Source organism: Ranitomeya variabilis, chromosome 1 (genome assembly GCF_051348905.1).
Source record: "Ranitomeya variabilis isolate aRanVar5 chromosome 1, aRanVar5.hap1, whole genome shotgun sequence".
Lineage (NCBI taxonomy): Eukaryota > Metazoa > Chordata > Amphibia > Anura > Dendrobatidae > Ranitomeya > Ranitomeya variabilis.
In genome coordinates, this window is record NC_135232.1 from 932648366 (window position 1) to 932792544 (window position 144179).

Sequence of the window (144179 nt, forward strand, 5' to 3'; positions counted from 1 at the left end):
GTTTTCTTCTGGATCCAATTCCAGCTCTGGAATCTCTCGTCCTTTACCCCCAAACAGCAGGGTATACAGAGTGTATCCTGTTGCACTGTGCACTCGGTTTTTCTACACCCAGACCAATTCAGCTACGTACTCAGGCCAGCGGATTTTCCGATCATCTTCCAATGTTCTCAACATCTGAATCAGCATCCAGTTGAAGTGTTCACAGGCTCCATTCCAAGGATGGTAAGGCGTCGTTCTTGACTTCTCAATCCGGTACAGCCGATGTTACTTTTCCATCACTCGGCCTTGGAAACAAGCACCTTGATCTCAATGAATTCTCTTCAGGCAACCATACACCCGGATGAAGGATCGACAGATAGCTTGTGCAGCTGACTCGGCAGTCTGATGCCGGGTCGGAGTCACCACAGTAAATTTGGTAAAGTGGTCAGTCATCACCAGACAATGTTCATATCCGACATGAGCTGGACCCACGGTCAAGTAGTTGATCAAAAACAACTCTAAGGGGGCAGACGTCACAATGGCCTGTGTGGGGGCTCTCTGTTCCGGAGATTTGGCCAGTTCGCAGCTCCTACATCACTGACAGACCTCCCCTACTGCAGTCTTCAATTAAAGGTGATAGACCAGCTTCTGTAACCACTGGAGCATCTTTTCCAGCCCAAAGTGAGCCCATCTCATGGGCCTCCATGACCACTATGCCGATCAACTTCTCTGGAAGCACCACTAGCCAGGTGATCCCCATCTCTTGTACCAACTGTACTTTTCGATACAGAAAGCAGTCTTTTAGTTGGAGCCTCTCCCACTGTCTGAGAATTTACAGAGTAACGTAGACAGAGCGCCCCTTTCACTTTGACTTGGAAGTCGCTTCAAAGCCACCCACTGTCTCAACTGGACAAGCTCCCTATCTTCCTGCTGTAATTGCACCCAGTCATCCTGAGGTCGTCCCAGCACTTGTTCTCCTGACGCCTCCCTGATCTGTCCCTGCATTGCCACTAACAACCCGGTGAGGTCCCGGAAGCCAGGAATCTCTTCTGCCTCCAACTTCACGGTCGTGTCCCGGTCACTCCTGAGTCACTCGGGACGGAGAGTTCAGCATGCGTATTCTCGGCTCCTTTCCAATATGCTATTTTGTATCTATACTTTGCTCCAGGGCCCCCAGTTTTGCATTTTCTAGGTGGGATAGGGGATTGTTATTGGTGCACACCAAGACTTTGGACCCAAACAAGTATTCAGCAAATTTTTCAGGCATTGCCCACACTAAAGCCAGCAATTCCAACTTGAAGGAACTGGAATTGTCTGGGTTCCATTGTGAGTCATGAAGAGACTGGCTCGAATAAGGCAATCACTCGTTCTTTCACTTCCGGCATTTGCGATAGCACAGCTCCCAGACCATGGAGACATCCATCGGTCTGTAGAATGAAGGGCTGGGAGAAGTCTGTGTAGGCCAGTATTGGGGCCTCAGTCAAGGCCATCTTCAAGGCTCAGAAGGCTTCTTTTTGGCTATGTCCTCACTGAATGGTCCGATTATTTGCACCAGATGACACTCCTTTCAACCGTTCCAGCAGCGCATTAACGATGAGAGCGAAATTCTTCACGAACCTTCGGTAGTACCCGGTAAGCCCCAGAAAGGCCCAAGCATTCTTCACTGTCTTTGGGATGGGCCAGTGCTGGACTGCAGCTATCTTCTCATGTGCGGGTCTCACCCCTTCAGCGGAGATGACATGTCCCAGGTACTCGATTTGCTTACAGAAGAGGTGACATTTTTGGGGCTTCACTTTCAGGCCGTGCTGCTGCAGTCGACTCAACACTTGCTGCAGCCGCCGGAGGTGCTCTTGAAAGGTGGCTGCATAGACAGTGATATCGTCCAGGTAAATAAGTGTTGCATCGAAGTTCAGATCCCCCAAACACCTTTCCATCAATCACTGAAATGTCCCAGGAGCATTAGTCAGGCTAAAGGGCATCCAATTAAATTCAAACAATCCCATGGGCAGTATGAACGCTGTCTTTGGCTGGTTGTGTTCAGCTATGGGCATCTGCCAGTATCCGCTGGCCAGATCCAGAGATGATAAATACTTCACCTTTCCCAAGGCAGATAGCGACTCCTCAACTCTGGGCAAGGGTCCCGCACCGTACAGGCATTCAATTGCCTATAGTCAACACAAAAACTCAGGGTCCCGTCTTTCTTCCAAACTAGGACAATGGGAGCTACCCACGGGCTCTGGCTCTCCCATGTGACTCCACTCCATAGCATGTGTGCCAACATTTCACTTCCTTCTACATCTGAGTTGGTATCTGCTGGTATCTCTCCCAGATCGGTTCGGCACTTCCTGTGGGTATTTCAAGCATCATAGCTGTAGAGCACCCAAAGTCATCTTCATGACGAGCGAAGTCATCCTGGTAACGCTCTAGTACAGTTGCAATTGTTGCGGTGAGAGTCCCGTCAATTCAGTCCGCAGATTTGGCGCCCCTACTTCATTCTTCTACCTGATGCTCTGGATTCATTGTAATGGCTACCGTCCATGAATCTCCTTGTTTTACGACCAACTGAACGGCCTCCGGCTGTATCAATTCTTCCAGCATGCCCAGCACCTGTGCCACTTCACTCTTGGGCGAGAGAGGAAGATTGTCTTCCCCCAGGTTGACACACCCCACCACCACGTTACCATCATGGACAATGGCTAATGTTCGAGCAATGAGGAGTCCTGGGGTATTTGGTCCATTATGGTTGGCTCTATCTGGACTTTCACCCCTTTGAGGAGTGTACAAGCTCATAAGGGCAGCGTGAGCACAGTCTGACCAGGCGGTAAAATGAGTTTAGCAGTGGCAGGGACTATCACTTTTCACAAGACTTTGCTTTCACACAATGTTTCTTGGTCCTGGGCAACCTGTATCAATTGTTAAAACACTTCCTTCTGGGGAGTTCGTGGGCTCCATTGGTCCAGGAAAGTGTCTGGTGGCTCGCTGATCAAGAGATTCCCGAATTCTTTCAGCACATTCATCCCCAAAGTCACTGCAGGGCCGTTGCCAGGGTCTCTGGCAGTCAACACAACACATTTATGGCCCACATCTTTGCCGCACACTGTAATTTGCATCCATACCACCCTGCGACCGAGATGGGCAACTGATTGGCTGCCGTTAACGTGCTCACTGGGCCCCATTAGGGCAGCATCGCCTCAGAAAAATGATGTCTAAAATACGTTTCTGGCATGGTGGTCACTTGGGAACCGGTATCAACTAGACAGCGGACAACTCGACCATCCATTTCAGCCCATGCGAGGGGGCTAAGGGAAATTAAACTTTCAGGACTGCCTTCTCTTCTCCTTGGCTTCTCAGGCTCCGGGCGGCATCCCCAGCCACGAAGCCCACTAATTTTAACGGCTGCCGAGGTAGGGATCGCCCCGTCTCGCACACCTTCGGACACAGTGTCTGTCATTTCCACACTTGAAACAAGTCGGATCCAATTCTGCACGACGTCTCATTTTCTGGCGATGTTCAATGGGCAAGAGGGAATCAGATTCAGTCCTGTCTCTAGGCATGTTTGAAGCTGCAGTGGGGACTCTTCTGAGGCTGTACCATGCTTCCCGTATTTCCTTCCGGACTTCGGCCCACTCTGGTTCAGCTACGGACGAGGCGGGTACCTCACTACTCTGGACCATCCCTGTCAAGTCTGCTGTCCCCTGCTCCTGCTCTTACGCGCGCTTCTGCCCCAATTTCTAGGAGGGTCATACATGGTTTGGCATGCAGCCGCTCCCGCAGAGCTTGCTTAAGCAACGCGTCCCTGAGGCCCGCCACAAACTGTTCCCTCAATATCACGTCAGGGGGCCCCACTCCTATTACCCCTACATCATCACGTTGGGCGATATGCACTTGCACCTCTTCTAGTGCATTAATGTATTACGTCACTGACTCCCCCTCCCTTTGAACACGGCAGAACAATCGCATCTGCAACTCTCCAACATTGGTAGGATCCCCATGCATCTTTTCTAAAAATCTGTAACACCTGTGTCCCATTCATGAAGAGGGCGAAACATTACAGTACGTCTAGCCTCACTGTCCAGGGCCATCAAGTGTCCCGTTTATGAGGAGGGCGAAACATTACATTACATTTAGTCTCATCGTCCAGGGCCATCAGAGCAATTTCTGCCTGTATAGCATTAAGTCCCACAGCATTAAATTACTCCCTGTTAATTTAGGGAAATTGCTAATCATGGCCCCCAGCGGCAAGCTGCACTTCGGGGCACCCATAACCGCCTGGTCTGCTGTCTCTGCGCCCGTAGACTGCATCCTGCCGACTATGTCAAATGTAAGCAGGTTGCGGGATGCAGTGAAGCAAGGGAGACAGAGCAGGGGTTAAAAATATAACAATTTAATTAACATAAAGGAGAAAACTCCTCATATGGAGATAAAGTTACATTTGAAACAAAAGCAAATGTCAGATGACAGCAGTCCAACTATCAAACTTATCGTGTACTTATGGTCCTCCACAGCAGATGATTCGTTGAGGGTTGTTGTACTGGTAGGGGCCGGTGTTCTGACGGCAGAGGGTGATCTCCGGTTTTACCCGCTGATCCCCCAGTCCTTAACCCGTGCAATCAAAGCGGGAAAAGATGCAGAAGTCTCTGTACCGACCGTGAGGTGATGCGTGCTAGCCAGGAAAGGGAACCACACTTCAATGTCCTGTAACCGACCCACGTTTCTCTGCAAGCTTGCGGTCTGATGCTTAGTCGGGAGCGCAGTGCTCTGCACACTCCCTGTTTGTCTGGAGCACTCGCTTAATCTCTGTCGCGGCTCGTCTCTGCGCTGTCTGTCACCCTGCAGCCTGCTCCTGCTCACGCTGCTGGCCAGAAACTATCACTTTACGCGCTTTTGCTGTTTTCTATTGTGATGTGAGGACTATTTGTTTCACGGACATGTGAACCAGGCCTAAATAGTAGGCAGCTATTTCTTCCACATGTATTTGAAGTCAATGTGTAAAATTGCCCATGAACACCAGCACATAGGATAACCTCACACTGGACCTTGTGCAATCTGCTGCGCACACGAACAGAAAATACATTCATGTGAACATAACCTAACTTGCAGCTTTCTGGCCATCATAAGTGGAGTCACAGAGCCTGTGGCTGCTTATAAACACACGAGTTCAAAATTGTTGGTACCACTCATTTAATGACAGAAAAACCCACAGTGGTCACATATATTACTTGAATATGACAAAAGTAATACTAAATAAAAGATCTATGAAAATGAACAAGCAAAAATCAGACATTGCTTTTCAACCATGCTTCCACAGAATAAAAAAAAAAAAAATTAAACTCATGAAATAGGCCTTAACAGAAATGATGGTACCCCTGAAAATAATGTGACAAAAGGGACATGTTAAATCAAGGAATGTCCACTAATTAGCATCTCTGGTGTCTACGATCTTGGAATCAGTGAGTGGGCCTGTACTGTATATAGGGCTACAGATACTCACTGTGCTGTTTGGTGATATGGTGTGTATCACACTCGACATGGACCAGAGGAAGCGAAGGAAAGAGTTGTCTCAGGAGACTAGAAAGAAAATTATAGACAAACATGTTAAAGGTAAAAGTTATAAGACCATCTCCAAGCAGGTTGATGTTCCTGTGACTAAAGTTGCACATATAATTCAGAAATTTAAGATCAATGGGACTGTAGCCAACCTCCCTGGACGTTGCCGCAGGAGGAAAATTGATGACAAATCAAAGAGATGGATAATACGAATGGTAACAAAAGAACCCAGAAAAACTTCCAAACAGATTAAAGGTGAACTTCAAGCTCAAGGAACATCCGTGTCAGATCGCACCATCCATCGTTGTCTGAGCCAAAGTGGACTTCATGGGAGATGACCAAGGAGGACACCATTGTTAAAAAAAAAAAATCATAAAAAAGCCAGACTGGAATTTGCCAAACTACATGTTGACAAGCCACAAAGGTTATTAGAGGACTGGGGGGTCTGCAATACCAAGATAGGGTATTACACTTGGGGCTGTTTAGTTTGGAAAAACGAAGACTAAGGGGTGATCTTATTTTAATGTATAAATATATGAGGGGACAGTACAAAGACCTTTCTGATGATCTTTTTAATCATAGACCTGAGACAGGGACAAGGGGGCATCCTCTACGTCTGGAGGAAAGAAGGTTTAAGCATAATAATAGACTCGGATTCTTTACTGTAAGAGCAGTGAGACTTTGGAACTCTCTGCCGTATGATGTTGTAATGAGTGATTCGTTACTTAAATTTAAGAGGGGACTGGATGCCTTTCTTGAAAAGTATAATGTTACAGGGTATATACACTAGATTCCTTGATAGGGCGTTGATCCAGGGAACTAGTCTGATTGCCGTATGTGGAGTCGGGAAGGAATTTTTTTCCCCAATGTGGAGTTACTCTTTGCCACATGTTTTTTTTTTGCCTTCCTCTGGATCAACATGTTAGGGCATGTTAGGTTAGGCTATGGGTTGAACTAGATGGACCTAAAGTCTTCCTTCAACCTTAATAACTATGTAACTATGTAAAGCTTCTGGGAGAGTATCCTATGGACAGATGAGACAAAAATTGAACTTTTTGGTAAGGCACATCTGCTTTATGTTCACATTTGGAAAAATTAAGCATATCAAGAAAAGAACACTGTCCTTACTGTGGAACATGGAGGAGGCTCTGTTATGTTCTGGGGCTGCTTTGCTGCATCTGGCACAGGGTGTCTAGAATCTGTGCAGGGTACAATGAAATCTCAAGAATATCAAGGGATTCTAGAGAGAAATGTGCTGCCCAGTGTCAGAAAGCTTTGTCTCAGTCGCAGGTCATGGGTCTTGCAACAGGAAAATGACCCATAACACATCAAAAACACCCAAGAATGGCTAAGAGGAAAACATTGGACTCTTCTGAAGTGGCCTTCTATGAGCCCTGACCTAAATCCTATTGAGCATCTGTGGAAAGAGCTGAAACATGCCGTCTGGAATAGGCAACATTCAAACACGAGACAACTGGAGCAGTTTGCTCTTGAGGAGTGGGCCAAAAAACCTGTTATGAGGTGCAGAAGTCTCAAAACTTTATAGTATACACCAGTATGTCTTCTCCTCTGTATATAGTATATACCTGTATGTCATCTAAGCTGTACATAGTATATACCTGTATGTAATCTCAGCTGTACATAGTATATACCTGTACGTCATATCCCCTGTATATAGTATATACCTGTATGTCATCTCTTCCTGTATATAGTATATACCTGTACGTCATATCCCCTGTATATAGTATATACCTGTATGTCATCTCTTCCTGTATATAGTATATACCTGTATGTCATCTCCTCCTGTATATAGTATATACCTGTATGTCATCTCCCCTGTATATAGTATATACCTGTATGTCATCTCCTCCTGTATATAGTATATACCTGTATGTCCTCAGTGAGGACTAAGAACACCAAAAGTGTTTGAAACGCGTTCAGTGGTTCATGGTTGTTCTTCAATACTAAATTGTTGGTCATGTGTAAGCACAGCTTTCCATTTTAAATATGTTGAAATAAAGTCTTTCAATTTTAATTCCGGAGCTGGATCCCCTCTTTTTTCTTCACACAAGAGCTTCAGCGTCAGGCAGAGACGCCCTTTCCGTGCTTGGATCTCCCTTGGACCATGAGAAATCTATCTACAAGGATGAGCTGAAATACTACTTTTTGTTTATATAGGAGTTATACATATGTATATACTGCAGTGTGCTCATATAGGTATATAGGAGTTACACATATGTACAGTATATACTGCAGTGTGCTCATATAGGTATATAGGCGTTATACATGTGTATACAGCAGTGTGCTCATATAGGTATATAGCAGTTAGACATGTGTATATACAGCAGTGTGCTCATATAGGTATATAGGAGTTATACATGGGTATATACTGCAGTGTGCTCATATAGGTATATAGGAGTTATACATGTGTATATACAGCAGTGTGGTTATACAGGAGTTATACATGTGTATATACAGCAGCGTGCTCATATATGTATATAGGCGTTATAATGTACATGTGTATATACAGCAGCGTGCTCATATATGTATATAGGCGTTATACATGTGTATATACAGCAGTGTGGTTATACAGGAGTTATACTGTACATGTGTATATACAGCAGTGTGCTCATATAGGTATATAGGAGTTATACATGTGTAAATACAGCAGTGTGCTCATATAGGTATACTAGCTATTGAACCCGTTCTACGCCCGGGTGGTGAGCATTTATATTGGTATATGGTCTCCATCCTGGTATGTGCTGCTCCCATCTTGCTCTCCCATCCTGTCATGTGCTGCTCCATCCTGCGCCCCCATCCTGTCATGTGGTGCTCCATCCTGCATCCCCATCCTGTCATGTGCTCCCATCCTGCGCCCCCATCCTGTCATGTGCTGCTCCATCTTGCATCCCTATCATGTCATGTGCTGTTCCATCCTGCGCCCCCATCCTATTATGTGCTGCTCCATCCTGCGTCTCCATCCTGTCATGCGCTCCCATCCTGCGATATGCTGCTCCATCCTACACCCCCATTCTGTCATGTGCTGCTCCCATCCTGTGCCCCCATTCTGTCATGTGCTGCTCCCATCCTGTGCCCCCATTCTGTCATGTACTGCTCCATCCTGTGCCCCCATTCTGTCAAGTGCTGCTCCCATCCTGTGCCCCCATTCTGTCATGTGCTGCTCCCATCCTGCGCCCCATCCAGTCATGTGCTCCCATCCTGCACCCCCATCCTGTCATGTGTGCGCCCCCATTCTGTCATGTGCTGCTGCCATCGTGCGCAATCATTCTGTCATGTGCTGCTCCTATCCTGCGCCCCCATTCTGTCATGTGGTGCTCCCATCCTGCGCCCCCATTCTGTCATGTGTTGCTCCCATTCTGTGCCCCCATTCTGTTGTAATGTGCTGCACCCATTCTGCCTGTTCCTGTTTCCATTCTGCCATATGTTGCTCTCATCTTTCTCTCTCCGGCTGTGCTGAGTGCGGACGGCTGTGCTGAGTGCGGGCGGCTGTGCTGAGTGCGGGCGGCTGTGCGGAGTGCGGGCGGCTGTGCGGAGTGCGGGAGGCTGTGCTGAGTGCGGGCGGCTGTGCGTGGCTGTGCTGAGTGCGGGTGGCTGTGCGTGGCTGTGCTGAGTGCGGGCAGCTGTGCGTGGCTGTGCTGAGTGCGGGCGGCTGTGCGTGGCTGTGCTGAGTGCGGGTGGCTGTGCGTGGCGGTGATGAGTGCGGGCGACTGTGCTTGGCTTTGATGAGTGCGGGCGGCTGTGCTGAGTGCGGGCGGCTGTGCTGAGTGCCGGCGGCTGTGCTGAGTGCGGGCGGCTGTGCTGAGTGCCGGCGGCTGTGCGTGGCTGTGCTGAGTGCGGGTGGCTGTGCTGAGTGCGGGCGGCTGTGCGTGGCGGTGCTGAGTGCAGGCGGCTGTGCCTGGCTGTGCTGAGTGCCGGCGGCTGTGAGTGGCGGTGGTGAGTGCGGGCGGCTGTGCGTGGCGGTGGTGAGTGCAGGCGGCTGTGCGTGGCGGTGGTCAGTGCGGGCGGCTGTGCGTGGCGGTGGTGAGTGCGGGCGGCTGTGCGTGGCGGTGGTGAGTGCAGGCGGCTGTGCGTGGCGGTGGTGAGTGCGGGCGGCTGTGCGTGGCGGTGGTGAGTGCGGGCGGCTGTGCGTGGCGGTGGTGAGTGCGGGCGGCTGTGCGTGGCGGTGGTGAGTGCGGGCGGCTGTGCGTGGCGGTGGTGAGTGCGGGCGGCTGTGCGTTGCGGTGTGAGTGCGGGCGGCTGTGCGGGGTGGTGCTGAGAGTGCGGGCGGCTGGCGGTGGTGAGTGCGGGCGGCTGTGCGGGGTGGTGCTGAGAGTGCGGGCGGCTGGCGGTGGTGAGTGCGGGCGGCTGTGCGGGGTGGTGCTGAGAGTGCGGGCGGCTGTGCTAGGCGCCGCGTGCTGGGGGCCTGAGCAGGCGGGGACACCGGCGCGCTGTGGGGGTCAGGTGCCGGAGTCGCCGCTAGCCCCCGGCACTTGCTATTACCTGTCCCCCGTTCCACTGCTGCGCGCCTCTGTCTTCCGGGGTCCTCTGCCTGTGACTGTTCAGTCAGAGGGCGGCGCGCATTAAGCGCGTCATCGCGCCCTCTGAACTGAACGTCGCAGGCAGAGGAGGTCCGAGGTGGAGGATGGAGCAGCGCGCAGCAGTGGAACGGGACAGGTAAATATACTCACCCTCCGCCTCCTGGCTCGTCCCTGATTCTCCGTTGGAGATCGCGGTGTGCGTTCAGTGCTTACGCATACCGCGATCTCCTGTGGGAGCATCACTCTGTGGGGTCCAGACTGCGCTTGCGCTTGCGCAGTCTATAAAGGCTTCGGACAGAGTGACGCTCCCAGCGTTATATTATAGATAGGAGCTATGCATGTGTATATACAGCAGTGTGCTCATATAAGTATATAGGAGTTATACATGTGTATACACAGCAGTGTGCTCATATATGTATATAGGCGTTATGCATGTGTATATACAGCAGTGTGGTTATACAGGAGTTATACATGTGTATATACAGCAGTGTGCTCATATAGGTATATAGGAGTTATAATGTACATGTGTATATACAGCAGTGTGCTCATATAGGTATAAAGGAGTTATACATGTGTATATACAGCAATGTGCTGATATAGATATATAGGCGTTATACATATGTATATACAGCAGTGTGCTCATATAGGTATATAGGAGTTATACATGTGTATATACAGCAGTGTGCTGATATAGATATATAGGCGTTATACAAATGTATATACAGCAGTGACTGATATAGGTATATAGGCATTATACATGTGTATATACAGCAGTGTGGTTATACAGGAGTTATACAAGTGTATATACAGCAGTGTGCTGATTTATATAGGCATTATACATATGTATATACAGCAGTGTGCTGATATATATAGGCGTTATACATATGCATATACAGCAGTGTGGTTATACAGGCATTATCTATATCTATATATATAATTGTCTAAGGGTTTTTCCGTCTGTCTGTCTGTCTGTCTGTCTTTCTGTCTGTCTGTCTGTCTGTCTGTCTGTCTTTCTGTCTGTCTGTCTGTCTGTCTGTCTGTCCTGGAAATCCCACATCTCTGATTGGTCGAGGCCGCCAGGCCTCGACCAATCAGAGACTGGCACAGCATGGCGACGATGATGTCATAATGGAAATCCCACGTCTCTGATTGGTCGAGGCCGCCAGGCCTCGAACAATCAGCGACGGGCACAGTATCGACCTAGATGTCATAATGGTTGCCATGGCGACGATGATGTCATAAAGGTTGCCTCGACCAATCAGCGACGGGCACAGTCTGCCGCGAATTCTGGAATCATCATTGTCCATATACTACGGGGACATGCATACTCTAGAATACCCGATGCGTTAGAATCGGGCCACAATCTAGTATACTGTATAATTGTCTAAGGGTTTTTCTGTCTGTCTGTCCTGGAAATCCCGCGTCTCTGATTGGTCGAGGCCGCCAGGCCTCGACCAATCAGCGATGGGCACAGCATGGCGACGATGATGTCATAAAGGTTGCCTCGACCAATCAGCGACGGGCACAGTCTGCCGCGAATTCGCCTCGACCAATCAGCGACGGGCACAGTATCGACGTAGATGTCATAATGGTTGCCATGGCGACGATGATGTCATAAAGGTTGCCTCAACCAATCAGCGACGGGCACAGTCTGCCGCGAATTCTGGAATCATCATTGTCCATATACTACGGGGACATGCATATTCTAGAATACCCGATGCATTAGAATCGGGCCACAGTCTAGTACATATATATATATATATATATATATATATATATATATATATATATATATATATACTAGATTGTGGCCCGATTCTAACGCATCGGGTATTCTAGAGTATGCATGTCCCCGTAGTATATGGACAATGATGATTCCAGAATTCGCGGCAGACTGTGCCCGTCGCTGATTGGTCGAGGCAACCTTTATGACATCATCGTCGCCATGGCAACCATTATGACATCTAGGTCGATACTGTGCCCGTCGCTGATTGTTCGAGGCCTGGCGGCCTCGACCAATCAGAGACGTGGGATTTCCATTATGACATCATCGTCGCCATGCTGTGCCAGTCTCTGATTGGTCGAGGCCTGGCGGCCTCGACCAATCAGAGATGTGGGATTTCCAGGACAGACAGACAGACAGACAGACAGACAGAAAGACAGACAGACAGACAGACAGACAGACAGAAAGACAGACAGACAGACAGACAGACGGAAAAACCCTTAGACAATTATATATATAGATGCAGCGCCCCAGAGTCCTGGTTGCTGCAGTACTGACGCTCCGCCGCTAAGGGGGGCTATGGTACGTCTGATGGCACTGAAGGAGTTCTTCTGACCAGGTATCACAGTCACCAATACACTTCACAGTCTGGCCTCCAGGGGGAGCTAAGGGTGCTATGTATTAGGCGACTCCTCACAATCTGGTAAAACTGGGGGTTGGATAGGAAGTTAGGAAGAAAGCTGACAGGCAGCACCCTGTGGCCAAGGGTGTTGCAGGGAGAGACTCAGAGGGGTCCCTGTCAGGGGTGGGATCCTGACAGAGGCCTAGCGAACAGAGAGAATGTTGCGGGACCGCGCCTGCACTTGATCGCGGCGGTACCCCAAGAAAGGACAAGAAGCGAGGTATATTGTGCTGAGTGAGAAACGAGATCACGCAACTAGGAGAAATACCAGTAGGAGTCGTGCTGTAAGACGAGGCAACATCCTACTGAGGCCCGTAGCCGGTGGCCGGAACGCCGAGGAAGTACTAAGCTCCAAGCAAATACTTCAAACCTACGGCAGGACAGTCAGCTATAGGCGGGCTGTCTCACACATATCACCTATGAAGACACAGGGGGCAACAATAGGAGAAGGGCATCACTAGGGTCCAGGAAGAGCTCCGAGCCTTCCCGTCATATGGGTGCGTCCTAGCCATATCATCTGGGGGACGAAGAAGAACATCATCATCGAGTTGTGAGGGAACACGAGAAACAGACACAACAGTTGTGGGGACTATCCCGTAAGCACAGCAGGGGAGGACCACAACACACAAGCGCTAGAAGGTAGGCACAGATTTCCACCTGCAAAGGGAACTCTGGAGGTGCCATCGGACCGGCCGGACTTGCGCAGCCTGGTTAACCGTATTCCGGACTGAGGACCCTGAAGCCTTCAGTAAAGAGGTAAAGAGACTGCAACCTGGTGTCCTCGTTATTTACTGCGACCGGCACTGCACCGCACTACCACCACCATCCACACCTATTATTGGGCGCCCCTCAGCAGGGTCACGGACCGGGTCTAGCCACCGTGACAACCCCAGAACAGAGACCAAGAGGCCCGGTACCGGGTACCCCTCGGCCCTGCGACAGTGGGGGCGCTGCATATATATATACAGTGGGGCAAAAAAGTATTTAGTCAGTCAGCAATAGTTCAAGTTCCACCACTTAAAAAGATGAGAGGCGTCTGTAATTTACATCATAGGTAGACCTCAACTATGGGAGACAAACTGAGAAAAAAAAATCCAGAAAATCACATTGTCTGTTTTTTTATCATTTTATTTGCATATTATGGTGGAAAATAAGTATTTGGTCAGAAACAAAATTTCATCTCAATACTTTGTAATATATCCTTTGTTGGCAATGACAGAGGTCAAACGTTTTCTGTAAGTCTTCACAGGGTTGCCACACACTGTTGTTGGTATGTTGGCCCATTCCTCCATGCAGATCTCCTCTAGAGCAGTGATGTTTTTGGCTTTTCGCTTGGCAACACGGACTTTCAACTCCCTCCAAAGGTTTTCTATAGGGCTGAGATCTGGAGACTGGCTAGGCCACTCCAGGACCTTGAAATGCTTCTTACGAAGCCACTCCTTCGTTGCCCTGGCGGTGTGCTTTGGATCATTGTCATGTTGAAAGACCCAGCCACGTTTCATCTTCAATGCCCTTGCTGATGGAAGGAGGTTTGCACTCAAAATCTCACGATACATGGCCCCATTCATGCTTTCATGTACCCGGATCAGTCGTCCTGGCCCCTTTGCAGAGAAACAGCCCCAAAGCATGATGTTTCCACCACCATGCTTTACAGTAGGTATGGTGTTTGATGGATGCAACTCAGTATTCTTTTTCCTCCAAACACGACAAGTTGTGTTTCTACCAAACAGTTCCAGTTTGGTTTCATCAGACCATAGGACATTCTCCCAAAAACTCCTCTGGATCATCCAAATGCTCTCTAGCAAACTTCAGACGGGCCCGGACATGTACTGGCTTAAGCAGAGGGACACGTCTGGCACTGCAGGATCTGAGTCCATGGTGGCGTAGTGTGTTACTTATGGTAGGCCTTGTTACATTTGTCCCAGCTCTCTGCAGTTCATTCACTAGGTCCCCCGCGTGGTTCTGGGATTTTTGCTCACCGTTCTTGTGATCATTCTGACCCCACGGGGTGGGATTTTGCGTGGAGCCCCAGATCGAGGGAGATTATCAGTGGTCTTGAATGTCTTCCATTTTCACTCCAAGCTGGTTGGCTATTGCAGATTCAGTCTTCCCAGCCTGGTGCAGGGCTACAATTTTGTTTCTGGTGTCCTTTGACAGCTCTTTGGTCTTCACCATAGTGGAGTTTGGAGTCAGACTGTTTGAGGGTGTGCACAGGTGTCTTTCTATACTGATAACAAGTTTAAACAGGTGCCATTACTACAGGTAATGAGTGGAGGAAAGAGGAGACTCTTAAAGGAGAAGTTACAGGTCTGTGAGAGCCAGAAATCTTGATCGTTAGTTTCTGACCAAATACTTATTTTCCACCATAATATGCAAATAAAATGATAAAAAAACAGACAATGTGATTTTCTGGATTTTTTTTTCTCAGTTTGTCTCCCATAGTTGAGGTCTACCTATGATGTAAATTACAGACGCCTCTCATCTTTTTAAGTGGTGGAACTTGCACTATTGCTGACTGACTAAATACTTTTTTGCCCCACTGTATATAATTGTCTAAGGTCCACTTCCGTCTGTTTGTCTGTCTGTCACGGAAATCCCGCGTCGCTGATTGATGGCGGCCGGCTGGGCACGACCAATCAGCGACAGGCACAGTCCGGCCGCGAATTGGCCCCTCCATACTCCCCTCCAGTCAGCACCCACATAGCGTTTTAGCAGTCCGTTAAGTGGATTGCGTTACACCGTGGCATAACGCGGTGTAACACAGTCCATTAACGCTGCCATTAACCCTGTAAGTGTGACCAACTTTTTACTATTGATGCTGCTTATGCAGCATCAATAGTAAAAACATATAATGTTAAAAATAATTTTTTTAAAAAATCGTTATATTCTCACCTTCCGGCGTCCGCGGCAGCCTTTCTCGCTCCTCGCGACGCTCCAGTCCCAAGAATGGATTGTGGCAATGACCCCAGATGACGTAGCGATCTCGCGAGACCGCTACATCATCACGGGTTATTGCTGCAAGGCATTAATGGGAACGGAGAGTCACGAGGAGCATTGTTAAATGCCTGGGCTGGATCCGGGGGCCGCCGGAAGATGAGTATATAACCATTTTTATTTTAATTCTTTTTTTAACAGGGATATGGTGCCCACATTGCTATATATTACGTGGGCTGTGTTATACACTACATGGGCTATGTTATATACTGCATGGACTGTTATATACTGCGTGGGCTGTTATATGCTACGTGGGCTGTGCTATATACTACGTGGGCTGTGCAATATACTAGGTGGCGGTGCTTTATACTACGTGGCTGTGTTATATACTGCGCGGGCTGTGTTATGTACTGCGTGGGCTGTGCTATATACTACGTAGGCTGTGCTATATACTACGTGGGCTGGGTTATATACTACGTGGCTGTTATATACTATGTGGGCTGTGTTATATACTGCGTGGGCTGTGTGATATACTGCTTGGGCTGTGTGATATACTGTGTGGGCTGTGTGATATACTGTGTGGACTGTGCTATATACTACGTGGCTGTGCTATATACTATGTGGGCTGGCTGTGTTATATGCTACGTGGGTTGTGAGACTCTTTTGCCCACGGCCCTCAATAACCTGGAGCTGACCCTGGCTTCACTGATAGGTCGCGCCCAGCCGGCCACAATCAGCGACAGATGCAGTCCGGCACCGAATTGGCGCGGGATTTAAACCACGCTTCGTTAGTTGTTCACGTCCGGCCGAATCCTGTGTATTCATTGCGTTATTCTGAAATCTTCATAACTAAACTACATACATATTCTAGAATACCCGATGCGTTAGAATCGGGCCACCATCTAGTGGGTATATATACAGCCACCCTGGAGCAGCAGCCAAGTCTATGGGCTGAGGAGACGATGAGGAACAGCTCGCTCCTCTCACACTCTCCCGCCTTCATGTGAGGGCTCTGTGCTAATAGACTGACGTGCCTGCCTGACCGCGCCCCCCCGGCATTTCCTGGACTCCTATTGGTTGGCAGGAAGAGGTCGCTGCGCAAAAACCGCTAGGCTGGGAGCCGGGAGCTCAGACAGTGGCAGCAGAGAGCGCGGCGGCCGGAGCAGCTCCCTGTACAGGAGTGGCAGCACTGAGGAGCCTCACTGTGGGATGTGTGCAATGTGGAGCTACAGGGAATAAAGTGAGCAGCCTGTGTGCGCTGCCCGTGTAGTGTGTGCTGACACCATGTGCGGTGGAGGGGGCAGCAGCCTGGGCGCTCTGGCAATGACTGTCCCCCCACACTGAGCCGGGACTGCCTGGATTATGGATTGCTAGGAGCCTTTGCTGCCTTTGCCGCTTCCCTCCCCGGAGATGCTCGCCTTACTCCTGCTGCTGTGCGCGGTGGATGGGGCGCGTTCCCAGCTCGCCTACAAGGTGCAGGAGGAGCGGGACCATGGCACGTTCGTGGGGAACATCGCCGAGGATCTGGGCTTGGACATTACAAAACTCTCCAGCCGCAGGTTTCAGTCTGCGCCCAACTCCCGGAGCCCGTACCTGGAGCTGAACCTGGAGAACGGGGTCCTGTACGTGAAGGAGAAGATCGACCGGGAGCTGATCTGCCGCCAGAGCCCGTCCTGCCTGCTGCACCTGGAGGTGTTCCTGGAGAACCCGCTGGAATTCTTCCGGGTGGAGGTGGAGGTGCTGGACATCAATGACAACCCCCCCGCCTTCCCCGAGGCGGACATCCAGGTGGAGATCTCGGAGAGCGCCACCCTGGGCACCCGCTTCCCGCTGGAGAGCGCCTACGACCCGGACGTGGGCAACAACTCGCTCCGCACCTACGAGATGACGACCAACAGCTTCTTCGCCCTGGACGTGCAGACTCAGGGCGACGGCAACAAGTTCGCGGAGCTGGTGCTGAAGAAGCCGCTGGACCGCGAGCAGCAAGCCCTGCACCGGTACGTGCTGACCGCCATGGACGGCGGCGTGCCCCAGAGGACCGGCACTGCCCTCCTCACCATCAAGGTGCTGGACTCCAACGACAACGTGCCGGTGTTCGAGCAGCCCGTGTACTCCGTGGCCATGGCCGAGAACGCGGCGCCCGGCACCCTGGTGATCCAGCTCAATGCCACCGACCAGGACGAAGGTCAGAACGGGGAGGTGGTGTACTCGCTGAGCAGCCACAACTCTGCGCGGGTGCGGGACATCTTCAGCCTGGACCCCCGCAGCGGGCGCCTGGAGGTGAGCGGGGAGCTGGACTACGAGGAGAGCGGCGTGTACCAGGTGTACGTCCAAGCCAAGGACCTGGGGCCGAACGCCGTGCCCGCCCACTGCAAGGTGCTGCTCAAGGTGCTGGACCTGAACGACAACGCGCCCGAGATCAGCTTCAGCACCGTGAAGGAGGCGGTGAGCGAGGCCGCCCCCCCGGGCACGGTGGTGGCTCTCTTCAGCGTCACGGACAAGGACTCCGAGGAGAACGGGCAGATCCACTGCGAGCTCCTGGGCGAGGTGCCCTTCCGCCTCAAGCTGTCCTACAAGAACTACTACACCATCGTGACGGACGGCGTGCTGGACCGGGAGCTGGGGCCGTCCTACACGGTGACGGTGCTGGCCCGGGACCGCGGCAGCCCGCCGCTCAGCTCCACCAAGTCCATCCAGGTGCGGGTGGCGGACGTGAACGACAACGCGCCGCGCTTCTCGCAGGCGGTGTACAATGTGTATGTGACCGAGAACAACGTGCCCGGGGCGTACATCTCCGCCGTCAGCGCCGCCGACCAGGACGACGAGGAGAACGCGCAGGTGACCTACCACATCCTGGAGTGCGACATCCAGGGCATGTCCGTCTTCACCTACGTGTCCATCAACTCGGAGAACGGCTACCTGTACGCGCTGCGCACCTTCGACTACGAGCAGCTGAAGGACTTCAGCTTCATGGTGGAGGCGCGGGACGGCGGCAGCCCCCCACTGGCCGCCAACGCCACGGTCAACATCGTCATCGTGGACCAGAACGACAATGCCCCGGCCATCATCTCCCCGCACGGCCGCAACGGCACGGCCAGGGAGCTGCTGCCCCGCACCGCCGAGCCCGGCTACCTGTTCACCCGCGTGGTGGCCGTGGACCTGGACGAGGGCGAGAACGCCCGCCTCACCTACAGCATCATCCGGGGCAACGAGATGAGCCTGTTCCGCATGGACTGGAGGACCGGGGAGCTGCGCACGGCGCGGAAGATCACCGGCAAGCGGGACCCGCACAGACCCTTCGAGCTGGTGGTGGAGGTGCGGGACCACGGGCAGCCGCCGCTCTCCTCCACCGCCCTCATCCAGGTGGAGATCGTGGACGGCGCGGTGGAGAAGCTGAACGAGAACCAGCGCTCCAGCCGCGCCACGGACACCGCCCTGGACCTCACCCTCATCCTCATCATCGCCCTGGGCTCCGTCTCCTTCATCTTCCTGCTGGCCATGATCGTGCTGGCCGTGCGCTGCCAGAAGGAGAAGAAGCTCACCCTCTCCAGCTGCCTGCTGGCCAGCGACTGCTGCGTGTGCTGCTGCTCGTGCTGTAGCCGCCACGCCAGGGCCCGCAAGAAGAAGCTCAGCAAGTCGGACATCATGCTGGTGCAGAGCTCCGCCGTGCCCAGCGCCACCCAGGTGCCCGTGGAGGAGTCTGGCAGCTTCAGCTCTCACCACCTCAACCAGAACTACTGCTACCAGGTCTGCCTGACCCCGGAGTCTGCCAAGACGGACCTGATGTTCCTCAAGCCCTGCAGCCCCTCCAGGAGCACAGACCCCGAGCACAACCCTTGTGGGGCCATAGTGACGGGCTACGCCGACCAGCAGCCCGACATCATCTCCAATGGCAGCATTTTGTCCAGCGAGGTAAGTGGACGCTTGGACTTGGGTGTTGGGGCCATCGCTTCCCGGCTATATAGGGTAGAAGCCCCCTGTGCAGCCCTCATTGCTTCCCGGCTATATAGGGTAGAAGCCCCCTGTAACCAGGTGCTCATCACTCCCCAGCTATATAGGGTAGAAGCCCCCTGTAACCAGATGTCCATCCCTTCCCGGCTATATAGGATAGAAGCCCCCTGTAACCAGGTGCTCATCCCTTCCCAGCTATATAGGATAGAAGCCCCCTGTAACCAGGTGCTCATCCCTTCCCGGCTATATAGGATAGAAGCCCCCTGTAACCAGGTGCTCATCCCTTCCCGGCTATATAGGATAGAAGCCCCCTGTAACCAGATGTCCATCCCTTCCCAGCTATATAGGATAGAAGCCCCCTGTAACCAGGTGCTCATCACTTCCCAGCTATATAGGGTAGAAGCCCTCTGTCACCAGATGTCCATCGTTTCCCAGCTATATAGGGTAGAAGTAACCAGGTGAGCACCTTCCCAGCTATATAGGGTAGAAGCCCCCTGTAACCAGGTGCTCATCACTTCCCAGCTATATAGGGTAGAAGCCCCCTGTAACCAGATGTCCATCGTTTCCCAGCTATATAGGGTAGAAGCCCCCTGTAACCAGGTGCTCATCCCTTCCCAGCTATATAGGATAGAAGCCCCCTGTAACCAGGTGCTCATCACTTCCCAGCTATATAGGATAGAAGCCCCCTGTAACCAGGTGCTCATCGCTTCCCAGCTATATAGGGTAGAAGCCCCCTGTAACCAGGTGCTCATCGCTTCCCAGCTATATAGGGTAGAAGCCCCCTGTAACCAGGTGCTCATCCCTTCCCCGCTATATAGGGTAGAATCCCCCTGTAACCAGGTGCTCATCCCTTCCCAGCTATATAGGGTAGAAGCCCCCTGTAACCAGGGCTCATCACTCCCCAGCTAAATAGGGTAGGAGGTCCCCTGTAACCAGATGTCCATCGTTTCCCAGCTATATAGGTTAGAAGCCCCCTGTAACCAGGGCTCATCACTCCCCAGCTATATAGGGTAGAAGCCCCTTGTAACCAGGTGCTCATCACTTCCCAGCTATTATGGTAGAAGCCCCCTGTAACCAGATGTTCATCGCTTCCCAGCTATATAGGGTAGAAGCCCCCTGTAACCAGATGTTCATCGCTTCCCAGCTATATAGGGTAGAAGCCCCCTGTAACCAGATGTTCCTGATCCCCTGTTACCTGCAGATCCCCCTCCACGCACACGTATCCATCTCTCTCAATGTCCGGCTCCATCATCTGCCTTCTGGTTGTTCTGTCCCCCCCTCGCCTGTCATCTACTGTCCTGTATTGATTTATGGTAGGATTCCCGCAGTGCCGATCCATAGCCATAGCTTATGATTTCCAATAATGTCATTGTCATATTTCTAATGCCCTGGCCGACAATCTATGGGGTAGAGAACGAGGCTGGAGGAGCCCAAGGAGGCTCAGGCTTCCATTACAGGGAGTCTTGGCATTAGAATTCCTCTAGAAAACTGTTGCAGCCTGAAGTCCACACTGCCTGAATGTGAATGAGGCCAGACGGCTGCTGAGACGTTTCCCTGCATAGGGCACTGGTTGCCAGCTGAAATGCCAGTCTGTTTATTCAGTGTGATCTGCAGCCCTTGGTCAAGGTCCCCTTTATGCCACCTTGTGCAGAGACAGGGTCTGGTTTTAGTAGATCGGATACAGAACCGTGCGAGAACCCAACTAGAGGGCACAGAGATCATCTCGGCCAGTTCAGTGCCTGGGTACAAGGAGCAGATGCCCCATCCCCGGGCACAGTGATGTATGGATGCATATATGTCCCCCATGCTAAGGCTATCATGCCTCCTTGTGCTAGGGAGGGGGCGTCCTTTTCTGTCTGCGTATGTTCTCAGCTCAGTGGATGCCATGCACCCCCCGTGTCTGATGTGCTCCCACGGCGGGGGCCTCATACACATGTCATCCATCAGCCTCTTTCATGTTTCCTGCACTGACATTTAGACTCCAATTGTGTTTCATTTCTTTTTATTTATTTATTTGTATTTTTTTTTTTAGAATAAACACCAACGCACTGAACTCAGTTATCTAGTTGACAGACCTCGACGGGTAAACAGGTATGAGCCGGGTTTGGGGCATCTCCTTTATGTCTTCTTTTCTTTTACGCAGTAAGGATTATTTGGAGAAACTGTTTTAGTCATTGAAAAATTGCCCGTCCCATTGGAAATAAAGGGAAGTGCATTCACTAAGTGGGCGATTTAATAGAGATATTGTGTTTGCCGTCTCCTCTGAAGTAGTTACTGTGTAGACCAGCGAGGATGCAATGTGAAATGTCTCGTTTCTGCCAGTATTGTCCCCTCACCTGCCTTTCTGTGTCTAATACTGCTGAGGGGAAACACTTGTATCAGTGGCAGACGGTAGCTGTGCAGCCATTTCTTGCAGCTCCCACTGTGTCCATAGGATGGCAGAAGAATATCTGATTTTCCATGTCTCCTCAATACTGTGCTGTTTGTATTTGCAGTTCTGCATTCCAGGAAGCAGACATAGTAAGCTCTAAGGATAGTGGGCACGGAGACAGTGAGCAAGGAGACAGTGATCATGACGCCACTAATCGAGGTCAATCCTCTGGTAAGTCTGATGAGAGCAGGAATCAGAATTGGTTCTTTATCCCCTTAGTGGCAAGAGCTGCAATCCCCAAATACCTTATATCATATGCCAATCCAAATGTGACAAGTAAGCGAAGAACGCTGCCATTCATGTCTGTGACACTGAGCTAAATGGGGAGAATGGAGCGTTTGTAATAAAAAGAGGTTCAGTGTGACTTCTCAGGAACCAATCAATATATGATGGTGTAGGGTACAGTGCAATCAAGGCTCTCCGATTTGGATGGATTAAGAATGCAAGAAGTAATAAAACTCTATAGAATAGTATTAGAAAAAAAAGATAGAGATATAGAATGGATGGGATAGATAGAATCGCCTAGATAGATAAAATAGATATATGGGATAGATATATACGGTAAATAGATATGAGATATATAAATAGATAATAAAGATAGAATTGATAAGAGAGATAGATAAGGATAGATCAATTATTAATAGATTAGATAGTTAATAGCTATAATTGATTAAATATATAATAGATACACAGACTTGATTAGATAGATAGCTAGATAGGAAGACTAGATGGACAGATAGATACTGATACATTTTCTTTTTGTGTATTGCTGTAGGATGCCTCTATGGTGCAGGTAATAATTCAGGTCCACATTTGATTCTCCGGGCACTACAAGGATTAGCACAGATAAATAGAAGGATGGCTAGATAGTTAGACATTCATATATCGAGACAGATGAATAGATGCTGGTAAACTACAAGGAGCATTTCTAGGACTTCTGTGCACATAATGTTCCTGTATTCATCCCTTTCAAGTTCCCCAATTCTCAGCCCACCCACATGACAAATCACAAGTTGGTTTGGGAATTCACATATGTACAGCACTGAGCACTGGCTCTAACCTTATGTGAATTTTATAGATAGATATGACATTAGATAGATAATAGATAGATGGGTAGATAAATGGATAGATAAATAGATGGATAATCGATAGATTGTAAGATAGTTAAATGATAAATAGATAGTAGATAAATAGAAAAATAAATAGTTGGCTAAAAGATAGACAGTAGGATAGATAAATGATTGATAGAAAAATAGATGGATAATGGATAGTTAAATGATAAATAGAGAGTAGAAAATAGGCTAGATAAATAGATAATATAAAAATAGATAAATAAATACATAGATAGGTGGACAGACAGATAATAGTACCATCCACCCAAGAACATATTTAAAAACAACAATGTGTAGAATGTCTCCTTTGTGCAGGATGCCTTGGTGCGTCTGAGGATTGTGCCTTGGTAGCCCCACTCCCATGCTCTTGAATAGATCCCATAATTGAGGGCAATGTCTATAGAAATGCACTCCCCAGCTGTCTGCGTGCCCTGAGTGCTGTGATATCCACACTATTACTGGTGGTGGCTTCTAGCAGACACCAGGCAGAGTTTATGAAGCAGACGTTGCTGGAGATATGAGAGCTTCTGTCTTGGCCTTTGCCTTGTGCGCAGTTTGCTGCATTGTATGGGAAATCCTTTCAATAGAGAAGGCTACACTCCAGCCCCCCTTGTATTTTTACAAGTCATTAATATGCAGGCCTAATGAGAGTCCAGGAGAGCCAAGAATCCCTGGAGGTCGCTGCTCCTTGTGGGACTTCATGCTAAAGTGAACAGAGCGTCTATTTAATGTCTGGGAACCCGCACACTAACTAAGGCTTGCCAGAAGTTTACATTCAGCACAGAGAATCCTTTATTTTTCCCTATATGTGGGGGTCTGATTTATTGTTGTCCTGACTTAAAGAGATCTGTCTCGACCTATTTTATTATAAAGCGGGTTATTAATGTAAGCATTTGAATAGGGCTTAGCAGCAGACAGTGCTCCCACTTTGTTGGGTTTTTTTTCTCAGGTTTTCAAAGCTGCTAACCCAGTGAAGCTTTAAAAAGGTTAGTTTACCAGCATAATGGCTTGTAATTAAGGAGCACAGAATATTTAATTGGCATCTGTTATGCAAATCGCCAATACTCAGACAATATATGCATTTGACTAATTTAAAAAAAAACATGTAATTAGACTTCTGCAAGTCTGCTTCCCAGATGTCATATTAGGCAACAAGTCATTATATACAGTAGTGAGTGCATAGGTGCATCTAGTACACTGAGGACACTGTGCATGGACATGGGGCGTATCGTCCCCTTATAGTAGATAAATATGGAGCAAAAGAAATATTACAACAAATAGATGTGAGTGAATAAATATACTGGGAAACGAGAGATTGTCATTTCTCATTATATTGTCTATGTATATACTGGATATACACATAACATTTAGAGATAGATGACGTGTGTATACATGTCTGTGTATGTGTGTATATATGTATATATATATATATATATATATATATATATATATATATTTTATTTTTTTTTATTTTTTTTTACTTGGGCATACAGAGTCTGCTCATGTATTAATTCTCTCATAAGTGGATAGGCAGGAGAGGCCTGGATAAATGGCCACATCTGATCTTACCCACTTACCCAGATGGACCTTTTCCTTTGGGAAACTATGGAAAACCATGGACAGTTAAAGCATAATCATTCTTAAAAATGTATTTTTTTATTTAAACAGTATTCCTACGTCTGTGTGTGTGTGTGTGTGTGTGTGTGTGTGTGTGTGTGTGTGTGTGTGTGTGTGTGTGTGTGTGTATATAATATGAGTTTTGTGATTTGTCACTGGCTATCCGTTCCATCATATAGATTCTCCATATTGTAGATGACCGATTCCGCCACGCTATTGGCTTTATGGAATAATCATTGCGTGGACAAGTGTTGGCGTTCAGCTCCGCTCCATCAGTGCACATGTTATTAGCGAGTCCCTAATCAGTCTTATATTGGGAACTTGCACTTTGAAGACAGATTTATATGATGTCTTTGCACAATGTCATTGATGAACTGCTTGTTTCTGTGAAAATTCAAGGACTTTTTTCCTAATGGAGCCAAATGGTGTTAGAAGACGCTGAAGTGCGTGGAGACAGTGGGCCATTTGCTGTCTGTTTAGGAGAAGGCGGTGAGGGCCATTTGGCTGACCCTGGAGCATGCTGATTGCATTCCTGTTACTAGCCTAGCTGATAGTGGATATTTGGTGACATAATGGGCAGATCATTAGTTACACCATGTATAATGCCTTTGTTCCATGCACTTGGCAGGCAGCCCCACAGGTGACAGGTCCCCGGGGTCCAAGCTTAATTCCAGTGGTGGTTTACAAGTCATATTAAGTGGTTAGGAGTTGTGTTAACCTTGCCAGTCTTTATTTATAGCTGGCAGACGTCTATAGCCGTTCTGGTCTGCTCCACGATGTTGTAAATTGTCTGACTTATGGCTTTTGTGCCGTCAGTGATATTTGTTCTTAAAATATGCATGTGATGTGTTATCATTGATCTCCGATTTGCTCTTCTTGGCAATTTTATGGTCCATTTAGTGAGTGGACATTAATTTATAACTTAAGTCTACCTGTAGTCTCTCAATTTCTCTGGCCACTGGTCTAGAGCTATAGTTTAATATGTTGAACATTGCGGTGGGTTATTGAGCACCATGGTTGGTGATTTTAAATCAGACATGCTTTGAGGCCCACACACTGTGCATGAATTGCGGCTTCGGAGATAAGGGACCGGCCTGCAGCTCTTTTTCCAGCTCAGGATGAATATACTCTGGGTATAAATACCTTCACTGTAATGAAATGATTGAGTTAGACAACTCATTTGGAAATAATTTAGGTTTTACTCAGCCACGGATATACCCTGCTCCGCCACACAGGCTCACACAACTTATTTCCATAATGTGATATTGCAGTTTGTGATTTGCAAGGCCATAAAGCCATAAAATCAATCATTTATCAATGAGCAAACCAAAACACATTTTACAGCGATCGCTAATAGACATGGTTAGTTTATCTCTTCAGCAGTAAAGTGGGATTGCAGGAGAAGGACGATCATTTGGGTGAATTAATTATAAAATATCAGGTGCCAGCTCACTCCAACGACTTTGTATGATTATTTAATTCACTTGTTACCCCATAGTCCACATCAGTGTGCCATTGAAAGGGAAGGAAAAGTCAGCCAACAGGTGGAAGAGACAACTGTCGGGCTCCTTCCTAGATAACTTCCCTCTCATTCTTTATAATATTTAGACAATTGTATCCCAGATTTTTAGCATCACACTCCCAATAATAGTGCTGGATGTTTCTGTAAAACGTGCTCAAATGTAGCAAAGGAATGCTATTAAAATATGACCTTTAAATGTCTTCTCACGCTTAGGCTGCAATTCATTAAAGTTGGGAAGGGACTATAAATAAAATGACTTCCTAGTTTATTATCTACGAGGCAATATACCCAATATATGCTGGGCGCACCTCTCCTTCTGAGGCACTGCCATCTATTTTCCCACCCTTTCCTTTACTAACATATTCAAGCCCTTTGCCCTTCTCCCATGGAGAAGGAACAATGTCTCATGAATACATGTCTCCTCTCACATCCAGTGCTATTCACCACCAGTTGATTTAAAATCTGTAATTTATTTTAGAGGCTTTTTCCTTCATCCCTCTAAAACCAACACAGTCTGACAGCTGGTAATCATAATCCTCTATCTATCTATCTATCTATCTATCTATCTATCTATCTATCTATCTATCTAAATGTATCTATCTAGAAATAAAAACAAAAATGAGGCAGCACAAGACAAAATGCAGTTGGTAGGTGCCAGCCTGCAGGTTACAGCACAATAACCTAATATAAATACAAAAAAGCCAGCAACACACTGTAGGAATAAACTTTTAACTTGCCATGTGTGCAAAAAACACAACATTTCGGCTCCAAAGAGGCTTGAGAAAGGCTCTTTGGAGCCAAAACATTGCATTTGTTTTGCATACATGGCAAATGGCTTTTTTGCATCTCTCTACAAATATTGCAGTAACTTGAACTAGTGAAGGATTATTAACTGACATCACGAAAGAGAGGTTCCTTCCTTCCACCCTTCAGTTTCATGCAAAAATATCCTTCTTTCTTCTTTCCCGCTTCTTCTTATTTTCTTCCTTCCTCCTGTGTTACATTTCTCTTTTTCCTTTGCTGCCTTTCTTTACTTCCTATCACCTTAGTAAATTAATTGCTTCTTTCTGCCCCTCAGTTTCATGCAAAAAAGTTCATCCTTCCTTCCTTCCTTCCTTCCTTCCTTCCTTCCTTCCTTCCTTCCTTCCTTCCTTCCTTCCTTTCTCTTTTCCTTCCTTCCTTCCTTCCTTTCTCTTTTCCTTCCTTCCTTTCTCTTTTCCTTCCTTCCTTTCTCTTTTTCCTTCCTTCCTTTCTCTTTTTCCTTCCTTCCTTTCTCTTTTTCCTTCCTTCCTTTCTCTTTTTCCTTCCTTCCTTCCTTCCTTCCTTCCTTCCTTCCTTCCTTCCTTCCTTCCTTCCTTCCTTTTTCCTTCCTTCCTTTCTCTTTTTCCTTCCTTTCTCTTTTTCCTTCCTTCCTCTTTTTCCTTCCTTCCTTTCTCTTTTTCCTTCCTTCCTTTCTCTTTTTCCTTCCTTCCTTTCTCTTTTTCCTTCCTTCCTTCCTTCCTTCCTTCCTTCCTTCCTTTTTCCTTCCTTCCTTTCTCTTTTCTTCCTTCCTTCCTTCCTTTCTTCCTTCCTTTCTCTTTTTCTTTCCTTCCTTTCTCTTTTTCCTTCCTTCCTTTCTCTTTTCTTCCTTCCTTCCTTCCTTCCTTTCTTCCTTCCTTTCTCTTTTTCTTTCCTTCCTTTCTCTTTTTCCTTCCTTCCTTCCTTCCTTCCTTCCTTCCTTCCTTCCTTCCTTCCTTCCTCTTTTTCTTTCCTTTCTTTCTCTTTTTCTTTCCTTTCTTTCTCTTTTTCTTTCCTTTCTTTCTCTTTCTTTTCTTTCTTTCTCTTTTTTCTTTCCTTTCTTTCTCTTTTTCCTTCCTTCCTTCCTTCCTTCCTTCCTTCCTCTTAACTGTCCCTTTCATGTTCTTTTAGGTGCTGTGCAGGTATTTCACTCTTACTATCTAATTATCTTTTTATCTCAATTTTATCTCCCTGTAGCTAATAATTCATATTGATTTTTGTTCCCATAAGAGTATTAAATTTATCCTAACCTGTGAATAGTAAAGCGCAGTCAATCACGCTTTAGCAGGAAGGTTTTCACACAGGAAAATAAAATCCTTACAATTATGTAATACGTTTTCTTCTCATTATTTTTATTTGCGCAACAGAGTATAAAAGATTGAAGTTGTCGGTTTCTGTATAAAGCCCTTTATGTTTCTCGTATCCCCCTCCCCAGCCCTTCTCCGATTCTTTAATCCCAGCTGCAGTTCACGTCTGAATTCTTCAACAGCTCACTGATCAGTAATTTATTTCCAGACTTCTGCATACTTATTATCAATGGAAGGTTAGGATGGAAGGCACCGCCACTATGTGCTACATTGCTTCATTTAAAATAAAAGTCATTACAAAGTGAGATTAATCTGTAATAAAAGCTCTTCCATTTGCTGCCCTTTACCACTTGTTGATGATTCTGCTTTTTTTTTTATTTTCACAAAGTGCATTTATGGCACCGAGATGACAGAACAGTTAACATTATGAATCTAATTATAACATAGGGCATTAGTTGAATACTAAATGGATATTATCACTGATGAAGCAGGAATGCAGTGACATAACACAAGACACACTAGTAGTTTGTAAAAGTCAATGCTGATACATGCACACATGGGTGTACCAGACATCATTCTGGCATTTACTCTCTGGGGGAAAAATACATTAGGTTTAAATGCAGCTCTATGTAAAACTACATCTACGAAATGACAAGGCACAAAATGGCGGTCGTCATAGTGACAAAATGGTTGCTGAATCTATGCTATCGATTCTCCTATAACTGCGTGGCCCTTTAAGTTATATCAGAGAGGCTGTCCACCCTTGGGTACAATTGTTTGTTTTTTCTTTCTTCCTTAAAGGGAATCTGTCATAATGGAAATTAATTTCAATCTGCAGGCATCATGGTATGGAGCAGGGAGAGCTGAGCAGTTTGATATGTAGAATTGTAAGAAAAGATTCAGTATAACCTGTGTTTTATTCATTTAATCCTCAGCTTTTTCTGAGATTTTCAGTCCAGTGGGCGGTCCTATCAGTGACTGACAGCCATCTCTGTATGCACTCAAAGCTTTCAGTCACTGGTAGGACCGCCCACTGGACCGAAAATCTCAGAAAAAGCAGAGGATTAAATGAATAAAACACAGGTTATACTGAATCTTTTCACACAAAACTGTTCATCAATCTACTCATAGCTCTTTAACATGGTGGCTGTAGACTGAACTATATTTCCATGATGACAGGTTCTCTTTAAATGTATGTGTGTTTGGCTACAAAAAAACATTAGTGTAGTTGGGTTTTATTCAAGATTTTGCACCTTTTGCCTCTTCATAGACTTTGTGTTGCCTTGTATTGCTGACTGCAGATTGGGTTAACTCAGAATCTGTCAGCGAGCTTGTTCCGACAGCCCAATGGGAGTTTCCAACCCTTTTATCACATCACAGGTGAATGAGGAGGGAAAGAGAGAGCCTTTGGTTTTTAATGGAACTCAATTTTCAATTGCAGAATGGTTTTTAGACCTAAATACATGCAGTCAAGTGACTTAAATGAATGTATATATATATATATATATATATATATATATATATATATATATATAAAATATATTACACATACATACACAATTGTCCTCAGAGGTGGCAGCACAAATAGCTTCTTTCTTTAAATATTCTATGCCATAGGCCATATTAGTAGAAAGAAAAGTAAAAATGTATGTGCCTATCCCCAGTACTGGTGATTCGAAGGCTTCGCTGTGCTTCTCCTCTCTTGTATAATATTGGTATAAAGCTGTGTGCACACAGTTGGTACGGGGAGCACATTAGCATACATATGGCATTGTGTACACAAGCATTACTGCACAATTATCAACAACCCCACAGTGCATGTCTGTGTGCAAATCAATCACGGGCCGGGGCTCGCGCTCCAAACCTTTTATTGCTGTTCTTTCAGCCAAACAAATGTTTGGTGCCAGGGACAAATACAGGATATATATTAGGAAGAAGAACCATTCCGGGGTATTATTCCTTATTTATACACTAATTCCCGACTTTCATATTATTGTATGTTAGTTCCCAAATATGGATGTGATTGAAGGCAATGAGTAGATTCCATAGAAGGCAAGGAAGTCATGTCAGTGTCTCCTCAAAAGGAAGTTGGAATCAATCAGAATGTCAGATGTCCCTCACTAAGTCTTCATAGGGTTAGGGACATAGAATAGGCCGGAGCGGTGAGGACGTGTGTGCTGGAAGAGATGCAGTGATTTGTCAATGGTATCAGCATCCTCATCTAACGTTACATGAGAGCAATATAGCTAGTCATGGGCACATCCCTCAGGAGCTCCCCGAGTCTGGAGGTTCAGGAGGCGGCCTCCAAACATGGGGTGCAGGAAATGAAAGAAAGGGAAAACCATTTCATAGAGAGGACTAAAAAGCTGGAAGCTTTAATGTGACTATGAAATAGCATCAGAGCAGAATGGTAAGGGAAATAGGGAAGCAAAGAAAGAAGAGAAAGGAAAAAGAGGAAGAGAGAAGGAATGAAGAAAGAAAGAGCTAAAGGAAATACAAAAGAGGGAGATAAGGCAGAAAGGAAGGAGAGGAAGGGAGAGAAGGAATGAAGAAAGAGGTAAAGGAAGTAAAGAAGAGGAAGGGGAGGGAGAAAATGCAGACAGGAAGGAAGGAACATAGAACCATTCTCTGCCATTGGGAGGTGTAAAAGAAATTCTTCTTAGCTTTGCTGTTAGATACTGAAATATCAGTTGTTGAAAATCTGTAGAAAAAAATCTTTCCATTTTAATATAGTTCTCCTTCAGAAAACTACAGAAACCTTACATGGCCACATTAGGTATGCCCTCTGATGTTTCATACAAGATTCCCCCAATTACATCTCATCAGGCTGGTGGACACAAGCGTTCGGCTGTAGAGATGAATAAATCAGCTGGTAATATTGACCTTTCTGGTACTTCCAGACTCCGGCCTGATGAATACTACTTCAGCATGTCTCATGGCCAAGGGCGAGATTCTGAATTATACCAACCTGTGAACTACACGGCAGTATAGAATTAGCTAATTGGGGAGCTGGGACTTTATGTAACCCTACTTATCTATCGTCTATCAACTTGATATATGAAGAATGTAATGAAGGGTGCTTTAATACACCCAACACACCATTTAATAGCTCATTATCCATCTAGAGATTAACTAATCATTACATTGAGTATTATCGATGAAAGTGATTATTTATTACTGTGAGTATATGCGTATAAGTGCTTTTAGAATCTCAATTCATTGATTTTTGCTATTAGTTATCTGTTAGAGGTCTAGGTATCAGGCTTTTACCATAGACTAAAATCAATGGTGTAATTTTTTAAATTTACAAAATAAATACCGGTAATAAGAATAATATATAAAACAAATATAAGCTGCCTATCCTTGCAATGGGTGTGATTCTATTATTTATTTTATCGACTCAAATGTGCCCCCTACAGGAGCTGATCTGTTCTCCAACTGTACAGAAGAGTGTAAAGCTCTGGGCCATTCGGATCGCTGCTGGATGCCTTCTTTTGTACCTTCCAGTGATGGCCGCCAGGCGGCAGACTACCGCAGCAATCTTCATGTGCCCGGCATGGACTCTGTTCCGGACACTGAAGTGTTTGAAGCACCCGAGGTGCCTCCAGGAGGGGAGAGATCCTTTTCTACTTTTGGAAAGGAGAAGGCATTACAAGGGCTGGCAGGAGTAGGCAATGGAAATGGAGGAGGGAATACACAGGAGAGAAAGGAGCTGGATGGCCTGCTCTCCGGGACCAGAGCGCCTTACAAGCCCCCCTATCTGAGTAAGTACTTGAAATTGCCTCCTTAGTTAAAATAACTTGAAAATTTGGAAAGAGTTACTCATAGCAACACTTACTGCTTTCGTTCTACAACCATTGGTTGATGTGGATATCGTCACGGACCATTTGCCATACTGTTTAGTAAATCTTTCCAATCTTTGGAGAGGGCTACCATAGGATTATTGTTGCATACTATTCTGAACATGTTGCCTCTAATGAATTTCTAGACATTTCTCACATTTCTAGAATCTTCTTTGTCCCGAAGGACTTTACAATTGGAGTCATTACCCATCTTCATTTAGGTACCTGGGGATTCGTAGTTAAGGAATTGGCATGTCCTATATAACCTTTAAGTAAAGTGGAGTGTGAAGTAAATGAATGGTGTAGTTGAGCAACAAGATTCTTAACCGAGCGGTAATTTCAGTTGTCCGTTACCTCCGGACCAGTGCATTGTGGAACTTTTTCTATTTCATCCAAAATGCTTCTTCTGATTAGTAGGCCCATAATGATGCCATGGAGCCTACTATTCAGAAGCAGGTAGTAGGAGGTCCACTGTGCTCTGGTCCGGCGGCCATGACCGACCAACATGGCCACTGAACCAGGGTCATGTGAATCTTAAACTCAAGTAGTTATATAAATATTGAGACTTTTTTATATATGAAGTGAAATCCAGAAATCTAAGCAGTTCTATTATAACATCTCATCCGAATAACAATCTAAACTCTAGGACAAACCTGCATTTTTAATGAATAATGGGCCGTGCCATGAATTAAAAATGTTTTGGAGAGACTGGGAAGATCCCCCAGAGTCTAAGTATATGGCAATAAATCCATCAGTGATTTTAGAAGTTGTATTTTGGCTTTTATTTTATTATAAATAATTGAAATCATTGATCTAGAAAATGTCTTGAGTAACAATAGTCAAACATGGAGCGGTGTTTTTAAGTTAATAACACAACTGTGACTGTGTGGCTTTACACGACATGAAACCAGGTCGTTCCTCTATCATTTGCTGTATTTTTCCAGGGTTACAAAAAGCCCAAACCCTGAAATGAGTAATTAGTGAACTAGACTTGTTTTTGTGTCAGTGTGACAGTCGGAGTGCGCTTGTCCTATTCCGCTTTCTCTTTATTGGTCTCGTTATCCCGGTTTCTTTCATGTATTCTATTTGGAATGTTTTCGCCATTTTTTCAGTCCCATTCTTTCTATCTATCAATACGCACTGCTCTGGGCTCTTCCTTGTAAACCATTGATGGATTTCATCACTCTCCTCCCACAGGATGCCTTTGTACTTCACACCCTTTGTTCTTCAGAAAAGTAAAGCTCCATCATAATCCCCTCGTAGTTCTATATTTCCATTCACCCTCCTCTTTACCCTTCATGCTTCGACCTCTTTATTAGGCATATTATTACTGTCTTCTAAAGTACAACAAATTTTAATTTTCACTTTGATTTTCTATTTTGCATCAGTAATAGAGACTTCAAGAAACTTAATTGCCAGCTCTAATAGTACCATAGGACTCTTACACTAATTTCCCACAGACCCAATGCAGCGGTGTAATATTACCTTATTCCTTTTGTCTCTTAGTAATAGTAGATCTAACAATTATATAATTCTGGTACTTCATTCATGAACTAGGAGGCTCAGTATCAACAGTGCAGCAGGTCCCTCCGACTGTATATTTAATTCTGGGTAATGTCTGTGCAAGAAAAGGTGTTCTCTACAGACACAATGTAAGGTTCGCGTGACTGTGAGGGCCGGGAAATGTATCCAAACTTGATAAACTCATAAGGAATATTCAGTATTTCAAAGAAGGAATGTGGGTATGTTGGCAAAGAATTCGCTGGATTCAGAGATATAAGAATCAGTTACACTTTATTTTCATTGCTTTCCCTGGTCGATCCGACATCTTCCTCAGGAGGAAAAAAAATGAAGTTTTGTAGCTCCTGAAGAAGATGTCGCTCGACCTGGAAATGTGAAGAGGATAAATTCCAAAAGATTCTTATATCTCTGAATCCAGTGAATTCTCCTCGAGCAGCCCAGCGCACCCACCTTTGATATATATCTACCCTGGATTCCTTTAACCAGCACAGCAGCAATAGCTGGATCATTTTATTTAAAGAGAATCTGTCTGCTGGTTTTTGCTATGTAATCTGAGGACCGCATGAGGAAGGGGTTGAAAGACCGTTTTCAACAATGTGTCACATGTCACGCTATGTGCTGTTTACTTACAGTGAAGGTTTTATCACCTGGTGATTATCATTGTCTGAACTACATCAGCGCATGCTTGCTAGTCCAACTCCGCCCTTCCTGTGATAAACAGCTCACTGCCTATAGACAATGAAAATAAGAGCCTGGTTTTGGACGGGGTCAGCAGGCCTGAACCCAGCAAATTAAGTGTTACATTGTTGGACTAAGGGTCTCTTTACCTACATCAGGCTGCTCTCAGATGAGGTAGCAAAAACCTGCTGACAGATTCCATTTAAAGGCACCACATTTTTCCCATATAAATTATGGCCAGTATCTCTCAGCCCTCTGGTACAGCATTCCAGTATGCTGCATATGTGTCCCCAATACGCGCTGTGCAGCACAAAAAAGCTTTTATTATTCTCATAGATGGCGTGCTGCGGTCCTATGGGCGTCTCTGGTCTTGTTCTGGCACTTCCCCTCTTCTCACAATCGCCATCCTCCTGCCCTGCTTGATGTGGGTGTAGATATAACTTAACACTCAGACAGGATTGCAGTGAGTAAGGATTCTTTTATTTTGGCAAACTTAAAGGTGAAATGTTTTCTTACAATTACATCAGAACTGGTGGCCACTGGTTATTGGGTGTGCTGCATAAGGAAGCGCAGGGGTCTGCTTGCCGCTGTAGGGAGGCGCGTCCTACGTCATCCACAGAGTGTCCCCCGTCCTGCTCCTGCGCAGGCACAATTCTCTCTGTCCTGCTGTAGTGTAGGCAAAGACCCATAGGTGAAGCTGGCGCATGTGCACTGCAGTACTTTGCCTGTGCGATGGAGGATACTGTGTGGACAACGTAGGACGCATCATCCTTATGAAGCAGCTTAGGAGGACAGTGGAGAGGAGGCGCCAGATCAAGACCAGTGACGCCCATCGGACCAGACCGTGTCGTCTGTTGGTATAATAAAAGCTCCTTTTTGTGCCTTGCAGAGCGTATTGGGGACATATACAGAATGCTGTACCAGAGGGCCCTACTTTGTATGGGGATAACCTGGCGACAGGTTTCCTTTAAATCTTAATGCTATCCCTCTCACAGCACCACAAGGTGAGCTTAGAACAGTGTTCCCCAAGTCCGGTCCTCAAGAGCCACCAACAGGTCATGTTTTCAGGATTTCCTTAGTATTGCACATATGATAATTGCATCACCTGGACAGACAAGCATTCAATGACCTGTGCAATACTAAGGAAATCCTCAAAACATGACCTGTTGGTGGCTCCTGAGGACCGGAGTTGGGGAACACTGGCTTAGAAGAATACTTAAAAACCGCATGTCCCCTAGTTAATGTGCTATGTGTGCATTTTTTTTGCTATTAACAGTCATAGAGTCCAAATCTGAAGGCGTTCATCAGAATGTCTCTATTCCAGCGTTCAGTATGCTACGTTTTCTGGAGGTATTTCAAGTCAACCACTCCTGACTAACCATAAATACAAAGTCATTTATAAGCTCTATATGCTGGAGGCCAGGGTGTGTAATGCATGCATACTGAGTAAGTGAAGGACTTGGCAAGCGGAAAGAAGGTGATGTCTCCTGAGACACCTTGATCAAGGGTATACAGTATGTAAACTGACTGCTTGAAGATGACAAACGAGGTGTGATGATTCGCTGTGGAAAGGCTACAAGTAGCACACACATTTGGCATGCAGCTCACCATTAGCTCTAATTATTTTGCTGTTGTAGATGGCATTGAAAAGAAAAGACTAACTATTCCTTGTCTTGTAGCTGAACAGTTCTGTATTAACATGTATAACATACACCGGATCAGCTTGTGTTATTAGGGTTAGACATTTACCTGGACTTCACATTGAAGTGATCACTTTGTAGAGTACAGTCAATCAGTCTTTCTCCAGCCTCGAATGGCTGCGTAAAGGGACATATATTACCTACTAGCTGAAGAGCCCGGCGTTGCCTGGGCATAGTAAATATCTGTGGTTAGTTATAGCACCTCACTTCTCTTATTTTCCCATCAGGCCTCTCATTTAGCGCCTCACTTCTCATTTTCCCCTCACACCTCTCATTTTCCCCTCACACCTCTCATTTTCCCCCTCACACCTCTCATTTTCCCCCTCACACCTCTCATTTTCTCCCTCACTCCTCTCATTCCCCCCTCACTCCTCTCATTCCCCCGAACACTTGTCATTTCGACCTCACATCTGTAATTTTCCGATCTCTCCACTATGTTCCCTCACTCCTCTCATTTTGCACTCACACCTTTTCATTGTCACCTCACACATCTCATTTTCCCCTCAGTATATACATGTTTTTCATCTCCCTTATATATAGTATACACCTGTATGTCATCTCCTGTATATAGTATATACCTGTATGTCATCTCCTGTATATAGTATATACCTGTATGCATCTCCCCTGTAAACAGTATATACCTGCTGAATGTCATCTACTGTATATTGTATATACCTATTTGTCATCTCTTCTGTATATAGTATATACTTGTATGTCATCTCCTCCTATATAAAGTATATACCTGTACAGTACAGACCAAAAGTTTGGACACACCTTCTCATTTAAAGATTTTTCTGTATTTTCATGACTATGAAAATTGTACATTCACACTGAAGGCATCAAAACTATGAATTAACACATGTGGAATTATATACTTAACAAAAAAGTGTGAAACAACTGAAATGATGTCTTATATTCTAGGTTCTTCAAAGTAGCCACCTTTTGCTTTGATGACTGCTTGATGACTGCTTTGCACACTCTTGGCATTCTCTTGATGAGCTTCAAGAGGTAGTCGCCGAGAATGGTTTTCAGTTCACAGGTGTGCCATGTCCGGTTTAATCAGTGGGATTTCTTGCCTTATAAATGGTGTTGAGACTATCAGTTGTGTTGTGCAGAAGTCTGGTGCTTAATTCTAAAACTCTGGGCAAAACCGACAATGAAAGACCTGGGTGTATGGGTGGATGACAAACTCTCTTTTAGTGGCCAGTGTCAGGCAGCTGCTACAAAGGCAAATAAAATAATGGGATGCATTAAAAGAGGCATAGATGCTCATGAGGAGAACATAATTTTACCTCTATACAAGTCACTAGTTCGACCACACTTACAATACTGTGCACAGTTCTGGTCTCCGGTGTATAAGAAAGACATAGCTGAACTAGAGCGGGTGCAGAGAAGAGCGACCAGGGTTATTAGAAGACTGGGGGGTCTGCAATACCAAGACAGGTTATTACACTTGGGGCTATTTAGCTTGGAAAAACGAAGACTAAGGGGTGATCTTATTTTAATGTATAAATATATGAGGGGACAGTACAAAGACCTTTCTGATGATCTTTTTAATCACAGACCTGAGACAGGGACAAGGGGGCATCCTCTACGTCTGGAGGAAAGAAGGTTTAAGCATAATAACAGACACGGATTCTTTACTGTAAGAGCAGTGAGACTATGGAACTCTCTGCTGTATGATGTTGTAATGAGTGATTCATTACTTAAATTTAAGAGGGGACTGGATACCTTTCTGGAAAAGTATAATGTTACAGGGTATATACACTAGATTCCTTGATAGGGCGTTGATCCAGGGAACTAGTCTGATTGCCGTATGTGGAGTCGGGAAGGATTTTTTTCCCCAATGTGGAGCTTACTCTTTGCCACATGGGTTTTTTTTTTGCCTTCCTCTGGATCAACATGTTAGGGCATGTTAGGTGGTTAGGCTATGGGTTGAACTAGATGGACTTAAAGTCTCCCTTCAACCTTAATTAACTATGTAACTATGATAGTCCTACTGAATAGACTGTTAGAATTTGTATTATGGCAAGACAAAAGCATCTAAGTAAAGAAAAACAAGTGGCCATCATTACCTTAAGAAATGAAGGTCACTCAGTCCGAAAAATTGGGAGAACTTTGAAAGTGTCCCCAAGTGCAGTGGCAAAAACCATCAAGCGCTACAAAGAAACTGGCTCACATGAGGACCGCCCCAGGAAAGGAAGACCAAGAGTCCCCTCTGCTTCTGAGGATAAGTTTATCCGAGTCATCAGCCTCAGAAATTGCAGGTTAACAGCAGCTCAGATTAGAGACCAGGTCAATGCCACACAGAGTTCTAGCAGCAGACACATCTCTGTTAATCAACTGTTAAGAGGAGACTTTGTGCAGCAGGCCTTCATGGTAAAATAGCTGCTAGGAAACCACTGCTAAGGACAGGCAACAAGCAGAAGAGACTTGTTTGGGCTAAAGAACACAAGCAATGGACTTTAGACCAGTGGAAATCTGTGCTGTGGTATGATGAGTCCAAATTTGAGATCTTTGGTTCCAACCACCGTGTCTTTGTGCGACGCAGAAAAGGTGAACGGATGAACTCTACATGCCTGGTTCCCACCGTGAAGCATGGAGGAGGAGGTGTGATGGTGTGGGGGTGCTTTGCTGGTTACACTGTTGGGGATTTATTCAAAATTGAAGGCATACTGAATCAGCATGGCTACCACAGCATCTTGCAGTGGCATGCTATTCCATCCGGTTTGCGTTTAGTTGGACCATCTTTTATTTTTCAACGGGACAATGAACCCAAACACACCTCCAGTCTGTGTAAGGGCTATTTGACCAAGAAGGGGAGTGATGAGGTGCTATGCCAGATGATCTGGCCTCCAGTCACCAGACCTGAACACAAATCGAGATGGTTTGGGGTGAGCTGGACCGCAGAGTGAAGACAAAAGGGCCAACATCTAAACATCTCTGGGAACTCCTTCAAGATAGTTGGAAGACCATTCCCGGTGACTACCTCTTGAAGCTCATCAAGAGAATGCCTACAGTGTGCAAAGCAGTCATCAAAGCAAAAGGTGGCTACTTTGAAGAACCTAGAATATAAGACATAATTTCAGTTGTTTCACACGTTTTTGTTAAGTTTATAATTCTACATGTGTTAATTCATAGTTTTGATGCCTTCCGTGTGAATGTACATTTTTCAGTCATGAAAATAAAGAAAAATCTTTAAATGAGAATGTGTGTCCAAACTTTTGGTCAGTATTGCATGTCATCTCCTGTAGTATATGCCTGTATGTCATCTACCCTGTGTATAGTATATACCTGCTGTATGTCATCTCCTCCTGCATATACTTGTGTCATCTCCTCTTTTATATAGTATATACCTGTATGTCATCTCCTCCTGTATATAGTATATACCTGCATGTCATCTCCTCCTGTATATAGTATATACCTGTATGTCATCTCCTCCTGTATATAGTATATACCTGTATGTCATCTCCTCCTGTATATAGCATACACCTGTGTCATCTGCTCCTGTATATAGTATATACCTGTATGTCATCTCCCCTGTATATAGTATATATCTGTGTGTCATCTCCTCCTGTATTAGACCTCGTTCACACGTTATTTGGTCAGTATTTTTACCTCAGTATTTGTAAGCTAAATTGGCAGCCTGATAAATCCCCAGCCAACAGGAAGCCCTCCCCCCTGGCAGTATATATTAGCTCACATATACACATAATAGACAGGTCATGTGACTGACAGCTGCCGTATTTCCTGGTACATTTGTGGTATGTTTTGAGTATGTGCAAGGTTTGTGTGAGGCAACTTTTGCATGTGTTGCAACTTTTGTGCATGTGGCAATTTTTCCGCTTGTGCAAGTTTTGCCTGTGGCGAGTTTTCCATGAGGTGAGTTTTGCATGTGTGGCGAGTTTTGCATGTGGCGAATTTTGCGCGTGGCGAGTTTTGTCATTTGACTTTTATGTGGCGAGGTTGGTGTATGTGTGGTGATATGTGTGCTGAGGGTGGTATGTGTGTTCAAGCACGTGGTAGTGTGTGGCGTATTTGTGTGTGTGTTCATATCCCCGTGTGTGGTGAGTATCCCATGTCAGGGCCCCACCTTAGCAACTGTACGGTATATACTCTTTGGCGCCATCGCTCTCATTCTTTAAGTCCCCCTTGATCACATCTGGCACCTGTCAATTCGTCTCCAACACTTTTCCTTTCACTTTTCCCCATTATGTAGATAGGGGCAAAATTGTTTGGTGAATTAGAACGTGCTGGGTTAAAATTTCGCCTCACAACATAGCCTATGACGCTCTCGGGGTCCAGACATGTGACTGTGCAAAATTTTGTGGTTGTAGCTGCGACGGTGCAGATGCCAATCCCAGACACACACACACAGACACAGACACAGACAGACACACACACACACACACACACACATTCAGCTTTATATATTAGATCTATTGACTAATTTAATCTCGATAATGACTCTTATTTCTTGTTTTTATTTTATCATTGTAAATGCTTCATTCTGTTTTCTGTACACGATGGTTGACCATCTTGCCTGGACTTTTGTTAATATGCCTATAATAAGAGGATGTACAAGACAGTTTCATCATAAAAACATGATTCCTTTATTCATAAGTTATTAAAATAACATCAATTAAATTACACATAAAACACCATTACCAGCCATCAGAGACATGCTTTACAGCAGCTCCTTGGGCCATAGAGCGTTATTGACTTTTTTTGGGGGAGAGTTCTGTGATCAGTGCAGCAGTCATTGTGTCTTTGGTGTGGCGGAAGTGAGTTGTACATAACCCATAGTAAATGGTGGATCCTGTATTTACACTATATGCACATTGCCATTTCCGTTTGTGTTTCCACCATTACTCCCCAGCAACAAGCTCGCTGTCTTAGTGTCATATTTGATTCAGTTCTTTCCTTCACTCCCCACGTCTGTTAACTCCCCTCTCATGTCACCTACGCCTCAAAAACATCTCTAGAATTAGACCTTTTCTTATCCTTGACTCGGCAGAAACTTACTGTAGCTCTTATTCATTCTCGTCTGGACTGTTGTCTCCCTCTTACTAAACTCTCCCCTCTCTAATCCCTCCTGAATGCAGCAGCCAGGATCATATTCCTTTCCAACCGCTACACTGATGCCTGTGCGCTGTGCCAGTCGTTGCACTCATTGCCCATCCAATACAGTGTTCAGTAGAAACTTGTCACTCTCACCCACAAAGCACTCCATGGTTCAGTATCCCCGTACCTCTCCGCCCTCATCTCAGTCTACCACCCTACCCTTGCCCTCCATTCTATTAATAACCTAAAACTAAGGACAATTCGATTAGTTCCCAATACCCAGTTTTAAGTGTGGCCTAAAAACGCATTTCTTTAGCCTGGCCTATTGCCCCACCTCACTAATCTAACTATCCCCATTTGGCCCATACACATTTTTTTTTCAATATCATCATGACCCCTCGTAGCATCTGTTCACACCCTCCATGCACTTAATAGCTGTCTTTGTGCTGTACACATACTGGCTGGTGATCACTTCATGCAGCGTTATGTGCAGACCCTAGTTAGTATATTGTGGCTGTATCATACAATCTAAGCATATTTTACCATTTACCGTACCTTTCGTGCCTCTTCTATTTCCTTGTAGATTATAAGCTTGTGAGCAGGACCCTCACTCCTTTTTGTATCTGAGTTGTGTTATTCTGTAATGTCCTTATTGTCTGTACAAGTCACCTCTAAAATTGTAAAGTGCTGCAGAATATGATGGCACTAAATAAATACTGTAAATAAAATTATTCTTATTTTTATTATTATTGGGACACCTACACATTACACCTACAGGAGCTTTCGGATTGTAAAACTATAGGCATTAATGTGGTGTTTATCCAACTTTTGCAATTAAAACAGCTTCACTCTAATTGGAAGGTTTTCTACAAAAAATGTTGGAGTGTTCCTGTCTGAATTTTTGCCCATTTGTCTATAAGAGAATTTGTGAGGTCAGGCACTGATGTTTTACGACAAGGCTTTCTGCCCCCATGTTATGGTGCTCTTGTATGAGACAGCATGAATCTGGTGAGAGATTCTCTTTAAAATAATCACAAAATAGAGTAATTTGCAGTCCCCTCTTAGCTACACTAAGCTTAATGTAGTAATGTGTACCCTTTTTTGCCAGGAATTTTCATTTTACTCCTTAACGACAAGAGCCATACGTACTGAACTCGGTGGGAGCGGTGAATAGAGCAAGCTCAGGAGATTAGCCAGCACCATTCCCGGCAGAATATGACTGCTATATTCAGTAGAGATTGAAGAATCAATTCACGAGACTGTGATCCATTTGCCAGGTCAGTAATGTGTGGCCACTGGATGGGAGGGTTGCGAGTCTCCTTACCTCCTGGCATACCCAGCTCTTCTTTTGATCAGCCAGGCTGGTGTGACATCATGTGTGCAATCCCACTGCAATGATGAAGGACAGGGAATCCTAGGAAGTAAGGAGAGTCATAGGCCTATCGTCCAGCAGTCACAGATTACTTACCTGGCCAATCGACCTGAGTACTTCTCTGTTCCGAGGGTCCATCGCCTTGCCCCACCCTATGAGACATCATCATGGGCAGTGTCCTCTCTCCTCCTGTACCAGTTATGACTTGTATTGTTCAAGATTATTGTACTTGTTTTTATTATGTATACCCCACCTTACATGTAAAGCGCCATGGAATAAATGGCGCTATAGCAATAAATAATAATAATAATGGGTTGCTGATAGCCAGGGGTATGCTGAAAAGCAGTCTGTGGCTGGCATTCATAGGAGACAATGTTCTATCCTACAAATGTATTATGGGGTATATTATAGGCAATCCGATGATCACAAACTCTAGAAGGACTGAAAAAAAATATATGTGTGCGTGTATATATATATATATATATATATATATATATATATATATATATATATATATATATATATATATATATATATATATATATATATATATATATATTACTACACACAGGCACACAGAGAACATATTGGTACTTTTCCAGTTGTGAAATTTAAAAAACAAAACCCTACAGAGAGGTACTTTAAAGCTAAGCTACATATGATGACATAGACGTGTAGTACATATAAACCTCCCAGAAGAAGTTTCGGACTGACACCAAAGATGTATGGGGTGAAATGAAACGGTGATGAGGATTTTTTTTATACCGAGCAAATAATATAAACTTTATGCTATGTGTCAGAGCTTGTACTCTCTGTCTGTACCCTGGTAATTTACTAGATCCAGCTTGTACGGTACAAAGAACAGTTTGTAGGTAGGCAATGCTGAATATCCATTCTGTGTGTTATTGTGGATGCTTATGAACAGTGATTGTAGAGAGACTGAGGGAAGTGTTCTTTACAACAGTAAAAGCTTTTCCACAATGACAAGATGTAGGTCAATGCTTCAAGGATTCCCAAACAATTTTACCCAGATTACATATGCAGGCCTATTTTAATTGTATTTTTTTTCTCATTTCGAAAGATGTAAAGACCCTTTTGTATTCAATGAGTGCTAATTTTTGATGAACAGACAATGGGAGCACATATAATGTGGAAATCGTCCAATGTTTTGTAAAACACTAAATAATGATCTGAGTACTAGCTTGGAAATTCAAAACTATTTTATGTCTAGTCGAAAAAAGGATATATCAAGCACAAGAAATGTATGGTCAACTGATGCTGGGATTGCTGACTGAGCTCTTGGTGCATTAGGTGCACAAAACCTATGGATTGCTTCAGTTTAGTGATACATTTCACCCCCCCCCCCCCAATATGTCATTCGTTACATATGGTGTATATATAGCTAAATCCATGGTTTATGTTAAAGGGTTGTAGGGGAGCATGGTGGCTCAGTGGTTAGCACTGTGCCTTTGCAGCGCTGGAGACTTGAGTTCAAATCTCACCAAGGACAGCTTCTGCAAAGGGTTTGTATGTTCTCCCCATGTTTTTGTTGGTTTCCTCCAAGTTCTCCGGTTTCCTTTCACACTCCAAAGACATACTGATAGGGAATTTAGATTGTGAGCCCCAAATGGGACTGGGGTTATAATGTCTGTAAAGTGCTGTGAAATATGATGGTGCCATATAAGCAAAGCGTAAGAAATGCTTAGACAATATTCCCCAGTGTAAAATAAAAATAACAGATGGTCACATCCCGCACTGGTGCCATATCAGCGATGATGGTGCTGGTCTTTCGAAGCACTGTGACCACCAGTGTCCTGCAGGTTACACGTCTGAGGTTTGTCTCAAGGAAGTGTGGGCAAAGCAGGCCATCATTGACCATTGATCTACTGCAGTGCTCACATGGCAAAACAATGTCCTATGATCCTCGGCAGGCTCAGGTGGTGGGAATACTGTAGGTGTGGGAGGTGAATATGTGTTCATAGTATTTAGAAAGTGGTTGAACAAGGAGTAGAAAATCCCTTGAATAATTCTCATTGACTGATTTGCTACTACAGTAGACTGAGAGTGTGACCGATAACTCTGAAATAAACTTTAATAGATGGTTCTCTGCTTTGTCTGAATGCCAATGAAAATCTGAAATGTGGCCTAATTCCCACATAAGTCACTGAAAAACAACTGCTCCATAAAATTGTTATTTTTATTAGATACGGTATGCATGAAAATCCATGTTGCATTTATACAGTACATTGTGCATGGATTTTAATACTTTTTTTATGGAGTAGTGTTTGTGTTTCTGGGATTTCAATATATATTCCTCTTTGAGACCACTTCCTCTCTGTGACTTTCTCTAATTCCCACAGAAAGTTTTTCAACTATTTTGTGCCCCTGTGAGCGAGGTTAGATTTTATTAACTAGAATTTCTTTTTTTTTCTGTACTTATGGGCTTATGTTAGCAGAAAATCCTTTGTAAATATAACTCTTATTTCCCTTAGCATTTCCAAATTTCTGAATGTTTACACTGTCTCATAAAATGGAAGCGAAACAAAATGCTAGATATTATGTATCTTCCCTTTTGTCACACCAAAACACCTATCATCCATCAAGACATGGACTTCGCATGATCATCCCTGAAAGTGTCCTGTTGTATCTGGCACCAAGACATTAGCAGTAGACTCTTAAAGAGGACTTGACACGTGTCTCAAAAAATGAGTTTGTTACCTCGCCAAAACCGCTGTGCCGTCCTGACGCTGCTTTCCATTTTTAATTTTGTGCCTCTGTCATGGAGTTGTGCCCTTATTTCTACTTTCAAGTATACTTGTCCAAGAGGACGTTTCAGAAGCGTTTCCTCAGGGGCTTGTAGTCCTTCTCCTCTATGACACTGCCCAATCATTGCTCGCCAGTATCTAAAACTGGGTTCACAGCGTGACTTTGTGATATCAGTTTATTCGGGAGACCATGATATGTGAAAACTAACACGAGTGTAAGTCACAGGCAAAGAACAGTGTCTCGTGAGATCACATTTCTCAAGAGGAAGGACTATATCCCCGGAGAAAACTCTTGGACCACAAGCATATTTGGTGCCAAAGTAGAAAAATGGGGATTTTGGCAAGGTAACAAACTGTTTAAAGTCCTGTAGGTTGGGAGATGTGGGTTCCAGAGATTAGACTTATTTTTCCAGCACGTTTTACAGATAATTGGATTATGATTTTGGAATTGGAGGGGAAGTCAACACCTTGATCTTTGTCATGAACCTCACACCAATCCTGATGGCAGAGTCCATGGTTTCCGTTGGGGAAATTCTGTGGCCAGGAAGGGGGGGATATAGGACTACAACAGTGTTTCAGAGCTGGTACATTGTTTCAATCATGTCCACGTGCGTGCCAGTATGTAAGGTTCTCTTAGCAAAGCACTGCCCTCAATATCACACTGCACCCACTGGCTTTCCTTCCTTTCCTAGTTCATGTTCTGGCAACCATCATGGCCATCTTTTTTTTTTTTTTTTTGCAGCAGTTTCTACTATAGTAGTTCATCTGTCGGATCAGATCAGACGCTCACCATGCACACTTACACTTATAAGCATAGTGCGCCCATGATCCTGTCACCAACTCCGTGGTAAGTAGTAACCACTTTATACTAGAAATACCCCACAAGAGCAAAGTTTTAGAGATGATCTGTCCCTGTCATCTAGCCATTACAATATGGCCTTTGTCACAGTCACTCAGATCCTTACGCTTGTTCATTTTTCCTCCTTCCGGCACATGAACATTAAGAAGTGGATGTTCTCTTACTGACTAATAAATCTCTACGCCTTGTCATTTTAATGGGATAATACATGTTATTTACTTAAGCTGTCCGTGGTTTTAATGTTATCGCTGAGCAAGGTATTATTCTCATATCTACTGCTCTTCAATATTGCTGTTATTTTGCCATTCAGAAGTCTAGGAGAACATTGTAACATTAGAGTGAATCTTTTGACATTTAAATTCACCAGCTTTGTAGAATTTTCCCCAACAATTCGACTTGCAACGAATTGATTAGCAAGTGCGGCACAGCTTCCATTGCCCTGAAAATACGCATATAACTGTCTGAGGTCTCTTAGGATGTAGTGAACATCTTTATCACAAGCACAGTCTATAGCTTCATTCAGACGCCCCTTATTTTTTCGAACGTAAAACAAGTACCGATGTTCATCAGTGTTTGGTCAGTGTTGTCCCATTTTACCATGAGTAAAAAAAAAAAAAAAAAAAAAAAGGTATAAAAGGTATCTGTTCTATCCATGAAAATCACAAATAGAATACATATGCGATTCACGGACATCTTAGTGAGGTCTTAGTAATGTCCAAGCTACCTCAACATAAAGTATATGGGCAGGCATGAATGAATAGTAGCTGTTTTCATTGCAGTCTTGTCACACACTATTGTGTGGTGGCTCAGTGGTTTGCACTGTTGCTTTGGAGGGCTGTGGTCTTGGGTTGAAATCCCACCAAGGACAACATCTGCAAGGAGTTTGAGTAGGTTTCCTCCCATACTAATAGTGAATTTAGATTGTGAACCCCATTGGGGACAGTGATGATAGTATCTGTAAAGTGATGCAGAATATAATGGCGCTATATAAGCAAAGCATAGTAAATAAATATTCAGTGCTTTAAGCCTATCTCTCGTTAGCTCTGTTGCTGAGCTGGGGGCTATCAATATTCCGATTTACATAAAAATATCTGCTGCATTCCCGGCCTGTTCTTTTATACTGGCTCTGACAGTCTCTGCAGATAGGCTGCACTATGCCATGTGATGTGAGCTGCAAGGCGGCATGGAGAAGCCCACGTGGCAGCAGCTGGAGTCCCGTGAACCTTTCTTGGCTCATAGAATCTTTTGGTTTGTGTAAAATGGTGGCAGACTTTTGGGGCAACTCCCACTAATCAAATTGCAAATTGTTTTTATTTGCCAGATTCGGGAAATGTCCTGAAATTTAACTGAAAATCAGTTTGCATCAAATTGATTCTCTCATCACATATATACTGTGTGCGTGTGAGACTACCGTCAGCCTGGAGGTGACCCCACTGTGCTTGTATACAATGACTGTTATTCCATTTCAGTGAGCTCTGCAGAATACAGACAATGGGCAAAAATGCAAGATTTAAGGTACATTGGCAATGGCTGAACCTTCTACATGTATTGGAAGAAAAAAGATGAGCAAGTGGTTGAAATACTGCTACTTTCTGCTTTCATGACTTTGACACTGTATAATTCAATTTCCATGTTTATTATCACAGATCTGTATAAATAAGAAAAATCCATTTTCTTTGTTATGCGACTCAAGGCCTAGATTCATTGAGTTACAACAGGACTACAGTAAGGAAACACGTCTCTTATGACTTATGTACAAAAAAGATTTCTTTATGCCAGCGGCTCATCCAGAGGACAAGCAGACATTGCAAAATAAGGTCACCCACAATAACAAACTAGATAATAACCCAAGTTTATCTCTTAATTGCAGTTTTGGATTACGGAAAGTTTATTTACACTGAGCCATTGCTGCCGAGAAATTGGCCCAGCTTTTAAATGGAAATGTACTCTGTAATATAGCACTTCTTCTAAACAACGCGAGTGACTGCTATGTTGATTTAGTCCGACCACAGATACGCTGGAACACCTGCACATCTGCATAATAATCCGAACGGGGAGAAGAGAATCTCAAGATGATTTCATTTTCTTTTCTGAAGAAAGTGACATTTTTCCAAGTCATTTTTTTAATGTTCAAACATTTATGATAATTAGGAATTATTTACCACAATTGCTAATTACTCCAGGCCTTCCTATAGTTTTTAAACTTGTTTTATTTAACCCTTTGATCACTGCCGCTGTACTAATACGATACAAGTTTGCCATCACTGTATGGCGTGGGCTCAGGAGCTGAGCCCATTCCTTGTAGCACAGGCGCCTGCTGTGTTACCCAGCAGACACCCGAGAGTAACTGCTGCTACTGAAGCTCTGTTCTTATTTAAAAGACCTCCAACCTGGTGGAAGTCATTCTTGAGCCTGTCAGCCTCCATTTCTGCTGTGGTATTAATCCCATGGATCCCTGCCTGTGTTTGGGATGCTTAGGAGAAGAATAATTAAATAGCATAGTACCGAGGTTTTGCAACATCCTGTATAGGGCATTGAAATATATTTAAGAATGTAAACACCCCCCTCCCCCCCGGGTTCCCCAAAGTTAAAAAGTGAAAGTACAATCATGTTCAAAAGTCCTGCATAGGCGTGAAGAAAACTATGTTTCATACTTCTGCATCTCTACAGTGAAACTGATGGAACATATATGTTTTTGTAATCCCTCATTGTATGCCATACTCATTTTTGAATGTCCCAAGTGTATAAATGTTATGGTATGCGCATTTTTTATATTTTTTTTTACAGCATAACCATACCTACACCAGTACAGTGTGTAGAATGGTGAACAGGTTTCTAAGTTCATTAACTTCCAATGCAAGTTCACACAGACTTAAATTTTACTTTTTAAGATTTATTATTTTGTATTTAATTCAGAGTCCTGAAAAGGGCCTTTTGAGTGCATCTTAAGCTTCTAATACTTTATTGGCCAGCCTTTGCTCTTGAGCACCAGCTTGCATCTCTGTGGCATTGAGTGAACAAGCTTCTGCAGATGTTCACGAGTGATGATGTGGTTCCAGGCCTGTATCAGAGCCTCAATCAACTCACTCTTGGTCCTTGGCTGTTTTCTAGATATCTCTAATGATACCTTGTGCCACAAATTTTCAATTGGATTGAGGTCCGGGGACTGAGCTGGCCAGTCAATAGTAGCCACCTTGTTCTTCCAACACCATTAGCTGCCATACAGCCCCAGACCAGTACTTTCATCGGATGTTTAACAGAGAAGCTCAAACACTCTGGCTTGTACTCTTCATGTGGGAACCTTCTCACATAAGACTTGCCATCATTTTCTAAAATGCAAAAAGTGCTTTAATCACTAAATAGCACTTTTTCCCACTACTCCTTCCTCCATTTTAAATATTTCAATGCCCACAGTTTTCGCCTTTGTCTTTGTATGGCTGTCATCAGTGGCTTCTTTCGGGCCTTGCACCCTCTCAATCCTGCTTACAAACATCTCTTCCTAACAGTTGATGTTGCTACCTCAATATTGCAATTTTCTTGCCATTCTCGCAGAAGTTGAGGAGAGGTGAGCTTTCAGTTGGCAAGGGATGTTCTTATCAGTACTCTATCCTCACTTTTAGTTGACTTTCTGGGCCGACCAGATCTGGGCCTGTCCTGGGTAATTCCAAGCTGCTTTTGTTTCTGCAAAATTCTTACGACTGTACTCTGATTACAGCCGACCTTCCTTGCGATCTGGGAGCCAGTATAACCCTCTTCATGTAGCACCACAACTCGCACACGATCCTCCGCTGACAAAAATCTGAAGGCTTCCATCATAAAACTCTACCAGTATGATTCACTAGATAGACCAACGGATAAAACAAACAAACAAAGCAGCAGATGTGATGTAATGCAATGTGATTGGCTGCCATATCCAGGTTATGATTGGTCACAAGAACCTCATCTGTGATTGGCTAATTTTGGATCTGAAGCTGTACAATATTTAGTTGTGCTGTCAATTCCCATATTCTTGCAATAATTTCAGGCAAAACTGCTTCAAAAGCTAAAAATATTACAGGGAGAGAATGCAAAATTGTATTCTGAACAAAACCATATATAATATGTCATATTAGCATCGAAGATATTCAACAGAAAACGTTTAAAACTTGAAAAATCAAGTTATCCTATGCAGAACTTTTGAACACCACTGTATTTGGCGTGCGTGTGAATATATATATATATATATATATATATATATATATATATATATATATATATATATATATACACATACACATACACATACATACACATATATACAGTGGGGCAAAAAAGTATTTAGTCAGTCAGCAATAGTGCAAGTTCCACCACTTAAAAAGATGAGAGGCGTCTGTAATTTACATCATAGGTAGACCTCAACTATGGGAGACAAACTGAGAAAAAAAAATCCAGAAAATCACATTGTCTGTTTTTTTTATCATTTTATTTGCATATTATGGTGGAAAATAAGTATTTGGTCAGAAACAAACAATCAAGATTTCTGGCTCTCACAGACCTGTAACTTCTTCTTTAAGAGGCTCCTCTGTCCTCCACTCATTACCTGTAGTAATGGCACCTGTTTAAACTTGTTATCAGTATAAAAAGACACCTGTGCACACCCTCAAACAGTCTGACTCCAAACTCCACTATGGTGAAGACCAAAGAGCTGTCAAAGGACACCAGAAACAAAATTGTAGCCCTGCACCAGGCTGGGAAGACTGAATCTGCAATAGCCAACCAGCTTGGAGTGAAGAAATCAACAGTGGGAGCAATAATTAGAAAATGGAAGACATTCAAGACCACTGATAATCTCCCTCGATCTGGGGCTCCACGCAAAATCCCACCCCGTGGGGTCAGAATGATCACAAGAACGGTGAGCAAAAATCCCAGAACCACGCGGGGGGACCTAGTGAATGAACTGCAGAGAGCTGGGACCAATGTAACAAGGCCTACCATAAGTAACACACTACGCCACCATGGACTCAGATCCTGCAGTGCCAGACGTGTCCCTCTGCTTAAGCCAGTACATGTCCGGGCCCGTCTGAAGTTTGCTAGAGAGCATTTGGATGATCCAGAGGAGTTTTGGGAGAATGTCCTATGGTCTGATGAAACCAAACTGGAACTGTTTGATGGATGCAACTCAGTATTCTTTTTCCTCCAAACACGACAAGTTGTGTTTCTACCAAACACCATACCTACTGTAAAGCATGGTGGTGGAAACATCATGCTTTGGGGCTGTTTCTCTGCAAAGGGGCCAGGACGACTGATCCGGGTACATGAAAGAATGAATGGGGCCATGTTTCGTGAGATTTTGAGTGCAAACCTCCTTCCATCAGCAAGGGCATTGAAGATGAAACGTGCCTGGGTCTTTCAACATGACAATGATCCAAAGCACACCGCCAGGGCAACGAAGGAGTGGCTTCGTAAGAAGCATTTCAAGGTCCTGGAGTGGCCTAGCCAGTCTCCAGATCTCAACCCTATAGAAAACCTTTGGAGGGAGTTGAAAGTCCGTGTTGCCAAGCGAAAAGCCAAAAACATCACTGCTCTAGAGGAGATCTGCATGGAGGAATGGGCCAACATACCAACAACAGTGTGTGGCAACCTTGTGAAGACTTACAGAAAACGTTTGACCTCTGTCATTGCCAACAAAGGATATATTACAAAGTATTGAGATGAAATTTTGTTTCTGACCAAATACTTATTTTCCACCATAATATGCAAATAAAATGATAAAAAAACAGACAATGTGATTTTCTGGATTTTTTTTTCTCAGTTTGTCTCCCATAGTTGAGGTCTACCTATGATGTAAATTACAGACGCCTCTCATCTTTTTAAGTGGTGGAACTTGCACTATTGCTGAATGACTAAATACCTTTTTGCCCCACTGTGTGTATATATGTGTATATATATATATATATATATATATATATATATATATATATATATATATATATATATATATATATATATATATATATATACACATACATATATATATATATATATATATATATATATATATATATATATATACACATACACATACACATATATATATATATATATATATATATATATATACATACATGCACTATATATATATATATATATATATATATATATATATATATATATATATATATATATATATATATATATATATATGTACAGTGCCTACAAGTAGTATTCAACCCCCTGCAGATTTAGAAGGTTTAATAAGATGCAAATAAGTTAGAGCCTTCAAACTTCAAACAAGAGCAGGATTTATTAACAGATGCATAAATCTTACAAACCAAAAAGTTTTATTGCTCAGTTAAATTTTTATAAATTTTAAACATAAAAGTGTGGGTCAATTATTATTCAACCCCTAGGTTTAATATTTTGTGGAATAACCTTTGTTTGCAATTACAGCTAATAATCGTCTTTTATAAGACCTGATCAGGCCGGCACAGGTCTCTGGAGTTATCTTGGCCCACTCCTCCATGCAGATCTTTTCCAAGTTATCTAGGTTCTTTGGGTTTCTCATGTGGACTTTAATCTTGAGCTCCTTCCACAAGTTTTCAATTGGGTTAAGGTCAGGAGACTGACTAGGCCACTGCAACACCTTGATTTTTTGCCTCTTGAACCAGGCCTTGGTTTTCTTGGCTGTGTGCTTTGGGTCGTTGTCTTGTTGGAAGATGAAATGACGACTCATCTTAAGTTCCTTGATGGAGGAGCGGAGGTTCTTGGCCAAAATCTCCAGGTAGGCCGTGCTATCCATCTTCCCATGGATGTGGACCAGATGGCCAGGCCCCTTGGCTGAGAAACAGCCCCACAGCATGATGCTGCCACCACCATGCTTGACTGTAGGGATGGTATTCTTGGGGTCGTATGCAGTGCCATCCAGTCTCCAAACGTCATGTGTGTGGTTGGCACCAAAGATCTCGATCTTGGTCTCATCAGACCAGAGAACCTTGAACCAGTCAGTCTCAGAGTCCTCCAAGTGATCATGAGCAAACTGTAGACGAGCCTTGACATGACGCTTTGAAAGTAAAGGTACCTTACGGGCTCGTCTGGAACGGAGACCATTGCGGTGGAGTACGTTACTTATGGTATTGACTGAAACCAATGTCCCCACTGCCATGAGATCTTCCCGAAGCTCCTTCCTTGTTGTCCTTGGGTTAGCCTTGACTCTTCGGACAAGCCTGGCCTCGGCACGGGAGGAAACTTTCAAAGGCTGTCCAGGCCGTGGAAGGCTAACAGTAGTTCCATAAGCCATAACTAAAGCAATTGTTACCATCCACCTCTTGTGTCTCCCCTTTTCCTCATAGATTGTAAGCTTGCGAGCAGCAGGGCCCTCATTCCTCCTGGTATCTGTTTTGAACTGTGATTTCTGTTATGCTGTAATGTCTGTTGTCTGTATAAGTCCCCTCTATAAGTTGTAAAGCGCTGCGGAATATGTTGGCGCTATATAAATAAAATTATTATTATTATTATTATTAAGCCTTCCACTTCCGGATGATGCTCCCAACAGTGGAGACAGGTAGGCTCAACTCCTTGGAAAGGGTTTTGTACCCCTTGCCAGCCTTGTGACCCTCCACGATCTTGTCTCTGATGGCCTTGGAATGCTCCTTTGTCTTTCCCATGTTGACCATGTTTGAGTGCTGTTCACAAGTTTGGGGAGGGTCTTAAATAGTCAGAAAAGGCTGGAAAAAGAGATAATTAAACCAAACATGTGAAGCTCATTGTTCTTTGTGCCTGAACTACTTCTTAATACTTTAGGGGAACCAAACAGAATTCTGGTGGGTTGAGGGGATGAATAATAAATGACCCTCTGAAAAAACTTTTCCCAATTTAAAAAAAAAATAAACAAAGAAATAACATTATTTTTTGCTGCAGTGCATTTCACACTTCCAGGCTGATCTACAGTCCAAATGTCACAATGCCAAGTTAATTCCAAATGTGTAAACCTGCTAAATCTGCAGGGGGTTGAATACTACTTGTAGGCACTGTATATATATATATATATATATATATATATATATATATATATATATATATATATATATATATATATATATATATATATATATATATACACATATATATACACACACACACACACACACACACACACACACATATATATATATATATATATATATATATATATATATATATATATATATATATATATATATATATATACACACACAGCACAGACCGAAAGTTTGGACACACCTTCTCATTTAAAGATTTTTCTGTATTTTCATGACTATGAAAATTGTACATTTCACACTGAAGGCATCAAAACTATGAATTAACACATGTGGAATTATATACTTAACAAAAAAGTGTGAAACAACTGAAAATATGTCTTATATTCAAATTCAATTCAAATTCAAATTCAAAGAAGCTTTATTGGCAGGACCAAATACACATCAGTTTTGCCAAAGCAAGTGTATAAAGGCAATAGGGATAGGGACTGTGGGGATGTTGGGTAGGAGCTGTAGGGGAGGTGGATGGGGGCAGATCCAGGGTGGGGGCTATAGTCCATGGCATAGGGGAGGTGGATGGGGGCAGATCCAGGGTGGGGGCTATAGTCCATGGCATCATAGTTCTCTTTCTCGCAGTCTATGACATTCGCTCACATACCGCGCTGCTATCTCCACTGCTCTCTCTTCTTCTCCCAGCAGGATATATGTCTTCTCTTCCTCCTTCATGGTTATGAAGTCCAGGAAGAGATGTGCGAGTCTCCTGAAGTGAGTGTCCCTCACTGCTGAGTATTTGGAGCAGTGTAGCAGGAAGTGGGTTTCGTCCTCTATGGCCTCCTGATCACAGTGTTGGCACAGTCTTTCCTCCCTGGGCTTGTAGTTCTGCCTGTGTCGGCCACATTCGATGGCCAGACTGTGGGCACTGAGTCTATATCGGCTCAGGATCTTGCGATCTGCGGGGTCCGGAAGTTTCTCCAGATATGGGGCCAGTCTGTAGTCTCTCTGTAGGCTCCGGTACATGATCAGTTTCTGTGAGTTGTTGATATCATTCTTCCAGTCACTGACATACCTCTCCTGGCCTTCTTCTGCCATCTTCCTGATTCCGGCTTTTGTCAGGTTGTTGTGATTGGTGTTCTGGTCCGGTTGGGTTTGGCTTGGCTGTTCCGAGGGTTCTGGTTTTTCTGTTTCACCTACATGTATCAGGGCTTTATGGTGATGGGAGCTTGGATTGCTCCTATGCAGGTGAGCCCGGAATGACAGCGCCCTCTTTAGAACTGTTAGGTGTAGAGGGAATCTGCCCAGCTCGGCCCGACAAGCACTGTTGGAGGTGCTCCGGTGGACCTGGAGAAGGTGCTTGCAGAATTCCAGGTGGAATATTTCTGTTGGACTGGAATCCCACCTTGACCAGTCTGGGTAGGTGTGGGGACCCCAGACTTCGCTGCCATACAGGAGGATTGGGGCGATGATGGAGTCGAAGATTTTTAGCCAGACCCTCACTGGTGGCTTCAGATGGTAGAGTTTCCTTTGGCTGGCATAGAAGGTTTTGCAGGCCTTGTCTTTCAGGGTCTCTATGGCTTGTTTGAAGCTCCCTGACCGGTGAATCTCTAGGCCCAGGTAGGTATATTTGTCCGTTCCTGTGAGGTCGCAGTTGTTAAGGACAAATGATGGGTGCTGGTCTAGGTATATTCTAGGTTCTTCAAAGTAGCCACCTTTTGCTTTGATGACTGTTTTGCACACTCTTGGCATTCTCTTGATGAGCTCAAAGAGGTAGTCACCGGAAATGGTCTTCCAACAATCTTGAAGGAGTTCCTAGAGATGCTTAGCACTTGTTGACCGTTTTGCCTTCACTCTGCAGCCCAGCTCACCCCAAACCATCTCGATTGGGTTCAGGTCTGGTGACTGTGGAGACCAGGTCATCTGGCGTAGCACCCCATCACTCTCCTTCTTGGTCAAATAGCCCTTACACAGCCTGGAGGTGTGTTTGGGGTCATTGTCCTGTTGAAAAATAAATGATGGTCCAACTAAACGCAAACTGGATGGAATATATGCTGTGGTAGCCATGCTGGTTCAGGATGCCTTCAATTTTGAATAAATCCCCAACAGTGTCACCAGCAAAGCACCCCCACACCATCACACCTCCTCCTCCATGCTTCACGGTGGGAACCAGGCATGTAGAGTCCATCCGTTCACCTTTTCTGTGTTGCACAAAGACACGGTGGTTGTAACCAAATATCTCAAATTTGGACTCATCAGACAAAAGCACAGATTTCCACTGGTCTAATAATGTCCATTCCTTGTGTTCTTTAGCCAAAACAAGTCTCTTCTGCTTGTTGCCTGTCCTTAGCAGTGGTTTCCTAGCAGCCATTTTACCATTAAGGCCTGCAGCACAAAGTCTCCTTTTAACAGTTGTTGTAGAGATGTGTCTGCTACTAGAACTCTTTGTGGCATTGACCTGGTCTCTAATCTGAGCTGCTGTAAACCTGCGATTTCTGAGGCTGGTGACTCAGATAAACTTATCCTCAGAAGCAGAGGTGACTCTTGGTCTTCCTTTCCTGGAGGGTCCTCATGTGAGCCAGTTTCTTTGTAGCGCTTGATGGGTTTTGCAACTGCACTTGGGGACACTTTCAAAGTTTTCCCAATTTTTCGGATTGACTGACCTTCATTTCTTAAAGTGATGATGGCCACTCGTTTTTTTTTTTCACTTAGCTGCTTTTTTCTTGCCATAATACAAATTCTAACAGTCTATTCAGTAGGACTTTCAGCTGTTTATCCACCAGACTTCTGCACAACACAACTGATGGTCCCAACCCCATTTATAAGGCAAGAAATCCCACTTATTAAACCTGACAGGGCACACCTGTGAAGTGAAAACCATTCCCGGTGACTACCTCTTGAAGCTCATCAAGACAATGCCAAGAGTGTGCAAAGCAGTCACCAAAGAAAAGGTGGCTACTTAGAAGAACCTATAATATAAGACATATGTTCAGTTGTTTCACACTTTTTTGTTAAGTATATAATTCCACATGTGTTAATTCATAGTTTTGAGGCCTTCAGTGTGAATGTACAGTTCATAGTCATGAAAATACAGAAAAATCTTTAAATGAGGTGTGTCCAAACTTTTGCTCTGTAGTGTGTGTGTGTGTGTGTGTGTGTGTGTGTGTATATATATATATATGTATGTGCGCACACACACACACGGTACGGAAAGTATTCAGAGCCCTTTACATTTTCACTCTGTTTCATTGCAGTCATGTGGTAAATTCAAAAAAATTCATATTTTTCCCTGATGTACACTCTGCACCCCATCTTGACTGAAAAAAACCAAATGTAGAAATTTTTGCAAATTTAATAAAATAGAAAAACTCAAGGAAAGCACATCCGCAAAACGCTCGTCGAGGCGTTTGTGGCATCACGGACGGGCGTTATACTGCAATATGGGTAGGTTCTGAACTTCTTAATTATATGGCAGTTCTGTTTGATGTTATCTTGCACTTTATGCACTTTATTACTCAATTTGTCATTTCTTTATGCTTCAAGACAGTTTCATGTTGTAGACCTGTCACATACTTACTTATAGCCTGTTACTACTCCACTTTACCACTCTTATCTTACTTGAATAATTTTTCCTCTAGTGTATCTCTTGTGCATGTTTCATTATACCTGTGATTCATGATATTTTATATTTTGTCTTACATTTTTTGAATAAAATTATAATATTTTCGTTATACCTCTCTTTGTAGTGATGTGTATGGATACTTTGTATCCACTCTCTAGGCTGTATGTGTTTCTAAAACACACCCCATTTTCTGATCACTATGGGATTCAATGTCTTTTTGACCTTAGGGTCCCTGTTTACATTTTGAAATGTTTATGGATGTTTCTGTAGCTTTAATACATTTAATATCAAGCTCCTGCCGGAGCTCTTACCAGTGCACACCTGCAGTCTTTACTCCTCTTCGGCCTCGGCTGCAATGTTGCACGTTGAACCTGGGGCTGACAGCATCGCCAGGGAGGCACCTAGTCACAGGGGGTGACACATAGATCACTGGGGGGTGGCACTAAGATCACAGGAGGGCACAAAGCTGGGGGGCACATATCTGGAGAGGACAGAGATGACAGGGGGCACAGATCATATATAAGCACAAATATCACAGGGGGTAAATAGAAGGGGGCACAGGAATCACGTGGGGGCATATAGCTGGGGGGCAGGATGATCACAGGGTTCACAGATCACAGGGGGGCACATAGCTGGGGGGCACAGTGATCCCAGGGTGCCATATAGGGGCACAGAGATCATATTGGGTCACATAGCTGAAGCGCAGAGATCACCAGCAGAAAAGTACAGAGCTGCGGGCACAGAAACCACCAGCACACAGGCACAGAGCTGCCGGCACAGAGATCGCTCTGGACTCTCTGGTGGCAGCTCCTCTTCTGGGACAGGAGTACGGGAGCGCATTGGGCACTAACCTTGCCCAACCCAATGACATCATCATTCATGTACAGGCAGCATTCTGTAAAGAACACTGCGTACCGTGCACTTGGGGGCAGCTGGCAGGATACAACTGCTGCCCGAGCATTGCAAACTCCGGGGACCTGCCCGCGGGCCATAGGTTCCCGACCCCTGGTTTAAAAAGACGCAAATACATTTGAACATCGGAAGGGAGTGGAGTGTGTGCGGCGGCAGGCCTGGCATGCGTGCCCACAGAGAGGGCGCTGCGTGCCCCCTGTAGCACACGTGCCATAGGTTTGCCATCACTGGTGTAGACTAATAAAATGTTAAAATATTTATCCCAAAGGGTGAAAACCAAAACTGGAAAAAATAAATGAAATGGTTTTATTATTACTTACAACAAATGGAGTAAAAATAAATTATTATTAATATTTATTATTACAGCGATATTTATTCCATGGCGCTTTACATGTGAAAAGGGGTGTACATAATAAAAACGAGTACAGTAATCTTAAACAATAGAAGTCACAACTGGTACAAGAGAATAGAGGACCCTGCCCGCGAGAACTCACAATCTACAAGGGATGGGTGTGGATACAGTAGGTGAGAGTAGAGCTGGTCGTGCAGCGGTTTGGTGGATTGGTGATTACTGCAGGTTGTAGGATTGTCGGAAGAAGTAGGTCTTCAGGTTCCTTTTGAAGGTTTCCATTGTAGGCGAGATTCTGATATGTTGGGGTAGAGCGTTCGAGAGTAGGGGGATGCGCTGGAAAAATCTTGTATGCGATTGTGGAAAGAGGAGATAAGAGGGAAATAGAGAAGAAGAACTTATGAGGATTGGAGGTTTCGTGCAGGTAAGTACCAGGATACTAGGTCACAGATGTATGAAGAAGACAGGTTGTGGATGGCTTTGTATGATATGGTTAGGGTTTTGAACTGGTGTCTCTGGGTAATGGGGTGCCAGTGAATGGATTGACAGCGAGAAATAGTGGGGGGATAAGTGGAATAGTCGGGCAGCAGAGTTTAGAATAGATTGGAGGGGTGCAAGAGTGTTAGAAGGGAGGCCACAAGACAGAAGGTTGCAATAGTCAAGGTGGGAGATGATGAGTGCAGGGTTTTTGCAGATTCTTGGTTGAGGAATGTACAGATCCGGAAAATATTTTTGAGTTGAAGTCTGCAGGAAGTGGAAAGGGATGTGGTTTGAAGGCGAGATCAGAGTCCAGGATTACCCCAAGGCAGCGAGCTTGTGGGATTTGAGAGAGTGAGCAGCCATTTACTTTAATGAATAGGTCCGTTGGGGATGTCAAGTGAGATGGGTGGACGGATTATGAATTCAGTCTTGTCCATAATAAGTTTTAGAAATCAAGCAGAGAAGAATGATAAAAAAGCAGACATACATTGTGGGATTCTGGTTAGTAGGGAGGTGATATAGTGTCCAGAGAGGTAGATCTGTGTGTCATCAGCATAGAGGTGATACTGAAAGCCGTGAAATTATATGAGCTACTCCAGGCCGAAGGTTTAAATGGAGAAGAGCAGGGGCCCTAGGACTGAACCTTGCCGGACACCGACAGATAGGGGGTGAAGTGAGGAAGTGTTGTGTGAGTGGGAGATGCTGAATGTCCGGTCTGTTAGGTATGACAAGTTCCAAGATGGGGCCAATTCTGTGATGCCAAGAGATGAGAGGGTCTGTAGTAATAGGGAATGGTCCACATTGTCAAAACTAGAGGACTGGTCCAGGAGGAGGAGGAGAGCAGAGTAGTGTCACTTGGCTTTAGTGGTTAGTATGTCATTGGGGACTTTAGTCAGGGCAGTTTCAGTGGAGTAATGCAGTCGGAAGCCCAACTGTAAGCAATTAAAGAGAGAGCAGGAGAAGAGGTGGGAGGACAGCTCAAAATGAACATGTTGTTCCATTAGTTTTGAGGCATAGGGGAGAAGTGATATGGGGCGATAACTAGATACAGAGGATGGGTCAAGAAAGGGCTTTTTGAGGATAGGTTTGAAGCATGTTGTTAGTGATAGGTTGAAGATATGGGTTAGGGTTGGGATGAAGACTGTGGTGAGGTTTTGTACTAGATGGGATGGGATTGGGTCAAGTGCACAGGTGGTGAGATGTGAACTTGAGAGTAGAGCGGAAAGTTGATCTTCTGTAATGGTTGAGAAGTTGGTTTTGGAGTAGGGCTGAGTAGTTATGACGAGGGGCTGTGGGGTTTGTAGGCCAATGCTTTCTCTGATGTTATCAATCTTCTGCTTGAAGAATGAGGCAAAGTCTTCAGCTGAGATTAGTGGAGAGGGTAGAGGTGCTGGGGGACAATGGAGAAAAATGAAAGTGTTGAATAGCTGTTTAGGGTTGTGAGACAGGGAGGATATGAGAGCTGAGGAGTATGTTTGTTTTGCTGCAGCGAATGTTGCCTTGAATGTAGTGAGGGGCTGTTTGACTGCAATGAATTGCTCGTTGGAGTGGGATCTTTTCCATCTCCGCTAAGCAACCCTTGAAGCCTGCCTCAGTTCTTTGGGCAGGCTGACGTGCCACGGTTGCCTGTTGATTTTGCGAGCTTTGGTATGTGTGAGAGGGGCGCCCGATTCGAGATCTGCAGCTATTGTGATGTTATATTGTCTACTTGACTTCTTTTTTCTATTTTTCAGTACATTATATATTAAAATGAATGGTGTCATTCAGTACATTATATATTAAAATGAATGGTGTCATTCAAAACTACAATTTGTCCACACAAAAAAACAAGCCCTCAAACAGCTGTCATCTAAAAATTTAAAAGTTGTGGCCATTGAAAGAAAATGAGGAAAAAATTAAAGTGCAAAAATGAAAGTGGCCCTGTTCCTTAGGATCTAATGTTTTTGTAAAATCTCTTAACCTAAAGGGTAAATGGTTATCAGGCTCCAGAAGAAAAAAAAGGTACGCTATAGTAAAGTTTACAAGCAGCTCATTCGTTGGCAAAATGTCAGTTTTAAATTGATTTTACTGTTTCAGGGTTTAATAAAATATGTACAATTCATAGGCTTAACCCCTTCCTGAGATGGCTTTTAACATTTTCGATTTCTTCCTCTTCTTCCAAAATCTGTTGCTTTTTTAGTTTTTTAATGACCTGGTAATATACATGTATACAGGTTGGGCCATTTATATGGAAACACCTGGATGGGCCATTTATAAAGATACATCCAAAATGGCCAACTACAAAATGGCCCCCATGGTCACCACCCATCTTGAAAGGTTTTCCCCCTCCCATATACTAACGTGCCATAAACAGGAAGTTGATATCGCCAACCATTTCCATTTTATTTAGGTCTATCTATATACATGGCCCACCCAGGTTTATCCCCATATATGCACACCCTGTATATTTTTTTATTTTTAACTTAAGTGGCGAAGAAAAGTCGGAAATTTGTAAAATGGGAAAAAAAAAAAAGATGCACTTCCCTGCCAGTGCTTTGTAGATTCTGCTGTCCGAGTTTGACAGCGGTATCTAACAGGTTTACAACTGTTAGTGGCAGATCATGGCTGAATATCACAGCCAACATCTACTGGGGAAGATGTGGACTCAGAAACTCAAAGTCAGGAAGCTGGAACATGCTGTACGTGATTTGTCAGTAGGGAATTAAAGGGTAAGGCCGGCGTCACACTGGCGTTTTAAATGGCCGAGTGCAATGCGATGAAAAATCGCATTGCACTCGGACCAATGTTCAGCTATGGGGCAGCTCCCACCAGCCGACTTTTTGTCGGCCATTTTCCTCGGTCCGAGACAATCGCAGCATGCTGCGATTGTCTCGGACCGAGGAAAACTCTCGGCTCACTCTCACTCATATAAGCCTATGGGTGCGAGTGAGACAGCGCACACCACTCGGATATCATCCGGGTGCTGTGCGTTATAAGCGGACCCCAGCAATGGAGGAGATGGAGAAATTCATTTCTCCGCCTCCTCCGCAGCTGTGCTCCGATCCTCCCTGTGCGAGAGAATCGGAGCACAGACTCATGACACTCGGCTCCTGCTCTGCCGCGAGCAGAAGCCGAGTGTCATTAGCATATCGCATCCGATGGTCTCGCATCGGATGCAATACGCCAGTGTTAATACGCCTAATAGCTGAGAAGGTAGGAAGTAGGGTGCAGGTTTAGGTTGGAGTTAATTTTCGACAGCTTTGAAGGTTATAATTATTATTTTATTTTTATTCTGTGTAAGACGTAGCAACATAGGAGCATTTAGGAACGTAAGGAATAGATGAATGAGTTCATTTTTAACCCCTTTCTGACCTCGGACGGGATAGTACGTCCGAGGTCAGAACCCTCGCTTTGATGCAGGCTCCGGCGGTGAGCCCGCATCAAAGCCGGGACATGTCAGCTTTTTTGAACAGCTGACATGTGCCCGCAATAGCGGCGGGTGAAATCGCGATTCACCCGCCGCTATTAACTAGTTAAATGCCGCTGTCAAATGCTGACAGCGGCATTTAACTGGAGCTTCCGACCATCGGGCCGGAAATGAGCGCATCGCCGAACCCCGTCACATGATCGGGGGTCAGCGATGCTTCAGCATAGTAACCATAGAGGTCCTTGAGACCTCTATGGTTACTGATGCCGGTTTGCTGTGAGCACCACCCTGTGGTCGGCGCTCATAGCAAGCCTGCAATTCAGCTACATAGCTGCAATCTGATGATCGCTGCTATGTAGCTGAGCCGATCGAGTTGTGCCAGCTTCTAGCCTCCCATGGAGGCTATTGAAGCATGGCAAAAGTAAAAAAAAAAAAAAGTAAAAAAAAAATGTGAAAAAAAATATAAAACTTTAACCCCTTCACCCCCAGAGCTTTTTCCATTTTGTAGTTTTCGTTTTTTGCTCCCCTTCTTCCCAGAGCCATAACTTTTTTATTTTTCTGTTAATATGGCCATGTGAGGGCTTATTTTTTGCGGGACGAGATGTACTTTTGAATAATACCATTGGTTTTACCATGCCCTGTAACAGAAAACGGGAAACAAAAATCCAAGTGTGATGAAATTGCAAAAAAAGTGCAATCTCACACTTGTTTTTTGTTTGGCTTTTTTGCTAGGTTCACCAAATGCTAAAACTAACCTGCCATTATGATTCTCCAGGTCATTACGAGTCCATAGAAACCTAACATGTCTAGGTTATTTTTTATCTAAGTGGTAAAAAAAAATTCCAAAATTTGTTTAAAAAAATAATTAAAAAAAAAATTAAAAAAAATGGTGCGATTTTCCAATACCCGTAGCGTCTCCAATTTTCGTGATCTGGGGTCAGGTGAGGGCTTATTTTTTGCGTGCCAAGCTGCCGTTTTTAATGACACCATTTTGGTGTAGATACGTTCTTTTGATCGCCCGTTATTGCATTTTAATGCAATGTCACGGCGACCAAAAAAACGTAATTTTGGCGTTTTGATTTTTTTTTTCGCTACGCCATTTAGCGGGCAGGTTAATCCTTTGTTTATATTGATAGATCGAGCGATTCTGAACGCGGCGATACCAAATATGTGTATGTTTGATTTTTTTTTTATTGTTTTATTTTGATTGGGGCGAAAAGGGGGGTGATTTGAACTTTTATATATTTATTTTTTTTACATTTTTAACCCCTTTCTGCCATTGGACGTACTATTCCGTCCATGTGGGGTGGGCCCTACTTCCCAAGGACGGAATAGTACGTCCAGCGTGATTGGCCGCGCTCACTGGGGGGAGCGCGGCCGGGTGTCAGCTGCCTATCGCAGCTGACATCCGGCACTATGTGCCAGGAGAGGTCACGGACCGCCCCCGGCGCATTAACCCCCGGCACACCGCGATCAAACATGATCGCGGTGTGCCGGCGGTACAGGGAAGCATCGCGCAGGGAGGGGGCTCCCTGCGGGCTTCCCTGAGACCCCCGGAGCAACGCGATGTGATCGCGTTGCTGCGAGGGTCTCTTACCTCCTATCCCTGCAGGCCCCGGATCCAAAATGGCCGCGGGGCTGCATCCGGGTCCTGCAGGGATTACTTCCGGGTGCAGACCAGGCTCTGGTAAGCCTGCTGCACTGTAACTCAGATCGGTGATCTGACAGAGTGCTGTGCAAACCGATCTGTGATGTCCCCCCCTGGGACAAAGTGAAAAAGTAAAAAAACATTTTTCCACATGTGTAAAAAAAAAAAAAAAAAAAAAAAATTCCTAAATAAAAAAATAAAATAAAATTATTCCCATAAATACATTTCTTTATCTAAATAAAAAAAAATCAAACAATAAAACGTACACATATTTAGTATCGCCGCGTCCGTAATGACCCCACCTATAAAACTATATCACTAGTTAACCCCTTCAGTGAACACCGTAAAAAAAACAAAAAAAAAACGAGGCAAAAAACAACGCTTTATTCTCATACCGCCAAACAAAAAGAATAGCACGCGATCAAAAAGACGGATATAAATAACCATGGTCCCGCAAAAAACGAGCCGCCATACAGCATCATAAGCGAAAAAATAAAAACGTTATAGTCCTCAGAATAAAGCGATGCCAAAAGAATTATTTTTTCCCTAAAAAAAAAATGGTGTTGTAAAAATGAGAAATTGCTGGTCAACTTTTAACCCTTATAACTCCCTAACAAAATAAAATTTTGGTTCCAAAATTGTGCTGATGTAAAGTAGACATGTGGGAAATGTTACTTTTTAAGTATTTTGTGTGACATATTACTGTGATTTAATTGCATAAAAATTCAAAGTTGGAAAATTGCAAAATTTTCAAAATTTTCGCCAAATTTCCGTTTTTTTTCACAAATAAACACAGGTAATATCAAAGAAATTTTACCACTATCATGAAGTACAATATGTCACGAGAAAACAATGTCAGAATCACCAGGATCCGTTGAAGCGTTCCAGAGTTATAACCTCCTAAAGGGACAGTGGTCAGAATTGTAAAAATTGGCCTGGTCATTAACGTGCAAACCACCCTTGGGGTGAAGGGGTTAAATACTTTTTTTTTTTTTTTAAATTTTGGCATGCTTCAATAGCCTCCATAGGAGGCTAGAAGCATGCACAACTCGATCGCTACATAGAGGTGAAGTACAGATCACCGCTATGTAGCAGAAATGCAGGTGTACTTTGAACGCCGACCACAGGGTGGCGCTCAAAGCAATCGGCCATCAACAAGTCTCAAGGAGACCTCTGGTTGTTATGGCAATGCACCGATGACCCCCGAACATATGACGGGTCAGCGGTGTGAGCACTTCCTGCTGCGCGGCCGGGAGCGCTAGTTAAATGCCGCTGTCAGCGCTTGACGGTGGCATTTAACTAGTTAATGGGCGCGGGCGGATCGCGATTCCGCTCGCGCTCATTGCGCGCACATGTCAGCTGCACAAAACGGCTGACATGTCGCGGCTTTGAGGTGGGCTCACAGCCGGAGCCCACCTCAAAGCAGGGGATCTGCCAGCTGACATACTATTCCGTCAGCTGGCAGAAAGGGGTTAAATCACCCCCCTTTCGCCCCATTCAAAATAAAACCATAAAAAAAAAATCAAACCTACACATATTTGGTATTGCCGATCTATCAATAAAAAAAAGCATTAACCTGATCGCTAAACAGCGTAGCGAGAAAAAAATTTGAAACGCCAGAATTACGTTTTTTTGGTTGCCGCGACATTGCATTAAAATGCAATAACGGGCGATCAAAAGAACGTATCTGCACAAAAGTGGTATCAATAAAAACATCAGCTTGGAACGCAAAAAATAAGCCCTCAACCGACCTCAGATCACGAAAAATGGAGACGCTAGATGCAATTTTTTTTTTTCTTTTTTTAGCAAAGTTTGGAATTTTTTTTCACCACTTACATAAAAGAGAACCTAGACATGTTTGGTGTCTATGAACTCGTAATGACTTGGAGAATCAAAATGGCAAGTCAGTTTTAGTGAACCTAGCAAAAAAAGCCAAACAGAAAACAAGTGTGGGATTGCACTTTTTTGCAATTTCACCGCACTTGGAATTTTTTTCCCGTTTTCTAGTACACGACATGCTAAAACCAATGATGTCGTTCAAAAGTACACCTGGTTTCTCAAAAAATAAGCCCTCACATGGCCATATTGATGGAAAAATAAAAAAGTTATGGCTCTGGAAAGGAGGGGAGCAAAAAACGAACACGGAAAAATGGAAAATCCCAAGGTCATGAAGGGGTTAAGTGGATTTCCTGATTTAAAGGAAATCTGTCACAAGGTTTTTGCCATCTAATCTGAGAGCAGCATAATATGGAAGCAGAGACCCTGATTCCAGTGATGTATCACTTAATGGGCTACTTGCTATAGATTTAATAAAATCACTCTTTTATCATCAGGAGATTATCACTAGATAATGATGAGCTCTGCATAATCCCACCCACAGACACGCCTCCCTGCAGTATGCACAGAAAACTGCCAATCAGTGTGTGGTGTGGGCGGGGTTATACAGAGCTCAGCATTCAGAAGAGAACTGGTAGATTAGCAGCAGAGAAAGCTATGATTTTATCAAAGCTGCAGCAAGTAGCCGCCCAGTAAGTGACTCATTGATGGAATCATGGTCGCTGCCTACACATCATCCTACTATCAGATGAGGTAGCAAAAACCTGGTGACAATTCCCTGGTGGCAAGCCCTGGAAAATGTATACGGTAGTCAGATTCCTCTCCATCCAAAACAGCAGTTAAAAATGTCCACGCCATCTGTTTTTAACCAATGTCCTGGGGACATTTATAGGTTTTAGAGGTCCAGTGCAGGCCTCCTTTGTACAGTGGCGATGTTATTGCAGCCTTTCTCCCAGACTGAACCTCTCTCCTGTTCTCAAAACTGCAGTTGATGGAGGATCATGTGACTACATCTGTCCTTCATCCTCCTCCAAATAAAAAAAGCACTGTACCTGGGAAAGCTGTATTTGAATAGGAGGATGCTAATGGACAGATCTGGTCACATGTCCCTCCACCAGCGGCCATGTTTTTTTCAGCAGGGCTGTGCAGTCTGTGAAGAAGGCTACACTAAAAAGTGCAAATGCAGAACATGTAATAGTTATATATTAGCAACTGACACAAAATTATGTGCTCCACCTCTGTTGAAATAAAATGGACAGCCCCTTTAAATGATTTGATAACACATTCCTATCAATGGGACACTGTGCAATAATTCATCCTTTACTAGAGGGGAAACCTGCCTCCAACCCCCAACTTACAGATGGGGGTCTCAACGATGGGACACTTGGCATTCAGCTAATCATTGGTGGTCCTTTGAAATGGAAACGGTCTCTCTAATAGACACTCATTGCCTTTGTTTGGGAATAGCCTAGCTGGGTTATGAGAAGTTCATGGATCAGCTTGTAATTCCAAAAATTACAAACCAGATTAAAACTAAAAAAAGTTATGCCAGAATATCCAAATGTATTACCAAAGAACAAGTGATAATTTGGCTAATGAAACATTTGGGAGCTGTGCTTCTAGTATTTATTGCATAAATCATCATTTGTAAGTGATCGAATAAAGAAGGCCAGCGTTCGTGCAGATGGTCGAAACCATCGAATAAAAAGAGCAATAAACGGCTAATCAAGTGTTCCTATTGTAGCAATTTGGATCACAGCAAAAGATATCTGCATGTGTTTCAGCGATCGTCATATCTATGGCCCTCTACACGCCGGCTTACGGAAGCCTTACCAGCTTTGAAAACCATAAGTAAAAAAAAATCCTAAACTAAAACCGTAGACTTCCTGCCGGAAAGCTGATCGATACACTTTGTGATGTGACCTGAATGGTGACCGCTTATTATAGAAGAGTCGGGGAAAAGTGCACCTGCAAAGCGCAGCCAAGCGCCTGTCATAAGTGTATTACGGATTGCGTATTGACGATCTCCCAATTATGTCACAAATTAACAATTAACCCACGTAATTCTCCAGAACATGATTGTCTGCCAAAAGGGTGTCACCTGCCTACCACAAGGCCGCCCCTGCGATAGCTGCCATCTTCACCATTTGGCCTCCTTGTCACATAATCTGCTAAAAGACTTAAAACAGTTTGTTTTTTTTAACATGTCCTGTGCTTGTTAATTATGCTAAGCAATTTAACCACTTATTGACCAAGCCTGTCTGGGTCCTAATGATATACTATGGTTGATGAGGTTTACATTTTTTTGCCTCTACATTTCAGCAACCAAAACTTTATTGTTTTTCTGTTTTTAGCAGTGTTATTTTTTTATTGTCATTGTATAGCTTATATTCACATTAAATGCAAGTGTATGGGAAAAATCTGCACATAAAACTCAGCATAACTGTAGGAGAAATTGACATGTTGCAGATTTGTACAGGTCCGGTTAGGCCACGTTCACATGTTCAGTATTTGGTCAGTATTTTACGTTCTACGCGTCTGATGCAGCGTCAAAGATGCCTCAAAAACGTATTGTGGGCACACAGCCTCAGTCCACGGGATGTCAATTATTTGCCTGGACTATCAGTATGGATTTCATCCATTGCAGTGCGTATAGTCATATGTACCAAGTCTGCAACCAAACCCGATACGTATTGTACACAGCTTTCTTCCTGCCAGCATGTGCTGTTTTTGCAGCAGATTTTTCTGACAGGAAAAATGCTGTATAAAATATTCCCATTTTTTGCCACATTTTTCATATGTTTTTACTTGAGTTTTTATCATTCATCATTGCAAAAACGATGGAATTAACACGCTGCAGTTTTGAAATAACGATTTGAACATTCAAATTTGTGAGGAAAAGAAATAAGCAGCATGAGCATGAACGGTCAGAAATCTCATTCACTTATCTGGTACAGTAAAAAGTTGCATTTTATCCACATGAATAAAAAAACACACAACAAAAACGCAATGTGTGAACAAGCCCAAACAGAATATGGATGCAGATTTTGTCGCAGATCCATGTCAAAAGCTGCATCAAATCCCACCATTTTTTTTCTGTCTTGTGAACATGGCCTTACTTATGGTGATATTGTGGTGCCCTAACTGCAAGCTAAGTAGGAAGACCACTCTGAAAGCGGCATAGATATAGTGAGTGCCAAGGTTGCAGTCAACCCTGGGCCCAGAAGTCCAAGGCCACGTACACATATGAAGTGTTTTGTGCATTTTTTACCTCAGTATTTGTAAGCAAATAACAGGAGTGGGTGATAAATGCAGAAGTGGTGATAGGTTTTTATTATACTTTTCCTCTGAGTGTTCCACTTCTGGTAATGGCTTGCAAATACTGAGGTAAAAAAACAAGTACTCAACGTGTGAACGTGGCCCAAAAGGTCTCTTTGATTTATATGAGAAGATCGATTGTTTCAAAGACCCATCATAGTTGGACCCAGAAGTTTCAAGTTTCGCCATTACATTTTGTGGTCCTTCATAGGTCCCAGGGGCTGACAGCAAAGGAGTATCTCCATCCCCAATCTCGTTTTGCATCAGCTTGCTAACTATGTATTGATCTGATAACACCATAGGGTGCCACCATTTATGGCTGAGTGGAACAATAGTTGTTTAGCAGCACACATTCCCCCCAACATATTTCACCTCCTATGTGGCGTCATCAGGGGATGGGACACTGGCAAGGGACGCTGCATATGCAGTGAAACATGAAACACCTCATGATGTTATCGGCTCAATATGTAGTTGGCAACTTGATACAGAATAATATAGGCAGATTAGGGCCAATTTTATACCCTTTATGCAATTTTAATGTAAATAATAATAAAAGCTAAGTTTTATGGCCTAAAACAGGGGGATATTTTTATGGGGCTCCCCCCATTTGCTTATTACAATATACTTTCCACCAAGACCATTACTGTCCTCTTTTTCTATTTGATATTAGTCCCAAATCTCCACACCCTTGTCAAGTCTGTGGGCATAATGTCGTCGGACTTCCATTTTAGCCTGTGGCTATTAGAATCTTGACCTCATCTTCACGCACATCTCTCTTTGCCTTTGTCCTGCTCACTGTCAAATCCCTCACCTTATTGCAGAGATCACAATATATTCTCCCACTCACTGAGCTTCTTTGCGCCATGCATATTAAGCCGCAGTGCCGTGTACCTTATAGATTTACTTCCATCGAATTCTGCCCAGCTGCTGATGAGTTACACAAAAGGAACAAGTTATTTAGCTAGCACAAGTCATAATTATAGCTACAGCACATTCAATAATGACTTTATTGAAGGCTTCAATAGCACCAAACGCAGCAGCCAATAAAGTTGTCAAAATGGTACTTAGTATCTATCTCCTGATTAATACTCCCATGGCACTCATTACTTCTACTGTACTGCATGTTATAATCACAGTCACCAGTAGAGGGAGCACAAGGAGACACATCTTTCATCAGGGTCGATAAATGTTACAAGTCAATTAAATCCGATGGTTTCATTACTCAGATAGACAGGGAACCAGCAGAAGGCATTGCTGCTTTGTTTTTTAGTGAAACCGACAATAAATAATACCCACTTCAGGCTTTGCTTAGAATTTTTTTTTTGTATTTGCTGCATTTTAATTTTTTTTTACTTTCAAATACGAAATGTTATTTGAAATCACTTTAGTAAATTTCAAAGAGTTATTCCATTAAAAATACTGTTCCTCTGCGATCGTGTTTTTTTCCGACATGCTGACAAGCCTGCTACTAAAAATCTTATTTTTCCAGTGGTAAATATTCTATTAAAATCAGTAGACAATATATTATTAATATTATTATTATTTACTAGATGGTGGCCTGATTCTGACGCATGGGGGAATTCTAGAATATGTATGTAGTTTATTTACGAAGTTTTCAGAATAATGCAAAAGACACTACTGACATTACAGCAGGGGATCACAGAGGATTTCTTTTGTGAGGTAAAATATTTCACTGACTGTTTTTAAACAATATTTTACCTCACAAAATGTATCCTCTGCGATCTCCTGCTGTAATGTCAGCATTGTCTTTGAGGGGAGAACACAGCACAGGAAGGAGAGAGACAGCAGACAAGAGGGATAGCACATGGGGTAGACAGGTCAAAGGAGAGAGCACACATGGGAGAAGTCAGCACATGGGGACAGAGAGAGTGGATAGGTGGATGAACACATGGGGGGAGAGATTCTCAACGCTGCAAAGCCTGCCCCATCGCAACATTACCGCCCTCCATCTAGTTAGGGTATGTGACCACGTTCAGGATTGCATCAGGATTTGGTCAGGATTTTACGCAGGTAAAATCCTGACCAAATCTGCACCTGAGGTCACTGGCAGGTGACCTGCGTTGTTCTTGCGTTGTTTCAGCATTGTAAGGACATGCTGCGTTCTGAAAAGACGCGCCACATGTCCGTTTCCGCGGGTCTGCATAGTAATGCATAGTGGAGACAGGATTTCATGAACTCCCCTCCACTATGCTGTAACATCTGGACGCTGCGTGTTTGACGCTGCGGCTCTACGCAGCGTCAAACACGTAGCGTTTCCTGAACGTGGAAACATACCCCTAGAGTATATTTGTCAAGCACAATAACTTTTTTCTCTGACCTTATAGTTTGCTCCAATTCGAATAGTGTAAGATATTCCTGCTTTTACATTGGATGCTGATAGTTTTTATGTATGTCTCATGGATATTTTTCTGTGTAAGTGCTCAGTTTAAATTTACACATTTTCCTTCCACAGAAATAAAATAGATTATGTCCTTTTGCTTTAATTTTTGTGTAGTACCTCGCAAGGCAATGTGAACCCCTGACGTGGGCTGCGAGCTTACATATTTTGGCCAAAATATCAACTATGACCTCATGAATTTGTCATCTTTGTAGAAAGCAGCCAGGCCCTGTAGTTTTGGTGTGGGTAATTGGTGCGGGTAATTGGGTTGTCTGTCCTTGTGTGGTACACTTATACAGTGCTTGGCTGCCAGCCTGATATATAAGGGTATGTGTCCACGTTCAGGAAACGCTGCGTTTTTGACACAGCATTGAGCCACAGCGTCAAAAATGCAACGTCCAGATATTACAGCATAGTGAAGGGGATTTATTGAAATCCCATCTCCACTGTGCATTAAAAACGCATGCGTTTTTCCCTCAAAAACGCACATGCGGTGCGTTTTTTCAGAACGCAGCATGTTGCTACAATGAGCAAAACACGCAGGAACACCACAAGTGACCTGCCAGTGACCTCAGGTGCATTTTTGGTCAGGATTTTACCTGCATAAAATCCTGACCAAAGCCTGAACGTGGACACATACCCTTAGTATGGGTTTGACCAATAGGCTACACGTATCTGTGTGACTGGCATCCTAGGCAAGCCTTACCCTTGCACATTTGTAATACAACCCCTCTCTCCACCTATGACTATAAGTATGTGTGTGTGGTGGGTCAACAGTATTTTGTACTTGTTCTACCTCTGCATCCTGCAGTTCATTAGTATGGCTATTTTTTTCTGTATTTTTTTTTTTTTAAGAATATATACCCCTTAGAACTCAGTCAGAGGTTTCTCACACAGCCAAATCAGAGCTCATGCTTTGCACTGATGAAGGGCAGTACCCCGAAACAAGTGTCCTCAAATGAAGATTCTGGCTTGGATTTTATCATAAGTCATGTGGCTAGACTCCTTATAGGGCCAATATTGACATTTAGGATTGCTAATTCCAGTAGTTGGCGCTGGAGTTCAAGTCCTCCTCCTCCTCTCTGAAGCGGCAATTTGCATAATTAAAGGAATATTTGTAAAAGCCTTGGTATTCATCTGATTTATTTCCAGAACCTGAAGACATTGATTTATTGATGTGGATAATGCCACACTTTGCGCATTATTTTTCATGTTGTGAAAATGTTGTGATGATACCTGCTGTTTTACACATTTTTGGTATACCCTTGTATTCAAAATTGTGCTTAAAAATTGATGTCTTTGAGCTTCATGCATGATGAAATCCAGCTGTAGATGTCATGTCACCTTTCAGAATCCAAGCAAATGCACAACTTCTAACGGTAATGAGAATCCTATTTGTAAGCATCCGTTCAAGACAATAATGACAACATTCTGCCTCCAATGTTAAAATCATTTTATTTAATATATATATATATATATATATATATATATATATATATATATATATATATATATATATATGTCATTTGTGTGAAAAAGGTAAATCAAGTATAGGGATTTTGTAATACACAAAATCACTTTTGTCATTTTTTCTAAAACGCTTCTTAAATCAATGTAGATTTCTGCATAAATACATTTGCATTACACCAGCATGTTTCCTGTGTATAATTAGTACATTTTAATTATTTCTCAAAGAGTGATTATTTACAGATCTACACTAGTGTGAAAGATAAACATAAATTTAAAGGGATTCTCTGCTACTTGCACAACTCCATCTTAGTCCAGGGTCACAGGAGCGCATATTCTCTCCTCTGAGAGAATCAGATCGATGACCGTAATTTTGGACTATAAGACGCACCCCAAATTTTTGGTGGGAAAAAAGATTTTTATAAGAAGGGGGTCCGTCTTATTGTCCGAATTTAAGGTATCTTACCTGAGGGTCAGCAGTGGTACAGCGGGGTCACAGGAGGCATGGTCCCTTCCTCAGGAAGCTGGCGGCATCAGAAGTGGGGCAATGCTGTAGTCCCGGGGTGCGATGCTGTGGGTCCAGTGTCGGCGGTGAGGCAGAGCATGGAGCAGGGTCCCTTCCTCAGTATGCTGGCTGCAGAAATGTGGTGAGGCCGCTGCAGTGTCCACGGTGAGCAGAGCTGGGTGCATCACCGGTTTCTCTGCGGCCATGTTCCTGAAGCCGTGGGTCGCCGGAGACCGCGCGTGCACAGATTGAGATCTCGGTGGCCATTTTCCTGAAGCCGGTGGCCTCCAAGATCCCAATCTGCGCACGCGCGGCCTCCGCCAGCCATTTTCTTGAAGTCTTCGTTGGCCCAGATGAGATCATTACAGAAAATACTTACAGTATTTAAAGGGGTATTCTCAAGAATGTAAGTTATCCCCCTTCTCGGATAGGGGATAATTTCCCGATAGATATGGGCAGGTACGGACTGAGACTGAAATTCCGCCCTGGCATTTATAATCACACAGGCCCATGGTCTCCCTGTTCCCAAGCACCAGATGGGATATATTGCTAATATTACCCTGGATGGAGAAAAGCAAGATTTACTACAAGACCAATATTTCTAATGATACCTGTGGCCTGCTGGGATAAGTGACAGGGTCAGTGACTTTGTGCTCCGTCACAATTGTTAACAGTATGGGTGTTTTGAGAACACCAATTCTGTTAACAATGTAGCAGACAAGGCAGCCCATGACCAGACAGGCCCTTCTGGCATTTCCCAGAATTGCCAGATGGCCAGTCCGGCTATGGATATGGGGATGGGGATCTATTGCTGGGACCCCACTGTTTAAATGTAGTGTTTTTGGTTGTTTATCATGCGCTTTTCCGCTGTATTCATCCTTTTTTGGGAGTGCATAAGACTTGCTGAACACTGCGATTGGCTATCTCCAGTGGTCCCATTAAAAATGAAGGGCGAGGCAGTGCTTATGACCAATCACCGCTCCATTTTATGGGGCTCTTCAGATGAACTGTTCTTGGGATCATTATGGAATCCAACAATTGGACCCCCATTGTGGTTAATTGATAGAGATGAAGATCTTTTTGTGGTCCGGCTTCGCATATGGCATACATATATTGGAATCAATGGTGCTGTATAAATAAATAATGATATATTGAAAATCCATGTAATTGCACTAGACCTGTAACGAAGAGCAGCAGAGAAAATGTTTTATGGTTTATATCTCCAACACAAACAAGTAAGAAACTATTTAAGTCAATGAACCGTGCTGGTATGTGGCAGGTAAAGAAATGATTATTACTGTACTTTTTGTTATAGAAGTGCTCCTGTATATCACCAGGCACGCTGGTAGTAATTAGCTCTGTTGTCACATTAAGGACCCAAAGGAAAATAAATAATGCATTTGACAACATATCTAGCACCTTCCCACAACAGGCATAGCTAGAAAAACACAGTTTCCTTTAATCATAAATATAATGTAAGACTAGTGATGAGCGAGTGTACTCGTTGCTCCGGTTTTCCCCAGCACGCTCGGGTGGTCTTCGAGTATTCGTAACTGCTCGGAGATTTAGTTTTTGTTGACACAGCTGCATGATTTATGGCTGATAGCCAGCCTGAATGCATGTGGGGGTTGCCTGGTTGCTAGGGAGTCCCCACATGTATACAAGCTGCCAGCAGCCGTAAATCATGCAGCTGAGGTGACGAAAATCTCTCAGCAGTTACAAATACTCGGAGACCACCCGAGCGTGCTCGGGAAAACCTGAGCAACAAGTATACTCGCTCATCACTATTTAAGTCCCGTTAAAACTAAGGTTCCTGCTGGGAATAATATACTAGGCAGGAGTGAGACTGGTATTCATAATATACCTGGTCATGTAGGCAAAAGTGAAAACTCTATATAATTGTCTATTTCCATTTATATATGATCCCATTTAAAGGAACCTGTCACCAGGTTTTTTATACCCCATCAGAGAGCAGTGTAATGTAGTGGCAGAGACCCTGATTCTCGCAATATGTCACTCACTGAGCTACATGCTGTAGTTTTAATGAAATCGCTATTTTATCTGTAGCAGATCCAGCAGTTCTCTGAAGGCTGAGCGCTTTATAACCCCGCCCACCCCACTGATTGGCAGCTTTCTGCCTATGTACAGTGTATACAGAAAGCTGCCAATCAGAGCTCAAGAGTATGCTTGAATATATGGCAGCAGGATTATTAGACCTCTAATGATAACTTTCTGCTGATAAACTAGTGATATTATCAAAACTACAGCAAGCAGCCCAGTAAGTGACATCGCTGGAATCAGGGTTTCTCTCTGTACGTTATGCTGCTTTCAGATTTGGTGGCAAAAACCTGGTGATAGATTCCATTTAAGCACTACAGACAAAATAAAGAAAATGTGAAAGAATGCTTTGGATCTAACCTTTGACATAGTTGAACCTCATTTTAATGTCTCAATCCAAAATGTTGCTCAGGCCTGATAATATTTCATAGCGAAACTAATAGAATCATATGTATTATGATGTGTTCTTTGAGACATATAATAGGAGAGAGCAGGCACTAGCAAAGCAAATTGCTTGCTGCTACTCTACCCAGTGCCACCCAGAAAACATTGGCATCGGTATTAGTACCGGTATTCTGTCAGTGGACTGGGCCGAGGATCGACATGGCGGCTGTTAGTATGAGTACAAAAGAAGTATAAGGATCAGAGGCATAGCTGTAAGGGCAGCTGGGGTGCAAAGGTATGGCAATGACCGGTAGGGGGACAGATACTCTATATGTTTGTTGTGTCTTTTTAGCTTGTAAGTGTTATTTAGCCAGGGGGCTTTTTTAGTATTTTAACCCCTTTACCCCCAAGGGTGGTTTGCACGTTAATGACCGGGCCAATTTTTACAATTCTGACCATTGTCCCTTTATGAGGTTATAATTCTGGAACGCTTCAACGGATCCCGGTGATTCTGACAATGTTTTCTCGTGACATATTGTACTTCATGTTGGTGGTAAAATTTCTTTGGTATTACCTGCGTTTTGTGAAAAAAATGGAAATTTTCCAACTTTGAATTTTTATACAATTAAATCACAGAGATATGTCACACAAAATACTTAATAAATAACATTTCCCACATGTCTACTTTACATCAGCACAATTTTGGAACCAAATTTTTTTTTTGTTAGGGAGTTATAAGGGTTAAAAGTTGACCAGCAATTTCTCATTTTTACAACACCATTTTCTTTCATTTGAAGTCATTTTGAGGGGTCTATATGATAGAAAATACCCAAGTGTGACACCATTCTAAAAACTGCACCCCTCAAGGTGCTCAAAACCACATTCAAGAAGTTTATTAACCCTTCAAGTGTTTCACAGGAATTTTTGGAATGTTTAAATAAAAATGAACATTTAACTTTTTTACACAAAAAATTTAGCTCCAGCTCCAATTTGTTTTATTTTACCAAGGGTAACAGGAGAAAATGGACCTCAAAAGCTGTTGTACAATTTGTTCTGAGTACGCTGATACCCCATATGTGGGGGTAAACCACTGTTTGGGCGCAAGGGAGAGCTCGGAAGGGAAGGAGCGCCGTTTGACTTTTCAATGCAAAATTGACTGGAATTGAGATGGGACGCCATGTTGCGTTTGGAGAGCCACTGATGTGCCTAAACATTGAAACCTCCCGCAAGTGACACCATTTTGAAAAGTAGACCCCCTAAGGAACTCATCTAGATGTGTTGTGAGAGCTTTGAACTCCCAAGTGTTTCACTACAGTTTATAACGCAGAGCCGTGAAAATAAAAATTCTTTTTTTTCCCCACAAAAATTATTTTTTAGCCCCCAGTTTTGTATTTTCCCAAGGGTAACAGGAGAAATTGGACCCCAAAAGTTGTTGTCCAATTTGTCCTGAGTACGCTGATACCCCATATGTGGGGGGGAACCACCATTTGGGCGCATGGCAGAGCTCGGAAGGGAAGGAGCGCCATTTGGAATGCAGACTTAGATGGATTGGTCTGCAGGCGTCACGTTGCATTTGCAGAGCCCCTGATGTAACTAAACAGTAGAAACCCCCCATGAGTGACCCCATATTGAAAATTAGACCCCCCACGGAACTTATCTAGATGTGTTGTGAAAACTTTGAATCCCCAAGTGTTTCACTAGTTTATAACGCAGAGCCGTGAAAATAAAAATTATTTTTTTTTTACACAAAAATTATTTTTTAGCCCCCAGTTTTGTATTTTCACAAGGGTAACAGGAGAAATAGGACCCCAAAAGTTGTTGTCCAATGTGTCCTGAGTACGCTTATACCCCATATGTTGGGGTAAACCCCTGTTTGTGCGCACGGGAGAGCTCGGAAGGGAAGGAGCACTGTTTTACTTTTTCAACGCAGAATTGGCTGGAATTGAGATCAGACGCAATGTCGCATTTGGAGAGCCCCTGATGTGCCTAAACAGTGGAAACCCCCCAAGTATAACTGAAACCCTAATCCAAACACACCCCTAACCCTAATCTCAACTGTAACCCTAACCACACCCCTAACCCTGACACACCCCTAATCCCAACCCTATTCCCAACCGTAAATGTAATCCTAACCCTAACTTTAGCCCCAACCCTAACTGTAGCCCTAGCCCCAACCCTAACCCTAGCCCTAACCCTAATGGGAAAATGGAAATAAATACATTTTTTTTATTTTTTGTAACTAAGGGGGTGATGAAGGGGCGTTTGATTTACTATTTATAGCGCGTTTTCTAGCGGATTTTTGATTGGCAGCCGTCACACACTAAAAGACGCTTTTTATTGCAAAAAATGTTTTTTGCGTTACCACATTTTGAGTGCTCTAATTTTTCCATATTTTTGTCCACAGAGTCATATGAGGTCTTGTTTTTTGCGGAACGAGTTTACGTTTTTATTGGTGACATTTTCGGGCACGTGACATTTTTTGATCGCTTTTTATTCCAATTTTTGTGAGGCAGAATGACCAAAAACCAGCTATTCATGAATTTCTTTTTGGGGGGGCGTTTATACCGTTCCGCGTTTGGTAAAATGGATAAAGCAGTTTTATTCTTCGGGCCAGTGCGATTACAGCGATACCTCATTTATATCATTTTTTTTATGTTTTGGCGCTTTTATACGATAAAAACTATTTTATAGAAAAAATAATTATTTTTGCATTGCTTTATTCTGAGGGCTATAACTTTTTTATTTTTTCACTGATGATGCTGTTTGGCGGCTCGGTTTTTGCGGGACAAGATGACGTTTTCAGCGGTTCCCATGGTTATTTATTTCCGTCTTTTTGATCGCATATTATTCCACTTTTTGTTCTGCGGTATGATGATAAAGCGTTGTGTTTTGCCTCGTGTTTTTTTTTTTTTTTTTTTTTTTTTTTACGGTGTTCACTGAAGGGGTTAACTAGTAAGACAGTTTTATAGGTCAGGTCGTTACGGACGCGGCGATACTAAGTATGTGTACTTTTATTGTTTTGTTTTTTTATTTATTTAGCTAAAGGAATGTATTTATTGGAACAAAATTTTTTAATTATTATTATTTATTTAGGAATTTTTTTTTTTTCACATGTAAAAATTTCCTCCCTGCAGGACCCGGATGCAGCCCCGTGGCCATTTGGATCCGGGGCCTGCAAGGAGGAGACGCTCGGTACAAGGTGAGCACATCGCCTTGTACCGATCGTCTCAGGGAAGCACGCAGGGAGCCCCCTCCCTGTGCGATGCTTCCCTATACCGCCGGAACACTGCGATCATGTTTGATCGCAGTGTGCCGGGGGTTAATGTGCCGGGGCGATCCGTGACCGCACCTGGCACATAGTGCCGGATGTCAGCTGCGATAGTCAGCTGACACCCGGCCGTGATCGGCCACGCTCCCCCCCGTGAGCGCGGCTGATCGCACTGGACATACTATTCCGTCCTTGGGAAGTAGGGTCCACCCCACATGGACGGAATAGTACGTCCAATGACAGAAAGGATTGATAAATGACATTATTATGGTTTTATGATCTCTACCTCACTGATTTATTTCCTATCGTGTTAGCAATTTGTCTTCGCATTATTTTTAGTATATTATTCCAATCTTAAAGGGAACCTGTCAGCAGGATTGTGCACAGTAACCTACAGACACTGTCAGGTTGGCGCCGTTATATTGATTACAATGATACCTGGGATGGTAAAATCCGTCTTGCGGTTGTTGTTTAATCTTTATTTTTAGTTAATGAGATTTTTGTGCTTCGGGGTGGCATGTTGGGGGGACATATTCATGTGCATGGCTTATCACAGGTCACTGATCCCTCACTGACCTGCCCCCTATTTTACATACTAAATATTATATGGTTTGAAAAAAAAAATCACATTTCTCAGGCAGGCGTGGCCTTGGCTGTAGCATGATACGTGGTATAATATGCATATTTTCATTTTATTTAGAAATATAGTTTTGTTTAAGAAATTTTTTTGTTTCAAACAAAATGTCGCCGGCGGCCATCTTGATGAAGCCTAACATTTTTTTTTTCTCAAGACAAAATGACAGCGGTGGCGCCAGCGCAGTAACATCTATCAGATCGCGATAGATTGCTACTGCACAAGCTGGGCCATTGGCGCCATTTTGTTTGGAAAAAAAAATTTTCTTAAACAAAACTGTATCTCTAAATAAAACAAAAATACTCATATTATCCCCTGTATCATGCTACAGCGCAGGAATGTGATGTTTTTTTCAAACCATGTTATATTTATTATGTAAAATTGGGGGCAGGTTCCCGACGGATCAGTGACCTGTCATAAGCCAAACAGATGAATATGTAAGCAGAGCACCACATAAAGACCCCCCACGGACCGCCCCAGAGCACGAAAATCACTGTGGAAGGTTCACTTTAAGTGGTGTAATTACGCCAAAGATAGAATAGAAAACAAAGGCTGTACTGGTCTCTTTCCAGTCCAGCTAGTCTAAGCCTTATATCATTGGAAATCCATAAAAATACTTCCTTAATCAGGAAATGCCTACTCCCATTACTACTTCAGTGAAGTTTGGGGTAAAACCGGTCTCAGACGAGCTTATGAAAATTCATACATTTTTAATGCAGAATAAAAAGGCTGATTTTCATCTGTGTTTTCTTCCTTTGCTATTCGAGAGTTTTTTGTATGTCCGTTTTCTTACATGTGTACCATAGAAGAAATAGATGGTTGACGCGTTTCCAAGCTTTATAACCTAATAACACACAGCTAGGAAATACTGTAAAAACCCCGCCGGAGGTACACAACAACCCCATCTCTAAAGAAATGGAAAAGGAAAAAAAAATCACATACTGTATAAAGTTAATAACGTAAAATCAAATCTGTACTTTAATTTAAACTCTGTGGATAAGAAGTATCAAATATTAATATCCAATATGCTTCCTTAAGGAGAGCATGGCTCTGATTTCCACCTCTAGGTAAGGGAATAACTCTTTTCAGCTCAAAGAATTACACACCAGCTAAAAAAAAACACCATTATTTTGTAAAAAGTGTCTTAATGAAATAAAGGGAACCTGTCACCCCCAGAATGCTGTAGATAAGCCCCTGATGCCGGTTGGCTTAGCTCATCTTCGATTTTGGGGGTGACAGGTTCCCTTTAAGCCCCTAGTCACAGAATTCGTCTTAAAGAGAATCTGTCAGCAGGATTTCATGAGCAACCTTCAGACAGTGTCAGGTCGGCGCCATTATATTGAATAAAATGATACCTTGGTTAATGAAATCCATATTGTGATTGTTGTGTGATCTTTATTTTCAATTTTGAGGTAATGATATGCTCGTGCTCCGGGGCGGCCTGTGGGGGGATCTTCATGTGGTGCTCTGATTAGGTATTCCTACTGATGGCTTATGACAGGTCACTGATCCCTCAATGACCTGCCCCCTATGTTAAATACTTATTAGATATTGGATCACCGAAAGATGCTACTGCACAGGCGCTGCCGGCGACATTTTGTGATTTTTTTATTTTCAGAATCAATGTATATGACTAAAAGAAAATTCCAAGAAAACCCAGAAGACGGTGTAGAAGATAGTCAGTGCGGTTTAATCTCAATGTGTTTTGCAGTTTATCAAACTTCTTGCTCAGAAGAACCACAGGAACCACAGTTTGTTCAACTTCGAAATGTGTTGAGATTGAACCGCGTATCTTCTACACCTTCGTCTGGATTTTATTGGAATTACAGCACCAGTAGTGCAAATCACCAGCTTCCTTTTAACACTTAGGCCGGGGTCACACTTGTGAGTGCAATGCGAGAAACTCGCGCAAATCAATACCCGGCACTGCCGCCGGCACTCGGGACCGGAGCGTTCAGTTGCATAGAAATACATGCATCCGCATGCTCCGGTCCCGAGTGTCGACGGCAGTGCCGGGTATTGATTTGCGCGAGTTTCTCGCATTGCACTCGCAAGTGTGACCCCGGCCTTAGGCAGATTGTTTTAGCAATCTTTAATTTGTGAAGCACACCTGATATTTCTTTTACCAGCTTACTTATGAAACAGTTGTCTCACCTCACCTAGCTGATCAGCAGGTATTGCCAGTAGAAATTGTGCGTAGAAGCTTTTCACTTATATCCTCTTTTTTAGTGATCATACTTATATCATATATATCATATATATTTTAAGAAATTGACGTGGCAAGTTTTTCATAAATGTTGGCACATATGTATTTTAGTAGTGATTCCTTAGCCCCTTAAGCCCCAAGGGTGGTTTGCACATTAGTGACGGGCCAATTTTTACAATTCTGATCACTGTCCCTTTATGAGGTTATAACTCTGGAACGCTTCAACGGATCCTGATGATTCTGGCATTGTTTTCTCGTGACATATTGTACTTCATGTTGTTGGTAAAATTTCTTTGAAATTACCTGCGTTTATTTGTGAAAAAGACTGAAATTTGGTGACAATTTCGCAATTTTCCAACTTTGAATTTTTATGTCCTTAAATCACAGAGATATGTCACACAAAATACTTAATAAGTAACATTTCCCACATGTCTACTTTACATCAGCACAATTTTGAACCAAAATTTTTTTTTGTTAGGGAGTTATAAGGGTTAAAAGTTGACCAGCAATTTCTCATTTTTACAACACCATCTTTTCTCACATTTGAAGTCATTTTGAGGGGTCTGTATGATAGAAAATAACCAAGTGTGACACCATTCTAAAAACTGCACCTCTCAAGGTGCTCAAAACCACATTCAAGAAGTTTATTAACCCTTCAGGTGTTTCACAAGAATTTTTGGAATGTTAAAAAAAATGAACATTTAACTTTTTTTCAAAAAAAATTTATTTCAGCTCCAATTTGTTGTATTTTACCAAGGGTAACAGGAGAAAATGGACCCCAAAAGTTGTTGTACAATTTGTCCTGAGTACGCCGATACCCCATATGTGGGTGTAAACCACTGTTTGGGCGCATGGCAGAGTTCGGAAGGGAAGGAGCGCCGTATGACTTCAATGCAAAATTGACTGGAATTGAGATGGGACGCCATGTTGCGTTTGGAGAGCCCCTGATGTGCCTAAACATTGAAACCCCCCACAAATGACACCATTTTGGAAAGTAGACCCCCTAAGGAACCTATCTAGATGTGTGGTGAGCACTTTGACCCACCAAATGCTTCACAGAAGTTTAGAAATGCAGAGCCGTAAAAATGAAAAATCATATTTTTTCACAAAAATGATCTTTTCGCCCCCAATTTTTTATTTTCCCAAGGGTAACAGAAGAAATTGAACCCCAATAGTTGTTGTGCAACTTGTCCTGAGTACGCCGATACCCCATATGTGGGAGTAAACCACTGTTTGGGCACATGGCAGAGTTCGGAAGGGAAGGAGCACCGTTTGACATTTTAATGCAAAATTGACTGGAATTGAGATGGGTCGCCATGTTGGGTTTGGAGAGCCCCTGATGTGCCTAAACATTGAAACCCCCCACAAGTGACACCATTTTGGAAAGTAGACCCCCTAAGGAACTTATGTTGATGTAATATGAGAGCTTTGAACCCCCAAGTGTTTCACTACAGTTTGTAACGCAGAGCCGTGAAAATAATTTTTTTTTTCACAAAAATTATTTTTTAGCCCCCAGTTTTTTATTTTCCCAAGGGTAACAGGAGAAATTGGACCCCAAAAGTTGTTGTACAATTTGTTCTGAGTATGCTGATACCCCATATGTGGGGGGTAACCCCTGTTTGGGTGCACGGGAGAGCTCGGAAGGGAAGGAGCACTGTTTTACTTTTTCAACACAGAATTGGCTGGAATTGAGATCGGATGCCATGTTGCGTTTGGAGAGCCCCTGATGTGCCTAAACAGTGGAAATCCCCAATTCTAACTAACCCTAACCCAATCACACCCCTAACCCAAACACACCCCTAACCCTAATCCCAACTCTATCCATAACCCTAACCACACCCCTAACCCGAACATGCCCCTAATACCAACCACACCCCTAACCCCAACACACCCCTAACCCTAATCCCAACCCTAACCACACCCCTATATCCAACACACCCCTAACACTAATCCCAACCGTAAATGTAATCCAAACCTAACTTTAGCCCCAACCCTAACTTTAGCCCCAACCCTAACTGTAGCCCTAGCCCCAACCCTAACCCTTGCCCCAACCCTAGCCCTAACCCTAATGGGAAAATGGAAATAAATAAATTTTTTTATTTTATTATTTTTCCCTAACTAAGGGGGTGATGATGGGGGGTTTGATTTACTTTTATAGTGGGTTTTTTAGCGGATTTTTATGATTGACAGCTGTCACACACTAAAAGACGCTTTTTATTGCAAAAAATAGTTTTTGCTTCTCCACATTTTGAGAGCTATAATTTTTCCATATTTTGGTCCACAGAGTCATGTGAGGTCTTGTTTTTTGCGGGACGAGTTGACATTTTTATTGGTACCATTTTCGTGTGTGTGACATTTTTGGATCACTTTTTATTCCGATTTTTGTGAGGCAGAATGACCAAAAACCAGCTATTCATGAATTTTGGTAAAATTGATAAAGCAGTTTTATTCTTCTGGTCAGTACGATTACAGCGATACCTTATTTATTTCATTTTTTTTATGTTTTGGCGCTTTTATACGATAAAAACTATTTTATAGAAAAAATAATTATTTTTGTATCGCTTTATTCTGAGGACTATAACTTTTTTATTTTTTCGCTGATGATGTTGTATGGCGGGTCGTTTTTTGCAGGACAAGATGACGTTTTCAGCGGTACCATGGTTATTTATATCCGTATTTTTGATCGCGTGTTATTCCACTTTTTGTTTGGCGGAATGATAATAAAGCGTTGTGTTTTGCCTCGTTTTTTTTTTTTTTTACGGTGTTCACTGAAGGGGTTAAATAGTGGGACAGTTTTACATTTATGAAGAAATGTATTTATGGGAACAATATATATATTTTTCTTTATTTAGGCTTTTTTTTTTTTTTACACATGTGAATATTTTTTTTTTAAACTTTATAACATTGCCCGGGGGGGGGGGAGCCGCATCATGTTATAGGGTCAGATCGCTGATCTGACACTTTGCAGAGCACCGTGTCAGATCAGTGATCTGACAGGCAGGGCTGCAGGCTTACCAGATCTTGCGCTGAGCAGGCGCTGGTAAGCCACCTCCCTGCTGCACTCGGAAGCAGTCCCACGGCCATTTTGGATTCGGGGTCGGCAGGGATAAGGAAGTAGGAAACCCTCGGAGCAACGCGATCACATCGCGTTGCTCAGAGGGTCTCAGGGAAGCACGCAGGGAGCCCCGTCACTGGGAATTAAGTCCCAGGTCACCTCGACGGGATAGTACGTCATATGGGATTAAGGATTTAAGCTTGTCAGCCTCTTTTAACACAAGTTTAGAAATCTGATGGATCCTAAGGAACCCAGGAATCGGATTAATCCTATTAACTGTTATCAGATCTGTCATAGTCTAGTCTTCTTTATATAGATGAAAAATAGTGGTGTAGGCTTACCCATATTCTTGGCAATAATAATAAAAACCTGAAGATGGGCTAACAAGAGCCAGATTTGCCATCTGAAAAATCTCAATCCTATTGAAGCCAATGGGGATGTTGTTTAACTAAAACACTGAACCATGAGTGGAGTTTTATTTCTGTTTTTAGATATTCCATCTTAGGGGTTATTTTTGCCATACCTTTTAGCATTACAGAAGTCATGTCTTGGTCCATTTTAATTGTTACAGTTGTGACTTGTCAGGATAAATGTTATTTTTTCACCAATAACTAACATCAACGACTATAATTTTCCGAGGCAATAGAGTTGGAAAGCCTATCGTTAGCCCTGCGGTGTAAACATGATAGCGGAGTAGGATGTTTCAACTCACATTTTATGCAAACCCTTAAACTGTATGAAAACTATGTCTGACAGGACTTGTCAGAGTCCTATACACAGAAAGCAATGCCATCAATTAGCAGTTGCGCCATCCCTTCTTTTAGAGTGAATCTAATGAAATCTAACTAGCCTCCGTATAGAAGTACAAGAAGTACAAGTATATTGTTGGTTTTTAACAAGTGCACCCAAGGCAATGTTATTCAGTAGCGAGGAAACTAAATGCCGGCAAGGAACACAAGCTTCCACGCTGGCTTCTTCTCCATTGGGTTATCTTCCGTAATTTGATTGTTTCCAGCTGCAAGATCACATTCTTATTATTTTGCTGTGCTATTCTGCACGTAATAAAGCCAACTATAAAGGATCTAAAGAAAGTAAGAAAAAAATCCTTATATGAGATGCGAGACTATTAGAGAACATATGGGGATCACACATGAATACAATCTGTGATTGTAATTGTTATTACTTTCAGGTTATCTACTGAAACCCCTTATATTTCCATTTTTTTAATATATATATATATATATATATATATATATATATATATATATATATATATATATATATATAAAAATATATATATATATAAATATATAAATATATATATATATGTATGTATATATATATATATATATATATATATATATATATATATATATATATATATATATATATATATATATATATTACACAATGTAAAGAACTGAGAGAAACACATTTTTATCCACACAACAGAAACAAAATAGAAAAGTTTCTAATTCAAGCTAAACTCTTTCTGGTCTGTATTGATAACAATGCAAGTTTATTTCTAGTTTTGATAACTGAGTGTTTTATACACAACTGTATTTTAAAAGTTTTAGATCTCTTGAAAGCAAACAATTAAATTCTTGCTTTTATTTTTACTAAGCACCTAAAGGATTAAATCTGATTTGCTGCTATTTGCAACCCTGAGAATTTTGTTAAAGGGCCTCTCAAGGAGTAAAAAAACAATGACTAAAGGAAATTTCAATATTAATACAGTGGCTATTAAAAGTATTCACCCCCTTGCTATTTTACATGTTTTGCTACCTCACTGTTTGTTTTTTGAGGATTTGCATCAGTTGATTTAAAGCACTTGCCTACAACTGTGAACATTTGATTTTCTTTGTATTGTGAAGAAGACAACAAATAGGACAAAATAGTTGCAAACTTAAGTATGCATAACTATTCACCTCCCTAAAGTCAGTACTTTGTAGAGCCTCTTTTTGCTTTACTTAGAGCTGCAAGTCTTTATGAGCTTTCCACATCTTGCCACTCAGATTTTTGCTCCTTCCTCCAGAAAAAACTGCTTCAGCTCCTTGAAGTTAGATGGTTTTCTCTGGTGAACAGCAATCTTCAAATTATGACCACAGAATCAGAATTGGCTTAAGGTCTGGGCTTTGACATGGCCACTCCAAAACATTTACACGGTTCCCCTTAAACCACTCAGCAGTATGCTTTGAGTCATAGTCTTATTGGAAGGTGAACCTCCGTCTAAGTCTTGAATCACTGATAGACTAAAACATGTTTTGCTCAAGGATACCCCTCAATTTTGCACCATGCATTTTCACCTTGACTTGGACCATTTTTCCTGTCCTTGCGGACAAAAAACATCCCGACAGCATGATTCTGCTACCACCATGCATCACTGTGAGGATGGTGTCCTTGCGTTTAGTTTTTTTTTTGGAATACATCCAAGACTTGTCCTTTTCAACAACTTTGTCCTTGACTTGTTTGGAGATCTCCTTGATCTTCATGGTGTTTTCTGGTTAGTGGTGCCTCTTGCATATTGGTGTTGCAGCCTCTGTGGCCTTTCAGAATAGGTGTGCATATACTGACAGACGGTGTGACACTGAGATTGCACACAGATGGACTTCCTTTCGCTAAGCATGTGACTTGTAAGCATGTAATTGCTTGCACTAGAAATTTTTCGCAAAAGGGTGAATACATATGCACATGCCAATTTTTAGTTATTTGATCCCATAATTTAATTTCTGCCTGTATTTTTCTCACTTCACAAACTTAGACTATTTAATGCTGATACATCACACACAAATCAGATTACAAAATATTCAAATGCAGGTTGTAATGTGACAAAATAGATAAAAAGCCAGGGGGTGAATACTTTTGCAAGTCACTGTAAATTCCTAAAGACCATTAATTGGCAAACCATAATCATTTTGTCTAGTGAGGTAATCACTATAGAACTTAAAATTTGTGCCATTTTGTTACAACACGTACAATCAAGCTATATTCAGTTCACAGCAGCCATTTATTATACAAACAGACATGGTGGACAGCAGTGTGAGCAGCCTCTTCTTACCTCAGAACCTATGGTTTCTGTTCTATTAGATCATAGTGACAGCGTGAACAGCGATGTGAGAGGCCTCTTCTTACCTCAACATCTTCAATATTAAATCAAAAAGGTAAAGTTAGGCAAGAATGTTAGCAGCCTCTGCTTACTTCAGTACCCCTGATATCGCCAGTATTAGATCAGAAAGACAAGGTGGACGGAACTGTTTGCAGCTTCTTCTTACCCCAGCTCCCATGGTATCTCCAGTAAGAAATTAAAAAGACAGGGTTGACATCAGTACAAGCAGCTTTTTCTCAGCTTAGCATTCCTGGTATCAACAGTACTAAATCAGAAAGATTAGATTGACAAGAGTATGAACGGCCTCGTCGTACCCTAGCACCCCTGGTATCTCCAGTATTAGATCAGAAAGACAGGGTGGACAGCAGTGTGAGCAGCTTTTACATCAGCACCATGGTATTTCCAGTGTTAGATCAGAAAAACAGGGTTGATAGAAATTTGAGTGGCCTATTCTTACTTCAGCATCAGTGGTATCTCCAGTACTAGATCAGAAAGTCAGAGTAGACAGCAGTTTGAGTGGCCTCTTCTCACTTTATCTCCAGTGTTAGATCAGAAAGACAGAGTGAACAGCAGTGTGAGCATCCTCCAATTACCTCCGCACACCTGGTATCTTCAGCATTAGATCAGGATGACAGGGTGGACAGTAGTGTGAATAGTTTCCTCTTGCCTCAGATGTCCTGATCTCTACAGTGTTAGAATAGGCAGACTAGGTGAACCTCAGTGTTATCTCAGCACCTCTGGTATCTCCAGTATTAAATCACAAAGGCAGGTTGGACAGCAGTGTGAGCAGCTTTTTCATACCTCAGCACCCCAGGTATGGCCAGTATTAGACTACCCACTAGGAGCTCATATTCCTACAGTTGAAGGGAGGAAGAGAAACTCACTACTTCACATGCTCACAGGCACCAGCTCTAACATTCAGGGGCAGGCTACTTTAAGTTAAATTAGTCTGGCCATTGTAATTTTTGTAATGATTACTTTCCTGGATAACATGAGTATGATTTTCTAATTAAAAGTATTTAGGAATTTGTTTATAATGAAATGTCCTTTAGTTATTTTTTTCTATTCTTAAAGAACCCCTTTAAAATTGTTTTTATGTTTGAGATTTTATATGTTTTTTTGCCATGCCTGACATGGCATGGATTACCGAACAAGCAAATGTTTGTGTACTGAGCAGATTGTTATATGGGCCTGAAATCATTGTTGTAGGCAGATAGGGGATGTGCTGCCAACAATATGTTTACCGAATGGGGACCTATCAGTTGTATTAACAATTAGTCTTTACCCATATAGTTTGCATCCGCCCATATAAAAAAGAACTTCATTGAGCGCCAATCAATTTGGTGTATTGGAGGGAGAAATGTACCCATGTAAACCTATAATTAGGTGGTATACCCCTATCCAACACTCCTATAGTCTGCTTAGATAAGCCCACCCCCAGGCCACGAGGCCATTTAACAACCATTAGCTGGGAATATACAAGCTGATTATTGGTTTACACAGCCCGACAAAACAGTTGTGTGGACAGTTTGATTTATAATATGTTTGATGTGCTACTGATAATGATGATTTTGATGCAGACATAAAAGTCATTACACCTAATGAACAAACGTTTGGGTCATCAACCGGCTGATCGCTGAGTATCTAGAATGATCATTCTTACGATTGCTTGTACACCGATTTTTAACTCATGTAACTAGACCATTAGAATATGTGCATCCTGACAGCTGGTTGGGTTATCCCATGATATCAAAATCACTTCTGAATATCCATAAATGTGATTGGTTAAAGCTCATTCTACTCTAGTTTATAAAGTTCTTTAGCTGTGTATTGCTATATGGAGGCACAGGTCCTTAGATCCTCGGCAACATTTCGAAGATAAGGTCAATTGACTATCCACTAGCTTTGCATGGGATGTCAAAATGACATGTTAATGCACATGTGTTTGCATTATTTAAGTATGATGTATTTTCTTGTATTCCGAGAAGGACACTGTGGTTTAGGCAGAAGCTCGGTTGCGATTACCACATCTAGGAATATCATTGTTACTAGCTAGCCGGATTGATCTTCAGGTTTCTTGAACAAGATATATATATATATATTTTATTTACGGATCTATATATGTAATAAATCGATATATGATTATAGACTTAATATACTGTAGTATAGTGTAGCAGACTTTTATGACCATGTCTGGCTATTTCATGCTGAATGTAGAAATAATGTCTTCTTAGTCAAATGGAATTAAAGAGAGAGAATTAAAAATAGAGTGCATCTGAGATTGTATGAAATATATATATATTTTTAATAGAGGTAGCAGCACTCCTAGAAATTGGTAATTATATGGTATTGCAGTCTCATTCATTTATTTCCCTTTAATGACTATGCTATAAATAAGCTTACCTCAATCTTTCATTTAATCTTGGCATTGACTACCATGATATTTATTTGCCTTTTTAGAAATTGTATTTCTTGTGGTGAACTTCGGGTTAAAAACCAATACAGTGTATTAAAACCAGTTGTCCAATAATGGAAATGAATCCCATCAGCAAACAAGCCAGAGCAGTGCTATATTTACTCTGAAGTATATACTTGTGGACCTTGTCTCTTTGAATCCATTCTTACAATTGCAAAGCCCGATTTCATTCTGAAATGTTCTGCTTGAAGTCACAGGGATATTTTAGAGGTTATGACTTGATCTGGTTTACAATGGTTGTTGTAATTGGTTTGAGCATGTCAAGGTCAGGTTTCTTAAAAATCTCTGACTCAACAGACTGATGCTGCGATATACTCACATACCCTTAAGTCTGATATATATATATATATATATTACAGACCAAAAGTTTGGACACACCTTCTCATTTAAAGATTTTTCTGTATTTTCATGACTATTAAACATTGTAAATTCACACTGAAGGCATTAAAACTATGAATTAACACATGTCGAATTATATGCTTAACAAAAAAGTGTGAAACAACTGAAAATATGTCTTATTTTCTAGGTTCTTCAAAGCAGCCACCTTTTGCTTTGATGACTGCTTTGCACACTCTTGGCATTCTCTTGATGAGCTTCAAGAGGTAGTCACCGGAAATGGTTTTCACTTCACAGGTGTGCCCTGTCAGGTGTAATAAGTGGGATTTCTTGCCTTATAAATGGGGTTAGGACCATCAGTTGTGTTGAGCAGAAGTCTGGCCATTCAGCTGATAGCCCTACTGAATAGACTGTTAGCTGCTTTTTTCTTTCCATAATACAAATTCTAAGTAAAGAAAAACGATTGGCCATCATTACTTTAAGAAATGAAGGTCAGTCAGTCCGAAAAATTGGGAAAACTTTGAAAGTGTCCCCAAGTGCAGTTGCGAAAGCCATCAAGCACTACAAAGAAACTGGCTCACATGAGGACCGCCCCAGGAAAGAAGACCAAGAGTCACCTCTGCTTCTGAGGATAAGTTTATCCGAGTCGCCAGCCTCAGAAATCGCAGGTTAACAGCAGCTCAGATTAGAGACCAGGTCAATGCCACACAGAGTTCTAGCAGCGGACACATCTCTACAACAACTGTTAAGAGGAGACTTTGTGCAGCAGGCCTTCATGGTAAAATAGCTGCTAGGAAACCACTGATAAGGACAGGCAACAAGCAGAAGAGACTTGTTTGGGCTTAAGAACACTAGGAATAGACATTAGACCAGTGGAAATCTGTGCTATGAGCGACACAGAAAAGGTTAACGGATGGACTCTACATGCCTGGTGTTAGGGCTAGCAAAACGCACCAAATTATAAGAGAGATGGTATGAGGTGCGTTCGCAGCCCGGGGTCCACTGTGCAGAGATGGAACCTGCTGCTGAGTAATGACGGACTATATGGCGGTACAATGTGGATACACACACGGGTTAACTTCACCCTGTGTGAAGGAAGCAAACCCTGTTGCCTCACAGGGCCGCGGTACTGCACCAAGAGCGCAAGCAAGGAGTCTCAGGACTCTATCCCAAGACACAGGATTAGAGTACTTACTGACCACTTGCGCTCGACACCGCAACTGGGGTTTCAAGGTAACTGAAAAATATAACTAAAGCACAAGAGTGCGTGCTGTGCCGCTTTGGCGGACGCCACTAACCACCCAGACTTGGGATAGTAAAGCGCCCTATAAGCGCACGGCGCCGCATTGGCGGCTACAGCAGTAGACGCTGTATCGTGTGTGTCTGTGTTGACAGCTTAGTCGGAAGCTAGACAGCAAGCATCCACCTTTCGCGAGCAGTCATACACAAGGGAGGGGATATTAAAGAACGACTTGCACTCATCAACACACACACGTATACAAATGTACACTAGCGCATGGCCGTGCGGCCATGCGAGCCTTATATAGCTTCAGCAAGTAAAAGACCTTCCTAGAAGGACCAATGAGAGACTGCCATACCTGAGCATGTGACCCTAAATCTCCACTGAGAGATCTTGCCCTGGGCATGCTCAGTGTGTGCAAAGCAAGACTTAGCCTTAGCACTTGACCTTCCTGAAAGGACCAGTATCTGACCATGTGACCCTCGATCTCCACTGAGAGATCTTACTCAGGGCATGCTCAGAATGAGAAAAGCAGGACTTAGTCCCAGAAGCGTCTGCTCGCCTCTGCCCAGCACTGACTTCAATGGCAGAAGCCGGAAAAGCAGCAGTAACTCTTTGTACAGAGTGGGACTGAGCAAGACGCTGGGACCGACGTCTCCGCTGAGCAGGCTCCACTGCGGCTGGAGAAGAATGGGAGACCGCAGTGGAGATGGTTCGAGATTCCCCCTGTGCAGAAGCGGGAGCTCAACACCTAACACCTGGTTCCCACTGTGAAGCATGGAGGAGGAGGTGTGATGGTGCTTTGCTGGTGACACTGTTTGTGATTTATTCAAAATTGCAGGCATACTGAACCAGCATGGCTACCACAGCATCTTGCAGCGGCATGCTTTTCCATCCGGTTTGCGTTTAGTTGGACCATCATTTATTTTTCAACAGGACAATGACCCCAAACACACCTCCAGGCTGTGTAAGGGCTATTTGACCAAGAGGGAGAGTGATGGGGTGCTACGCCAGATGACCTGGCCTCCACAGTCACCAGACCTGAACCCAATCGAGATGGTTTGGGGTGAGCTGGACCACAGAGTGAAGGCAAAAGGGCCAATAAGTGCTAAGCATCTCTGGGAACTCCTTCAAGATTGTTGGAAGACCATTCCCGGTGACTACCTCTTGAAGCTCATCAAGAGAATGCCAGGAGCGTGCAAAGCAGTCATGAAAGCAAAAGGTGGCTACTTTGAAGAACCTAGAATATAAGACATATTTTCAGTTGTTTCACACTTTTTTGTTAAGGATATAATTCCACATGTGTTAATTCATAGTTTTGATGCCTTCAGTGTGAATTTACAATTTTCATAGTCCTGAAAATACAGAAAAATCTTTATATGAGGTGTGTCCAAACTTTCAGTGTGTACTGTGTATATATATATATATATATATATATATATATATATATATATATATATATATATATATATATATATATATATATATATATATATATAGAGAGAGAGAGAGAGAGAGAGAGAGAGAGAAAGAGTATGTGTGTGTGTATATATATATATATATATATATATATATATATATATATATAACAATTTTGCCCCTACCCTGAAATATATAATATTGACTTTTAGATTAGCTTTCACAGACAATCTACTGTGTTTATTACTACATTACTTAGTTCTTAATACATTTCTTAGTTCTGTCTATAGTAAATGATGACTGTAGGATGAGGTTACTCAGGAATTTAACCTAACCCTGAAAACTTTGGCCCTATTCATCAAAGCGATTCCACAAGAATGCTAGCGTAAATTGCTTTGAAAAGCGGAATTGCTCAAAAATTTCAAAAATGTTTGCCATTTAGTCCAAAAAAGGCAGCTCTGAGGTGGGGCGGAGGTGTGACCCCCACAGCAAATCATCTAATTTAATTGTCTAATTCAAAAAGAGCTTTTGCGTACTTTATGCCAGTAATCTTACACTAGTCCCTGACTGGAGTAAGATTTGTGGCGAGGCTCACACTACTTTGCAGACACACCGGATTCAACAAGAAGCATGTGCCTCTTAATTCATCAGGAGTGTTTGACTCCCCCACCCCCCTTCATCAAGATCGTCATGAACAACACTGGTCTTGATGAACCCGAGCTCGTATTTAGAAATGTAGTCTACACCCTAGTAACTGGGCTACACAGCCTGTAATATTTCCAACATTATCCATTTTTAAGCTGAAAAACGAAAGTTCTAAGCTTCCACTTTTTTTGTAAAAGGCCTATCAACTCTGAAAAAGCGTAGTCTTTTCTAGAATAACTTAGGCTAGGTTTACATTGCGTTAAAGCAGTCCGTTCAACACATGTGTTAAACGGGCTGCTGTTAACGCAAGTGCCGACATGTCATATCGCTAGCGCAGATAGAGCTAGCAGATGCTCTATCTGCGCTAGCGGTGACGGACCCGGAAACGCTGCAGCCCACGTCCCAGGGTCCGTCACTCAATGACGGCACATCGCTAGCGCACCCATTTTGGGCGTGTGCTAGCAGTGCGCCCGAAATAGAGCTTAATGGCAGCGTTAACGGACTGCGTTACACCTCGTTATGCCGTTGTGTAACGCAGGCCGTCTAACGGACTTTTAAAACGGAATGTGAACCCAGCCATAGGGTTTTCTGAGAAAAGACGTTTACTTTTCCAGTAAAAAGAGGAATTATTATCCTTGGGCTAAAATGTCCAATATTTGTGCTGTTTCTAATCTGGGTCAACCCCTTTCACTTCTATTATATACCGTAATTTGTGCTAATTTAATAAAGCATTAATGTCAGAACATTGGAGGTACAGAGGTCTCCATTCCTTGAAAATAAGATAAACTTGGACAAATAATAAATGACACAGTTTTATGGATGATCTGTTTTGTTACAATTTACATTTGGTTTCCCAATACTCAAATCTCATATTTTCGTCATATTTTCTTGGAAGTTTTTCTAAGGCCGGGGTCACACTTGCGAGTGCAGTGCGAGAAACTTGCGCGAGTCTCTCAATTCAATACCCGGCACTGTTCGCCAACAATCGGACCGGAGTGTGCCGCTGCATGTATTTCTATGCAGCTGAATGTTCCGATCCGAACTGCCGGCAGCAGTGATGGGTATTGAGGCGAGAGACTCGCACTAGTTTCTCGAATTGCACTCGCAAGTGTGACCCCGGCCTAACACCAAGTTCCTTTTGGAGATCTTTCCAAGCAGTGCCACTGAACGTATAGAAGTGTGCGCGCATACAATTACATACATCTGCCATTGTTTTTTTACTTTTTGCTGTCAGGCAAGCATTTTTAATCCAATGGAGCCCATGATATGTCATGTAAGCATCTTGTATCTATAAGCATGTCAGATTGAAATGTCACGAGATTTTTCTGGCAAACATTTGCCTATAATACCTTTGATTGTTGGGTTACTGAGCACATTTGCTCAGCGTTTAGGGGTGAAAATCAGACATCACGAGCTAACAATTCTCTGTTTAAAATTTTCTTAACTTTTACTGAGAAAATTAATTCTAGCAAATTGGAGTCTAAAACAAGTGACATGACTATCATTATCGGACCTGCATACAGATTTACACAAGAGCAGCATGTAGGCAGTGAGTGGAAAGCAAATCTGATTGCGAGGAATAGCGCTTTAATTAGCTGCAATAAGAATTTATTTTTTTATTTCATTTTCCTCGTAGCACAATATCTCTGCATATAAATAAGAGGCAGTGTACTGGTAAATAATTCTCTTGACATCTGTCTAGATGAGGCGGAATCATATCGTGTGAACCCAGTTTTGTTGTAGATTTCACTTGTCTGATAGTACTTAGCCATACAATTATCTAAAATGACGGTACACAGATATAATTACCGTATATGCAATTCATTTATAAACATTGTCATGTTAACTGGACTCAGTGATTATTTGTGAGAATCATATTTTTCTGGATTCCAATAGGTTTGTTACCACTGCTTGATTTGATAATTCCCCAATATGTGTGCTTTAGCTGCTAATTGGGCTGTATTTTATTTTCTTGATATTTTTAAAGGCCCACTCAAGTGGGATTTCTTTATTTTACCTCAGGAGTGTTGTCACTAATGTAAGTTGCTTGCCTCTGGTAATATACTTTCCAGCAGCCGTCTTCTGTTCTCGTTCCTTGGCTCTGGTCATTTTCTACAGGTTGTGACCTGCCAGATAGATCCAGTGTGTGCTGGACGATAATGAGGTCACTTCTCAATGTAAGTCTATTAGAGCTAGAACAAGGCCAGAAAGAGGCTCTTGTAGACTTACTTTGAAAGATTGTGACCGTAACTTCTGAATTCCGGTCACAAAATGGCAGATCGGGACTTGAATAGCTCAGAAAACAGCTCAAGATGGCAGCTGGTATCTATATTACTAGGGGCTTGGGACATGGATTAGTAGCACCGCTCAAGTGCTGAAATAAAAAAAGCGTTGAGAAGTGCTTTTAGGTTCTTTTTGCATCTGCATTGGAGTCTTCATCAGGAAAGACAAAGGACCGCATTACAGTCAGTGGAGTCTGCCTGGCACAAATGCAGTGTCATGCCACAGATCAATAACAGCAATGTAATCATTACCAGAAGAGAAAAATGGAAGTCGTAATGCAGCTGTGAACATAACTAAAGCTGCATTTACAGAGCAAGATAATGGTCAATAAGCTTAGTAAAAAAAAAAGCTCGTTTCACAATTATCTCATTGTGCAAACAGGTTGCTGATCACCCGATGAACGAGCAAAACGCTTGTTCATCAGGTGAAATTATCTTTTTCACTTCATGAAAAAGTAATTGTTCTCAGTGGTGCATACTACTGTGTAAACAGGACTGGAACTGCTGAGAACTATGACAGCCTATGTGATCTGGTATAGATCACTCTGTGCTCATCATTTACTCTGGTCTGCTTGTGTAAACAGGCATTTTATCAACCGCCGATTGCTGCTGGTCGGTCCATGTAAATGGACAATTAGACTGCATCACCAGCTTTTTTGATCCCACAAATAGATGCCAATAAAAAAAAAAATATTTCCGACTTATTGTTTCAAACTGTAGAGACTGATAAAACCCAAACAGCCATAGTGGTCACCTTCCTTTTACAATGTAGTTTCCAGCATGTTATCAGTGACCTGCACCTCATCAGAAACTCTACTTCAGTCAGAGACTGGAGTAACTTTTCTGGTGTACAAAAAGTGGTTGAAACCATGTTTCTGGTGACTACTCTTGCTGAATCACCCCCAAAGTCTTTTTCTGGTGCTGAACTGAAACTGAGATCTATAGACCTTTTCGCCCTGATGTTGGCTTTGAAGTCTTTTGGTTACTTATCCATACCTCTGTGAATCCCGTACAGTTTCTTACCACCAAATATATTACTAGAATCAACCAACCTGGTTAAAAGTCTTTTTTTAAGGGACCCTATAACAGCTACATGATCTATCTCTATATCACTTATACCCTTGAGTCTGAGCTGGTATTCTTCATGAATACTTACAACTGTACAGTCATAACAATCCTATACAGCAGCTATATCCCCGTTTCGTAGACTGGGCTGCCTACTATAGTATCAATCTTGATTTTTTTCGGGCTGCCCCATTTTAAACATTAAATGGTGGCCCGTAACAATCTCCAGTTATTCTTCGTAAACTTTAATAGAAGCATGAGACAAACTTAAAAATATAAGAAAGTATACTAGAAAGTAAGAATCGTATCTACGGCTTCATTGCATGTTCAGCAGTTTTTTCAAATATCATTTTGGATTATTTCTAAATTATTACCCATGTCTGTGTTATACATATTTTTTTTTCTGTGTTATTACATAAAGATAGACTTTATCATTATATGATATCTATAGATATATATAGTTGTAGGCGTTCGTTCTGTTCTAAAAAGCGGCCAGAGTAATACCTAAGATTTTATTAGCAAGGACGTACATTTCATTTCCATGTAAGGAAATCCGTACTAATGTGCCTTGCCAGGATTAAATTTGTGTTGTGGTTAGAAGGGCACATAGATTTTCCGCTCCCTTTGAAGCTTGGTTATCTAAGGGAATTTGTTTCCATCCCGCTTCTATGCAGTGGTCGTAGACATTATTGCACATTAAAGTCAGGATTTTTAAACGGATTATTGCTATGAAAGTTCCCCGGTTCTGTCACAACATGAATTTGATGGCTTAGGCAGCATGGAGTCTTCATCTATTTCACACATTTTAACGCAAAATGGATTTCCTGACACATGCATAAAACTATTTAGAGGAAAATAAATGTTGAAAACAAAAAATGTAAGCAGCGGTGATTTCTCACTTCCCACATAATACAATAGGCTTCATTTCTGGAACACCATGGAGGCAATGTAGAAAAAAAAAAATGAGCTCGCATTTTAACTGTTTCAAGAAAGCTACACATGGATTATCCGTAATCTGTAACACTAAGGCTAAAGCACACCAAATTGTATTTCTAAATCCCCCTGTCATTCGCCTTATTTAATTAGATATGGCACACTCATTTTTGTTGAACTTGGGAAATAGAACGAAGAATGCTTACTGAAAAATAAATAAGCCCCTGGTTAGTCCATGACTAAATCTATCAGCAAAGAAGCCAAAAATGTATTAGCAGAGAAAAAAAACAGCTAGGAAGGCTCATTTACACCAATTATTGTAACATAACGATTGTTATCATATTGTTAGCTCTTGTTTTGATAAAAAAAAATTATGCATATTTTATTATATCTATAGCAGCACTTAATTTCTCCATACACCTTAGATCAGTGCTTCTCAAACTGTGAAGATGGCCTAACCAGTGAGGCTCCCCCAGCTGTTGGAGTGCTCAGCATGGGACATCATTTTTATACAAGTGATCATATTCTTCAAAGTCCTTTCTGAAGTTGCAAACATCTTTAGTTTTGTGACATAATTGACTTATTTTTTACCTGTGTTAATATTGTACTATGTTCAGGAGACAAAAAAGGAACATAGAGAGATATTTTTCATTTGAGTGGATTTTCACTACAGGTTAGGTAAGGTGTAGACATATTCTTGGTCCGTCTGGTGAGACTTAGGCCTTTTCTTAAATAGTCAATCGAAAATTATAAGTTAAACCGCACCTCATATAGCCAGGGTCCTATTAAGTCACACTATTAAGGACGCACGTCACAACCAGGGACTTCATCCGGGAAGAAAGTCCATACCAAGTAGTAGAAAAGACAGCGCCTCAAACGTTGGTGAAAAAAAATCACATTTTATTCTGCCTCCTGTGGCAACATTTTAATCTAACAGATCTTTCTCAAGCACAAGTGCTTGAGAAAGATCTGTTGGATCAAACGTTGCCACAGGAGGCAGAATAAAATGTTATTGAGGCGCTGTCTTTTCTACTACTTGATAGGCCTTTTCTTAGTCAGTCTGTTGGGGCACCAGTAGAAAACATTTGAGAAGCCTTACCTCTTCTGTTGGCCAAACAGCCATCTCTCCCGATACCCCAGATACACAAATACTCTGATTGGCCAATCATAGTTTTATATTGGAAAAAAGATACAAGTTCATAGAATTCAACCTATAACCTAACATTTTGATCTATCAGAAGATAAAAACCCCAGATGTTAATTGCCCCGTATTGAAGGAAATAATCCTTCCCAACTATAATCAGACTAGTTGCCAGGATCAACATCCATTCATGTGTTTTCAGTGGGAAGAGGACAGTATGTCACCGCAAGCAACTCTGGTGACAGATTTTCTCTTAGTAGAACAAAAGGATCACAGTCCTAGAGTCACTAAACTTTTGCCTTATGTTTTACATTTTAGGCCAATCACTCAGAAGACCTCTGAGAAGTGTGCAACTCCGGAGGCAGGAGCACAGAACTGTCTGAACAAGTATGCAGAGTAGAGTATGATTTCAATAGCAAGCCTGAGGTCTTCTCAATAATAATAATTACAAGTCAATCATATAATTCTCATTATTGTTGTATTAGGTGGCAATACTATTCCAGGAGGCCTCATTGAGTGATAATCATAATGTCTCGCTATGTAGGTGTACTTTTTTCTTTTCCTTCTATAGGTACAATTCAGCATTCCCATATGTGGGAGTTAGGGATGTATAACACTATTCATCATGTATCTTGTAAATCATTATTATAAAGCTCATTCTGCCAGAACTAAGGGACATTTACATCTACGTGGGCAGAGTAGAAGGAGCAGATACAGACTTTGGCTCTGCATAGAAGTGTACACTTAGGCCATATACACACGTCCATGATTTAAACGGAAAGCATACAGATACAGCAAGGATGGCATCCAGTGAGTGTGGTGTCTATGTGCATGGCCAACAAATAGAGGTGTGCGAGTGAGTCCGTATTGTAGATAATGGAGTATCTGTTAAAAGCTTATAGGCTCGGCATTTGCAAAACATTTATTAGCCTCATCTGCAGTTTTCTTGAAAGTCTCCGAAATCTGCGGGAAAGCACCTTCTACAGCTCCTTTTTTGTAACTCACCCTTTTTGTGTTCCATACATTTTGGAAATTATGTATTACTGGTGCCAGTAGTGATCAGTGCATACGTAAAAAACTAATATATCTCGGAAGTATCTGAATAGAAAAAGACCAGCTTGGGCTTTTCCATATTTACTCGATGTATTACCTAACATCGAGAAAGAACGGACACTATTTTAGTTTTAGTTTTCGCATGTGTTTTGTATGTTGAATATTTTCTACCTAGTGAGAATCGATCAGCATTTGAAAACTTTATTAAAATTGTTTACCACGGATTCCCTAAGGAAATATTCACTCCCCAAATTTACTCTATTTCCAACTAAACTAATGAACTATGATCAAAACACTTATCAGGGGATGGGGCCAAAACCCCACTGAGCCTTCTTAAAAATATTAATTTCATTCAACATATTGGTACGTATGCATATGTATGTCAATTCTCTAATCCATGCTCAGCATTAAAATCCCTTAATCCACTTCTAGAATCAGCTTTTCTAAACCATTTAATAACTGCAGATGTGGGAATTTTGGTTTTAAAACTTCTGAATACATTTGCACGTTGACTTGATTAAAAATGATGTTTACACCGCTTTATGCAATTTTTCTCAATGAACCTAGATTTTGATCTTGCCATAAGGACTTTGCACTGATCTAAATTGCCATCCATATGAATGACCACATTGTTAATGATTATACACAATGTCCCAAAGCAACGCTTAAAGGGGTTGTCCCCTTACAGAAATGACAGAAAATCCCATTCCTGGGTGTAGTTTGCTATAAAATAAAAAAAGAGTGCCCCCAATACATCCAAATGCTGCGGTCATCTGTTGGTTCCTCTGTGGTTAGACCACTGATGATTGTAGTAGCACAATTAAAGCTTGTCTGTAGGCGACTCTGAGTGGATGATCAATATTTGTAATTTTCGTACAGCACCTAAGGGAGGCTGCGCCGGTATTACTCCATTGCTGCCTCCAGTGACTAACATTGACTGCAGCCAATCGAGTGAGGATAGCGGTTCTGGGTAGGGCAATGTCTACATGAGCAGAGCCGCTAAGCTCACTGATTGGCCACCGAGCTGTCGACATGACATCAGAGCTTCTCCAAATATCAGGCACTAGGTTAGACCAACTTAGACTCTCAGTCCAACTCATCGATGGACCCAAGTTACTGCACCTATGACCAGGAGTTTTTGAAAGGGAGACAAGACATTTTGAATCCTCCAAAACACAGGACGTTTTACCGTAGGGTCTATAGAACGAACTTGCTGCATGTGTAATTCTGGCCCACGCAACTATTATTTCTGTTAATGTTTCATTGGAATTCTAATCTAATTTCTTTATTTTTTTTCATCCTCAGCACGGAAAAGGATATGCTAGTCAGATCTACAGGACTTACCCGAAGCAGCATGATTTGCACAAGTTGACCAACAAAAGCATCAACTTTTCAACTTCATTATCCTGGCCATCTAGTCTGGTATAAAAGAAGGAATAAAAGTCTGCTGCTGAAGGCATGGCCAAACTAAGGACCTTTCTGCTCTCAGCAGGCCTGAGAAATGAGTTGAAATGTGAAGAAGAACTGTTGAAACTGCAGAGGCGAGCGCCCTTGCCTCACTTATCAGTGTGTGCCTGTTTACAGCACTATATATCTTTCTTTCTCCAAAAACGTCACTGAGCCCTTTAGATGTTTCTAAACACCACAAGAAGCCAATCGTACCGATAGAACATGCATTATAAATGCAATATCACTGTTTTAAACTTGACTGTTTTATATTATTATTATTTTTGTGTGCTGAAGTGTTACCCGAATTATCCAAACTTTACAAGAGAGATTGTGATCATGTTATTTTTCACCTGTGGGTCATAAAAGAAAAAAAAAAAAAAGAAAGAAAAAAATATTGTTTATCCGCAGACCCATGGAATATCAAGGACATTCTGTAGTTTATACACCGTGTTGCAAAGTGTTTACTGTACTATTTCAAAGCTTCTAAATAAATATAAAGTATATATATATTATATAATTTTCTGAAAAAGTGGTACAATTTAATTGATTTATAAATGGATTCATACAGCCCACAAGGTATATAAAATGTAAAGCTAATTCAGGTCCTAAATTATTTATTGTTGATATATAATTATTAAATAGCATTTCATAATGATAGATCCGGACCAATTCCTGTTCACCCTGTTAAAAGAAGCTATAAGCTACATCAGATTTGTACGGAACTTTAAATACCAAAGATGCAGCTTTCGAGATTGAGCACTATGACCTACTATGGCATATTTTGATCTTCCTTATTTTATCCTGTGGATTTTAATTTTGAGCTAAGTTTTATAAAAAAAAACAAAGAAAAAAATGGGAACTGATCTGTAAATGTTGTCTAAAGCAACACTGGATATTCTGTACAGTTTGAAATTGTAAAATATGTACCTGAAGATTACTATTTTGAAAGATTAGCCCCCAAATCATATAACTTACACGTATCTTTCTCTAGCATAGTTTTGTGGAAACTTGAAAAATATATATATATCTTCTAATCTTGCCTAGAAAATGTTTTTTAATAGACAAATCATGAAACATAGTGTTTTCCAATTCATTTTTTACACAGCCAGATTTCGAGTTTAGGACCATTTCACATTATTATTATTAAACACTTCAATATTATCGGTGTCTATGATAATATTTTTTCATGGTCAAATTGTAATATATCTATGTATATGAAGAGTAATATGTTTTATTAAAGAAAACGAGTGGCTCATAAGGACAATCATTTTAAATTTCAACTTTTTCTTCCATGTCAAAAAAAAAATCAAATATCATCAAAATATTAAAATGTTGTTATTTTTCTTTTATTTTTTCACATTCCAGTGTGTTTGTTGTAATTCTTTGTCAATATATTTTATTCCACTATGTGTTGTTATTGACTTTATGTCATGTCGAACATGTTTACAAAAGCAATAGTTTGTATTCGCAAATGGTTTGGAGTGCTATTGTATATACTGTATTTCCCTAATGGCTAGGGCTACAGGAGGGACTCCGCCATGCTACCTGATCAATAAAATGATCTATCATTGCTTCAGGTCATCCTGCCAATGGATAATACCTGCTTCATTTCATTAGTAAAGGCTATGGACACCTTTGACATGGAAAATTATTTTTACATTTGTTATTTGCTACCTTGAGTTAAAAAAAAAAGTGTTGTACTACCGTTCAGGCTGCAGCTTTTATTCATTCATCTTGAAACTACCCTGATATTCACTTGTTCAAACTTCTTCCAGTTTCAGAAATACCTATAGATGCTGCTGGTGTTTTCTTTTTATCTCAGATGTTGCTGCCTTCACTAGTTTTTGTAAATCTGCACACAATCATTCCTATACGAATTGCCCCTTATAACATCTATAATCTACTCTTAACTGCCCCCCCCATACTCATTAGACTAACATCAGCCAAACCCGCCAATATGGATGGGTTCAGACTAACAATCTAATGTTGTATGGGGATGCTAGTCAACTGGAGATGTTGCTCAGGCATGTTCGATTTCCGAATGCCAATCGCATTGTTTTCCCAGAAATATGCTGCAGACAGGAAACATAGCCGCGCTCGGCCAAATGAGCTCTCCTGTATATGGGAGAGCCAGCTGAGATTGTTCTGTCACCAGCTACTTAATATGTATGGACACCTTAAGGATGAGGATTATGTGATCCCCTTCTCTGCAATGTGCATTTTCTTTATACCAATACATTATCTATATGATTGGCACCCATTCTCTTTTAGACTGCCAGATATGTTCTATAACTGTACTTTAATAAGGTACAGCCTGCTATGTCTGATCTATTTTACAAACACCAGCATATCCAGCTATGTGAAGGAGCAGCACAGACTCTACAGCAGAAAATTAGTAGGGCTTTTTTTTAATGAAGATTATATATAATATTGTTCAGTTTTGAATTTAGCTGGTGATAGAACAGTGGAAAACAATGGTAAAGTGTCCATAGCCTTTAATTTTATCAGCAAGGTATCACTAGAATGGTTGAACACAAAAGGAAAGAGTTATCTCATCCCCCAAAAATAATTTTATTATGCTTAGTTTGCGCGTTTGAAGATAATCAAAGGTATTTTTTTCTCCGGGATCCCTTCTGTGAGCCAAAGTGGATAGACATTTAGTAAAAGCCATGAATTCCGTGGTCAATTATTTAAGTTACTTTGAGTAATACTACACATGTAGCAAAGTTTAACTTGACAAATAACGTCGTGATAACTTGTCACACACGTTTCTCACTTAAGAGAATTAAGACTACTCATCATTGCGTAAGTCATTGGCCAATGTTATTTTAAAGGGAATCTTCTGGATTTTGCTATGTAATCTGAGGACAGCATGAGGTAGGGGTTAAAACACTGAATTCAACGATGTGTCACATGTCAGGCTGGGTGCTGTTGTTTACTTACAGTGAAGTTTTTATCACCTGGTGATTATCATTGTATGAACTTCAGCAGTTACAGCAACATGTGTATGATAGTTGAACTCCGCCCTCTCCTGTGATAAGCAGTCTACTGTCTATAGACAATTTACTTACAGAGCCTTGTGTGGCACGCGGTTCGTTTTCTTAGCTCTTCTGCGCTGCTAAATTTTAAAATTCTGTGTCAGAACTACTGCACCCAGTAAGTTGAGTGATATGTCAGAGAATTAGGGTATGTGCACATGTTGCGGATTCTCTGCGGATCCGCAGCGTTTTTTGCAGTGCAGAAACGCTGCAGATCCGCAATTGATTTACAGTACAATGTAAAGCAATGAGAAAAAAAAAATGCTGTGCACATGTTGCGGAAAATCCGCTGCGGAAACGCTGCGGTTTAAAAGAAGTTGCATGTCACTTCTTTTTTGTGAATCTGCAGCGTTTTTGTACCCACTCCATTATAGAAAACCGCTGGGGTAAAAAATGCAGCAAATCCGCAAGAAAACCGCAGCAAAAATGCCCAAAAAAACGCTGCGGAACCGCACAAAACCGCAGGTGCATTTTCTGCCAGGAGAGGCAGAATCCGCACCAGAAATTCCTAAGCCTAATCCGCAACGTGTGCACATAGCCTTAGGGTGTCTTTCTCTACACTATGCTGTTCTCAGATGAGGTAGCAAAAACCTGGTAACAGATTAAGCATCAAACTGAAATTTTTTGTGCTGTGATATCCCAAATAATCTTTGCTGCATCTGTTCATATTACAGGAGTTTTAATATTTAGGGGGCTTTCCGTGATGAGACAAACCCTGTGAACAGTGCTCTATAATAGATATAGTGGTTGTGGATATATTGTTAATTTTGTCAACTGTAAAGTTTATATAATTCTTTATGTAATTATGCCAATTTAATAGTACACTTTCATTGGTATTTAAACTTTATAACCACCAATTTTCAGTAAAAAAGCACTAAATTTCTCTGATACAGGAGGCATATCTTTCTAGACTTAGACTCCAGATATGCCAACACTAGCATTTGTGTTTTGTTATGTAAAACTTCAAGGGGTATTCTCAAGTTTGAAAGTTATCCCATATCCACTGTGGGTTCGACAGCCACTGTGACTCCGAGAACCATGTGGCGGAGAGATCCCCAGTTGAATTGAGTGATTGTCGATGATGCTTACTAGTTACTACCACTCCTTTCCCTCTTACTGGGAGCACTGAAGATTGCTGAACACTGTGCTTGGGTGGTCTTCGGTACTTCCTTTACCATGAATGGAGTGATCGATCTCTGCTCCATTTAGCTGGGGCACTGGATAACATACAAACTTGACATAAAGGCATCTTTTGGGGCAATTTATTTTTTTGCTTAAACCTATGAATTTTTGCCAACATAACTTTTTTGCAATTGGGTTTTATGAATAATGTTACACTGTATCCCATTTATAGTCCATTTGTTGCATTATCTTTTGCTGTCTACAGAATGAGCTACCTGCAAAGAGTGAGTTTGCCCCTACTAACTGACTGATTCTTAATTTATTCTGCAATCAGCAATACATATGGTAACACATAGGTTGTAAAAGGCAAGCAGTGCCTTTTATTAAAACCCAGTTGCAAAGCTGATTATTAATCAAAATAAATGGCCTTAAAGGTGTGAGTATCCTTAAAAAAAAAAAAGCTCTACTACATCTGTAATTTTAAGGCTCGTAAAGTTACTTTACACTTTGTATATGTATCATATACAATTTCAAAAATTATTACTTTAGCCAAAAATGCTTGTATTTAAGTACAGAAAGCCCCAAAGGTGTCCATAATTTTTAGAAACTAAGCTCTTCTACTTCCATATTTGGAAGACTTGTATATTTACACTTTTTATATTTAGAAAAATATTCAGGTTTTATGTGAACCTTAAATATAAAAAGGCCGAACCTCTGTGGGATAATGTGATGAGCAAAGAATACTACCTTCCTTTTATATGGTCTTGCTACTCTGCAGGGTTCGTGGCGCTCAGGAACAGCCTACCACCATTTCAGTTAATGCCTTAACTAGAGATGAGCAAACCCAAACATAAAAGTTCGGGGTTCATATCGGACACTGGTGCTAAAATCCGAACACGGAAATCTCCCGGAAGACCATTTTAATATTCGGAATTCCGGGGGAAGTAAAGAGAGAATTTTTCAGCTCAAAAATTCAAGTCCCCATTGATTTGAATAGTGTTTGGGTTCAGGTTCAAGTTTGAGTACAGTTCTGAAATGAACCTTGGACTAAAAGTTCGGTTGGTTACCAGACCCCAAACTTCTACGGGTCCACTCATCCCTAAACTTAACCCTTAGAAAATGATGGTGAAACATTAATAAAGATAAATTAAGTTTATGCCTTGAAAGAGGCACCACAGGTTTACATTTATGGATTAAACTGAATGAAACCATTGAAAATGTTCCTCCAAAATTTTCCCCAGACGAAAACAACTACATGCCTATACAGTGACATACATGTCATTGCCTCTACTTCATAAAAAAATCATAGTATACTTTTAAATAGAGTTGTAAATGCATTTACTGGCAAAATATGCGCCAAAAGGCCAGTCTACATCGCACATTGGCATGTTCTTCGAGGAAGTGCTCCCAATGTACTCTGTAAATGAACATGTGAATAGAGGATGTACCATAGTTTAAGAATCACACACTATGACATTAGTTCATAGCCCATTGTGTCATTATGCTCATGTACTATAGTGGTCAAATTCACCCTGAAACAGATTTACAAAATACAGTAAGTGTAACCAAAAGAGCCACATCTTTGGAGTGATTGTGTCTGTCCTGTGAAAACAATTATGTCTTTGAAAATTGCATTGTCTTCTCTAATAATTATTTTTTTACTGAAAAAAAGCGTAAAAAAAAGATTGTATAACGAGTAATATACATTTGTGTATTACAAAAAAATACATATACAACTGTATCATTTAGCTTAGACATCTTTCTTTCATACAATATATGTATATTTGCACATAATGCCAATATATTTAGGGTAATTAATAAAATAATAACACTACTTCTTCCTCTTACCATCCAGGTTTTATATTGTGTGATTAAACACATTTATGTGGCCTTTGTCCTCTATTTTAGTCCAGATCACTGTGTTAGCGATCATTCACAATGTAACAAATCAGACCAAGGAGCTTTCTCTGTATGTGTCTTAAGGTATTTACTTAGGTACTAGCCAGTTGTGGTATGCTTATTGTGTGTGTTACATTTTTTTTATTTCATCTATAACGTTCTTACAACTTTCATATTGATTCCTATGAAGTAGATACAAATGAAGGAAGTATTTTTATTGTAAGCTGCTAAAACAGTACAATGTTAAATATTGTGCTCTTTTTATTTGACTGTATAAAATGCAGTAGGTAACCATATTAATAAATTAAAACTTTATCTGTATCCTTAATTTGCAACTTTAACTATAACCGAACTTTTAATTTATTTTAACCACTTCTAAAGCTTTAAAGCTGTTGTCTTTCTAATTACCAGAAATTAGACTTAAGGCTGAGTCACACACAATGATATCGTTAACGATATCGTTGCAACGTCACGCTTTTGGTGACGTAAGCAACGATCCCGCTAACGATCTCGTTATGTGTGACAGCGACCAACGATCAGGCCCCTGCTGGGAGATCGTTGGTCGTTGGGGAATGATCAGGACCTTTTTTTGGTCGCTGATCACCCGCTGTCATCGCTGGATCGGCGTGTGTGACGCCGATCCAGCGATGTGTTCACTTGTAACCAGGGTAAATATCGGGTTACTAAGCGCAGGGCCGCGCTTAGTAACCCGATATTTACCCTGGTTACCATTGTAAAAGTTAAAAAAAAGTACATACTCACATTCTGATGTCTGTCACGTCCCCCGCCGGCGTCCACAGGGTTAAAACTGCTTTCGGCAGGAGCGCTTCTAATGCATGCGCTGCTGCCGAGAGCTTCCCGGCAGCAGCGCGTGCATTAGAAGTGCTCCTGCCGAAAGCAGTTTTAACCCTGTGGACGCCGGCGGGGGACGTGACAGGCATCAGAATGTGAGTATGTAGTGTTTTGGGTTTTTTTTACTTTTACAATGGTAACCAGGGTAAATATCGGGTTACTAAGCGCGGCCCTGCACTTAGTAACCCGATGTTTACCCTGGTTACCCGGGTGCTGCAGGGGGACTTCGGCATCGTTGAAGACAGTTTCAACGATGCCGAAGTCGTTCCCCTGATCGTTGGTCACTGGATAGAGCTGTCTGTGTGACAGCTCCCCAGCGACCACACAATGACTTACCAACGATCACGGCCAGGTCGTATCGCTGGTCGTGATCGTTGGTAAGTCGTTTAGTGTAACTCCAGCTTTAGGTTTTATCAATCAGGCTTAGAATTGACAAAAAACGTGCAAATACTTGTGCATCCTTTTCACTCCTTTTTGCCCTCTGTACCTACTGACACGATATCTAGTGTCAAGTCCATGTGTAGTGTCTATAGTAGCTTTTTACTAGCCAAAGTAATGGTATATATAAGGTTAAACGTTTGCAATGGTTATCTAAAGCGTCATAGTTATGAGTATCATGCCAGCGAGTGCAAAAAGCCAAAAATGTGTGACCAGTGGTGAGGATCAGGAGCAGAATGAGTAAGGTAAGTATATTACAATTGGTGCTATTTTTAATATGGAGCCTGATTTGATAACCTTTTAAATCCTGACATTAAAGAGGATGTCCAGGTTTGGGATGAAATGCATTGTACGGACTTCTGAATCCTCTTTGCACGTGCACCACACGCTGTATAGACTCTCCAATGACAGTGGCGAGAGCATACATACAGTCACATGCCCACTAGACGTGCGCGGCCTCACTCATTTCAATTATATTAAGTGAGGTTGTGCACGTCTAGTTGAGATGTGGCCAGAAGTATACAAATCACATAACCACCCACATCGGAAAATATTGTCAAGACTTTCATCTCAAACCTAGACAACCTCTTTAGGCATTGTGTCCCTCAAGACTGAGAGTCAAATACAGTTCATGGTTTTAGGTAATAGAATTGATTCTGACCTAAGAAATCTCATTTTCTTTGATACAATCTAGCTCTATGATTGGATTGAATCAGCCAGATAACTTCTTTACACTAAAGTCACTATTATTTATTGTAGTGCCAATGTTCAACATGACTTTATATACAACAAAGCTCAATAAAGTAAGAATTCCCCAATGCATCTTAACAGTAACATCTGCTAAATTTTAGAAACCAAAGATAAAAAATAAATATATTTTCAATTTGTCATGGTAAATTACAAACTTGCTATCCTATGGTACACATAAATGAACTTTAATTCAACTTTCTAAAAGTTAGCATTGTGTTTTTCTACTTTCCGTGATAATTATTGCTTTATCTGCTTGTGCAGTTATCACTTTCTCCTCATCTGAAAATGTTACTTTAGATTTGTCAATTATTGTTTCCAAGCTTTTTTTTCCTGCTTTTCTAGGTTCCATGTAATTATTTGTCACAAGATTTAATACTTTTACCTATAACTAGTGACATATTAACTAAACAGACTTTTGCAATAAAGAAAAAAAACAATGACTTCATTTAGAAACCTTGCTTTTAGTTCTCTTTCTGAATTGTCCACTTTATTACAGTACCTAGATCCTACATTATAATGTAGGTTTTATAGTTTTGTAAATGTTTGGAACACCATAAAATATATCTGATTTATTAACTGTTTTGTCTATCAAGTTTTTTAAGCATAAATAGCTGCATTAGCTTTGCATGTTGGGCACTTTTAACCACTTGCGGACTGCTTAACAACCCAAAACATTGGAGTGGGCGTCGCAGATCTTTCTTAGTTTTGATTACTTGTAGATTACAGTTTCTGAATGCGAGCAGACCCAGAGAATTTCTTGTTACAAACGTCATGGTAAAGGATACATGTTCCCCATTAATTGTGACTTCTCTAGCCATATATTGGGTTTTTTTTCGCCATGTTCTGGCCATATACGTATGTTTATAACCTTTTTGATACTGGGGGGGTGACAGTTGTAAAATATATATATATATATATATATATATATATATATATATATATATATATTTGAAGTAAATAATGAAAAAAAGTGCCACCAGCCAAAATTACAACGCAAGCCCTATCATGACCATCCAAACTATACACGTCATATAGAAATCACAAGAAAGGGAGCTCGGTTCTCCTGTAAATAAAATGACATGGCAGCTCCCTGTGTCCCAAATTTGTGAATTAACTAATGGTTGAGAATGCATGCTACCATTCCATAAGTACGAATACACAATGATCCAGGGAGTGAGAATCCCAAAGTCCTTTATGCAAGTGGACCTGCAAATACACAACTGTTTCTACTTTTATGGGATTGACGGAGAAAGCGGTTTTGTCATCTGGAGACTTTTGGACTCGCAATTCTAAGAATAGTTTGGTGTCCCAGCAGTTGGGCCTGCGGATAGATAATACATGTATTTTGTAGGAAAAACCCCATTAAATTTGCCTCCATTGGAAAAAATTGAAACCTAAACAATTAAAAACCTAAAAATTAAATGGTAGAAAACATTCTTATGTATCAAGAAGAAGAGCACAAAATGATTTGCATGCCCAAATAGTATCAGAGTATTTAGGAAACAATCTTGTCACTCCGATGCTTATCCTATCACTCCTTACCTGCAGCAATTACTTTCCTATGTTTGAAACAAAATTGCTTGTCTATATGACCTAAAGAGTTCTTCTAATCCTTTTTCATTGCAGCCTTTATTTTTCCTGCTTGTTCTACTTTTCACATGAAATAAATGTACCAGAAAATTCCAATAACTTTGTAAATGCAATTCAATACTTGTCTTGAAATAATCTTAAAATACAGTCTATACTATGGTCCTGAGCTGCATTCATAATTCTTCAGGCTCCAGGCCTGAAATCTGGCTCTAGTAACGTGTACTGTTAAAAAGAAACATCGTTCAGCAACTTGATTTAGAAAAAATGTCGAACGCCTGTAGTACATTCGCTCAGACTGCTAGGGTGGTGGTTATAGGGGAATGTTTCATTGACTTTTATTAAAAAAAATAACTTAATTGTAAATACAGGTTTGGGCTACAATGCATACTCAAAATCTGGATCAAAACAGCATGCGTAAGTATTCACAGGCAAAAAATAGCTATATAATGTAATGCATTCCTTCATGAATTTTACATGTAGATGGTGAAAATCGAAAACATCTCACAAGCTGACAACAGGCCTAACAGGTGGATTATCTACAAAATTGGCTGGACAAGAGGATGAAAGTGGAAAGATGCTGACAAACAACTCGGTCACAACTTTTTCTAGGAGAAATTCTAGATATTGGCACAACAAAAGTAACTTAGATTTATTCTTCATTGAGATGATCATGCAAAAGTTTGGATCCTGTAACGATTTAACTAAGATCTTGAGAGAATTAGCTGGTTTCACGGTTACTTATGTCTGTAGGCAGCTTTCTCCCAGCAGAGGTATGAAGTAGATGGGTATACCCATTCAAATAACTATGTGCTTATACAAATTTACTACATTCACTAGATTTGTCTGACGGCCCTGTGGAATAAATGAGAAAGGTCTTGGACAACTATTATCTCCAGAAAGCAGCAAAATATTTAGTGTGAAGATATGAAAATATCTGTTGTTACTATTACATATGGAATCAGCTAATGTGATGAGAATTATTTTTCAGTTACAAACATGGACAAAATTGCTAGTACCCTTCTGGTAATGTAAGAAAAACTGACAATGGTCACTGAAGTGACTCAAAACGGACAAAAGAAATATAAATGTACTCAATATAAATGTACTAAATATCAACTGATGAAAATCAGAAATTGCTTCTGAATTGTGGTTCAACAGAAAAATTAAAAAAATGAACGTAATGATACTGTCCGTGACAAAATGGTGGTTCCCTTAACTTACTGTATTATTGCACAATCTTTTAGGGCAATCAGTGCAAACAAACTAATTATGTAACTTTCTATGAGACTTCTGCACCTGTCCACAGGTATTTTAGTCCACTCCTCATGAGTAAACTGCTCCAGCTGTCTCCGTTGTGAAGGGTGTGTTTTTCAGATTGCACATTTCAGCTCCTTCTACAGATGTTATATTAGATTTAGATCAGGGCTCATACAAGGTCACTTCCGAATAGTCCAATGCTTTGCTCTAGGCATTCTTGATTGTTTTAGCTGTGTGTTTTGGGTCATTATTCTGTTCGAAGACCCATGACCTGTGGCTCAGACTAAGCTTAACACTAGGCATCACATTCTGCTCCAGAATGCCATGATAGTCTTGAGATGTCATTGTACCCTGTATAGATTCAAGATTCCATATGCCAGATATCACAAAGCAGTCCCAAAACATAACCACGCTTCCTCCATGTTTGACAGTAGGTACAATGTTCTTTTCTTTGTATGCTTTATTTTTGCGACTGTTAACCCCTTAATGACAGCCAATATGTATTTTAACTGACCTGAGATATAAGAGAATAGCCTCCCCATACAGGTGACAATCCAGCAGCTGTCAACTGTACTTTATAGCTGACAACTTGCTGTATCAGCCATGATCAGTGTTGGCACCGTCCATATCTGTTTAACCCCTTAGATGCTGGTGTCAATATTGACTACATCATATAAATGATTAACAGAGTGTCGGGGCTTCTTTATCCCAATTGCTGCCCTCAGATCATGATTGTGTGGTCCTGACGTTTGTCAGTTCACGACCAAATAGTGGCCTTAGAGTTTGACGGCTGTAGTAATCTGTTCAGAAGTTTGAGGCATTTAGGTGGTAAAAATACACATTTTCATTTCTGTCATACCACTTTGCATTAATTCCTGTAAAGCACCTGAAGGGTTAATAAACTACCTGACTGCAGTTTTCAATATGTCAGGGGGTGCTGTTTTTAAAATGGTATCATGTTTGGGGGTTTCCCAATATATGAGACCCCTAAAGTCACTTCAAACATGGATAAGTTCCTAAAAAATTTTGTGTAAATTTCCTTGAAAAAATGAAAAATTGCTGCTACATTTTTAAACCTCCTAAAATGCTAACAAAATTAAATAACATTTTACAAATGGTGATGTAAAGCAGATAAGAGGGAAATGTTATTTATTAATGGTTTGCTGTGGTATGACTATCTGGATTAAAGAGATAATCATTAATTATTAAAATTTTGAAAATTGCTAATTTTTTAGCATTTTTCTCAAATTTTTTATATTTTTTATAAATAAACACAAAACATATTGACCTAATAAAGTATAATGTGTCACGAAAAAACAATCTCAAAATCACTGGGATTTGTTGAAGCGTTGCAGAGTTATTACCACATAAAGTGACACTAGTCAGATTTCAAAAATTTGGCTCTGCCACTAAGGGGTTAACTTAGAACTGATGTGACTTGCCAAAAAGCCCCAGTTTTGTCTCATCTATTTCAATGGTTTCTACCATGAAATCCACTTTGGACAAGATAGTGATGCATGCTGTGATCTGACACTATTGTTCCTTGACCTTGTAGTTCACTTCTAATCTGGAAATTATACTGGGCTCTTGGATAACATTTGTGTTATCACTCTCTTAAATTTGTTGTCAATTTTCCTCTTGCTGTCATGTGCAGGGAGGTTGGCTACAGTCCTATAGACCTTAAACTTTTGAATAATATGCAACTGTAGTAATAGGAATATCAAGCTGTATGGAGATGCCATTTTACCATGTTTGTCTACAATTTTCTTTCGAATTTCTTGAGACATCTCTCTCCTTAGCTTTCTATTATCCATGTTCAGTGTTGTACACACCACGATATCACAGGGCAGCGACTACTTTTCATATGTTAAATTGACAGTGTGACTGATTACAAGTTTGTAGACACCTGTGATGTTAATTACAAAACACACATTAGTTTAACATGTCCCTATGGTCAATCTATTTTCAATCTTTTCTAGGTGTACCACCATATTTGCCCAGACCATTTTCATTAGTTTTTTTTTTTCCTGTTGAACATTCAGAAAATTCATAAGAAATGTCTAATTTTCAATAGATGATATTCAGTAAATTTAAATTGAAAATTACTTTTGTCAGTTTCAAATTATTTTAGTGACAATTTGTGGGTTTTTCTTACTTCTTAACTAAAGGATAGCAATAATTATGTCCAATTGCATATTTTTCTTTTCACACTGAATTTTTTTTATACCTCTTTCTAATCTGGGAAATTATTTGAAATCATATACTGTAAATTACTTTTTACAGTTTTAAGAACCAAAACAAAATGTTCATGAAGATGTTGTAAGTGATCATAGAAGCACTTTTTATAAGATATACTTTTATGTTCTTTTGGATGTTTTCACACATAACAATTTTTTCTAGTCCATTTTTGAGATGTTTCCAATTTGCCTGTTTTTCTGTTTTTTTGTGTGTTGCTACAATACATACAAAGGAAATAAACATGTGTATAACAAAACCCCACCCCTGTTATAGATCAAATCCTGCTCTTACATCTTTAATTTCTTCACAAGAGTACACAATATTGTGTCTTTAATAGAGGGGATAAAATATGGTCTCGGATTATATGATTTATGATCACTCCATAAATGCACAAAAAATAAATGTAAAAAACTTTAGGTGACGGAAGCCTTAGGCTACTTTCACACATCATGTTTTTTGTTTCAGGCACAATCCGGCAACTTTTGAAAAAACGGATCCTTTTTTTTAACGCTGGATCCGTTTTTTTCTCATAGAGTTGTATTAGCGCCGGATTGCGCCTGATGGCCAGACGTTTCATCCGTTTTTTTCCGGATCCATCCAAATAGTTGTTTCCGGCGGATGGAGAAAACGTCCAGAGGAACTTTTTTTGTCCGGCGAAAAAAGTGCACAGTGACGGAACCGTCTAAAAACGTGTGAAACGGACATGTGAAACGATGAATCCGGCCTCCGGATCCGGTTTTCCAAGCATTTTCCATTACAATTAAGCTGATATATACAGTACCTCTCTCTCTCTCTCTCTCTCTCTCTCTTTTTCCAGGAAATCATTGTAAACTCCATATTAAAAATAAAAACCGCAACCGGCACAAAAACGGTTCCGTTGCATCAGTTTTCACACTATTTGCAACGGATCCTTTTTTGAAACGTTAGCCGGATTGTGCCTGAAACAAAAAACCTGATGTGTGAAAGTAGCCTTAACGAGCTATCCCATTTGGACAACACATATTACCCAATAGCTGAATGACCTTAGTTCCAATTTCTCTATTTCGAGTCACTAGGTATTACAATTGTAAGTGGAAGCTATCACCGGCGAATCATATGTTGCATCAGAAGGTTCCAGTCCAGGCTTATTTGTAACCGCCAAGCAACACTTGGTAAAGAGCTAAAGTGAGCAAATCTATTGTGTAAGCAAAAATCAGATCCTTTAACCACTTAACCCCCGAGGCTTTTTTCGGTTTTGCGTTTTTGGGTTTTCTCTCCCCTCCTTCCCAGAGCAATAACTTTTTTATTTTTCCGTCAATATGGCCATGTGAGGACTTTTTTTTTTGCGGGACGAGTTGTACTTTTGAAAGACATCATTGGTTTTACCATGTCTTGTACTAAAAAACGGGGAAAAAAAAAAGTGCAGTGAAATTGCAAAACAAAGTGCAGTCCCACACTTGTTTTTTTGTTTTGTTTTTTTGCTGGGTTCACTATATCCTAAAGTTGACCTGCCACTACGATTCTCCAGGTCATTACGAATTCATAGACTCCAAACATGTCTAGGTTCTTTTTTAGCTAAGTGGTGAAAAAAATGTCCAAACTTTGCTTAAAAAAATTCCGATACCCGTAGCGTCTCCATTTTTCGTGATCTGGGGTTAGGTGAGGGCTTATTTTTTGTGTGCCGAGCTGTAATTTTTAATTATACTATTTGGGTGCAGATATGTTGTTTTGATCGCCTGTTATTGCATTTTAATGCAATGTCACGGCAACCAAAAAATGTAATTCTGGCGTTTTGAATTTTTTTATCTCTACGCCGTAAATCGATAAGGTTAATCCTTTTGTTATTGATAGATTGGGCGATTCTGAACGCGGCGATACCAAATATGTTTAGGTTTGATTATTTTTATTGTTTTATTTTGAAAGGGGGTGATTTGAACTTTTATTTTTTTTTTTAGCTTTTTCATATTTTTAAAAACTTTTTTTTTACTTTTGGCATGCTTCAATAGCTTCCATGGGAGGCTAGATGCTGCCACAACTTGATTGGCTCTGCTACATAGAGGCAATGCTCAGATCGCCTCTATGTAGCTGAATTACAGACTTGCTATGAGCGCTGACCACTGGGTGGCGCTCATAGCAATCTGGCATCAACAACCATAGAGGTCTCAAGGAGACCTCTGGTTGTCTTGCCGATGCACCGATGACCCCCGATCATGTGACGGGGGTTACCGGTGCGTGCATTTCCTGGCCGTATGGCTGGAAGCGCTTGTTAAATGCCGCTGTCAGAGTTTAACAGCAACATTTAACTAGTTAATAGGTGCTGGTGGATCGCGATTCCACCTGCACCTATTGTGGGCACATGTCAGCTGTTCAAAACAGCTGACATGTCCCAGCTTTGATGTGGTCTCGGCAATGAGCAGTAAGGGGTTAATCAGTTTGTCTCTCTCATTATCCCTTTTGTGCCAATCCTAGAATTGTGCTTAGCAGTATATTTTTGCGCTTTTATTTTTATGTAATGTAATAATATCCAATAATAACTAATAATAACTATTAATAAATACTGGATTGAGGTTGTATTTGCCTATGCTTTTTGAAGAAAATGTGCTTGTTACCCCATAATACAAATAGAATTCAACCATGAAGTTCTGTCTAAAAATGATGCTTAGTTTAATCTTAAAATTATCTGTTTACACTGTTATTTCCAGGGATCCCAATATTTACAATACCTTCTCGATGACTTTAAGTACTCAACATTTGAGCTACAGATATAGTGTTTCTTAAACTTGCACACAAGAAAGATATCACAATGCAGAAGGTTAGCTAGAAATGAGCAGGTCTTATGAGATTTGATTTTGTGGCTTGGATTTTACGGGGAAAGTCAATTGCAAATTAAGTGTTCCTTATTATCCTCCAGGGTCTCTTCAGGCTGTAGAGGACAAAAAATGTAAGATGAAAAAAAAATTAATATTCACCTCACTGTTCACCTATTTGGCCGCCTCTGCTGCTCCTTTTTCCACCATTGCGCAAAGCGTCTTTGACCTCTTCACTCTAGGCTGGAAGATCCCGGCAACCATACCATGGACAACTCTGCATTCTTTGCTGACTTTACAATGCGCAAGGACCACGGAGACCAAGTCGCACCTGGAAACTCCCCTGCCGATAGTGAGGAACCCAGATTTGTGGCACACAACATGGTAAAGAAGGGGCTGGAGGATGAGCAGTTAGTAAAGATGGCATCCAGATAGGTGAGCAACCTTTTTGCTGTCCCTCTACAATTTAGTGAAATGTCGGCAAGCTGGCTGGCTTTTTGTAGAATACATGCAGAACAAATTACAAAAAAAATCCATATTGTGTAGTAGATGCATTACTGTAAGATTTGAGAATTCAATTTCACTTCAATAGATTTGCTCATTTTTACTCTATATATTTAGGCCTCAAACAGACGTCAATGTTTTTCAAGTACGTAAAAAAATGGTAATGGTGTCATCGGTGTTTGGTCACTGTTCCATTATTGTTTTTCACATATGAATAAGTAAATTAATCAATTACAAAGCTTTTCCTATGCAATAATAAACATAGGTAGCACACGAATGATGCACTAATGACATTTATGTGCTGTATGTGTTTTTCACCAATCCATAGACTTGTATTAGCCTTTTTCATCTGTGCTGCCCAACAAATAAATGGACTTGTCTCTATGAGTTTTGCACAGACACGCAGTCTGCAAAATGTCACAGACAAGTGAGCAGCCCATATAGTATAATGGGTACGTGTTATAACTGTATAGAACACAGATAGAACACTTACATGCAACTTGGATGTCTAAAGGAGGCCTTAGAATTCATTCAAAATTTGACATGTCTTCATAGTTTTGTGCTGACTATTCAGGCCATAAAAATACACGGACATGTGAACAACTCCATAGTCTATAATAGATACAAGTTTTATCAATGAAAAAACACAGATAGAACACAGATAGAACTCCTATGAGAAAAACTGATGTCAGAATGAGCCCTTAAAGGGAATCTGTCACCCCAAAAATCGTATATGAGCTAAGGTCACCGGCATATGGGGCTTATCTACAGCATTCTGTAATGCTGTAGATAAGCCCCCGATGTAAAGGCCCCGTCACACATAGCGACGCTGCAGCGATACAGACAACGATGCGATCGCTGCAGCGTCGCTGTTTAGTCGCTGTTTGGTCGCTGGAGAGCTGTCACACAGACCGCTCTCCAGCGACCAACGATGCCGAGGTCCCCGGGTAACCAGGGTAAACATCGGGTTGCTAAGCGCAGGGCCGCGCTTAGTAACCCGATGTTTACCCTGGTTACCAGTGTAAAATGTAAAATAACAAACAGTACATACTCACCTTCGAGTCCCCCGGCGTCCGCTTCCTGCACTGACTGAGCGCCAGCCCTAACAGCAGAGCGGTGACGTCACCGCTGTGCTGTACTTTCACTTTACGGCCGGCAGTCAGTCAGTGCGGGAAGCGGACGGCAAGGGACCTGACGGACACCGGAATGTGAGTATGTACTGTTTGTTTTTTTTTTACATTTACGATGGTAACCAGGGTAAACATTGGGTTACTAAGCGCGGCCCTGCGCTTAGTAACCCGATGTTTACCCTGGTTACCAGTGAAGACATCGCTGAATCCGTGTCACACACACCGATTCAGCGATGTCAGCGGGACCTCAATGACCAAAAAAAGGTCCAGGCCATTCTGACACGACCAGCGATCTCACAGCAGGGGCCGGGTCGCTGGTACGTGTCACACATAGCGAGATCGCTACTGAGGTCGCTGTTGTGTCACAAAACTTGTGACTCAGCAGCGATCTCGCTAGCGATCTCGCTATGTGAGATGGGGCCTTAACCTGAAAGGTAAGAAAAACAGGTTATATTATACTCACCCAGGGGCGGTCCCACTGCGGTCCAGTGCGACGGGTGTCGCGGTCCTGGTCCGGGGCCTCCCATCTTCATACGATGAAGTCCTCTTCTTGTCTTCCTGCCGCGTCTGCGGTGCAGGTGTACTTTATCTGCCCTGTTGAGGGCAGAGCAAAGTACTGCAGTGCGCAGGCAGCGGGAAAGGTCAGAGAGGCCCGGTGCCTGCGCACTGCAGTACTTTGCTCTGCCCTCAACAGGGCAGACAAAGTACGCCAGAGCCAAGGCAGGAAGACAAGAAGAGGATGTTATGGTGTGAAGATAGGAGGCGCTGGACCAGACCGCGGCGCCCATCGGACCCGAAATGAACCGGGACCGCCCCTGGGTGAGTATAATATAACCTGTTTTTCTTATATTTCAGGTTACATCTGGGGCTTATCTACAGCACTACAGAATGCTGTAGATAAGCTCCTGATGCCGGAGGCCTTAGCTCATATACGATTTTTGGTGTGCTGTCTATTTTTCTTGGACTGTTTGATAAGAGAAGCTTGAGAAACCTCCATACATTTTTTTTTACTTGGGGAAAAACAAATTACCCTCGGGCCAAATCCTAATGTTGAAAACTGACATACTGACCAATCACTGATGAATCTCTGATAAAAAAAAACACTGATGAAACTTTGACTGATTTAAAAAAAAAACACTGACATGAGTGTGAATGAGATCTTGCACCACAAAAGCTTTCGAGTTTGTATAGTTAGGTGTCGAGTTACTCTTTTCTGCATCTAGACATCTTTCTGTATTGTGATATCTTTGCCATTTTAAAACTGGTTACATCTGTATCATATTTTGTGATTGAAGGATGTAAAAATTACCACAAGAGCTCAATGCAACTCTATGAGAGCCAGAACCAGGGTTTCATAGAGATATCTTGAAAAAGTGACGTCTGGCGTGCTCCATAAAACACTGGGGCTGCAGGCTGATCACTTTTCACCAGAGATTGATGTGAGCAATGCTGTAAAAAGATGAAAGTTGGATCCTACAGAGAACATGGAGTTTACCCTCAGAAATGCATACATACTAATATGAAGTGAAGTGAGACACAACACAGAGGTTTAAATGTCATACAAAAAAATGTCTTTATTATATAAACTCACTCACAAAAGTCCATGCGGGCATATAGCCCCAATACAAAATACAAGATGAGATTAAAATGGGGGAGACAAGACCATGAGTGTCACAAGCTACCAAAGGACCTCCACTGATGTATTAATTGCAAAAGAAAATAATGACCCAGAGCAAAAAGTGCATGTACAATTCTCCATAAGGAAAGAAAAGTCTTTCCAGCAAGTGCTAGGCAGAACCCAGGAGAAAGAAAACATATCATGTCTAAGAAGAGATCTAATGCTTACACATGTGGAAGGGAGGAGACCCTGCAGAGAGTAAACACATAAGCCCCGATGCGCGTTTCACGTGATTGGCTTCCTCGGGGGGCAAATCACATGGATGAAGGTTGCAGCAGGTGATTATGAGACCGGCAGATAAAAAAAAAAGCTGGAGTGGTGCTTTAAACACCATTTGCATGCATTATATTATATTTTAGTTCATGCACAGCTTGTCGGTAGGGATGAGTAAACATGCTTGGTGATACTCGAATTTCATTCGAGTATCTGGGTGCTTGAATGTGTACTTTACTTGGCCAGCATTGGGCGGTGCTCGATGTAAAACTCGAATTTCCAGTTCGCATGTTTGGCACATGTTATGTAGCCAATAAGCTTGCGGGGATTGCCTATGCATCACTGTAATGCATTAACCATCTTGGTTGTGGCATTGCTGTGATTGGATGACTATGTGATATCATCAGGGATTCTAATAAGACAGTCGACGCCCGACTTGGCACAAGGATGTCATTGCACAGCTTTGTGGCAGTTCATATTAGATGGAGAGATAGTTTGTCCAGAAGTGTGTTTGCATGGTGTAAAGCAGTGTTCCCCAACTCCGGCCCTCAAGAGCCACCAACAGGTCATGTTTTCAGGATTTCCTTAGTATTGCACAGATGATTGAATGCTTGGCTATCCAGGCGATGTAATTATCACCTGTGCAATACTAAAGAAATCCTGAAAACATGACCTGTTGGTGGCTCTTGAGGACCGGAGTTGGGGAACACTGGTATAAAGAATCAGAGTCCTGTGGTGTTGAACCTGGTGCTGAAGCTGAACCATCATACTAACAGACCTTCTATTGGCTAATTGCTTGCGTTGCTGTTTGTATCACATACAATCTACATTTAGTGTAGGGAGAGAGAGTTGAAGAAGTAGGTAGAGTGGCTGAATACAGTCTGTAGACAGGGATTAGGGCTGTGTAGTCCGTTGTCAAAAATATAGCTGCAGCTTTTTTTGGGGGGTGGAAAAATGTAATAAATTTTCATCCGTCAAGTAGTACGTACTTTGTGTTACTTTTTTGAGTTATATAACACTCCAGAAAATGGTTAAACAAATTTCCAGGGTTAAAATTCTTACAGATAAACTACTCTGTGTTCAGAGATATTTTTTTTTTATAAATAACACTCCAAAAAAGCGTTTAAAAGTTTGGCAGGGTTACATTTTTTAGCCATACAGTAGTTCGTGGTCTAAGGTGCAATTCTGTTATCTATAAAACTGAAAAAAAAGTGTTAAAAAGTTTTTCAGGTTTAAATTAATCAGTCATACAGTACTCTGTGATGTGGAGTACATTTCTGTTATATCTATCAATCCAAAAAAGCATTAAAAAAAATTACTGGGTTACAATTCTAACATATACACTATTCCATTATCTAGGGTACATTTCTGTAATATCTAACATTACAAAAAAAGCATTAAAAAAATTTGTTGTATTACATTGCTCACCCGTACACTGTGGTCTGGGGTAAATTTCTGTCATCTTTAAAACTGAAAAAAAGCATTAAAAAGTTTTTCAGGGTTAAATTTTTCAGAAATACAGTATTCTGTGGTCAAGGGTAAATTTTTGTGATATCTAGCACACTAAAAAAGTGTTTAAAAAGTTGCTGGTTTATATTTCTCATCCATACTCTATTCTGTAGTGTGGGACACATGACTATGATCTATAAGACTGAAAAAAGTATTAAAAAGTTTCTCAGGGTTAAATTTCTCAGCCATACATTATTCAGTGGTCTGAGGTACATTTCTGTTATATCTACCACTTCAAAAAAGCATTAAAAAATATTTCTAGATTACATTTCTCACCCATACACTATTCTGTGGTCTGGGGTACATTTTGTATGATGTCTAACACTAAAAAAAGGTTTTAAAAAATTAGCTGGATTACATTTCTCACCCATACACTATTCTGACATCTGGTGTACATCTTTGTGATATCTAACACTTCAAAACAGCGCTAAAAAATATGCTGAATTACATTTTTTAACCTATACACTATTCAGTAGTCGGAGGTACATTTCTGTGTTCTTTAAAACTGAAAAAAGAGTTAAAAAGTTTTTCAGGGTTCAATTTCTCAAACAAACACTATTCCATGGTCTAGGGTACCTTTCTGTGATCTCTAACACACCAAAAAAGCGTTATAAAATGTGTTGGGTTACATTTTGCACTGATACACTATTCTGTGGTCTGCAGTATATTTCTTTGATGTGTATTCAATTAGTCATCCATAGATTGTAGCGTGCTTAGTCGGCTAAAAAGATGGCAGAACCACACAAGACTCCCAGAGAAAGCTGACACAACAGCAGAGGTGGCAGGAGCCTGTGGCCCAGATCCGGATGATTTCCCAGAACGACCAAGGCCCAAACCCAGGCTGCATCCTTTACCACTGCGGGTTCTTGCAGGAGAGCAGGATACAAGAACTGGTGAGCGGAATGCAAGGCCTATGCTTGTCAGAAGAGACAAGGACGTGAGCCAGGACCAGGTCTGGAGAAATGTTATTGGGTTCACTAGCTGTAAGGTATCGAGAGTTTACATCCCAGTCAGTGGTTGATACTTATGACCATAAGAGGACAATGGGTCCATTTAAGAGTTTGAGACCAGTCATAACATCTAGTTCAACCATCAAGCAGTAGAGACTGAACACTTGCCTTGAAGGCTGTAAGAGCTGATGGCTGGAACCAGGGTCACATTCCTCAAAGTGGAGGAGTGACATTGCTGGTATGCAGTGGGTGTGAACCCATAAAGAAGGGAGCAGGATGAACCCTTCTTGAAGAATGAATAAGCCTGTGAGAGGCTCTTTCAGGTTGCTTGAGACAGGGCTACAACCGCACCTGAGAGAGAGTACTGTCTATAGAGTTTCACACCTCCTATGTCAGAGCAGCCGATGGTGCAGGTGACACAGGAGGCTATTGCCCACTGTTAGGGCTAGCGGAACGCACCAAGAAAATATAGTTTTTTATTGTTATTGATGCGTTCGCAGCCCGGGGTCCACCGTGCAGGAAAACCTGCTGCTAGCAAAAGGCAGCACTATTTGGCGGTATTGGCATGCTCTGTTAACACACAGAACAGCTGAGAAAGCAAAGCACTGTGCCCTGTTAGACTTCACAGGAGCACAGGCTAACTACCCAACAGAGAGCAGTCAGTGGTCATGTATGCACACAAAACTTCTCGCCGAAGGTGCCAGCATTCTAGGGGCTTATTACAGCCAGGTCCCTGAACACAATCTTACATGACCACACTGGCGCAAAGCACATAACTTAGAAAGATACTAGCGCATGGCCGTGCGGCTATGCGAGCCTTTTATAGCTGCAGCCAGAACAAGACCTTCCTAGAAGGACCAATGAGAAGCTGCCACAAAGCCTGAGCACCTTCAGGACCTTCCTGGAGGACCAATGGACTTTGCTGCAATATCCAAGCATGTGACCCTCGATCTCCAATGAGAGATCTTACCCTGGGCATGCTCAGAAGGAGAAAAGCAGGACTTAGTCCCAAAAGCGTCTGCTCGCCGTTGCCCAGCACTGACTTCAATGGCAGAAGCTGGAAAAGCAGCAGTAATCCTCTTCACAGAGTCAGATTGAGCGAGACGCTGGGACTGATGTCTCCGCTGAACAGCCTCCACTGTGGCAGGAGAAGAATGGGAGACCGCAGCGGAGATGGCCTGAGATTCCCCCTGTGCAGAGGTGGAAACTCGACCCCTAACACCCATTTCTATATGTCAAAGTTTCCAGCACTACCTGAAGCTGGGTCTCTTACAGCCCAGGCACCTTGGAATCGGGCTCCAGGAAGCAGGTGGAGGCAGTCCCCCCAGTCTACTGAGGAAGAAGAAGCAGACACCTGAAAAAGATTTATGCATTACCTACTTTAAATTTTTTTACTGGCTTTCCAATTTGTGCAAAGCCTTTATGAGTGTAGGAATTCAGCAACTACACTTTAGAAATATTTGAATGAGGACTGCCAGTTGTTGCCATTTGGGGGTCTATGAATGACCACCCTTATAATTTTTACTGGCTTTGTACGTTGTGCAAAGCCTTTATCAGTGTAAGAGTGCAGTAACTGCACTTTAAAAATATTTGAATGAGGCCTGCCAGTTGTTGCCTCAAGTCTTTATGACTGTAGAAGTACATAAACTACACTTTCAAAATATTTATGTTCCAAATTTATTTCTGGATTCAATTAGTCATCCATATAGTTTATTGTGGGTATTGATACATTACGGCGGTATGTAAATCTAAAAAGAAAGTTAAAAAAATGTGTCTGGGTTAAATTTCTCACCCACATACTATTCCCTGGTCTTTGGTAAACTTCTGTGATATCTAACCCTCCAAAAAAACATTCAAAAATGTATCTGGATTCAAGTGCTCATCCATAAAGTATTATGAGTTCTGGGGTACATTTCGGTGGTATATAACACTCCAAAAAAACATAAAAAAATGTACCTGGATAAAATTAGTCATCCATAGAGTATAATGTGTTGTGTGGCACATTTTCTTGGTATATAATGCTCCACAAAATGTAAAAAAAATGTATCGGTATTATATTGCTCACCCTTAGAGTATTATGTCTTCTTGGGTACATTTTGGTGATATATAACCCTAAAAAAAAATACAAAAAAATGTATTGGCATTAAATGTTCTTTTGTGCATGTTGATGATATTTAACCTTCAAGAAAATAGCTAAAAAATCTATTGGTAATATATTGCTCATCCATACAGTACAACATGTTCTTCGGTACATTCCGGTATTATATAACCCTCAAAAAATGTTTTAAACTTTATTGGTATTATATTGCTCATCTATACAGTGTTACATATTCTTGGGTACATTTCAGTGGTATTTAACTCTCCCAAAAATTGTTCAAAAATGTATTTATATTATATTTCTCATGCATAGAGTATTATGTGTTCTTGGATGCATTTTGGTGGTATCTAACCCCCAAAGAATTGTTCAAAATGTTTTCAGTATTATATTGCTCATCCATATTCTTGGGTACACTTTAATGGTATCTAACCTTCAAAAAAATGTTCAAAAATGTATCAGTATTATATTGCTCATCCAAACAGTACATGTTCTTGTGTACATTTTGGTGGTATCTAACCTTCCAAAAATTGTTATAAAATGTAATGATATTATTTTGCTCATTCTTAGTGTTTTGCATATTCTTGATTACATTTTGGTAGCATATAGCCATCCAAAAAATTGTTACAAAATGTATCAGTATTATATTGCTCATCCATAGAGTTTGATTCTTGGGTATATTCCCTTGGTATATAACCCTCCAAAAACTTTTTATAATATATATTGGCTATATATTACTCACCCATACAGTATTACGTGTTTTTGGGTACTTTTCTTTGGTATATAACACTCAAAAAACTAATATAGGTAATATATTGCTCAACCATACAGTATTACATGTTCGTGGGAAAATTTTGTTGGTATTTAACCCTCAAAAAAGTGTTCAAAAATGTATTGGTATTATACTGTTCATCCATACAGTATAACGAGTTCTGCTACATAGCACTCAAATTAAATTGTTACAAACCACTTGTCCTGATACAATTAAAATATTTTTGTTCCAAAAATGTACTATTGTCACATAAACGCTAAAACTTTGTTAGTGTCAATCTTCTTTGGTTTGAAATAAAATCCAAAATTGACCTGGCACAGGTGTAGAAATGTGATTGTTCAAAAAGTGACTATTGTCACATGTAAAATTAAACACACCAGTAGCGCTTCAGAAACTGTTAATCCTGCAGCGGATACAAATACAGTGCCACCCTTCTGTATTAGTAGCTATAAATAGGTATATATATAAAAATAATCCGCGCTGGGTTCTCCAGTTTTGTGACCACTAGATACCTCCAAAAAATAATAAGTATTTGCACCTTTTATATGACTTAAAAAACTATTAAAAAATAAGTTTGTGCTGTGTTTTAAAATAGCTCCACCATGGAGCACGACATTACCATAAGGAAATTCTGAGCGAGATAATAAATTGATTTTTTACCTGGTGCAGTATAGTCGATAATGTCCACAGTTCCCTTTAGTCGGTCTTTGTAAAAGTCCAAATGTGGAAAAATGCGGCTTCGGTGGAGTTTTTTTCCTCTTTTGTTTTCACGTGAGCGGGCTCCAGGCATTGCCCCGGCCGGCGGCAAACAGCCCTATGCTCGCTCACTGCTAGTAGTGACTATGCGCTGTTGTGGAGCTCTCGGTTCTCTGCCTCTGCAGGACCTTGCGTGACGTCACGGTCATGTGATTGCTCACGTGACTTGCTACAGATAGCACGGTGGACCAATTTCCTACTAGTTTCGGAATAGGACGTATTCCTTCATCAGAGATGGTCCGTTCTAGATGTCCTCCACCTATATAGCCCGCATTGGTCATATGTCCACATCATATATTAAAGGCGAAAAGCTCAATCTCACTGTTCAAGCCCTTCGGTGCTAGAGTGTCCAGTTGAAATATCATTTTTGTTTCCTCCCTGGACATCTGCTGAATATAATTTCCTCTCCGCCAGCTTTTATTAACAACTTTAAGGCCTGTGATTAGAATATCCACGCTTGCGCCATAATGATGAGTTAAAAAATGTTTTGACAGCGGGTGGCCTTGAAATTTTTTATTAATGTTTCTCAAATGTTCATTGATCCTTATTTGCAAAGGTCGTTTAGTTCGACCTATATACAATTTGTTGCAGGGGCATTTAATAGAATAAATAACCCCTGTCGTATTGCAAGATATAAAATCTTTTATTCGCCACTCCGTGCTTCCGTTAGTAAGTGAAAGTTGTTTTTTTGTTTTTAATAATTTACACTTCATGCAGGGATAGAACCCATGACCTCTGGACATGTGAGGATATTTGTTTGCACCATGAACGTGTGGAACCGTAGGAGCTATTGTATTTCCCAGATTGTTAGCCTTTCTGTAAATAAACAGAGGGTGCTCAGGAAGTTTGTCCCCCATAATTTTATCTTCTTTAAGAATGTCCCAATGTCTTTTTACTATCTTCCTAAGAAGATACGTATTTGCATTATACTGTGTAATAATGGGGACTGTTTCAAGAGGTGACTGTTTTTCACTTCTTCCTTTTATTTGAAGTAGTTTTGATCTGGGTATCTCCTCCACTGTGTTTTTTGCCAAAGATAGGGAGCACGGAGAGTAGCCTTTTTTCATGAATTTATTGGTGAGAAATTCTGCTTCTTGATTAAAATCATGAGTTTGAGAACAATTTCTATGTGCCCTAATTAGCTGGCTCTTGGGTATATTCAAAAGCCAGCTAGGAAGATGACAGCTGTCTAGCGAAATATAATTATTAGTGTCCGTGGGCTTGTGGAAAGTCTTGGTATGAATTTTCCCATTGCTAATAAAAATATTAAGATCTAAAAAATTTATGGATTCAGTACTGGTGGTACCAGAAAAATTTAAAAAATATGAATTTTTATTTAAATTAGTAATAAAATCTAGTAATAAATTTGGACCACCAGACCAGATAAAAACAATATCGTCGATGAATCTTTGCCAGAGTACCAGGTTCGCACCAAGATGCCCCCATCATAGATGGCATGATGTTCCCATCTACCTACGTATAGATTAGCATAACTTGGCGCGAACCTGGTACCCATAGCAGTACCCCACTGCTGGGAGTAGTAGTTCGCTTCATATTTAAAATAATTATGAGTCAATATAAAGTGCATACATTCTAAAATAAAAGAGACCTGTTTTTTGGGGAGAATTCCCTGTTGTTCCATAAAGAATTTTGCCGCCTCACACCCTTTTTCATGTTGAATGACGGTATACAAAGAAGTAATGTCCAATGTACCCATGATGTAATGCTCTTTCCATTCTATCTCATCCAGAATTCTCAAAATATGTGTACTATCTTTCAGGTAAGATGGAAGTCCCGGGACCAATTTTTGTAGATGACAGTCTACATATTTTGACATATTTGCTGTCAAACAACCTATACCTGATATAATAGGTCTCCCGGGAGGATTGGTTTGATTTTTATGAATTTTAGGAAGATAATAGAAGTAGGGTATCCTTGGATGCTCTGTATTTATAAAACTGAACTCTTGTTTATTAAGGATACCTTGTTCCCGACCTCTTTTAGTCAAATCCTTCAATTCCTGGATTTACCTATTTGTTGGATCTCTTGGTAGGAGGCTATAGGTCTGCTGATCACCAAGTAGGTGTAGGGATTCTTTCGTATAGTCTACCGAATTTAGAATGACTATACTTCCCCCTTTGTCGGCTGGTCTATTTGTTATTGCCTTATTGGCTTGAATTTGTTTTAAATCCTTACGTTCATTATTTGTTAAGTTATTTCTAAAATTTGAGCACCTCTTATTGGAAATTTTTCTAATATCTCGTATGACGCTCTTTTGAAATGCTTCAAAAGATTCAGAGTACTCTTGAACTGGGTTGAAATTCGATTTAACCCTTAATGAAGGCTGAACAGCCTCCACTGTGGCAGGAGAAGAATGGGAGACCGCAGCGGAGATGGCCCGAGATTCCCCCTGTGCAGAGGTGTGAACTCGACCCCTAACACCCATTTCTATATGTCAGAGTTTCCAGCACTGCCTGAAGCTGGGTCACTTACAGCCCAGGCACCTTGGAATCGGGCTCCAGGAAGCAGGTGGAGGCAGTCCCCCCAGTCTACTGAGGAAGAAGAAGCAGACACCTGAAAAAGATTTATGCATTACGTACTTTAAAAATGTTTACTGGCTTTCCAATTTGTGCAAAGCCTTTATGAGTGTAGGAATTCAGCAACTACACTTTAGAAATATTTTAATGAGGTCTGCCAGTTGTTGCCATTTGGGGGTCTATGAATGACCACCCTTATCATTTTTACTGGCTTTGTACTATGTGCAAAGCCTTTATCAGTGTAAGAGTGCAGCAACTGCACTTTAAAAATATTTGAATGAGGCCTGCCAGTTGTTGCCTCAAGTCTTTATGACTGTAGAAGTACATAAACTACACTTTCAAAATATTTATGTTCCAAATTTATTTCTGGATTCAATTAGTCATCCATATAGTTTATTGTGGGTATTGATACATTACGGCGGTATGTAAATCTAAAAAGAAAGTTAAAAAAATGTGTCTGGGTTAAATTTCTCACCCACATACTATTCCCTGGTCTTTGGTAAACTTCTGTGATATCTAACCCTCCAAAAAAACATTCAAAAATGTATCTGGATTCAAGTGCTCATCCATAAAGTATTATGTGTTCTGGGGTACATTTCGGTGGTATATAGCACTCCAAAAAAACATAAAAAAATGTATCTGGATAAAATTAGTCATCCATATAGTATAATGTGTTGTGTGGCACATTTTCTTGGTATATAATGCTCCACAAAATTTTAAAAAAATGTATCGGTATTATATTGCTCACCCTTAGAGTATTATGTCTTCTTGGGTACATTTTGGTGATATATAACCCTAAAAAAAATGCAAAAAAATGTATTGGCATTAAATGTTCTTTTGTGCATGTTGATGATATTTAACCTTCAAGAAAATAGCTAAAAAATATATTGGTAATATATTGCTCATCCATACAGTACAACATGTTCTTCGGTACATTCCGGTATTATATAACCCTCAAAAAATGTTTAAAACTTTATTGGTATTATATTGCTCATCTATACAGTATTACATGTTCTTGGGTACATTTCAGGGGTATTTAACTCTCCCAAAAATTGTTCAAAAATGTATTTATATTATATTTCTCATGCATAGAGTATTATGTGTTCTTGGATGCATTTTGGTGGTATCTAACCCTCCAAAGAATTGTTCAAAATGTTTTCAGTATTATATTGCTCATCCATATTCTTGGGTACACTTTAATGGTATCTAACCTTCAAAAAAATGTTCAAAAATGTATCAGTATTATATTGCTCATCCATACAGTACATGTTCTTGTGTACATTTTGGTGGTATCTAACCTTCCAAAAATTGTTATAAAATGTAATGATATTATTTTGCTCATTCTTAGAGTTTTGCATATTCTTGATTACATTTTGGTAGCATATAGCCATCCAAAAAATTGTTACAAAATGTATCAGTATTATATTGCTCATCCATAGAGTTTGATTCTTGGGTATATTCCCTTGGTATATAACCCTCCAAAAACTTTTTATAATATATATTGGTTATATATTACTCACCCATACAGTATTACGTGTTTTGGGGTACTTTTCTTTGGTATATAACACTCAAAAAACTAATATTGGTAATATATTGCTCAACCATACAGTATTACATGTTCATGGGAAAATTGTGTTGGTATTTAACCCTCAAAAAAGTGTTCAAAAATGTATTGGTATTATATTGTTCATCCATACAGTATAATGAGTTCTGCTACATAGCACTCAAATTAAATTGTTACAAACCACTTGTCCTGATACAGTTAAAATATTTTTGTTCCAAAAATGTACTATTGTCACATAAACGCTAAAACTTTGTTAGTGTCAATCTTCTTTGGTTTGAAATAAAATCCAAAATTGACCTGGCACAGGTGTAGAAATGTGATTGTTCAAAAAGTGACTATTGTCACATGTAATCTAAAACTTAATTGGTGTGAAACTTCTTTGCTTTAAAAAAAAGCCCAAAATTTGGCTGGTACAGGTGTAGAGATTTGGTTGTTTAAAAATTGACTATTGTCACACATACTCTAAAACTTGGTTGGTGTGAAATTTTGTTTGTTTTAAAAAAAAAATTGGACTGGTACATGTGTAGAGATTTGGTTGTTCAAAAATTTACTATTATTAACATCAAGGCTTTTCTTTTGTTCTGTTTTTTTGCAGCAAAGATATTTTGCCACACAGTTTACTTTTAGAACATTTTTTTCAATAAAAGATGTTTCATTTCTTGTAAACTCTGTATTCTTGAACCCATATCTGTTGTAGTAATGTGCCTTTTAGCTGCTGTGTGTACTCTGCCACCCTGCCTGTGGGGGTTCTGTGGGCATTGTCTTGTTATCAGCTTCTGTAGGATAAATCTGGAAACATGGTCTGTGGATGAAATTTGTTATTACCTTCTGTGGAGTACTGTGCCCAAAATCCACTGTGTACTCTGCAGCCATGTATGTACGAATAGTGAGCCTAAGAAATAATTTTACTCTACCTTTATGGCCTGACCTAAAGCCCATTAAAGGATTTAACTACTCATTCCTATTACAGAGCCTCTAAATTGGCTATTCTTTCTTGCAATATCAGCTGCTGACTCAAACTGGTTAATTTGCGTGTCTGCTGCCTGTTTTGGATGTAGTAATACACGTTTATCAAGTTACGTCTCCGGAATAGAAACGTGATTCTCCGTTACATTTGTGCAGTCTGCAACTCTGCCTGTGGGTGGTTTGAGATTGGATGGCTGAGAGTGCCTCCAGTTCCTTCACTTTGTGATCCACTGGGTCCCTTCTCAATTATGGCCCTAGTTGGAACAAACAAGAAAATATAAACAGAGCATAATTCCTTCATCCTCACGTGAATTGCCTGCTTTGCACACTAATTTTTTCAAGGGAAATACTTCGGGCCAACGGAACCCTAAGGTAAGAGCATTGGGAGGCGTCCCAAGGCAAAAGGGCTTGGAATGGCAGTAGCACGCCTCATGGCGGACCGCCAGCTGTATCCAGAATCAAACTATGGGGTTTTTTTTATCTGCGGATGCATGTACGCTACTGGAGGTGACATTTTGGAGCTGTGGGGAAAATATGTCAGCAACATGCTATCTGGATGAAATTTTTAACTTCACTGCCAGTAGCAAGCCTCGCTGCAGACCATCAGCTTGATCAAAGATCATACTACCAACTTTTCATTGGCACCATTTGTAACATACGCTACTGGAGCATTTTTAAGATGTGGGGATACTGTGCCCCATTATCTGGGCGTGAAATTTTGAAACAGCTTTCTCAGGGAAATTTGAAAACATACTGTGTGGGTGAAAATTATTAGCTTCTGAGGGAGAAATGTGTCAACAACATGCTAATTAGGTGAAATTTGTATGATGCTAATATAGCGGTATTCTACCCCATGAGCTGTGTGTGATATTTGTAAGCTGCTACTATAGGGGTACTGTGGCCCATGCTCTTTGGGTGAAATTTGGAACTCTACTGGAAGTAGCAAGCCTCAGTCTCTGAGAGGGCACTGTTAACATTTTTATATTATTAATTTACTTCCCATTTTGCCATGGTAACAGAACCCCTTTAAGCCATTTTTATATCCATATTTGTTTGCAGGGCAGTTGTCCTGCTCTTACCCCCAACTTACCAATTTAAAGCACAAAAGTTGATGTTCCCATTGACTTATATTGGGTTAGTGTCCGTGGTCAAGTTCAAGGTCAAGTTTGGACCCAAACCCAACTTTTTACTGTATGTTCGGCAAACCCGGCGTACCCACACATCAATGGGTTTGCTCATCTCTACTTGTGATATATACTGTCACACTTGGTTCTTGTGAAATTTCGTTGGTTTGAAATAAAAAAATTTTTGCCTGTTACAGGTGTATAAATTTGGTTGTTCAAAAAGTGAGTATTGTCACATATATTGTGGAATTTGGTTTGTGTGAAATTTCATCTTTTTCTTAAAAAAGCAAAAATTGTTCTTCTACTGGTGTAGAATTTTGTTGGTTCCAACATTGACTACTCTCATATATACTCTAGAACTTGGTTTGTGTGAAATTGGTTTGCCAAGGATGCTACATTTCCCTGACAGCACACTGTGTGAACGGCTGGGGCCGAGTCCCACCCTGACATGGCAGATGTTCTACCGACGCCAAGGATTGCTGCTTCTACTTCTATTGGGGTGTCCTCCACCTCCTAATAAAGTTCCTGCAGCCTATTTTGCTCCTTCTTATCCTCCATCTCCGATGTGCTATTTCAGAACATGTTGTCCTCACCAGCTGGAAGTTCTGCAGCACTGCCTCAGGGAAGCAACATCAGTCTCTGCTGAAGCTAATTGTTCTAGGGGACACTGTTAGAGGTAACATTATTCTGCTGTGACTGAGGTGAGTGATGTGTCAAATGTTCCATAATGCCCTTGCTTCCTCTTCACCAATACGCTTGCTAGAGTCAAAGGAGGCCAATTGTAGCTTGATTTCATAGTATTAGCACCTGGACAGTTGGTGCCAGTAGTAGTGGTAGTTCATCTCCTGTAGCTAGTGGCTCCCACATTCTTAGCCATGGTATGTTTTTTTTTTCCTTTTACACTTCCTGGATAGTGCCATTTTATTTTAGCACACATTTTGTACAACTCTATAATTAACTTTGACAAGCTTTAAACCCCAACTATTTAACCCCAAAAAGGATGTAATGAGAAATGCTAGGTAGGTACAAGCAGAGAAAGAAAAATGTGACAGAAGGCATGTGCCATTGTCAAATTGGACTAGTGAAATAGGTGTGCAAAAACAGACATCCAAAGTAAAAATGTATACATTTCTTTTCTTTTTTCCATTTTTTTCATCAAAATTCAACCTCTTTCCCAAAAAAGTTGTAAGAAATGGAAGGTCGGTAAAAAAGCCAACACCTGCAATAGAGCACTGTATTAGTGTAGTGTGTTAAGATGTAAAATGTAATTAGTAATTCAGAAGTGCAAAAAAAAGTCTGAGATATGCATACTTTCTAATGTAGACAGCCACAGTGAAATTTGGGGATTTTCTTAATTTCAGATAGCTTAAGGTATCTATACTCAGTTCCAATCAACTAAAGGTACCTTCACACGAAGCGACGCTGCAGCGATAGCGACAACGATGCCGATCGCTGCAGCGTCGCTGTTTGATCGCTGGGGAGCTGTCACACAGACAGCTCTCCAGCGACCAACGATGCCGAGGTCCCCGGGTAACCAGGGTAAACATCGGGTTACTAAGCGCAGGGCCGCGCTTAGTAACCCGATGTTTACCCTGGTTACCAGCGTAAAAGTAAAAAAAACAAACAGTACATGCTCACCTGCGCGTCCCCCAGCGTCTGCTTCCTGACACTGACTGAGCTCCGGCCCTAACAGCACAGCGGTGACGTCACCGCTGTGCTTTCACTTTCACTTTAGGGCCGGCGCTCAGTAAGTGTCAGGAAGCAGACGCTGGGGGACGCGCAGGTGAGTATGTACTGTTTGTTTTTTTTACTTTTACGCTGGTAACCAGGGTAAACATCGGGTTACTAAGCGCGGCCCTGCGCTTGGTAACCCGATGTTTACCCTGGTTACCAGTGTAAAACATCGCTGGTATCGTTGCTTTTGCTTTCAAACACAACGATACACGGCGATCGGACGACCAAATAAAGTTCTGGACTTTATTCAGCGACCAGCGACATCACAGCAGGATCCTGATCGCTGCTGCGTGTCAAACTAAACGATATCGCTAGCGAGGACGTTGCAACGTCACGGATCGCTAGCGATATCGTTACAAAGTCGTTTCGTGTGAAGGTACCTTTACTCAGTTATTCTCAAATCCAGTCTTCCAAGTCCACCAAGAGTTAATCTTTCCAAGATTTCCATAGTATTGATCAGGTTATAGAAATATTACATGTGATTAATGAGAAAATCCTGAAACTATGATCTGTTGGTGGGTATTGCCCACTGGAGGTGAGGAACAGTCAACTAACTTTCAATACTCAAATAATGGTCTGAACCATCAGGAGTATGTCAGGACAAGAAGTACTGCTGTTCTTCCGTGATGTCTTTAAAATAACGCAAGTTGTCTATTAAGGAGAATATTATGTTCACTCTTCTATTATGTTCATGAGTCCACTTCTACAATACTTTATTGTTTACTTTCTTTGGAGCAGTGCTTAGAATATTTTTGCACACAAGGACATCAGCTGCTGCATAGTAACCATTTCTCCATTGCAGACACATTACTGCTAATGAGCTACATTGATTTCCATCTGCAGTTGAGCAAAATGGTCTTTTTTAATTGAAACAAATGTCAGAAGACTGCAACTATGCGCATGAAAAATAATAGAAGCAAGCTGAGCCGCACATTATGTAAAGACAATTAAGACGGTTTTAGATTGTGTATCTATTTAAATAGAAATTCATATCAGTACCATAAAAATACAACTATGGTTTATAAAGCAAGAACAAAACTTTACTTAAGAATAATTAAACATTTAATTTATAAATTTAGGCTTTAAAACGTGTGTCATGGCTAGAATACTGAAAGAAGTCTGTCCACATCAGCCTGTACATAATTCTCATTATTTTTGGTATTATTTCTGGTTACTTACACAGCACATCGTATTACACAGCACTTTACAGACATTATCATCAATGTCCCAATTCAGGCTCACTAATTCCCTATCTTTGTAGTGTGGTAGGAAACCAAAGAAGAGTAGAGTTCTACACAGATAACACATGCAAACTCCTTGGAGATGGTGGGATTTGAACCCAGGACCCCAGCTATGCAACAAAACAATGCTAACCACTGAGCCACCATGCTGCATATATTTAGGGAGCAGATTATTATTCCTTGTTCAAACTTTACTTGGGCAGAAATATGTTAGGGCTAGCGGAACACACAGAGTAAATATAGATGTTTATTATTGGTGTGTTCGTAGCCCGGGGTCCACCGTGCAGGAGGAACCTGCTGCTTGTGAATGGTGGCACTATTTGGCGGTATAAGCTAGCTCTGTTACTTCACAGAGTAGCTGTGAAAGGAAAGCACTGTGCCCTGTTAGACTCACAGGCGCTCAAGCTAACTGCTGAGCTGATAGCAGTCTGTGGTCATGCAAACACAAAATCTCCTCACCAGGGGTGCCGGTATTCTAGGGGCTTATTTCAGCCGGGTCCCTGAATACATACACAACACACAATCTCCTCACCGGAGGTGGTGGTATTCTAGGGACTTATTTCAGCCAGGTCACTGAATACATACACACATAACCACACTGGCGCAAAGCACATAATTTAGATTGATACTAGCGCATGGCCATGCGGTCACGCAAACCCTTTATAGCTGAAGCAAGTACAGGACCTTCCCAGAAGGACCAATGGGAGGCTGCCACAGAAGTTGAGCACCTTCAGGACCTTTCTGGAGGACCAATGGGATTTTCTGCAGTATCTAAGCATGTGACCCTTGATCTCCAATGAGAGATCTTACACTGGGCATGCTCAGAAGGGGAAAAGCAGGACTTAGTCCCAAAAACGTCTGCTCGCCGCTGTCCAGTACTGGCTACAATGGCAGAAGCTGGAAAGGCAGCAGTAACCCTTTGCACAGAGTCAGGCTGAGTCTGGGAAAGCAGCAGAAACCATAAGCACAGTATTGGGCGGAGCCAAACGCTGGGACTCATGTCTCTGCTGAGCAGGCTCCACTGCGGCAGGAGAAGAATGGGAGACCACAGTGGAGATGGCCCGAGATTCCCCCTGTGCAGAGGCGGGAACTCGACCCCTAACAGAAATAGACAGCAGAATGAGTGACAGAATTTGCACATGCAACTCAGTAACCAAAAAAACAGCCTCATGCAGAGTGAATTATGGCTCCTTATGTCTCTGTTCCACAGGGCCTTTACTGTACCTCAATAAAGTTAAAATTTCACATGGAGGTTCAGGAAGATTTTTTTCTATCAATCCAGGAGAATACCATTGTGACATGGCTGATTAAACTGTATGTTTACAGCAGTATTTTACACAAAAGTAGCTAGGAAATGTGGCACCTCATCAAATGTTTATGGATGCATATAGAGGCCATAAAGCTCCCTTTGATGATGCTTTACAGACTCAGTGCACTGGCAATATACTGTACAACCCATGCAAAGGTCTACATGTCGGTTATTACAGCGACTATTTTTGTTGGCTTGTTAGAGCTCAATGAGTGAGTACATTATGAATAGAAGTGTCATCAAAATCAAGTATAGCAGTATCTGCCTGTCCTAGCATATCTGCTGGGTCTAAGCAGAGCCATTCTATCTCTGCTAATGATATTTGGTGCAGAAACGCATCTGTTTTCCTTTGTAACTAGGGTTCCTCTCAAAGAATTGGAAAAAATAAAAAGAATACAAAAATTAAAAAATTCAATTTTTATCATACATAATACATTTTTTACAAAAAAAAAAAGAAAACAAAAAACCTTCACAAATTAGGTATCTACACCATAATAGCCTGTATAATTAATTCCAATAGGTTATTTGGTGATAAATAGAAACAACTAAAAAAAAATCTGGACCAAAAATATTTGCGCTACAAAATAATGATATAAATTATTCTGTAATAATTGATAGGTATGATTCGTAAGTACACCGATATAACATAGAAAAATAATTCAATTTGTGTCATGAAACAAAACCTCATACAACCATGTCTGAATAATAAAAAAAAGTTATGGCTACTGAACGAAGGAGAGGAAAAAAATTAAAGAAATAAGTTGGTCTTCAAAACCTGGTCATTAAGGGGTTAAAGACACTATATGGATTGGAAAAACCTATGGTGCTCAATACACCTGCAGGAACCTTTAACATATTCCCACTATAAATTCAGGCATTTTTGGGGAGTTGGTCCCCACCTTGCAGTCAAAACAATTAGCATTTTTCTTGAAAGGCTTTCTACAAGATTTTTCATGTATGGGGGAATTTTTGGGAGATCAGACACTGAAGTTGGATGAGAGGGCCTGGTTCACAATCTTCATTGTATCTCATCCAAAATAAAAAAAAAATTTGATATGGATAATGACAAGGCTTAGAAGGGTCCAATAAATTTCTTCCACATCAAACTTACCCAACTATGTATATCTGGACCTTGCTTTGTGCAGTAAGACACAGTCATAGCAGAAAAAAAGGGCTTTCTCCAAACTGCTCCCACAAAGATGGAAGCATACAATTGTCCAAAATGTCTTTCTATTCAGAAGTATTAAGATTTCCTTATGCTGGTACTGAGAGGAATAGGCCAACCCTTGAAAACCAACCCCATACCGTTATTTCTTTTCCACTAAACTTTACAGTTGGCACAATGGCAGATGGGTCACATTCTTCTGACATTTGCCAACCTCAAGTTCATCCATCAGACTGCCAGATAGAGAAGCATGATTTGTCTCCCCACAGAATACATTACCTTTGCTCCAGAGACTAGTGGCATGTTTTTCACCACTCAGTTAAAAGCATAATATAAAGCAACTTGCAGGGAAAACTCATGTTATGAAGTTCAGCAGTGTTGGTAACTTTTATGCACTATACACCTCGTTAAAGAAATAGTTAATTTCTGTACTGTTGCTTAAATTGAAGAGAATAGCTTTATGCAAGAATGACCTGTGTCCCATATGTGGTTATCATCTGTGTCTACCACACACATTCTTATGGCCTGATGTTCTGGTTAGAATTCTCAGAAACGGTCAAGGACAAGCTTATTATTCCAAGGTTTATCTTAACATTGGATGGAAACTTAAAATCCTGTGGATTCAGCCAATTTCTTTTCGGGAACTTCAATTTTTGAACTGGGTCATTCTGACATATGGAAAGTTCCCCCATATTCCTCCATGTAATCCATCTTGTGCCCCAGGTTATGTTTGACAAGCAATTGTATAACTCATATTTCTGGCAAACTATTATGTAATATCTCAATTCCATTTGATCTTGCCCTATAAAAGATGACCATATCTAATAATAAACAGAGGTTATTCGGGCAGACAACAGAGTGTGTGTCTTTCTGTTTTATTCTTCATTCCTTAGGTATCTAAGCTATGACAGTGTCTGAGGTTGGACCAAAAGAGAAGACAACCTCAGCAAATGTTTTGAAAGGCAGACAGCATGGCTATGGCTGGGATTTTATACACTGATAGTAATAGAAGTGATTAATACTATTGTCCAAATAGTGTATATGGTTTGATAACTACACTATTAGTGTATATGGATTGAAATCACTGGAGGACACAGACAGAAGAGGGCCACTGTGCAATAACAGTATACCGTATTGACCCTTTGCAGTCCAATTCATCCATATGCAAAATTGCACCTGCTGTGGAGGTGGAAAGGGGTCTTGTTACTTCTTAGGCACCTGTAAGGCTGCACAGGTTGCACCAATGGTATGTCCTCCCCTGCCTAAAATTACTACTGCTAAATTCAATGATTAAGAAGGGTGTCCCAATATTACTCTCCATGGAGTGTTTATGGATAGTTCAGAGACCCCTGTAAAAAAATGCAATTGTTTACAATTTGTATTAACATTTTTCTAATAATAAATCCAGATAATGCTACATAAATACCTATATAAAAATAAGTGGCTCTACATTAATATCATTTAAAAGAAGTATATTTATTTAAAAAAAAATATTTTCATAGTTTTTAAGGTTGAAAGTAGACAAAAGTCCATCAAGTTCAACCTATAATCTAACATGTTGATCCACAGGAAAAAGGAAAAAAAAACATGAGGCAGATGCTATTTGCCCCATACTATGGGAAAAATTCCTTCTCGACTCCACATGTGGCAATCAGACTAGTTCTATCACAGAATATAGTACCCATAACCTGTAATATATTTTTCAAGAAAGGCTTCCAGCCCCTCCATGAACATTTTTAGTGAATCAATCATTACAACTTCATGTGGTAGAAAGTTTCATAATCTCACTCTTACAATAGTAAGGAATTGCCTTCTGTAATGATGACCAAGCCTTCTTACTGACACAGTGAATGACCTTTTGTCATATTTGTAGACCTATTTAAGGTGTAAAAGGATCATTTTAAAGAGCTCTGTACTGTCCCTTCATATGTTTGTACAAGTTCCGTATTTTTCGGACTATAAGACGCACCGGACCATAAGACGCACCCCAAATTTTGGGGTGAAAATAGCAGAAAAAAAGATTTTTATAAGATGGGGTCCATGTTATTGTCCAAATTTAAGGTATCTTACCTGAGGGCAGGTGGTGGTACAGCAGGGTAACAGGAGGCATGGTCCCTTCCTTAAGATAAGTCTGGAATAGTGTCGGCAGTGCTGATGTTCGGTGTGGGCTGTGGGGAGTGCACCTTAGCAGGGTCCTTTCCTGCTAAGGTGGGCGATGCCGCAGCCTGGTGTCCATAGGGGGTTGTGACAGTGGTGTGGTGGCGGCAGAGATGCGGTGATGCTGAGGCATGATGGGCGGTACGGCATGCACCTGAGCAGGGTCTCTTCCTGCTAAGGTGGGAGATGGTGGCCTGGTATCCACGGGGGGTTGTGACAGTGGTGTGGTGGTGGCAGCGGTGTGGTGATGCTGAGGTGCAGTGGCAGTACGGCGTGCACCTGAGCAGGGTCCCTTCCTAAGGTGTAATGACGCCAAGGCCCAGTATCCAAGGCAAGCAGCAGAGCTGGGTTAATCACTGGTTTCTCGGTGGCGGCAGCCATCTTCCTGAGGCCGCGCATGCACAGATTGAGTACTCTGCTTCCCGGGGCTTCAGGAAAATGGCCGTGGGAGGCAGCGCATGCACAGATGGAGATCGCGGTGGCCATTTTCCTGAAGCTGAGATCTCAATCTGCGAACTTGCGCATGTGCGGCCTCCCACGGCCATTTTCCTGAAGCCCCGGGAAGTAGAGAACTCAATCTGCGCATGCGCAGCCTCAGGAGGATGGCCGCCACCACCGAGAAACCCGTGATTCACCCATCTCTGCTCTCCATGGACACCGGGCTGCGGCATCACCTCATCTGAGGAAGGGACCCTGCTCAGATACAAGCAGTACCACCCACCGCGCCTCAGCATCGCCGCATCTCTGCCACCGCCACACCACACCACTGCCGGAACCAACCGGTAAGCCTGCGTTTCAACTGTAAAACACCCCCCCCATTTTCCTCACAATTTTTGGAGGGAAAAAGTGTGTCTTGTAGTCCGAAAAATACAGCATATGCTCAATAACCCCAAGTTTGATAACCTATCTTGGTGTTGCAGTCCTCCATTCCCTTAATAACCTTGGTCGCTCTTCTCTGCGAACACTCTAGTTCAGCTATGTCCATCTTATACACTAGAGACCAAAATTGTAGTGACTTATGCATTATGACTTATGTATAGACAACATTCTGTTTTTATCATGAGCATCTATGCCTTGTTTAATTAATCTCCTTATTTTATTTTGCTTGGCAACAGTTGCCTGGCACTGGTTACTAAAGTTGAGTTTGCTGTCCATCCATATGCCCAAGTCTTTTTCAGTGACAGTTTTACAGTGGAGGGCCAAACCAATCAGAGAAACTTAATTCTGCTCATTATTATTGTTTTACATTCATTTATATCACATAATATTGAGCAAAGTTAAGTCTGTTGAGTTGTTGAGTAGCTGCCACTGTTAATACTTGTTAGGGCTCATTGTAACATGTATTCTCCCCCATAGCAGCAAATCAAAACTATATGAATTACTGCTTTTTGTAAAGTTTATAAAAAAAATAGTAAATTATACTGCTCCTGTTATTGAGCCCTTGTACCTTGGTCAACAGTTCACAACTTAATATAATGCCCCCACAGTCCTCATAAATAGTATGATGTCCCCACACAGCCCTTAAACACAGTATGATGTCCCCTCATATAGTATGACACCAAAAAGCCCAAAAGTCAGTTTGATGTCCCCACACAGCCCCCTTACACAGTGGGACAACCCCACATAGCACCCCCTACACAGTATGTATTCACAATGCCCCCTAAACAGCACAATGTCCCCACAAAGCCCCTCACACAGTATGACTCCAAATAGCCTAATTATATATTATTATTTCCCCACACAACCACCTTACACATTATGGCATCCCCAACAAGACCCCCACCTACACTGTACAATGACGCCACACAACACACTGCACAGTATAATACCCCCACAAACTGTTCTTGCACAGTATTATGTCCCCACACAGCCACAATGCACAGTATTATGTCCCTGTTTCATCATTGTTTTCACCACTATCTGCACAGTGAGGGTGCAAATACTGGTGAAAAGTGAAATGCTGGGCGGGCCACGTGATGCGAGCCACCACTATATATAGTCCTTTGGCTACCGCAGTATGCAGACCGCATTGAAGTAGCCAAAGGACTGCATGTGGCCCGCAAGCCCAGATCTTCTATTAGACGTTCCTTAAGTTTAGTGTCTTTGTAGCCTGTTACAGTATGCATCAATTATGTTTTTTATTAACCTCTTCACGACATGCCCCGTAATAGTACGGCGCATATGTGTCTCCCCCTTTGATGTGGGCTC

General features: G+C 41.7%; 1 protein-coding gene across 3 annotated transcripts; it reads left to right on the plus strand.

The window, feature by feature from the left end:
* Window positions 1-16514: 16514 nt before the first annotated feature.
* PCDH10 (protocadherin 10) lies at window positions 16515-103946 on the plus strand. 3 transcript variants are annotated; one of them, XM_077279160.1, is made up of 6 exons: window positions 16516-19315; window positions 21387-21445; window positions 21850-21956; window positions 31540-31884; window positions 100414-100482; window positions 102454-103946. In XM_077279160.1, exons 1-5 carry the CDS (start codon window positions 16814-16816, stop codon window positions 100476-100478), a joined length of 3078 nt encoding a protein of 1025 aa, XP_077135275.1. In that variant the 5' UTR covers window positions 16516-16813; the 3' UTR covers window positions 100479-100482; window positions 102454-103946. The 3 variants fall into 3 exon arrangements, with proteins under 3 accessions (XP_077135278.1, XP_077135275.1, XP_077135276.1); XM_077279161.1 differs by lacking the exon at window positions 100414-100482; XM_077279163.1 differs by lacking the exons at window positions 31540-31884; window positions 100414-100482 and having other exon boundaries at window positions 16515-19315.
* The last annotated feature ends 40233 nt before the right edge of the window (window positions 103947-144179 follow it).

Coding starts and splice junctions, on each gene's coding strand:
- PCDH10 (XM_077279160.1), top strand. CDS start 16,814: ATGCTCGCCTTACTCCTGCTGCTGTGCGCGGTGGATGGGGCGCGTTCC. Junction 19,316..21,386: donor GCAGCATTTTGTCCAGCGAG/GTAAGTGGACGC, acceptor TTTTTTTTTTAG/AATAAACACCAACGCACTGA. Junction 21,957..31,539: donor TAATCGAGGTCAATCCTCTG/GTAAGTCTGATG, acceptor TGCCCCCTACAG/GAGCTGATCTGTTCTCCAAC.